General features: G+C 43.8%; 1 protein-coding gene and 4 long non-coding RNA genes across 12 annotated transcripts; 3 read left to right on the top strand and 2 right to left on the bottom strand.

The window, feature by feature from the left end:
* Positions 1–5920: 5920 nt before the first annotated feature.
* On the bottom strand, positions 5921–57618 carry LOC127924955 (rab-3A-interacting protein-like; the record flags this gene model as incomplete). Its single annotated transcript, XM_052509625.1, has 10 exons — positions 5921–5966; positions 6322–6697; positions 7085–7225; positions 8658–8770; positions 13737–13865; positions 19614–19817; positions 29505–29582; positions 30934–31029; positions 54701–54893; positions 57449–57618. Coding segments are annotated over 10 exons (1546 nt in total), but the record flags the coding sequence as incomplete, so codon positions are not given.
* On the top strand, positions 12185–13370 carry LOC127924952 (uncharacterized). Of its 3 annotated transcripts, XR_008119404.1 has the most exons (4): positions 12185–12312; positions 12681–12821; positions 12870–13010; positions 13104–13361. It is a non-coding gene; the product is annotated as an uncharacterized LOC127924952 (long non-coding RNA). The 3 variants fall into 3 exon arrangements; XR_008119403.1 differs by lacking the exon at positions 12185–12312 and having other exon boundaries at positions 12511–12821; positions 13244–13370; XR_008119402.1 differs by lacking the exon at positions 12185–12312 and having other exon boundaries at positions 12511–12821; positions 13104–13368.
* LOC127924951 (uncharacterized) lies at positions 19883–26314 on the top strand. Its single transcript, XR_008119401.1, has 4 exons — positions 19883–19917; positions 22402–22560; positions 23257–23455; positions 26134–26314. It is a non-coding gene; the product is annotated as an uncharacterized LOC127924951 (long non-coding RNA).
* LOC127924954 (uncharacterized) lies at positions 26312–29489 on the bottom strand. Of its 6 annotated transcripts, none has more exons than XR_008119410.1 (4): positions 29172–29489; positions 28860–28936; positions 28548–28701; positions 26312–26545 (listed from the first exon to the last, which is right to left on the bottom strand). It is a non-coding gene; the product is annotated as an uncharacterized LOC127924954 (long non-coding RNA). The 6 variants fall into 6 exon arrangements; XR_008119407.1 differs by lacking the exons at positions 28548–28701; positions 28860–28936; positions 29172–29489 and adding exons at positions 26700–26776; positions 27903–27979; positions 28317–28468; XR_008119409.1 differs by lacking the exon at positions 28860–28936.
* A 379-nt stretch (positions 57619–57997) lies between the features above and the next one.
* On the top strand, positions 57998–59050 carry LOC127924953 (uncharacterized). Its single transcript, XR_008119405.1, has 3 exons — positions 57998–58531; positions 58700–58811; positions 58980–59050. It is a non-coding gene; the product is annotated as an uncharacterized LOC127924953 (long non-coding RNA).
* The last annotated feature ends 53317 nt before the right edge of the window (positions 59051–112367 follow it).

Below are 112367 nucleotides of genomic sequence, written 5' to 3'. Positions count from 1 at the left end.
ACACATTCTGACTATACTGTAGGGACATTATAACACATTCTGACTATACTGTAGGGACATTATAACACATTCTGACTATACTGTAGGGACATTATAACACATTCTGACTATACTGTAGGGACATTATAACACATTCTGACTATACTGTAGGGACATTATAACACATTCTGACTATACTGTAGGGACATTATAACACATTATAACACATTCTGACTATACTGTAGGGACATTATAACACATTCTGACTATACTGTAGGGACATTATAACACATTCTGACTATACTGTAGGGACATTATAACACATTATAACACATTCTGACTATACTGTAGGGACATTATAACACATTCTGACTATACTGTAGGGACATTATAACACATTCTGACTATACTGTAGGGACATTATAACACATTCTGACTATACTGTAGGGACATTATAACACATTCTGACTATACTGTAGGGACATTATAACACATTCTGACTATACTGTAGGGACATTATAACACATTCTGACTATACTGTAGGGACATTATAACACATTCTGACTATACTGTAGGGACATTATAACACATTCTGACTATACTGTAGGGACATTATAACACATTATAACACATTCTGACTATACTGTAGGGACATTATAACACATTATAACACATTCTGACTATACTGTAGGGACATTATAACATTTGTGACTATACATAGGGACATTATAACACATTCTGACTATACTGTAGGGACATTACCGCACATTTATAACATTCTGGCTTATACTGTAGGGACATTTATAACACATTCTGACTATACTGTAGGGACATTATAACACATTCTGACTATACTGTAGGGACATTATAACACATTCTGACTATACTGTAGGGACATTATAACACATTCTGACTATACTGTAGGGACATTATAACACATTCTGACTATACTGTAGGGACATTTATAACACATTCTGACTATACTGTAGGGACATTACAACACATAACACATTCTGACTATACTGTAGGACATTATAACACATTCTGACTATACTGTAGACATTATAACACATTCTGACTATACTGTAGAGACATTATAACACATTCTGACTATACTGTAGGGACATTATAACACATTCTGACTATACTGTAGGGACATTATAACACATTCTGACTATACTGTAGGGACATTATAACACATTCTGACTATACTGTAGGGACATTATAACACATTATAACACATTCTGACTATACTGTAGGGACATTATAACACATTCTGACTATACTGTAGGGACATTATAACACATTCTGACTATACTGTAGGGACATTATAACACATTATAACACATTCTGACTATACTGTAGGGACATTATAACACATTGACTATACTGTAGGGACATTATAACACATTCTGACTATACTGTAGGGACATTATAACACATTTATAACACCATTATAACACATTCTGACTATACTATAACATTATAACACATTCTGACTATACTGTAGAGACATTATAACACATTATAACACATTATGACTATACTGTAGGGACATTATAACACATTCTGACTATACTGTAGGGACATTTAACACATTATAACACATTACTATACACACATTCTGACTATACTGTAGGGACATTATAACATTATAACACATTCTGACTATACTGTAGGGACATTATAACACATTCTGACTATACTGTAGGGACATTATAACACATTCTGACTATACTGTAGGGACATTATAACACATTCTGACTATACTGTAGGGACATTTATAACACATTCTGACTATACTGTAGGGACATTATAACACATTCTGACTATACTGTAGGGACATTATAACACATTCTGACTATACTGTAGGGACATTATAACACATTCTGACTATTATATACTGGACATTATAACACATTCTGACTATGTAGGGACATTATAACACATTATAACACATTATAACACATTCTGACTATGTAGAGACATTATAGCACATTCTGACTATACTGGGACATTATAACACATTCTGACTATACTGTAGGGACATTATAACACATTCTGACTATACTGGCAAGGGACATTATAACACATTCTGACTATACTGTAGGGACATTATAACACATTATAACACATTCTGACTATACTGTAGGACATTATAACACATTCTGACTATACTGTATTATAACACATTCTGACTATACTGTAGGGACATTATAACACATTCTGACTATACTGTAGAGGACATTATAACACATTCTGACTATACTGTAGGGACATTATAACATTATAGCACATTCTGACTATACTGTAGGGACATTATAACACATTCTGACTATACTGTAGGGACATTATAACACATTATAACACATTCTGACTATACTGTAGGGACATTATAACACATTATAACACATTCTGACTATACTGTAGGACATTATACACACATTCTGACTATACTGTAGGGACATTTATAACACATTATAACACATTCTGACTATACTGTAGGGACATTACAGCATTATAACACATTCTGACTATACTGTAGGGACATTATACACATTCTGACATCCTGATACTGTATTATTATAACACATTCTGACTATACTGTAGGGACATTATAACACATTCTGACTATACTGTAGGACATTATAACACATTCTGACTATACTGTAGGGACATTTATAACACATTATAACACATTCTGACTATACTGTAGGGACATTATAACACATTCTAACATATTCTGGCTATACTGTAGGGACATTATAACACATTCTGACTATACTGTAGAGACATTATAACACATTCTGACTATACACATTATAACACATTCTGACTATACTGTAGAGACATTATATAACACATTCTGACTATACTGTAGGGACATTATAACACATTCTGACTATACTGTAGGGACATTATAACACATAAACACATTATATACTGTAGAGACATTATAACACATTCTGACTATATCAGAGACATTATAACATTATAACACATTCTGACTATACTGTAGGGACATTATAATAACACATTATAACACATTCTGACTATACTGTAGGGACATTATAACATTATAACACATTCTGACTATACTGTAGGGACATTATAACACATTATTCTGACTATACTGTACATTAATTATACACATTCTGACTATACTGTAGGGACATTATAACACATTCTGACTATACTGTACATCCTGACTATACTGTAGGGACATTATAACACATTCTGACTATACTGTAGGGACATTATAACACATTATAACACATGACTATACTGTTACACATTATAAATATTCTGACTATACTGTAGGGACATTATAACACATTCTGACTATACTGTAGGGACATTATAACACATTCTGACTATACTGTAGGGACATTATAACACATTCTGACTATACTGTAGGACATTATAACACATTCTGACTATACTGTAGGGACATTATAACACATTCTGACTATACTGTAGGGACATTATAACACATTCTGACTATACTGTAGGGACATTATAACACATTATAACACATTCTGACTATACTGTAGGGACATTATAACACATTCTGACTATACTGTAGGGACATTATAACACATTCTGACATTATAACATTCTGACTATACTGGACATTATAACACATTATAACATTCTGACTATACTGTAGGGACATTATAACACATATAACTATACTGGCCTAGGGACATTATAACACATTATAACACATTCTGACTATACTGTAGGGACATTATAACACATTCTGACTATACTGTAGGGACATTATAACACATTCTGACTATACTGTAGGGACATTATAACACATTCTGACTATACTGTAGGGATTATAACATTCTGATAACTGTACATTATAACACATTCTGACTATACTGTAGGGACATTATAACACATTATACATTCTGACTATACTGTAGGGACATTATAACACATTATAACACATCCTGACTATACTGTAGGGACATTATAACACATTATAACACATTCTGACTATACTGTAGGGACATTATAACACATTCTGACTATACTGTAGGGACATTATAACACATTCTGACTATACTGTAGGGACATTTATAACATATTCTGACTATACTGTAGAGACATTATAACACATTATAACTTCTGACTATACTGTAGGGACATTATAACACATTCTGACTAACTGTAGAGACATTATAACATATTCTGACTATACTGTAGAGACATTATAACACATTATTCTGACTATACTGTAGGGACATTATAACACATTATAACACATTATAACACATATATAACACATCTGACTATACTGTAGAGACATTATAACACATTCTGATTCTGATACTGTAGAGACATTATAACACATTCTGACTATACTGTAGGGACATTATAACACATTATAACATATTCTGACTATACTATAGGGACATTATAACACATCCTGACTATACTGTAGGGACATTATAACACATTCTGACTATACTGTAGGGACATTATAACACATTCTGACTATACTGGAGGGACATTATAACACATTATAACACATTCTGACTATACTGTAGAGACATTATAACACATTCTGACTATACTGTAGGGACATTATAACACATTATAACACATTCTGACTATACTGTAGGGACATTACAACACATTCTGACTATACTGTAGGGACATTATAACACATTATAACACATTATAACACATTATAACACATTCTGACTATACTGTAGAGACATTATAACACATTCTGACTATACTGTAGGGACATTATAACACATTCTGACTATACTGTAGGGACATTATAACACATTATAACACATTCTGACTATACTGTAGGGACATTATAACACATTATAACACATTCTGACTATACTGTAGGGACATTATAACACATTCTGACTATACTGTAGGGACATTATAACACATTATAACACATTCTGACTATACTGTAGGGACATTATAACACATTCTGACTATACTGTAGGGACATTATAACACATTCTGACTATACTGTAGGGACATTATAACACATTCTGACTATACTGTAGGGACATTATAACACATTATAACACATTCTGACTATACTGTAGGGACATTATAACACATTATAACTGATTCTGACTACTGTAGGGACATTATAACACATTCTGACTATACTGTAGGGATTATAACATTATAACACATTCTGACTATACTGTAGGGACATTATAACACATTATAACACATTCTGACTATACTGTAGAGACATTATAACACATTCTGACTATACTGTGGGACATTATAACACATAACACATTCTGACTATACTGTAGGGACATTATAACACATTCTGACTATACTGTAGGGACATAGTCAGCATGACAACTGGAGACTAAAGACTGCCAGTAGGGCAATGTAATGTAATGGCTACTGTTGTAGATTGTGGGAATCCTATAAACGACGAAATGCTAGAACAGCCATTCCGTGGCTACGTTAAAAACATCATCGCTTGGCTCCGAACTCGTCTCCTCTATTGAAAAACAATGGCGTTCTTGTGCTCGTCGGTAACCTTAAGGAGACTTCTCTAAATGAGCTGTGTGACTGATGAGCCTCCACCCTCTACGGTAATGGACATAGAAATAGAATCAGAATGTTGAGGTGAATGGGGATTCCCCTTTCTAGGTATTCCATTTCTATGCTGATAGGATTCCACCATGTCAGATTGCTGCTGAGTTAGCCTGATCTACAGCACCACTGGGTCCATAAGACACACTACTCAACATGACTTATTCATATGCATGTGGCCTTGTACTGTGGTTTCCTGATAGCACGTCTATCCATGGGATCCATCCAAAGCTTCACATTAGCTGAAACCACTAATGACAAAGTGTATTCACATGTGACTGTAGGCAAAACAACATGGCTGCAGCGTCACAGGAAATGCACTGCTAGCTGATCTCACCGTCCTGCAGCTTGACCAGCCCTTGGTGGATGCAAACTGACGTGATCTGGAGAGAGGGAGAGATCAAGGAAATGTCTAGACTGGTGAAACAGATGGTGGACATGAATCCTATGCAAATTAGACGTTAATAAATGAGAGTGCTGTGATCTGGGGATTACAGGTTGATAAATGAGAGGCCGTAGACGAGAATCAATAAATGAGAGTAAATGTCTTGATAAATGAGAGTGCCGTGACGTCGTAGGGGATTACAGATAAATGAGAGTGCCGTAGACGTCGTAGGGATTACAGAATCTGTAGACTTTTTGATAAATGAGAGTGCTTATGCAGGTTGATAAATGAGAGTGCTGTAGACGTTAAGGTAAAACAGAGTGCTGTAAATGGAGTGCGTCGTAGGGGATTACAGGTTGATAAATGAGAGTGCTGTAGACGTCGTAGGGGATTACAGGTTGATAAATGAGAGTGCTGTGGACGTCGTAGGGGATTACAGGTTGATAAATGAGAGTGCTGTGGACGTCGTAGGGGATTACAGGTTGATAAATGAGAGTGCTGTGGACGTCGTAGGGGATTACAGGTTGATAAATGAGAGTGCTGTAGACGTTGTGGGGATTACAGGTTGATAAATGAGAGTGCTGTGGACGGTTGATAAATGAGAGTGCCGTAGACGGGGGGATTACAGGTTGATAAATGAGAGTGCTGTGGACGTCGTAGGGGATTACAGGTTGATAAATGAGAGTGCTGTGGACGTCGTAGGGGATTACAGGTTGATAAATGAGAGTGCTGTAGACGTCGTAGGGGATTACAGGTTGATAAATGAGAGTGCTATAGATTACAGGTTGATAAATGGGTGAATTTGAGAGTGCCGTAGACGTCGTAGGGGATAAATAAATGAGAGTGCTGTAGACGTCGTAGGGGGATTACAGGTTGATAAATGAGAGTGCTGTAGACGTCGTAGGGGATTACAGGTTGATAAATGAGAGTGCCGTAGACGTCGTGCTGTAGACAGGTTGATAAATGAGAGTGCTGGGGGATTACAGGTTGATTACAGGTTGATAAATGAGAGTGCTGTAGACGTCGTTAGAGGATAAATAGAGTGCCGTAGACGTTACAGGTAAATGAGAGTGTGGACTGTAGGGATTACAGGTTGATAAATGAGGAGACGTTTACAGGTTGATAAATGAGAGTGCTGTAGACGTGGTAAAACTCACCCGATAACGACAGAAAGGAGACACGTAGTAATAGTTGCTGGAATCACCAAACTTGATTCTGTGCTTGCAGGTTTTGGTCTGGCCACTAAGGGCACACTTTCTGTGAGGAGAGACAAGAAACAGAGAGACAGTGGTAAGAAAGACCATTCTGAAACCAAGTGGTTTCTGAAACCAAGAGACACACACAGAGCGAGGGGAGAGACACACAGAGCGAGGGGAGAGACACACACAGCGAGGGGAGAGACACACACAGAGGGGGAGAGACACACACAGAGCGAGGGGAGAGACACAGACAGAGCGAGGGGGAGAGACACAGACAGAGCGAGGGGGAGAGACACAGACAGAGCGAGGGGGAGAGACACACACAGAGCGAGGGGGAGAGACACAGACAGAGCGAGGGGGAGAGACACACACAGAGCGAGGGGGAGAGACACAGACAGAGCGAGGGGGAGAGACACACAGAGCGAGGGGGAGAGACACACAGAGCGAGGGGGAGAGACACACAGAGCACAGAGACACAGAGAGGGGGGGAGAGACACACACAGAGCGAGGGGGAGAGACACACACAGAGCGAGGGGGAGAGACACACAGAGGCGAGGGGAGAGACACACAGAGCGAGGGGAGAGACACACAGAGCGAGGGGGAGAGACACACAGAGCGAGGGGAGACACACAGAGCGAGGGGAGAGACACAGAACGAGGGGAGAGACGAGGGGAGAGACAGAGCGAGGGGAGAGACACAGAGCAGACACAGGGAGGGACACAGAGCGAGGGGAGAGACACAGAGCGAGGGGAGAGACACAGAGCGAGGGGAGAGACACAGAGCGAGGGGAGAGACACAGAGCGAGAGGAAGAATGAAAGAAATGGTGAGAGAGCAGTGTGGAACCAGAATGAATGAGGTCTTTGGGTAAACACATTGTATTCCCTTCACACAGACAGGGAACCACTGAGAACAAAAACATAATTCCCCAAATTGAACAAATAATCTCCTTTAATCCACCCAATATTCTAACCAAGGTCAGAGACATTATCAGGAAGTCAATTGTCAGCGGTGGATTCTGATTGGTCACGGTTGGGTGAGGAAGGAGGATAGCAGTTTCAGTACATTGTAATCTCCCCCTAGGATTCGTGGTCGTTAGCGTGTTAGCTGGGGTCGTGGTCAGCGTGTTAGCTGGGGTCGTGGTCAGCGTGTTAGCTGGGGTCGTGGTCAGCGTGTTAGCTGGGGTCGTTGTTAGCTGGGGTGTCGTCAGCGTGTTGTCAGCTGGGGTAGTTGTCAGCTGGGGTAGTTGTCAGCTGGGGTAGTTGTCAGCTGGGGTAGTTGTCAGCTGGGGTAGTTGTCAGCTGGGGTAGTTGTCAGCTGGGGTAGTTGTCAGCTGGGGTAGTCGTCAACGTGTTGTCAGCTGGGGTAGTTGTCAGCTGGGGTAGTTGTCAGCTGGGGTAGTTGTCAGCTGGGGTAGTCGTCAGCGTGTTGTCAGCTGGGGTAGTTGTCAGCTGGGGTAGTTGTCAGCTGGGGTAGTTGTTAGCGTACTCACTTTGGTCCTCCACACTCCACAGCAGATGCCTTGACGACAGGCAGCGTCTGGTAGCCCACCGGCTCCACACTGAGCGTGTTCCTCTCCACTGCCTCCAAGATGGCCGACCCCAGCTACAGGAGAGGTTAGAGTTAAGGGTGAAAGTGCTCTGAAGCCCACCTTAAGTCCACAGCGTCCAAGATGAGGTCAGATGTTAGGGGTCAGGGTAAAAGTACATTATATTTATAGACAGTACTGCTTCAGTTACTTCTAGTTTTAGTCAACATTTCTAAATACTTCTTTCAGTAAGTGTCAGTTTTTCTCATCTGTCAGTACCTCTATTCTGCCACAAGAGGGCAGTGTAACAGATCAGTCTATTCAGTGTACTGTATATTTTAGACTGTTCTGGGCTGCATTAGCTCCACAGTCCCCACTCATGCTGCACAGACACTGACACGCTTGAATAATGCCACACGGACCGTAATGAAATTGTTCATTACGGTTCGCAAAACAATGTCCATACAGGCCAGAAATGTTTAACAATGCAGGACGATACCGGTAGCTTCCAGGTTTAAAATGTAGGCAAACTTTTCTAACTCGACTACAGCTGAATTCACTACCCTCGTACTTTGTTTGTGATAATATCCAAACCATAATGCAAAATACGCTGATTTTAAAGCTGATTGTCACCACAAACTTTATTAATTGACTTAGTCTCCCTTGCAGCACCAAAAACTAAATTCTCTCCTTTGCCTCCTCCTGGTTTCAGTAGATTCCATAGCCACAATCAGCCTAACAAATGACACTCATTTAAAGAGACAGCGCACACTTCTAGAAAGAAGAGATTGCTTTTTTTTCTACACAAATGTTGTTAATCAGTACGATATGTTCTCTTAGCCGTCACCAATAAGTCGTAAATGAAAAGAGATTGTTTGTTGTCTGTAGCCTCATGAAATCAGCCAAAACAAGCTGAATAACTCAATGAAAAGAGATTGTTTGTCGTCTGTAGCCTCATGAAATCAGCCAAAACAACTCCTATACACTCCTATTGAATAATATACATCCACCTGTATTAGGAATAGACCTAGTCGACATCCTGATTTACCCAGTTAACCAATAGAGATGGACCATTCCAATAACTGATTACCATTATGGAGTTATGTAGTCAGATTGGTAAAAGTCTGATTGATTGTATATGATTGTATAATTTATTCTATATATACGGTTGTCTCCATGAACAATGTTGCAAGTAAAGCATTTAAAATGTAATGATATTGAACTCAAAAGCTGAGTTCATCTGTCTGGATCAAGTGCCATTCTGTAACTTTGGCTAATATGCCTTTAATATGTGTGATATAGTTTTTGTATCAAGTGATGTGGTCCTTCTGTGGCACAGTTGGTAGAGCATGGCGCTAAACGCCAGGGTAGTGGGTTCGATTCACGACCACCCATACGTAGAATGTATGCACACATGACTGTAGTCGCTTTGGATAAAACGTCTGCTAAATGGCATATATTATTATTATTATTATGTGATGCTATAGAGTATTGTGATAGTAAAGCTGGTATTGGGTTGGAAGTTAAAATGGTGGTATGGTGACAACACTAGTACAGAACACTAATGACAACACTAGTACAGAACACTAATGACAACACTAGTACAGAACACTAATGACAACACTAGTACAGAACACTAATGACAACACTAGTACAGAACACTAATGACAACACTAGTACAGAACACTAATGACAACACTAGTACAGAACACTAATGACAACACTAGTACAGAACACTAATGACAACACTAGTACAGAACACTAATGACAACACTAGTACAGAACACTAATGACAACACTAGTACAGAACACTAATGACAACACTAGTACAGAACACTAGAAACACTAGCACAGAACACTGACAACACTAGTACAGAACACTAATGACAACACTAGCACAGAACACTAATGACAACACTAGTACAGAACACTAATGACAACACTAGTACAGAACACTAATGACAACACTAGTACAGAACACTAATGACAACACTAGTACAGAACACTAATGACAACACTAGTACAGAACACTAATGACAACACTAGTACAGAACACTAATGACAACACTAGTACAGAACACTAATGACAACACTAGCACAGAACACTAATGACAACACTAGCACAGAACACTAATGACAACACTAGTACAGAACACTAATGACAACACTAGTACAGAACACTAATGACAACACTAGTACAGAACACTAATGACAACACTAGTACAGAACACTAATGACAACACTAGTACAGAACACTAATGACAACACTAGCACAGAACACTAATGACAACACTAGCACAGAACACTAATGACAACACTAGTACAGAACACTAATGACAACACTAGTACAGAACACTAATGACAACACTAGTACAGAACACCAATGACAACACTAGTACAGAACACTAATGACAACACTAGCACAGAACACTAATGACAACACTAGCACAGAACACTAATGACAACACTAGTACAGAACACTAATGACAACACTAGTACAGAACACTAATGACAACACTTGTACAGAACACTAATGACAACACTAGTACAGAACACTAATGACAACACTAGTACAGAACACTAATGACAACACTAGTACAGAACACTAATGACAACACTAGTACAGAACACTAATGACAACACTAGTACAGAACACTAATGACAACACTAGTACAGAACACTAATGACAACACTAGTACAGAACACTAATGACAACACTAGTACAGAACACTAATGACAACACTAGTACAGAACACTAATGACAACACTAGCACAGAACACTAATGACAACACTAGCACAGAATACTAATGACAACACTAGCACAGAACACTAATGACAACACTAGTACAGAACACTAATGACAACACTAATGACACCACTAATGACAACACTAATGACAACACTAGTACAGAACACTAATGACAACACTAGTACAGAACACTAATGACAACACTAGTACAGAACACTAATGACAACACTAGTACAGAACACTAATGACAACACTAGTACAGAACACTAATGACAACACTAGTACAGAACACTAATGACAACACTAGTACAGAACACTAATGACAACACTAGCACAGAACACTAATGACAACACTAGTACAGAACACTAATGACAACACTAGTACAGAACACTAATGACAACACTAGTACAGAACACTAATGACAACACTAGTACAGAACACTAATGACAACACTAGTACAGAACACTAATGACAACACTAGCACAGAACACTAATGACAACACTAGTACAGAACACTAATGACAACACTAGTACAGAACACTAATGACAACACTAGTACAGAACACTAATGACAACACTAGTACAGAACACTAATGACAACACTAGCACAGAACACTAATGACAACACTAGTACAGAACACTAATGACAACACTAGTACAGAACACTAATGACAACACTAGTACAGAACACTAATGACAACACTAGTACAGAACACTAATGACAACACGAGAGGGTTATAACAGCTCCAGACATTATACTGCTCCCTGATGGAATACACAGGTTATAACAGCTCCAGACATTATACTGATGGAATACACAGGTTATAACAGCTCCAGACATTATACTGCTCCCTGATGGAATACACAGGTTATAACAGCTCCAGACATTATACTGATGGAATACACAGGTTATAACAGCTCCAGACATTATACTGCTCCCTGATGGAATACACAGACTGGGTTATAACAGACATTATACTGCTCCCTGATGGAATACACAGGTTATAACAGCTCCAGACATTATACTGCTCCCTGATGGAATACACAGGTTATAACAGCTCCAGACATTATACTGGCTCCCTGATGGAATACACAGGTTATAACAGCTCCAGACATTATACTGCTCCCTGATGGAATACACAGACTGGGTTATAACAGACATTATACTGCTCCCTGATGGAATACACAGGTTATAACAGCTCCAGACATTATACTGCTCCCTGATGGAATACACAGACTGGGTTATAACAGACATTATACTGCTCCCTGATGGAATACACAGGTTATAACAGCTCTAGACATTATACTGGCTCCCTGATGGAATACACAGGTTATAACAGCTCCAGACATTATACTGCTCCCTGATGGAATACACAGGTTATAACAGCTCCAGACATTATACTGGCTCCCTGATGGAATACACAGGTTATAACAGCTCCAGACATTATACTGCTCCCTGATGGAATACACAGGTTATAACAGCTCCAGACATTATACTGCTCCCTGATGGAATACACAGGTTATAACAGCTCCAGACATTATACTGCTCCCTGATGGAATACACAGGTTATAACAGCTCCAGACATTATACTGCTCCCTGATGGAATACACAGACTGGGTTATAACAGACATTATACTGCTCCCTGAAGGAATACACAGGTTATAACAGCTCCAGACATTATACTGCTCCCTGATGGAATACACAGGTTATAACAGCTCCAGACATTATACTGCTCCCTGATGGAATACACAGACTGGGTTATAACAGACATTATACTGCTCCCTGATGGAATACACAGGTTATAACAGCTCCAGACATTATACTGCTCCCTGATGGAATACACAGGTTATAACAGCTCCAGACATTATACTGCTCCCTGATGGAATACACAGGTTATAACAGCTCCAGACATTATACTGCTCCCTAATGGAATACACAGGTTATAACAGCTCCAGACATTATACTATGTGTGTGTGTGTGTGTGTGTGTGTGTGTGTGTGTGTGTGTGTGTGTGTGTGTGTGTGTGGTATGTACCTCACTCTTTGAGGAGGTGAGGTGTGTGTGTGTGGTGTGTACCTCACTCTTTGAGGAGGTGAGGTGTGTGTGTGTGTGTGTGTGTGTGTGTGTGTGTGTGGGGTTTTGTGTGTGTGTGTGTGTGTGTGTGTGTGTGGTGTGTACCTCACTCTTGGAGGTGGTGAGGTGTGTGTGTGTGGTGTGTACCTCACTCTTGGAGATGGTGAGGTGTGTGTGTGTGTGTGTGTGTGTGTGTGTGTGTGTGTGTGTGTGTGTACCTCACTCTTGGAGAAGGTGAGACAGGGGTAGATGTCCTCTCTGTAGACTCTCTCCAGGAAGGAGCTGTTCCTCTCCAGACTGGGCTCCTCCTTCCACAACTTAAACTCACTAAACAGGAGACTGTCCAGCTGAAGAGGAGGAGGAGGAGGAGTAGGGGGTGGAGGAAGAGGAGTAGGAGCAGAAGGAGGAGTAGGGGGTGGAGGAAGGAGGAGTAGGAGCAGGAAGAGTAGGGGTGGAGGAGGAGCAGGAAGAGTAGGGGTGGAGGGAGGAGGAGGAGCAGGAAGAGTAGGGGTGGAGGAAGGAGGAGTAGGAGCAGGAAGAGTAGGGGTGGAGGAAGGAGCAGGAAGAGTAGGGGTGGAGGAAGGAGGAGTAGGAGCAGGAAGAGTAGGAGTGGAGGAGGAGCAGGAAGAGTAGGGGTGGAGGAAGGAGGAGTAGGAGCAGGAAGAGTAGGGGTGGAGGAGGAGCAGGAAGAGTAGGGGTGGAGGAAGGAGGAGGAGGAGCAGGAAGAGTATCAGTGGAGGAAGGAGGAGTAGGAGCAGGAAGAGTAGGGGTGGAGTAGGAGCAGGAAGAGTAGGGGTGGAGGGAGAGGAGGAGCAGGAAGAGTAGGGGTTGAGGGAGAGGAGGAGGAGCAGGAAGAGTATCGGTGGAGGAAGGAGGAGTAGGAGCAGGAAGAGTATCGGTGGAGGAAGGAGGAGTAGGAGCAGGAAGAGTATCGGTGGAGGAAGAGGAGGAGCAGGAAGAGTATCGGTGGAGGAAGGAGGAGTAGGAGCAGGAAGAGTATCGGTGGAGGAAGAGGAGGAGCAGGAAGAGTATCGGTGGAGGAAGGAGGAGTAGGAGCAGGAAGAGTAGGGGTGGAGGGAGAGGAGGAGGAGCAGGAAGAGTAGGGGTTGAGGAAGAAGGAGTCGGGGGTGGAGGAAGAGGAGGAGGAGCAGGAAGAGGAGGGGTGGAGGAAGAAGGAGTCGGGGGTGGAGGAAGAGGAGGAGGAGCAGGGAGAGGAGGGGTGGAGGAAGAAGGAGTCGGGGGTGGAGGAAGAGGAGGAGGAGCAGGAAGAGGAGGGGTGGAGGAAGAAGGAGTCGGGGTGGAGGAAGAGGAGGAGGAGCAGGAAGAGTAGTGGTGGAGGAAGGAGGAGTCGGGGGTGGAGGAAGAGGAGGAGGAGCAAAGTAGACACTTTAATGTCACACACATACCTGGACAACATAACTTCCACACACCAACAGACCACACATCCAGATCCCCTCGTCAGCCTCCAGGAAGATAGTTATGGACGATTCATTCTGCTGTATTGCAGTGCTCACAGATCTCAGTTTCACTCCTATTCATACCTACTGATAGTCCAGCTTCATGAGGGTCACTGCAAACAGGGAGGGGGAAGGGTGGAAAGAGCAAGAGAGAGAACTAGAGGAGAGAGAGAGAGAGACCTAGAGGAGAGAGAGAGAGAGACCTAGAGGAGAGAGAGAGAGAGACCTAGAGGAGAGAGAGAGAGAGACCTAGAGGAGAGAGAGAGAGACCTAGAGGAGAGAGAGAGAGAGACCTAGAGGAGAGAGAGAGAGAGACCTAGAGGAGAGAGAGCAAAAGAGAGAGAGAGAGATCAAAAGAGAGAGAGACAGACCTAAAGAGAGAGAGCAAGAGGAGAGAGAGAGCTAGAGGAGAGAGAGAGAGCTAGAGGAGAGAGAGAGAGCTAGAGGAGAGAGAGAGAGCTAGAGGAGAGAGAGAGAGCGAGAGGAGAGAGAGAGCTAGAGGAGAGAGAGAGAGCTAGAGGAGAGAGAGAGCTAGAGGAGAGAGATAGAGCTAGAGGAGAGAGATAGAGAGAGAGCTAGAGGAGAGAGAGAGAGAGAGCTAGAGGAGAGAGAGAGAGAGAGCTAGAGGAGAGAGAGAGAGAGAGCTAGAGGAGAGAGAGAGAGCTAGAGGAGAGAGAGAGAGCGTGGAGGAGAGAGAAAGAGAGAGAGGAAGGAGGAAATATGCAGAATAATAACCCTAGCCCTCAGCAGCAGAGAGAAGATGAGGAGTGAGAGGTAAAAGAGAGGGCTGATGGATCGGTGATTTATCTCTGGGTAAGGTTTCACTGACCCAAAGACATTACCGTATGAGAGAGAGACAGGGAGGGAGGGAGCAGGGGAGAAAAAGACAGAGAGAGGGTCTCCTCCACCAAAAAAACATGTCTATGAACTTTTTCAATGTACAGGTGTGGCTGTAATCTGGTGTCAACAGTAACAGGGACAGACAGGGCAGCTGGCCAGAGAAACCAGGATTAAAACGCTCCTACAGTAGAACAATGGTTTCATGACACGTGTGTTATTTCTGATGGGGATTTCACATTGTGTCGGTCTCAAACTGACTGTTACACTATGTCACCTTGATACAGCTACAGTAGGAACGCTGATGTCATGGTCATTACCTGCTGCCCCCTCCACTGCCTATTTTAAATCTGCATTTAACCAGGCAACTCAGTTAAGAACAAATTCTTATTTACAATGACGGCCTACCAGGGAACAGTGGGTTAACTGCCTGGTTCAGGGAACAGTGGGTTAACTGCCTGGTTCAGGGAACAGTGGGTTAACTGCCTTGTTCAGGGAACAGTGGGTTAACTGCCTTGTTCAGGGAACAGTGGGTTAACTGCCTTGTTCAGGGAACAGTGGGTTAACTGCCTTGTTCAGGGGAACAGTGGGTTAACTGCCTTGTTCAGGGGAACAGTGGGTTAACTGCCTTGTTCAGGGAACAGTGGGTTAACTGCCTTGTTCAGGGAACAGTGGGTTAACTGCCTTGTTCAGGGGAACAGTGGGTTAACTGCCTTGTTCAGGGAACAGTGGGTTAACTGCCTTGTTCAGGGAACAGTGGGTTAACTGCCTTGTTCAGGGAACAGTGGGTTAACTGCCTTGTTCAGGGGAACAGTGGGTTAACTGCCTTGTTCAGGGAACAAGGCAGATAATAAATGACTCACTGCTCAGGCAACATGAATCAATAGGAGTTGATAATAAATGACTCACTGCTCAGGCAACATGAATCAATAGGGAGTTGATAATAAATGACTCACTGCTCAGGCAACATGAATCAATAAGGAGTTGATAATAAATGACTCACTACCCAGGCAACATGAATCAATAGGAGTTGATAATAAATGACTCACTACTCAGGCAAGATGAATCAATAAGGAGTTGATAATAAATGACTCACTACTCAGGCAAGATGAATCAATAAGGAGTTGATAATAAATGACTCACTACTCAGGCAACATGAATCAATAAGGAGTTGATAATAAATGACTCACTACTCAGGCAAGATGAATCAATAAGGAGTTGATAATAAACGGCTCACTACTCAGGCAAGATGAATCAATAAGGAGTTGATAATAAACGGCTCACTGCTCAGGCAAGATGAATCAATAAGGAGTTGATAATAAATGACTCACTGCTCAGGCAACATGAATCAATAAGGAGTTGATAATAAATGACTCACTGCTCAGGCAACATGAATCAATAAGGAGTTGATAATAAATGACTCACTACTCAGGCAACATGAATCAATAAGGAGTTGATAATAAATGACTCACTACTCAGGCAAGATGAATCAATAAGGAGTTGATAATAAATGACTCACTGCTCAGGCAACATGAATCAATAAGGAGTTGATAATAAATGACTCACTGCTCAGGCAACATGAATCAATAAGGAGTTGATAATAAATGACTCACTGCTCAGGCAACATGAATCAATAAGGAGTTGATAATAAATGACTCACTGCTCAGGCAACATGAATCAATAAGGAGTTGATAATAAATGACTCACTGCTCAGGCAAGATGAATCAATAGGAGTTGATAATAAATGACTCACTACTCAGGCAACATGAATCAATAAGGAGTTGATAATAAATGACTCACTACTCAGGCAAGATGAATCAATAAGGAGTTGATAATAAATGACTCACTACTCAGGCAACATGAATCAATAAGGAGTTGATAATAAATGACTCACTACTCAGGCAACATGAATCAATAAGGAGTTGATAATAAATGACTCACTACTCAGGCAAGATGAATCAATAAGGAGTTGATAATAAACGGCTCACTGCTCAGGCAAGATGAATCAATAAGGAGTTGATAATAAATGACTCACTGCTCAGGCAACATGAATCAATAAGGAGTTGATAATAAATGACTCACTGCTCAGGCAAGATGAATCAATAAGGAGTTGATAATAAATGACTCACTACTCAGGCAAGATGAATCAATAAGGAGTTGGCTGACATGTGCAGAGCAGAGCAGAAGCCCTGGCTGACATGTGCAGAGCAGAGCAGAAGCCCTGGCTGACATGTGCAGAGCAGAGCAGAAGCCCTGGCTGACATGTGCAGAGCAGAAGCCCTGGCTGACATGTGGAGAGCAGAGCAGAAGCCCTGGCTGACATGTGCAGAGCAGAAGCCCTGGCTGACATGTGGAGAGCAGAGCAGAAGCCCTGGCTGACATGTGCAGAGCAGAGCAGAAGCCCTGGCTGACATGTGCAGAGCAGAGCAGAAGCCCTGGCTGACATGTGCAGAGCAGAGCAGAAGCCCTGGCTGACATGTGCAGAGCAGAGCAGAAGCCCTGGCTGACATGTGCAGAGCAGAAGCCCTGGCTGACATGTGCAGAGCAGAAGCCCTGGCTGACATGTGGAGAGCAGAGCAGAAGCCCTGGCTGACATGTGCAGAGCAGAGCAGAAGCCCTGGCTGACATGTGCAGAGCAGAGCAGAAGCCCTGGCTGACATGTGCAGAGCAGAGCAGAAGCCCTGGCTGACATGTGCAGAGCAGAAGCCCTGGCTGACATGTGCAGAGCAGAAGCCCTGGCTGACATGTGGAGCCATCTGCCATTTAAATGAAGCAGGGAAACTGAAACAGCCAGCAGTGAAATAGTTCAGGAAGACAAGAGCAGGAGGTAACTGAAGGAGTCCAGAGGGTGATTACGTCTGACTGCATGTCTGTGTGTGTTACGTCCATGTGTGTGTGTGTGTGTGTGTGTGTGTGTGTGTGTGTGTGTGTGTGTGTGTGTGTGTGTGTGTGTGTGTGTGTGTGTGTGTGTGTGTGTTACCTCTCTGCAGTCTCGTATGATGGGCTGTGTGTGTGTGTGTGTGTGTGTGTGTGTGTGTGTGTGTGTGTGTGTGTGTGTGTGTGTGTGTTACCTCTCTGCAGTCTCGTATGATGGGCTGTGTGTGTGTGTGTGTTACCTCTCTACAGTCTCGTATGATGGGCTGTGTGTGTGTGTGTGTGTGTTACCTCTCTACAGTCTCGTATGATGGGCTGTGTGTGTGTGTGTGTGTGTGTGTGTGTGTGTGTGTGTGTGTTACCTCTCTACAGTCTCGTATGATGGGCTGTGTGTGTGTGTGTGTGTGTGTTACCTCTCTACAGTCTCGTATGATGGGCTGTGTGTGTGTGTTACCTCTCTACAGTCTCGTATGATGGGCTGTGTGTGTGTGTGTGTGTGTGTGTGTGTGTGTGTGTGTGTGTGTGTGTGTGTGTGTGTTACCTCTCTACAGTCTCGTATGATGGGCTGTGTGTGTGTGTGTGTGTGTGTTACCTCTCTACAGTCTCGTATGATGGGCTGTGTGTGTGTGTGTGTGTTACCTCTCTACAGTCTCGTATGATGGGCTGTGTGTGTGTGTGTGTGTGTGTGTGTGTGTGTTACCTCTCTACAGTCTCGTATGATGGGCTGTGTGTGTGTGTGTGTTACCTCTCTACAGTCTCGTATGATGGGCTGTGTGTGTGTGTGTGTGTGTTACCTCTCTACAGTCTCGTATGATGGGCTGTGTGTGTGTGTGTGTGTGTGTTACCTCTCTACAGTCTCGTATGATGGGCTGTGTGTGTGTGTTACCTCTCTACAGTCTCGTATGATGGGCTGTGTGTGTGTGTTACCTCTCTGCAGTCTCGTACGATGGGCTGTGTGCCGCTCAGTTCCTGTCCGCTGCCCAGCATGGCGCTGCTGGTACTCTTGTTGCGGCCGTGACCCTTCTTGAAGGGGGCCTTGGAGCCCCCAGGAAGGTCGTGACAGGGGGAGGTGGGGGACGTGGACAGGACCAAGGTCTTCAGGGCAGACACCTCCGCCTGGAGCACATCAATCTGGGGGGAGGGGGGCAGAGAGAGGGGTGGAACATCACACATATAGAACCCATATAGATACAGGTACATCTGTCTCATCTCACACCGTTCTGACAGAGAGGTGAGGAACAGGTCTATCTGTCTCATCTCACACCGTTCTGACAGAGAGGTGAGGAACAGGTCTATCTTCTGTCTCATCTCACACCGTTCTGACAGAGAGGTGAGGAACAGGTCTATCTTCTGTCTCATCTCACACCGTTCTGACAGAGAGGTGAGGAACAGGTCTATCTTCTGTCTCATCTCACACCGTTCTGACAGAGAGGTGAGGAACAGGTCTATCTTCTGTCTCATCTCACACCGTTCTGACAGAGAGGTGAGGAACAGGTCTATCTTCTGTCTCATCTCACACCGTTCTGACAGAGAGGTGAGGAACAGGTCTATCTTCTGTCTCATCTCACACCGTTCTGACAGAGAGGTGAGGAACAGGTCTATCTGTCTCATCTCACACCGTTCTGACAGAGAGGTGAGGAACAGGTCTATCTTCTGTCTCATCTCACACCGTTCTGACAGAGAGGTGAGGAACAGGTCTATCTGTCTCATCTCACACCGTTCTGACAGAGAGGTGAGGAACAGGTCTATCTGTCTCATCTCACACCGTTCTGACAGAGAGGTGAGGAACAGGTCCATCTGTCTCATCTCACACCGTTCTGACAGAGAGGTGAGGAACAGGTCTATCTGTCTCATCTCACACCGTTCTGACAGAGAGGTGAGGAACAGGTCTATCTGTCTCATCTCACACCGTTCTGACAGAGAGGTGAGGAACAGGTCTATCTGTCTCATCTCACACCGTTCTGACAGAGAGGTGAGGAACAGGTCTATCTGTCTCGTCTCACACCGTTCTGACAGAGAGGTGAGGAACAGGTCCATCTGTCTCATCTCACACCGTTCTGACAGAGAGGTGAGGAACAGGTCTATCTGTCTCATCTCACACCGTTCTGACAGAGAGGTGAGGAACAGGTCTATCTGTCTCATCTCACACCGTTCTGACAGAGAGAGGTGAGGAACAGGTCTATCTTCTGTCTCATCTCACACCGTTCTGACAGAGAGGTGAGGAACAGGTCTATCTGTCTCATCTCACACCGTTCTGACAGAGAGGTGAGGAACAGGTCCATCTGTCTCATCTCACACCGTTCTGACAGAGAGGTGAGGAACAGGTCTATCTTCTGTCTCATCTCACACCGTTCTGACAGAGAGGTGAGGAACAGGTCTATCTTCTGTCTCATCTCACACCGTTCTGACAGAGAGGTGAGGAACAGGTCTATCTGTCTCATCTCACACCGTTCTGACAGAGAGGTGAGGAACAGGTCTATCTGTCTCGTCTCACACCGTTCTGACAGAGAGGTGAGGAACAGGTCTATCTGTCTCATCTCACACCGTTCTGACAGAGAGGTGAGGAACAGGTCTATCTGTCTCATCTCACACCGTTCTGACAGAGAGGTGAGGAACAGGTCTATCTTCTGTCTCATCTCACACCGTTCTGACAGAGAGGTGAGGAACAGGTCTATCTTCTGTCTCATCTCACACCGTTCTGACAGAGAGGTGAGGAACAGGTCTATCTTCTGTCTCATCTCACACCGTTCTGACAGAGAGGTGAGGAACAGGTCTATCTTCTGTCTCATCTCACACCGTTCTGACAGAGAGGTGAGGAACAGGTCTATCTTCTGTCTCATCTCACACCGTTCTGACAGAGAGGTGAGGAACAGGTCTATCTTCTGTCTCATCTCACACCGTTCTGACAGAGAGGTGAGGAACAGGTCTATCTTCTGTCTCATCTCACACCGTTCTGACATAGAGGTGAGGAACAGGTCTATCTTCTGTCTCATCTCACACCGTTCTGACAGAGAGGTGAGGAACAGGTCTATCTTCTGTCTCATCTCACACCGTTCTGACAGAGAGGTGAGGAACAGGTCTATCTTCTGTCTCATCTCACACCGTTCTGACAGAGAGGTGAGGAACAGGTCTATCTTCTGTCTCATCTCACACCGTTCTGACAGAGAGGTGAGGAACAGGTCTATCTTCTGTCTCATCTCACACCGTTCTGACAGAGAGGTGAGGAACAGGTCTATCTTCTGTCTCATCTCACACCGTTCTGACAGAGAGGTGAGGAACAGGTCTATCTTCTGTCTCATCTCACACCGTTCTGACAGAGAGGTGAGGAACAGGTCTATCTTCTGTCTCATCTCACACCGTTCTGACAGAGAGGTGAGGAACAGGTCTATCTTCTGTCTCATCTCACACCGTTCTGACAGAGAGGTGAGGAACAGGTCTATCTTCTGTCTCATCTCACACCGTTCTGACAGAGAGGTGAGGAACAGGTCTATCTGTCTCATCTCACACCGTTCTGACAGAGAGGTGAGGAACAGGTCTATCTTCTGTCTCATCTCACACTGTTCTGACAGAGAGGTGAGGAACAGGTCTATCTGTCTCATCTCACACCGTTCTGACAGAGAGGTGAGGAACAGGTCTATCTGTCTCGTCTCACACCGTTCTGACAGAGAGGTGAGGAACAGGTCTATCTGTCTCATCTCACACCGTTCTGACAGAGAGGTGAGGAACAGGTCTATCTGTCTCATCTCACACCGTTCTGACAGAGAGGTGAGGAACAGGTCTATCTGTCTCATCTCACACCGTTCTGACAGAGAGAGGTGAGGAACAGGTCTATCTGTCTCATCTCACACCGTTCTGACAGAGAGGTGAGGAACAGGTCTATCTGTCTCATCTCACACCGTTCTGACAGAGAGAGGTGAGGAACAGGTCTATCTTCTGTCTCGTCTCACACCGTTCTGACAGAGAGGTGAGGAACAGGTCTATCTGTCTCGTCTCACACCGTTCTGACAGAGAGGTGAGGAACAGGTCTATCTGTCTCATCTCACACCGTTCTGACAGAGAGAGGTGAGGAACAGGTCTATCTTCTGTCTCGTCTCACACCGTTCTGACAGAGAGGTGAGGAACAGGTCTATCTGTCTCGTCTCACACCGTTCTGACAGAGAGGTGAGGAACAGGTCTATCTGTCTCATCTCACACCGTTCTGACAGAGAGGTGAGGAACAGGTCTATCTGTCTCATCTCACACCGTTCTGACAGAGAGGTGAGGAACAGGTCTATCTGTCTCGTCTCACACCGTTCTGACAGAGAGGTGAGGAACAGGTCTATCTGTCTCGTCTCACACCGTTCTGACAGAGAGGTGAGGAACAGGTCTATCTTCTGTCTCATCTCACACCGTTCTGACAGAGAGGTGAGGAACAGGTCTATCTTCTGTCTCGTCTCACACCGTTCTGACAGAGAGAGGTGAGGAACAGGTCTATCTTCTGTCTCATCTCACACCGTTCTGACAGAGAGGTGAGGAACAGGTCTATCTTCTGTCTCGTCTCACACCGTTCTGACAGAGAGGTGAGGAACAGGTCTATCTTCTGTCTCATCTCACACCGTTCTGACAGAGAGAGGTGAGGAACAGGTCTATCTTCTGTCTCATCTCACACCGTTCTGACAGAGAGAGGTGAGGAACAGGTCTATCTTCTGTCTCATCTCACACCGTTCTGACAGAGAGAGGTGAGGAACAGGTCTATCTTCTGTCTCATCTCACACCGTTCTGACAGAGAGGTGAGGAACAGGTCTATCTTCTGTCTCATCTCACACCGTTCTGACAGAGAGGTGAGGAACAGGTCTATCTTCTGTCTCATCTCACACCGTTCTGACAGAGAGGTGAGGAACAGGTCTATCTTCTGTCTCATCTCACACCGTTCTGACAGAGGTGAGGAACAGGTCTATCTTCTGTCTCATCTCACACCGTTCTGACAGAGAGGTGAGGAACAGGTCTATCTTCTGTCTCATCTCACACCGTTCTGACAGAGAGGTGAGGAACAGGTCTATCTTCTGTCTCATCTCACACCGTTCTGACAGAGAGGTGAGGAACAGGTCTATCTTCTGTCTCATCTCACACCGTTCTGACAGAGAGGTGAGGAACAGGTCTATCTTCTGTCTCGTCTCACACCGTTCTGACAGAGAGGTGAGGAACAGGTCTATCTTCTGTCTCATCTCACACCGTTCTGACAGAGAGAGGTGAGGAACAGGTCTATCTTCTGTCTCATCTCACACCGTTCTGACAGAGAGGTGAGGAACAGGTCTATCTTCTGTCTCGTCTCACACCGTTCTGACAGAGAGAGGTGTGGAACAGGTCTATCTTCTGTCTCATCTCACACCGTTCTGACAGAGAGAGGTGTGGAACAGGTCTATCTTCTGTCTCATCTCACACCGTTCTGACAGAGAGAGGTGAGGAACAGGTCTATCTTCTGTCTCGTCTCACACCGTTCTGACAGAGAGGTGAGGAACAGGTCTATCTTCTGTCTCGTCTCACACCGTTCTGACAGAGAGGTGAGGAACAGGTCTATCTGTCTCATCTCACACCGTTCTGACAGAGAGGTGAGGAACAGGTCTATCTGTCTCATCTCACACCGTTCTGACAGAGAGGTGAGGAACAGGTCTATCTTCTGTCTCATCTCACACCGTTCTGACAGAGAGGTGAGGAACAGGTCTATCTTCTGTCTCGTCTCACACCGTTCTGACAGAGAGGTGAGGAACAGGTCTATCTTCTGTCTCGTCTCACACCGTTCTGACAGAGAGGTGAGGAACAGGTCTATCTTCTGTCTCATCTCACACCGTTCTGACAGAGAGGTGAGGAACAGGTCTATCTTCTGTCTCATCTCACACCGTTCTGACAGAGAGGTGAGGAACAGGTCTATCTTCTGTCTCATCTCACACCGTTCTGACAGAGAGGTGAGGAACAGGTCTATCTTCTGTCTCGTCTCACACCGTTCTGACAGAGAGGTGAGGAACAGGTCTATCTTCTGTCTCGTCTCACACCGTTCTGACAGAGAGGTGAGGAACAGGTCTATCTTCTGTCTCATCTCACACCGTTCTGACAGAGAGGTGAGGAACAGGTCTATCTTCTGTCTCATCTCACACCGTTCTGACAGAGAGGTGAGGAACAGGTCTATCTTCTGTCTCGTCTCACACCGTTCTGACAGAGAGGTGAGGAACAGGTCTATCTTCTGTCTCATCTCACACCGTTCTGACAGAGAGAGGTGAGGAACAGGTCTATCTTCTGTCTCATCTCACACCGTTCTGACAGAGAGGTGAGGAACAGGTCTATCTTCTGTCTCGTCTCACACCGTTCTGACAGAGAGAGGTGTGGAACAGGTCTATCTTCTGTCTCATCTCACACCGTTCTGACAGAGAGAGGTGTGGAACAGGTCTATCTTCTGTCTCATCTCACACCGTTCTGACAGAGAGAGGTGAGGAACAGGTCTATCTTCTGTCTCGTCTCACACCGTTCTGACAGAGAGAGGTGTGGAACAGGTCTATCTTCTGTCTCATCTCACACCGTTCTGACAGAGAGAGGTGTGGAACAGGTCTATCTTCTGTCTCATCTCACACCGTTCTGACAGAGAGAGATGAGGAACAGGTCTATCTTCTGTCTCATCTCACACCGTTCTGACAGAGAGAGGTGAGGAACAGGTCTATCTTCTGTCTCGTCTGACACCGTTCTGACAGAGAGAGGTGAGGAACAGGTCTATCTTCTGTCTCACACCGTTCTGACAGAGAGAGGTGAGGAACAGGTCTATATTCTGTCTCACACCGTTCTGACAGAGAGAGGTGTGGAACAGGTCTATCTTCTGTCTCATCTCACACCGTTCAGAGAGAGGTGAGGAACAGGTCTATCTTCTGTCTCATCTCACACCGTTCTGACAGAGAGAGGTGAGGAACAGGTCTATCTTCTGTCTCATCTCACACCGTTCTGACAGAGAGAGATGAGGAACAGGTCTATCTTCTGTCTCGTCTCACACCGTTCTGACAGAGAGAGGTGTGGAACAGGTCTATCTTCTGTCTCGTCTCACACCGTTCTGACAGAGAGAGGTGAGGAACAGGTCTATCTTCTGTCTCGTCTCACGCCGTTCTGACAGAGAGAGGTGAGGAACAGGTCTATCTTCTGTCTCATCTCACACCGTTCTGACAGAGAGAGGTGAGGAACAGGTCTATCTTCTGTCTCGTCTCACACCGTTCTGACAGAGAGAGGTGAGGAACAGGTCTATCTTCTGTCTCGTCTCACACCGTTCTGACAGAGAGAGGTGTGGAACAGGTCTATCTTCTGTCTCATCTCACACCGTTCAGAGAGAGGTGAGGAACAGGTCTATCTTCTGTCTCATCTCACACCGTTCTGACAGAGAGAGGTGAGGAACAGGTCTATCTTCTGTCTCGTCTCACACCGTTCTGACAGAGAGAGGTGAGGAACAGGTCTATCTTCTGTCTCATCTCACACCGTTCTGACAGAGAGAGGTGAGGAACAGGTCTATCTTCTGTCTCGTCTCACACCGTTCTGACAGAGAGAGGTGAGGAACAGGTCTATCTTCTGTCTCGTCTCACACCGTTCTGACAGAGAGAGGTGAGGAACAGGTCTATCTTCTGTCTCGTAACCAGTCAGTCCCTGTGGTTCCCATTACCAGCCAGCCGGGAGGCTGTAGTGGTGTGACTGATACACCCTGCTATTAAACCAGTCAGTCCCTGTGGTTCCCATTACCAGCCAGCCGGGAGGCTGTAGTGGTGTGACTGATACAACCTGCTATTAAACCAGTCAGTCCCTGTGGTTCCCATTACCAGCCAGCCGGGAGGCTGTAGTGGTGTGACTGATACAACCTGCTATTAAACCAGTCAGTCCCTGTGGTTCCCATTACCAGCCAGTCGGGAGGCTGTAGTGGTGTGACTGATACACCCTGCTATTAAACCAGTCAGTCCCTGTGGCTCCCATTACCAGCCAGTCGGGAGGCTGTAGTGGTGTGACTGATACAACCTGCTATTAAACCAGTCAGTCCCTGTGGTTCCCATTACCAGCCAGCCGGGAGGCTGTAGTGGTGTGACTGATACAACCTGCTATTAAACCAGTCAGTCCCTGTGGCTCCCATTACCAGCCAGTCGGGAGGCTGTAGTGGTGTGACTGATACAACCTGCTATTAAAGCAGCCAGACATGGTGCACTACAGTCAGTCAGTCCCTGTGGTTCCCATTACCAGCCAGTCGGGAGGCTGTAGTGGTGTGACTGATACACCCTGCTATTAAACCAGTCAGTCCCTGTGGTTCCCATTACCAGCCAGTCGGGAGGCTGTAGTGGTGTGACTGATACACCCTGCTATTAAACCAGTCAGTCCCTGTGGTTCCCATTACCAGCCAGCCGGGAGGCTGTAGTGGTGTGACTGATACACCCTGCTATTAAACCAGTCAGTCCCTGTGGTTCCCATTACCAGCCAGCCGGGAGGCTGTAGTGGTGTGACTGATACAACCTGCTATTAAACCAGTCAGTCCCTGTGGCTCCCATTACCAGCCAGCCGGGAGGCTGTAGTGGTGTGACTGATACAACCTGCTATTAAACCAGTCAGTCCCTGAGGTTCCCATTACCAGCCAGCCGGGAGGCTGTAGTGGTGTGACTGATACAACCTGCTATTAAACCAGTCAGTCCCTGAGGTTCCCATTACCAGCCAGCCGGGAGGCTGTAGTGGTGTGACTGATACAACCTGCTATTAAACCAGTCAGTCCCTGTGGCTCCCATTACCAGCCAGTCGGGAGGCTGTAGTGGTGTGACTGATACAACCTGCTATTAAACCAGTCAGTCCCTGAGGTTCCCATTACCAGCCAGCCGGGAGGCTGTAGTGGTGTGACTGATACAACCTGCTATTAAACCAGTCAGTCCCTGTGGCTCCCATTACCAGCCAGTCGGGAGGCTGTAGTGGTGTGACTGATACAACCTGCTATTAAAGCAGCCAGACATGGTGCACTACAGTCAGTCAGTCCCTGTGGTACCCATTACCAGCCAGCCGGGAGGCTGTAGTGGTGTGACTGATACAACCTGCTATTAAACCAGTCAGTCCCTGTGGTTCCCATTACCAGCCAGTCGGGAGGCTGTAGTGGTGTGACTGATACACCCTGCTATTAAACCAGTCAGTCCCTGTGGCTCCCATTACCAGCCAGTCGGGAGGCTGTAGTGGTGTGACTGATACAACCTGCTATTAAACCAGTCAGTCCCTGTGGTTCCCATTACCAGCCAGCCGGGAGGCTGTAGTGGTGTGACTGATACAACCTGCTATTAAAGCAGCCAGACATGGTGCACTACAGTCAGTCAGTCCCTGTGGCTCCCATTACCAGCCAGCCGGGAGGCTGTAGTGGTGTGACTGATAAACCCTGCTATTAAACCAGTCAGTCCCTGTGGTTCCCATTACCAGCCAGTCGGGAGGCTGTAGTGGTGTGACTGATACACCCTGCTATTAAACCAGTCAGTCCCTGTGGTTCCCATTACCAGCCAGCCGGGAGGCTGTAGTGGTGTGACTGATACACCCTGCTATAAAACCAGTCAGTACGTTCCTGTGGCTCCCATTACCAGGAAAGCCGGGAGGCTGTAGTGGTGTGACTGATACAACCTGCTATTAAACCAGTCAGTCCCTGTGGTTCCCATTACCAGCCAGCCGGGAGGCTGTAGTGGTGTGACTGATACAACCTGCTATTAAACCAGTCAGTCCCTGTGGTTCCCATTACCAGCCAGCCAGGAGGCTGTAGTGTTGTGACTGATACAACCTGCTATTAAACCAGTCAGTCCCTGTGGTTCCCATTACCAGCCAGGCGGGAGGCTGTAGTGGTGTGACTGATACAACCTGCTATTAAACCAGTCAGTCCCTGTGGCTCCCATTACCAGCCAGCCGGGAGGCTGTAGTGGTGTGACTGATACAACCTGCTATTAAACCAGTCAGTCCCTGTGGTTCCCATTACCAGCCAGCCGGGAGGCTGTAGTGGTGTGACTGATACAACCTGCTATTAAACCAGTCAGTTCCTGTGGTTCCCATTACCAGCCAGCCGGGAGGCTGTAGTGGTGTGACTGATACAACCTGCTATAAAACCAGTCAGTACGTTCCTGTGGCTCCCATTACCAGCCAGCCGGGAGGCTGTAGTGGTGTGACTGATACAACCTGCTATTAAACCAGTCAGTCCCTGTGGTTCCCATTACCAGCCAGCCGGGAGGCTGTAGTGGTGTGACTGATACAACCTGCTATTAAACCAGTCAGTACGTTCCTGTGGTTCCCATTACCAGCCAGCCGGGAGGCTGTAGTGGTGTGACTGATACAACCTGCTATTAAACCAGTCAGTCCCTGTGGTTCCCATTACCAGCCAGCCGGGAGGCTGTAGTGGTGTGACTGATACACCCTGCTATTAAACCAGTCAGTCCCTGTGGTTCCCATTACCAGCCAGCCAGGAGGCTGTAGTGGTGTGACTGATACAACCTGCTATTAAACCAGTCAGTCCCTGTGGTTCCCATTACCAGCCAGCCGGGAGGCTGTAGTGGTGTGACTGATACAACCTGCTATTAAAGCAGCCAGACATGGTGCACTACAGTCAGTCAGTCCCTGTGGTTCCCATTACCAGCCAGCTGGGAGGCTGTAGTGGTGTGACTGACACCTTTAGTGAAGAGGCAGCACATATATCAGCCAGCACTCCATCCCAGACACACACACCTGCAGAACTGTCATTAGAAGACTATCAGACTGGGTCAGCCACTCCAACAGTCATGTAGACACAGTAATATTGAACATGGTTGTGAATGGTTCGGTCCTCACCTTGTTCAGAGCTTCCTTCAGCTGCTTCTCAGCCGTCGACTGTTTGATGTTGGCCTCACGCACCATCTTGTGAGCTTCCTGTAAGAAGGCACGAGACGTTAAGACCCACAATGCATCACTCATCGCCCTGACCTCTAACCCCTACCGACTCCTGACACAAAACAGAGAACCCAGCAACCAAACACAAGTCAAGACAACCTGAGTCAGAGTCACAGCTGGCACCAAACACCCAAAGAAAAGCAGGTTAGTATCTTTACAAACTAACAAGAGCTTTGAAAACAGGAGAGAGGAGAGACAAAGGAGACCGAGAAAGAGAGAGAGGATGGAAACTGTTAATCTAGCTACGTAAGAGAAGGGAGGAGAGACAAAGGAGACCGAGAAAGAGAGAGAGGATGGAAACTGTTAATCTAGCTACTTAAGAGAAGGGAGGAGAGACAAAGGAGACCGAGAGAGAGAGGATGGAAACTGTTAATCTAGCTACGTAAGAGGAGGAGAGACAAAGGAGACAGAGAAAGAGAGAGAGGATGGAAACTGTTAATCTAGCTACGTAAGAGAAGGGAGGAGAGACAAAGGAGACCGAGAAAGAGAGAGAGGATGGAAACTGTTAATCTAGCTACTTAAGAGAAGGGAGGAGAGACAAAGGAGACCGAGAGAGAGAGGATGGAAACTGTTAATCTAGCTACGTAAGAGAAGGGAGGAGAGACAAAGGAGACCCGAGAGAGAGGATGGAAACTGTTAATCTAGCTACGTAAGAGAAGGGAGGAGAGACAAAGGAGACCGAGAAAGAGAGAGAGGATGGAAACTGTTAATCTAGCTACTTAAGAGAAGGGAGGAGAGACAAAGGAGACCGAGAGAGAGGATGGAAACTGTTAATCTAGCTACGTAAGAGAAGGGAGGAGAGACAAAGGAGACCCGAGAGAGAGGATGGAAACTGTTAATCTAGCTACGTAAGAGAAGGGAGGAGAGACAAAGGAGACCGAGAGAGAGGATGGAAACTGTTAATCTAGCTACGTAAGAGAAGGGAGGAGAGACAAAGGAGACCCGAGAGAGAGGATGGAAACTGTTAATCTAGCTACGTAAGAGAAGGGAGGAGAGACAAAGGAGACCCGAGAGAGAGGATGGAAACTGTTAATCTAGCTACTTAAGAGAAGGGAGGAGAGACAAAGGAGACCGAGAAAGAGAGGATGGAAACTGTTAATCTAGCTACGTAAGAGAAGGGAGGAGAGACAAAGGAGACCCGAGAGAGAGGATGGAAACTGTTAATCTAGCTACTTAAGAGAAGGGAGGAGAGACAAAGGAGACCCGAGAGAGAGGATGGAAACTGTTAATCTAGCTACGTAAGAGAAGGGAGGAGCGAAGCCAAAACACTGATCACAAGGAGGGCCGTCTCAGTGTTTCTGGGGGGGATGAATTAGCCGGTCGGACCAACCTCAAACAGGCTAGCAGTGAGCTCCTCCAGTTCCTGGCCCAGTTGGTCCCTGACTTTAGAAAGCCTTTCACACTCCTCGTCTTTCAACTTAACATCCTTAAGAAATGAAAAAAATAAAAATAAAAAAATGGAAAAACACAAACGTGATGAACGTAAATATAAATGACCAGGTAATAATGATGACAAAGGAAAATCAAATGTAGTTTATTTTAGCAGCCGAAATAAGATTAAACAAATCAAAAATGTGAAATGGAACCGTGACTTGGTGTGTGTGAATGTTGTGTGTGTAGACTTCTTAAGACAGGAATGTACTGGAAACACACACAGTTCAGTTGACAGCAGGCCAAGTTTCGATAGCTGGAATCAAAACGTTTATATTACCCTAATAATATATTACCCTGTACAGTAAATGTATTTCAGAGCAATAAAATACTTAGTTCCTGGAAGAGATATTTAACAGTGTGTGGCCCTTATTGTCCTATACTAGTTCCTGGAAGAGATATTTAACAGTGTGTGGCCCTTATTGTCCTATACTAGTTCCTGGAAGGGATCTTTAACAGTGTGTGGCCCTTATTGTCCTATACTAGTTCCTGGAAGAGATATTTAACAGTGTGTGGCCCTTATTGTTCTATACTGGTTCCTCGAAGAGATATTTAACAGTGTGTGGCCCTTATTGTCCTATACTAGTTCCTGGAAGGGATCTTTAACCTCTCTAGGGTACGTGGGACGGTAGCGTCCCACCTCGTCAACAGACAGTGAAACTGCAGGGCGCCAAATTCAAAACAACAGAAACCCCATAATTAAAATTACTCAAACATACTTGTATTTCACACCATTTTAAAGATACACTTGTTGTAAATCCAGCCACAGTGTCCCATTTCAAAAAGGCTTTTACGGCGAAAACACACCAAACCATTATGTTTAGGTCAGAGCCAAGTCACAGAAAAACACAGCCATTTGTCCAGCCAAAGAGAGTAGTCACAAAAAGCAGAAATAGATTAAATTAATCACTAACCTTTGATGATCTTATTATTCAACCATGCTGGTCATTTATGAACATTTGAACATCTTGGCCACGTTCTGTTATAATCTCCACCCGGCACAGCCAGAAGAGGACTGGCCACCCCACATATGCTCTCTCTAATTCTCTCTTTCTTTCTCTCTCTCGGAGGACCTGAGCCCTAGGACCGTGCCCCAGGACTACCTGACATGATGGCTCCTTGCTGTCCCCAGTCCACCTGACTGTGCTGCTGCTCCAGTTTCAACTGTTCTGCCTTATTATTATTCGACCATGCTGGTCATTTATGAACATTTGAACATCTTGGTCATGTTCTGTTATAATCTCTACCCGGCACAGCCAGAAGAGGACTGGCCACCCCACATAGCCCGGTTCCTCTCTAGGTTTCTTCCTAGGTTTTGGCCTTTCTAGGGAGTTTTTCCTAGCCACCATGCTTTTACACCTGCATTGTTTGCTGTTTGGGGTTTTAGGCTGGGTTTCTGTACAGCACTTTGAGATATCAGCTGATGTACGAAGGGCTATATAAATAAATTTGATTTGATTTGATTTGATCTTCATCAGATGACACTCGTAGGACTTCATGTTACACAATACATGTATGTTTTGTTCGGTCGGTAAAGTTCATATTTATATCCAAAAATCAGAGTTTATATTGGCGCGTTATGTTCCGTAGTTCCAAAACATCCGGTGATTTTGCAGAGAGCCACATCATTTTACAGAAATACTCATAATAAACATTGATAAAAGATACAACTGTTATGCATGGACTTTTAGATCCACTTCTCCTTAATGCAACCGCTGTGTAAGATTTCAAAAAACATTTTTATGGAAAAAGCACACCATGCAATAATCTGAGTACAGCGCTCAGAGACCAAAACAACCCAAACAGATATCCGCCATGTTGTGTCGTCAACAGAAGTCAGAAATAGTATTATAAATATTCATTAACCTTTGATGATCTTCATCAGAATGCACTCCCAGGAATCCCAGTTCCACAATAAATATGTTTGTTTTGTTCGATAATGTCCATCATTTATGTCCAAATACCTCCTTTTTGTTAGCGCATTCAGTACACAATCCAAACTCATGACGCGCGATCACTAGGAACAGACGAAAAGTCAAAAAGTTCCGTTACAGTCCATAGAAACATGTCAAACGATGTATAGAATCAATCTTTAGGATGTTTTTAACAAAAATCTTCAATAATGTTCCAACCGGAGAATTCCTTTGTCTGTGGAAATGCAATGGAACTGAGTTAACTATCACGTGAACGCGCGAGACTGAGCTTGTGGCTCTCTGGCAGACCACTGACTCATTCCCCTCTCATTCTCCCCCACTTCACAGTAGAAGCATCAAACAAGGTTCTAAAGACTTGACATCTAGTGGAAGCCTTGGGAAGTGTAATATGACCCCATAGACATTGTGTATTCGATAGTCCAAGAGTTGAAAAACTACAAACCTCAGATTTCCCACTTCCTGGTTGGATTTTTTCTCAGGTTTTTGACTGCCATATGAGTTCTGTTACACTCACAGACATCATTCAAACCGTTTGAGAAACTTCAGAGTGTTTTCAATCCAAATATACTATTATATGCATATTCTAGCTTTTATGGCTGAGAAGCAGGCAGTTTAATTTGGGCACGCTTTTCATCCAAAAATCCCCAATGCTGCCCCCTACCCTAGAGAAGTTAACAGTGTGTGGCCCTTGTTGTTCTATACTACTTCCTGGAAGGAACATGGACATCCACTGTAGGCTGTATAAACTGGGTGTTGTCCATGTCATATAATACAACAGAAACATTCCTGTGTCCATTTGACCTGCTGCTTCTTAGTAAATATAACTTTATAGTGAGGCTACACCCACTAACCCCCACCAACACCACCCACATGCTGATGCAGTAACTGTTGTTCACACAGAAATTATATGTGAAGAGCTTACAACCCCCCCCACACACACACACACACACACACACACACACACACACACACACACACACACACACACACACACACACACACACACACACACACACACACACACACACACACACACACACACACACGGTTTACTAGTCCTCTCCTCTTGCAAGGTGACACCTCTTCACACATTGTTTTGTTAACAAACCCAGTAGTTAAATAACTTTCCAGGGCCTGACCAAATACAACAGGACAGACACTAGTGGTAAACAACAGGACAGACACTAGTGGTAAACAACAGGACAGGCACTAGTGGTAAACAACAGGACAGACACTAGTGATAAACAACAGGACAGACACTAGTGGTAAACAACAGGACAGACACTAGTGGTAAACAACAGGACAGACACTAGTGGTAGACAACAGGACAGACACTAGTGGTAAACAACAGGACAGACACTAGTGGTAAACAACAGGACAGACACTAGTGGTAAACAACAGGACAGACACTAGTGGTAAACAACAGGACAGACACTAGTGGTAAACAACAGGACAGACACTAGTGGTAAACAACAGGACAGACACTAGTGGTAAACAACAGGACAGACACTAGTGGTAAACAACAGGACAGACACTAGTGGTAAACAAACAGGACAGACACTAGTGGTAAACAACAGGACAGACAATAGTGGTAAACAACAGGACAGACACTAGTGGTAAACAACAGGACAGACACTAGTGGTAAACAACAGGACAGACACTAGTGGTAAACAACAGGACAGACAATAGTGGTAAACAACAGGACAGACACTAGTGGTAAACAACAGGACAGACACTAGTGGTAAACAACAGGACAGACACTAATGGTAAACAACAGGACAGACACTAATGGTAAACAACAGGACAGACACTAATGGTAAACAACAGGACAGACACTAGTGGTAAACAACAGGACAGACACTAGTGGTAAACAACAGGACAGACACTAATGGTAAACAACAGGACAGACACTAGTGGTAAACAACAGGACAGACACTAGTGGTAAACAACAGGACAGACACTAGTGGTAAACAACAGGACAGACACTAGTGGTAAACAACAGGACAGACACTAGTGGTAAACAACAGGACAGACACTAGTGGTACAGGACAGACACTAGTGGTAAACAACAGGACAGACACTAGTGGTAAACAACAGGACAGACACTAGTGGTAAACAACAGGACAGACACTAGTGGTAAACAACAGGACAGACACTAGTGGTAAACAACAGGACAGACACTAGTGGTAAACAACAGGACAGACACTAGTGGTAAACAACAGGACAGGAAACAGGACAGACACTAGTGGTAAACAACAGGACAGACACTAGTGGTAAACAACAGGACAGACACTAGTGGTAAACAACAGGACAGACACTAGTGGTAAACAACAGGACAGACACTAGTGGTAAACAACAGGACAGACACTAATGGTAAACAACAGGACAGACACTAGTGGTAAACAACAGGACAGACAATAGTGGTAAACAACAGGACAGACAATAGTGGTAAACAACAGGACAGACAATAGTGGTAAACAACAGGACAGACACTAGTGGTAAACAACAGGACAGACACTAATGGTAAACAACAGGACAGACACTAATGGTAAACAACAGGACAGACACTAATGGTAAACAACAGGACAGACACTAGTGGTAAACAACAGGACAGACACTAGTGGTAAACAAACAGACACTAATGGTAAACAACAGGACAGACACTAATGGTAAACAACAGGACAGACACTAATGGTAAACAACAGGACAGACACTAGTGGTAAACAACAGGACAGACACTAGTGGTATTCTAGACCGTGGTAAACAACAGGACAGACACTAGTGGTAAACAACAGGACAGACAATAGTGGTAAACAACAGGACAGACACTAGTGGTAAACAACAGGACAGACACTAGTGGTAAACAGGACAGACACTAGTGGTAAACAACAGGACAGACACTAGTGGTAAACAACAGGACAGACACTAGTGGTAAACAACAGGACAGACACTAGTGGTAAACAACAGGACAGACACTAGTGGTATTCTAGACCATGGTAAACAACAGGACAGACACTAGTGGTATTCTAGACCGTGGTAAACAACAGGACAGACACTAGTGGTAAACAACAGGACAGACACTAGTGGTAAACAACAGGACAGACACTAGTGGTAAACAACAGGACAGACACTAGTGGTAAACAACAGGACAGACACTAGTGGTATTCTAGACCGTGGTAAACAACAGGACAGACACTAGTGGTAAACAACAGGACAGACACTAGTGGTAAACAACAGGACAGACACTAGTGGTATTCTAGACCGTGGTAAACAACAGGACAGACACTAGTGGTAAACAACAGGACAGACACTAGTGGTAAACAACAGGACAGACACTAGTGGTATTCTAGACCGTGGTAAACAACAGGACAGACACTAGTGGTAAACAACAGGACAGACACTAGTGGTAAACAACAGGACAGACACTAGTGGTAAACAACAGGACAGACACTAGTGGTATTCTAGACCGTGGTAAACAACCATAAGCATCTGGAAGGATAAACACCAGCTCACTGGCTGGCTGGCTGGGCCTTTTTATTTATTATTCAATGGCTCAGATTAGTAGTGGGAGATGGCTTACAGCGTACAACAGGACAGACACACCACACACACACACACGCCCGGACAGGGTTCCCTCTCGCTCATCGAACACAAGGTCATCGCCATGCCGACAGAGGCAGAAGGGTGAGAGTAGTGATCAATGCAGGAAGTGGAAGGAGAATGGGCAGGGAACGGCAGGAAAGGGGGAAGAAGGTTGGGGTGGAATGAGATGGAAGGAGAGGAAGAAAGGTAAGGGGCTGACCCTGCTGGTTCTGGAGCAGACAACTTGTCTGAGCTGCGTAGACTGTCTGGGGGAAATCAGTGATTTACCTGTCTGTCTGTGATCGGCTGGTCACCAGTTAAGGCTGTACAGACTCATAGCCCTAAACTGATTGGGAAGGAGGAACTGGGTGTTTCCCTCTCCTTACTGGAAGAGACACTGGCAACAGGACAGCAGTCAGTCCTGGTGCAGCGAGGAGCAGCCAGACTGGGTAATACATGGAGAAAGACACACAGCTTTCTCTGAGGGGAAATGGCAGAGGGATCGTCAACAATTGTGATTCCAAATCCATGAGGGGTCACCATCAGGTCAGCAGTGGTCAATAAGAACACCTGAGGATGACTGATTGGTTCAATCTTACCTCCCCCGGGCCACCCTGCTAGTAGCATGACCCTGCTCATTGGGGTGGTCTGATTTGACCTGTGATAGTGAATGAGGTCCTAATGGCTGTAGTTATAATCCAGGACTTCCCTGATGGGAACTGGTCTGATTTGCACCTGTGGTACAATGAGGACCAGTCTAGCTAGCTGGTGATTATAATCACCTAAACTGCAGGACTTCCATAGCTAGCTGGTGATTCCGCACCTCCTTATACTGGGCTTTCCTCTAGTACAGTAGCTAGCTGGTGATTCAGCACCAACATCCTTCTAGTACAGTAGCTAGCTGGTGATTCAGCACCACCTTCTAGTACAGTAGCTAGCTGGTGATTCAGCACCACCTTTCCTCTAGTACAGTAGCTAGCTGGTGATTCAGCACCACCTTCTAGTACAGACAGCTAGCTGGTGATTCAGCACCACCTTCTAGTACAGTAGCTAGCTGGTGATTCAGCACCACCTTTCCTCTAGTACAGTAGCTAGCTGGTGATTCAGCACCACCTTCTAGTACAGTAGCTAGCTGGTGATTCAGCACCACCTTTCCTCTAGTACAGTAGCTAGCTGGTGATTCAGCACCACCTTCTAGTACAGGCTAGCTGGTGATTCAGCACCAACAGGACAGTAGCCAGCTGGTGATTCAGCACCATCCTTCTAGTACAGTAGCTAGCTGGTGATTCAGCACCACTAGTACAGTAGCTAGCTGGTGATTCCACCACCTTCTAGTACAGTAGCTAGCTGGTGATTCAGCACCACCTTCTAGTACAGACAGCTAGCTGGTGATTCAGCACCACCTTCTAGTACAGTAGCTAGCTGGTGATTCAGCACCACCTTCTAGTACAGTAGCTAGCTGGTGATTCAGCACCACCTTCTAGTACAGTAGCTAGCTGGTGATTCAGCACCACCTTCTAGTACAGTAGCTAGCTGGTGATTCAGCACCACCTTCTAGTACAGTAGCTAGCTGGTGATTCAGCACCACCTTCTAGTACAGTAGCTAGCTGGTGATTCAGCACCACCTTCTAGTACAGTAGCTAGCTGGTGATTCAGCACCACCTAGTACACTAGCTAGCTGGTGATTCAGCACCACCTTCTAGTACAGTAGCTAGCTGGTGATTCAGCACCACCTAGTACAGTAGCTAGCTGGTGATTCAGCACCACCTAGTACAGTAGCTAGCTGGTGATTCAGCACCACCTTCTAGTACAGTAGCTAGCTGGTGATTCAGCACCACCTTCTAGTACAGTAGCTAGCTGGTGATTCAGCACCACCTAGTACAGTAGCTAGCTGGTGATTCAGCACCACCTTCTAGTACAGTAGCTAGCTGGTGATTCAGCACCACCTTCTAGTACAGTAGCTAGCTGGTGATTCAGCACCACCTTCTAGTACAGTAGCTAGCTGGTGATTCAGCACCACCTCCTAGTACAGTAGCTAGCTGGTGATTCAGCACCACCAGTACAGTAGCTTGGTGATTCAGCACCACCTCCTAGTACAGTAGCTAGCTGGTGATTCAGCACCACCTCTAGTACAGTAGCTAGCTGGTGATTCAGCACCACCTTCCTAGTACAGTAGCTAGCTGGTGATTCAGCACCACCTTCTAGTACAGTAGCTAGCTGGTGATTCAGCACCACCTAGTACAGTAGCTTCTGGTACAGTAGCTAGCTGGTGATTCAGCAGCACCAAGGAGTACAGTAGCTTCAGCACCACCTAGTACAGTAGCTAGCTGGTGATTCAGCACCACCTAGTACAGTAGCTAGCTGGTGATTCAGCACCACCTAGTACAGTAGCTAGCTGGTGATTCAGCACCACCTTCTAGTACAGTAGCTAGCTGGTGATTCAGCACCACCTTCTAGTACAGTAGCTAGCTGGTGATTCAGCACCACCTAGTACAGTAGTAGCAGGTGATTCAGCACCACCTAGTACAGTGCTAGCTGGTGATTCAGCACCACCTAGTACAGTAGCTAGCTGGTGATTCAGCACCACCTTCTAGTACAGTAGCTAGCTGGTGATTCAGCACCACCTTCTAGTACAGTAGCTAGCTGGTGATTCAGCACCACCTTCTAGTACAGTAGCTAGCTGGTGATTCAGCACCACCTAGTACAGTAGCTAGCTGGTGATTCAGCACCACCTTCTAGTACAGTAGCTAGCTGGTGATTCAGCACCACCTTCTAGTACAGTAGCTAGCTGGTGATTCAGCACCACCTAGTACAGTAGCTAGCTGGTGATTCAGCACCACCTAGTACAGTAGCTAGCTGGTGATTCAGCACCACCTTCTAGTACAGTAGCTAGCTGGTGATTCAGCACCACCTTCTAGTACAGTAGCTAGCTGGTGATTCAGCACCACCTAGTACAGTAGCTAGCTGGTGATTCAGCACCACCTAGTACAGTAGCTAGCTGGTGATTCAGCACCACCTTCTAGTACAGTAGCTAGCTGGTGATTCAGCACCACCTAGTACAGTAGCTAGCTGGTGATTCAGCACCACCTTCTAGTACAGTAGCTAGCTGGTGATTCAGCACCACCTAGTACAGTAGCTAGCTGGTGATTCAGCACCACCTAGTACAGTAGCTAGCTGGTGATTCAGCACCACCTTCTAGTACAGTAGCTAGCTGGTGATTCAGCACCACCTAGTACAGTAGCTAGCTGGTGATTCAGCACCACCTAGTACAGTAGCTAGCTGGTGATTCAGCACCACCTAGTACAGCTAGCTGGTGATTCAGCACCACCTCCTAGTACAGTAGCTAGCTGGTGATTCAGCACCACCTTAGTACAGTAGCTAGCTGGTGATTCAGCACCACCTAGTACAGTAGCTAGCTGGTGATTCAGCACCAACTAGTACAGTAGCTAGCTGGTGATTCAGCACCACCTCCTAGTACAGTAGCTAGCTGGTGATTCAGCACCACCTAGTACAGTAGCTAGCTGGTGATTCAGCACCACCTAGTACAGTAGCTAGCTGGTGATTCAGCACCACCTAGTACAGTAGCTAGCTGGTGATTCAGCACCACCTAGTACAGTAGCTAGCTGGTGATTCAGCACCACCTCCTAGTACAGTAGCTAGCTGGTGATTCAGCACCACCTTCTATTCAGCACCACCTACAGTAGCTAGCTGGTGATTCAGCACCACCTAGTACAGTAGCTAGCTGGTGATTCAGCACCACCTAGTACAGTAGCTAGCTGGTGATTCAGCACCACCTTACAGTAGTATTCAGCACCACCTAGTACAGTAGCTAGCTGGTGATTCAGCACCACCTAGTACAGTAGCTAGCTGGTGATTCAGCACCACCTAGTACAGTAGCTAGCTGGTGATTCAGCACCACCTAGTACAGTAGCTAGCTGGTGATTCAGCACCACCTAGTACAGTAGCTAGCTGGTGATTCAGCACCACCTTCTAGTACAGTAGCTAGCTGGTGATTCAGCACCACCTTACTAGCTATTCAGCACCACCTAGTACAGTAGCTGGCTGGTGATTCAGCACCACCTAGTACAGTAGCTAGCTGGTGATTCAGCACCACCTAGTACAGTAGCTAGCTGGTGATTCAGCACCACCTTCTAGTACAGTAGCTAGCTGGTGATTCAGCACCACCTAGTACAGTAGCTAGCTGGTGATTCAGCACCACCTTCTAGTACAGTAGCTAGCTGGTGATTCAGCACCACCTAGTACAGTAGCTAGCTGGTGATTCAGCACCACCTAGTACAGTAGCTAGCTGGTGATTCAGCACCACCTCCTAGTACAGTAGCTAGCTGGTGATTCAGCACCACCTAGTACAGTAGCTAGCTGGTGATTCAGCACCACCTAGTACAGTAGCTAGCTGGTGATTCAGCACCACCTAGTACAGTAGCTAGCTGGTGATTCAGCACCACCTTCTAGTACAGTAGCTAGCTGGTGATTCAGCACCACCTAGTACAGTAGCTAGCTGGTGATTCAGCACCACCTAGTACAGTAGCTAGCTGGTGATTCAGCACCACCTAGTACAGTAGCTAGCTGGTGATTCAGCACCACCTAGTACAGTAGCTAGCTGGTGATTCAGCACCACCTAGTACAGTAGCTAGCTGGTGATTCAGCACCACCTAGTACAGTAGCTAGCTGGTGATTCAGCACCACCTTCTAGTACAGTAGCTAGCTGGTGATTCAGCACCACCTAGTACAGTAGCTAGCTGGTGATTCAGCACCACCTAGTACAGTAGCTAGCTGGTGATTCAGCACCACCTAGTACAGTAGCTAGCTGGTGATTCAGCACCACCTTCTAGTACAGTAGCTAGCTGGTGATTCAGCACCACCTAGTACAGTAGCTAGCTGGTGATTCAGCACCACCTAGTACAGTAGCTAGCTGGTGATTCAGCACCACCTAGTACAGTAGCTAGCTGGTGATTCAGCACCACCTAGTACAGTAGCTAGCTGGTGATTCAGCACCACCTTCTAGTACAGTAGCTAGCTGGTGATTCAGCACCACCTAGTACAGTAGCTATTCAGCTGGTGATTCAGCACCACCTAGTACAGTAGCTAGCTGGTGATTCAGCACCACCTAGTACAGTAGCTAGCTGGTGATTCAGCACCACCTTCTAGTACAGTAGCTAGCTGGTGATTCAGCACCACCTAGTACAGTAGCTAGCTGGTGATTCAGCACCACCTAGTACAGTAGCTAGCTGGTGATTCAGCACCACCTAGTACAGTAGCTAGCTGGTGATTCAGCACCACCTAGTACAGTAGCTAGCTGGTGATTCAGCACCACCTAGCAGCACCACCTAGTACAGTAGCTGGTGATTCAGCACCACCTAGTACAGTAGCTAGCTGGTGATTCAGCACCACCTAGTACAGTAGCTAGCTGGTGATTCAGCACCACCTTCTAGTACAGTAGCTAGCTGGTGATTCAGCACCACCTTCTAGTACAGTAGCTAGCTGGTGATTCAGCACCACCTCAGTAGCTACATTCAGCACCACCTAGTACTAGCTGGGTGATTCAGCACCACCTAGTACAGTAGCTAGCTGGTGATTCAGCACCACCTAGTACAGTAGCTAGCTGGTGATTCAGCACCACCTAGTACAGTAGTACATTCAGTAGCTAGCTGGTGATTCAGCACCACCTAGTACAGTGCTATGGTGATTCAGCACCACCTTCTAGTACAGTAGCTAGCTGGTGATTCAGCACCACCTAGTACAGTAGCTAGCTGGTGATTCAGCACCACCTAGTACAGTAGCTAGCTGGTGATTCAGCACCACCTAGTACAGTAGCTAGCTGGTGATTCAGCACCACCTTCTAGTACAGTAGCTAGCTGGTGATTCAGCACCACCTAGTACAGTTCAGCTAGCTGGTGATTCAGCACCACCTAGTACAGTAGCTAGCTGGTGATTCAGCACCACCTAGTACAGTAGCTAGCTGGTGATTCAGCACCACCTAGTACAGTAGCTAGCTGGTGATTCAGCACCACCTAGTACAGTAGCTAGCTGGTGATTCAGCACCACCTAGTACAGTAGCTAGCTGGTGATTCAGCACCACCTAGTACAGTAGCTAGCTGGTGATTCAGCACCACCTAGTACAGTAGCTAGCTGGTGATTCAGCACCACCTAGTACAGTAGCTATTCAGCACCACCTAGTACAGTAGCTGGGTGATTCAGCACCACCTAGTACAGTAGCTAGCTGGTGATTCAGCACCACCTTCTAGTACAGTAGCTAGCTGGTGATTCAGCACCACCTAGTACAGTAGCTAGCTGGTGATTCAGCACCACCTTCTAGCTACAGTAGCTAGCTGGTGATTCAGCACCACCTAGTACAGTAGCTAGCTGGTGATTCAGCACCACCTTCTAGTACAGTAGCTAGCTGGTGATTCAGCACCACCTAGTACAGTAGCTAGCTGGTGATTCAGCACCACCTTCTAGTACAGTAGCTAGCTGGTGATTCAGCACCACCTAGTACAGTAGCTAGCTGGTGATTCAGCACCACCTTCTAGTACAGTAGCTAGCTGGGTGATTCAGCACCACCTTCTAGTACAGTAGCTAGCTGGTGATTCAGCACCACCTTCTAGTACAGTAGCTAGCTGGTGATTCAGCACCACCTAGTACAGTAGCTAGCTGGTGATTCAGCACCACCTAGTACAGTAGCTAGCTGGTGATTCAGCACCACCTTCTAGTACAGTAGCTAGCTGGTGATTCAGCACCACCTTCTAGTACAGTAGCTAGCTGGTGATTCAGCACCACCTAGTACAGTAGCTAGCTGGTGATTCAGCACCACCTTCTAGTACAGTAGCTAGCTGGTGATTCAGCACCACCTAGTACAGTAGCTAGCTGGTGATTCAGCACCACCTTCTAGTACAGTAGCTAGCTGGTGATTCAGCACCACCTAGTACAGTAGCTAGCTGGTGATTCAGCACCACCTTCTAGTACAGTAGCTAGCTGGTGATTCAGCACCACCTAGTACAGTAGCTAGCTGGTGATTCAGCACCACCTAGTACAGTAGCTAGCTGGTGATTCAGCACCACCTAGTACAGTAGCTAGCTGGTGATTCAGCACCACCTAGTACAGTAGCTAGCTGGTGATTCAGCACCACCTAGTACAGTAGCTAGCTGGTGATTCAGCACCACCTAGTACAGTAGCTAGCTGGTGATTCAGCACCACCTAGTACAGTAGCTAGCTGGTGATTCAGCACCACCTAGTACAGTAGCTAGCTGGTGATTCAGCACCACCTAGTACAGTAGCTAGCTGGTGATTCAGCACCACCTAGTACAGTAGCTAGCTGGTGATTCAGCACCACCTAGTACAGTAGCTAGCTGGTGATTCAGCACCACCTAGTACAGTAGCTAGCTGGTGATTCAGCACCACCTAGTACAGTAGCTAGCTGGTGATTCAGCACCACCTAGTACAGTAGCTAGCTGGTGATTCAGCACCACCTAGTACAGTAGCTAGCAGGTGATTCAGCACCACCTTCTGAGTACAGTAGCTAGCTGGTGATTCAGCACCACCTAGTACAGTAGCTAGCTGGTGATTCAGCACCACCTTCTAGTACAGTAGCTAGCTGGTGATTCAGCACCACCTAGTACAGTAGCTAGCTGGTGATTCAGCACCACCTTACAGTAGTACAGCACCACCTAGCTAGCTGGTGATTCAGCACCACCTTCTAGTACAGTAGCTAGCTGGTGATTCAGCACCACCTTCTAGTACAGTAGCTAGCTGGTGATTCAGCACCACCTTCTAGTACAGTAGCTAGCTGGTGATTCAGCACCACCTAGTACAGTAGCTAGCTGGTGATTCAGCACCACCTAGTACAGTAGCTAGCTGGTGATTCAGCACCACCTAGTACAGTAGCTAGCTGGTGATTCAGCACCACCTAGTACAGTAGCTAGCTGGTGATTCAGCACCACCTAGTACAGTAGCTAGCTGGTGATTCAGCACCACCTACAGTAGCTAGCTGGTGATTCAGCACCACCTAGTACAGTAGCTAGCTGGTGATTCAGCACCACCTAGTACAGTAGCTAGCTGGTGATTCAGCACCACCTTAGCTAGCTGGTGATTCAGCACCACCTAGTACAGTAGCTAGCTGGTGATTCAGCACCACCTAGTACAGTAGCTAGCTGGTGATTCAGCACCACCTTCTAGTACAGTAGCTAGCTGGTGATTCAGCACCACCTAGTACAGTAGCTAGCTGGTGATTCAGCACCACCTAGTACAGTAGCTAGCTGGTGATTCAGCACCACCTAGTACAGTAGCTAGCTGGTGATTCAGCACCACCTAGTACAGTAGCTAGCTGGTGATTCAGCACCACCTAGTACAGTAGCTAGCTGGTGATTCAGCACCACCTAGTACAGTAGCTAGGTGATTCTGGTGATTCAGCACCACCTAGTACAGTAGCTAGCTGGTGATTCAGCACCACCTAGTACAGTAGCTAGCTGGTGATTCAGCACCACCTAGTACAGTAGCTAGCTGGTGATTCAGCACCACCTAGTACAGTAGCTAGCTGGTGATTCAGCACCACCTAGTATTCAGTAGTACAGTAGCTGGTGATTCAGCACCACCTAGTACAGTAGCTAGCTGGTGATTCAGCACCACCTAGTACAGTAGCTAGCTGGTGATTCAGCACCACCTAGTACAGTAGCTAGCTGGTGATTCAGCACCACCTAGTAGCAGCTAGATTCAGCACCACCTAGCTGGGTGATTCAGCACCACCTAGTACAGTAGCTAGCTGGTGATTCAGCACCACCTTCTAGTACAGTAGCTAGCTGGTGATTCAGCACCACCTAGTACAGTAGCTAGCTGGTGATTCAGCACCACCTAGTACAGTAGCTAGCTGGTGATTCAGCACCACCTAGTACAGTAGCTAGCTGGTGATTCAGCACCACCTAGTACAGTAGCTAGCTGGTGATTCAGCACCACCTAGTACAGTAGCTAGCTGGTGATTCAGCACCACCTAGTACAGTAGCTAGCTGGTGATTCAGCACCACCTAGTACAGTAGCTAGCTGGTGATTCAGCATCACCTTCTAGTACAGTAGTGGTGATTCAGTAGCTAGCTGGTGATTCAGCACCACCTAGTACAGTAGCTAGCTGGTGATTCAGCACCACCTAGTACAGTAGCTAGCTGGTGATTCAGCACCACCTAGTACAGTAGCTAGCTGGTGATTCAGCACCACCTAGTACAGTAGCTAGCTGGTGATTCAGCACCACCTAGTACAGTAGCTAGCTGGTGATTCAGCACCACCTAGTACAGTAGCTAGCTGGTGATTCAGCACCACCTAGTACAGTAGCTAGCTGGTGATTCAGCACCACCTAGTACAGTAGCTAGCTGGTGATTCAGCACCACCTAGTACAGTAGCTAGCTGGTGATTCAGCACCACCTAGTACAGTAGCTAGCTGGTGATTCAGCACCACCTTCTAGTACAGTAGCTAGCTGGTGATTCAGCATTCAGCACCACCTAGTACAGTAGCTAGCTGGTGATTCAGCACCACCTTCTAGTACAGTAGCTAGCTGGTGATTCAGCACCACCTAGTACAGTAGCTAGCTGGTGATTCAGCACCACCTAGTACAGTAGCTAGCTGGTGATTCAGCACCACCTAGTACAGTAGCTAGCTGGTGATTCAGCACCACCTAGTACAGTAGCTAGCTGGTGATTCAGCACCACCTAGTACAGTAGCTAGCTGGTGATTCAGCACCACCTAGTACTAGTACAGTAGCTAGCTGGTGATTCAGCACCACCTAGTACAGTAGCTAGCTGGTGATTCAGCACCACCTAGTACAGTAGCTAGCTGGTGATTCAGCACCACCTAGTACAGTGGTGATTCAGCTAGTACAGTAGCTGATTTCAGCACCACCTAGTACAGTAGCTAGCTGGTGATTCAGCACCACCTAGTACAGTAGCTAGCTGGTGATTCAGCACCACCTAGTACAGTAGCTAGCTGGTGATTCAGCACCACCTTCTAGTACAGTAGCTAGCTGGTGATTCAGCACCACCTAGTACAGTAGCTAGCTGGTGATTCAGCACCACCTAGTACAGTAGCTAGCTGGTGATTCAGCACCACCTAGTACAGTAGCTAGCTGGTGATTCAGCACCACCTAGTACAGTAGCTAGCTGGTGATTCAGACCACCTTCAGCACCATTCAGCACCACCTAGTACAGTAGCTAGCTGGTGATTCAGCACCACCTAGTACAGTAGCTAGCTGGTGATTCAGCACCACCTAGTACAGTAGCTAGCTGGTGATTCAGCACCACCTTACTAGTACAGTTCAGCTAGCTGGTGATTCAGCACCACCTAGTACAGTAGCTAGCTGGTGATTCAGCACCACCTAGTACAGTAGCTAGCTGGTGATTCAGCACCACCTAGTACAGTAGCTAGCTGGTGATTCAGCACCACCTAGTACAGTAGCTAGCTGGTGATTCAGCACCACCTAGTACAGTAGCTAGCTGGTGATTCAGCACCACCTAGTACAGTAGCTAACTGGTGATTCAGCACCACCTTCTAGTACAGTAGCTAGCTGGTGATTCAGCACCACCTAGTACAGTAGCTAGCTGGTGATTCAGCACCACCTAGTACAGTAGCTAGCTGGTGATTCAGCACCACCTAGTACAGTAGCTATGGTGATTCAGCACCACCTAGTACAGTAGCTAGCTGGTGATTCAGCACCACCTAGTACAGTAGCTAGCTGGTGATTCAGCACCACCTAGTACAGTAGCTAGCTGGTGATTCAGCACCACCTAGTACAGTAGCTAGCTGGTGATTCAGCACCACCTAGTACAGTAGCTAGCTGGTGATTCAGCACCACCTTCTAGTACAGTAGCTAGCTGGTGATTCAGCACCACCTAGTACAGTAGCTAGCTGGTGATTCAGCACCACCTTCTAGTACAGTAGCTAGCTGGTGATTCAGCACCACCTAGTACAGTAGCTAGCTGGTGATTCAGCACCACCTTCTAGTACAGTAGCTAGCTGGTGATTCAGCACCACCTAGTACAGTAGCTAGCTGGTGATTCAGCACCACCTAGTACAGTAGTAGCTAGCTGGTGATTCAGCACCACCTAGTACAGTAGCTAGCTGGATTCAGCACCACCTTCTAGATTCAGCACCACCTAGTACAGTAGCTAGCTGGTGATTCAGCACCACCTTCTAGTACAGTAGCTAGCTGGTGATTCAGCACCACCTAGTACAGTAGCTAGCTGGTGATTCAGCACCACCTTCTAGTACAGTAGCTAGCTGGTGATTCAGCACCACCTAGTACAGTAGCTAGCTGGTGATTCAGCACCACCTAGTACAGTAGCTAGCTGGTGATTCAGCACCACCTAGTACAGTAGCTAGCTGGTGATTCAGCACCACCTTCTAGTACAGTAGCTAGCTGGTGATTCAGCACCACCTAGTACAGTAGCTAGCTGGTGATTCAGCACCACCTTCTAGTACAGTAGCTAGCTGGTGATTCAGCACCACCTTCTAGTACAGTAGCTAGCTGGTGATTCAGCACCACCTAGTACAGTAGCTAGCTGGTGATTCAGCACCACCTAGTACAGTAGCTAGCTGGTGATTCAGCACCACCTAGTACAGTAGCTAGCTGGTGATTCAGCACCACCTAGTACAGTAGCTAGCTGGTGATTCAGCACCACCTAGTACAGTAGCTAGCTGGTGATTCAGCACCACCTAGTACAGTAGCTAGCTGGTGATTCAGCACCACCTTCTAGTACAGTAGCTAGCTGGTGATTCAGCACCACCTTCTAGTACAGTAGCTAGCTGGTGATTCAGCACCACCTAGTACAGTAGCTAGCTGGTGATTCAGCACCACCTTCTAGTACAGTAGCTAGCTGGTGATTCAGCACCACCTAGTACAGTAGCTAGCTGGTGATTCAGCACCACCTTCTAGTACAGTAGCTAGCTGGTGATTCAGCACCACCTAGTACAGTAGCTAGCTGGTGATTCAGCACCACCTTCTAGTACAGTAGCTAGCTGGTGATTCAGCACCACCTAGTACAGTAGCTAGCTGGTGATTCAGCACCACCTTCTAGTACACCACAGCACCACCTAGTACAGTAGCTAGCTGGTGATTCAGCACCACCTTCTAGTACAGTAGCTAGCTGGTGATTCAGCACCACCTAGTACAGTAGCTAGCTGGTGATTCAGCACCACCTTCTAGTACAGTAGCTAGCTGGTGATTCAGCACCACCTAGTACAGTAGCTAGCTGGTGATTCAGCACCACCTAGTACAGTAGCTAGCTGGTGATTCAGCACCACCTAGTACAGTAGCTAGCTGGTGATTCAGCACCACCTAGTACAGTAGCTAGCTGGTGATTCAGCACCACCTGTACAGTGATTCAGCACCACCTTCTAGTACAGTAGCTACCTAGCTGGTGATTCAGCACCACCTAGTACAGTAGCTAGCTGGTGATTCAGCACCACCTTCTAGTACAGTAGCTAGCTGGTACAGATTCAGCACCACCTAGTACAGTAGCTAGCTGGTGATTCAGCACCACCTAGTACAGTAGCTAGCTGGTGATTCAGCACCACCACCACCTAGTACAGTAGCTAGCTGGTGATTCAGCACCACCTAGTACAGTAGCTAGCTGGTGATTCAGCACCACCTAGTACAGTAGCTAGCTGGTGATTCAGCACCACCTAGTACAGTAGCTAGCTGGTGATTCAGCACCACCTAGTACAGTAGCTAGCTGGTGATTCACCACCTAGTAGCTAGCTGGTGATTCAGCACCACCTAGTACAGTAGCTAGCTGGTGATTCAGCACCACCTAGTACAGTAGCTAGCTGGTGATTCAGCACCACCTTCTAGTAGCTAGCTGGTGATTCAGCACCACCTAGTACAGTAGCTAGCTGGTGATTCAGCACCACCTAGTACAGTAGCTAGCTGGTGATTCAGCACCACCTGTACAGTGCTATGGTGATTCAGCACCACCTAGTACAGTAGCTAGCTGGTGATTCAGCACCACCTTCTAGTACAGTAGCTAGCTGGTGATTCAGCACCACCTAGTACAGTAGCTAGCTGGTGATTCAGCACCACCTTCTAGTACAGTAGCTAGCTGGTGATTCAGCACCACCTAGTACAGTAGCTAGCTGGTGATTCAGCACCACCTTCTAGTACAGTAGCTAGCTGGTGATTCAGCACCACCTAGTACAGTAGCTAGCTGGTGATTCAGCACCACCTTCTAGTACAGTAGCTAGCTGGTGATTCAGCACCACCTCTAGTACAGTAGCACCACCTAGTACAGTAGCTAGCTGGTGATTCAGCACCACCTAGTACAGTAGCTAGCTGGTGATTCAGCACCACCTAGTCAGTAGCTACAGTGATTCAGCTAGCTGGTGATTCAGCACCACCTAGTACAGTAGCTAGCTGGTGATTCAGCACCACCACCTAGTACAGTAGCTAGCTGATTCAGCACCACCTTCTAGTACAGTAGCTAGCTGGTGATTCAGCACCACCTAGTACAGTAGCTAGCTGGTGATTCAGCACCACCTTCTAGTACAGTAGCTAGCTGGTGATTCAGCACCACCTAGTACAGTAGCTAGCTGGTGATTCAGCACCACCTAGTACAGTAGCTAGCTGGTGATTCAGCACCACCTACAGTAGCTAGCTGGTGATTCAGCACCACCTAGTACAGTAGCTAGCTGGTGATTCAGCACCACCTTCTAGTACAGTAGCTAGCTGGTGATTCAGCACCACCTTCAGTAGCTATTCAGCACCACCTAGCTAGCTGCTGGTGATTCAGCACCACCTAGTACAGTAGCTAGCTGGTGATTCAGCACCACCTAGTACAGTAGCTAGCTGGTGATTCAGCACCACCTAGTACAGTAGCTAGCTGGTGATTCAGCACCACCTAGTACAGTAGCTAGCTGGTGATTCAGCACCACCTAGTACAGTAGCTAGCTGGTGATTCAGCACCACCTAGTACAGTAGCTAGCTGGTGATTCAGCACCACCTAGTACAGTAGCTAGCTGGTGATTCAGCAGCTGGCTGATTCAGCACCACCTTCTAGTACAGTAGCTAGCTGGTGATTCAGCACCACCTAGTACAGTAGCTAGCTGGTGATTCAGCACCACCTTCTAGTACAGTAGCTAGCTGGTGATTCAGCACCACCTAGTACAGTAGCTAGCTGGTGATTCAGCACCACCTAGTACAGTAGCTAGCTGGTGATTCAGCACCACCTAGTACAGTAGCTGGCTGGTGATTCAGCACCACCTAGTACAGTAGCTAGCTGGTGATTCAGCACCACCTAGCTGGTGATTCAGCACCACCTACAGTAGCTAGCTGGTGATTCAGCACCACCTAGTACAGTAGCCTGGTGATTCAGCACCACCTAGTACAGTAGCTAGCTGGTGATTCAGCACCACCTAGTACAGTAGCTAGCTGGTGATTCAGCACCACCTAGTACAGTAGCTGGTGATTCAGCACCACCTAGTACAGTAGCTAGCTGATTCAGCACCACCTGATTCAGCACCACCTAGTACAGTAGCTAGCTGGTGATTCAGCACCACCTAGTACAGTAGCTAGCTGGTGATTCAGCACCACCTAGTACAGTAGCTAGCTGGTGATTCAGCACCACCTAGTACAGTAGCTGCTGGTGATTCAGCACCACCTGGTGATTCAGCACCACCTAGTACAGTAGCTAGCTGGTGATTCAGCACCACCTAGTACAGTAGCTAGCTGGTGATTCAGCACCACCTAGTACAGTAGCTAGCTGGTGATTCAGCACCACCTAGTACAGTAGCTAGCTGGTGATTCAGCACCACCTAGTACAGTAGCTAGCTGGTGATTCAGCACCACCTAGCAGTAGCTAGCTGGTGATTCAGCACCACCTAGTACAGTAGCTAGCTGGTGATTCAGCACCACCTAGTACAGTAGCTAGCTGGTGATTCAGCACCACCTAGTACAGTAGCTAGCTGGTGATTCAGCACCACCTAGTACAGTAGCTAGCTGGTGATTCAGCACCACCTAGTACAGTAGCTGCTGGTGATTCAGCACCACCTAGTACAGTAGCTAGCTGGTGATTCAGCACCACCTAGTACAGTAGCTAGCTGGTGATTCAGCACCACCTAGTACAGTAGCTAGCTGGTGATTCAGCACCACCTAGTACAGTAGCTAGCTGGTGATTCAGCACCACCTAGTACAGTAGCTAGCTGGTGATTCAGCACCACCTAGTACAGTAGCTAGCTGGTGATTCAGCACCACCTAGTACAGTAGCTAGCTGGTGATTCAGCACCACCTAGTACAGTAGCTAGCTGGTGATTCAGCACCACCTAGTACAGTAGCTAGCTGGTGATTCAGCACCACCTAGTACAGTAGCTAGCTGGTGATTCAGCACCACCTAGTACAGTAGCTAGCTGGTGATTCAGCACCACCTAGTACAGTAGCTAGCTGGTGATTCAGCACCACCTAGTACAGTAGCTGGTGATTCAGCACCACCTAGTACAGTAGCTAGCTGGTGATTCAGCACCACCTAGTACAGTAGCTAGCTGGTGATTCAGCACCACCTAGTACAGTAGCTAGCTGGTGATTCAGCACCACCTAGTACAGTAGCTAGCTGGTGATTCAGCACCACCTAGTACAGTAGCTAGCTGGTGATTCAGCACCACCTAGTACAGTAGCTAGCTGGTGATTCAGCACCACCTAGTACAGTAGCTAGCTGGTGATTCAGCACCACCTAGTACAGTAGCTAGCTGGTGATTCAGCACCACCTAGTACAGTAGCTAGCTGGTGATTCAGCACCACCTAGTACAGTAGCTAGCTGGTGATTCAGCACCACCTAGTACAGTAGCTAGCTGGTGATTCAGCACCACCTAGTACTAGCTAGCTGGTGTTCAGCACCACCTAGTACAGTAGCTAGCTGGTGATTCAGCACCACCTAGTACAGTAGCTAGCTGGTGATTCAGCACCACCTAGTACAGTAGCTAGCTGGTGATTCAGCACCACCTAGTACAGTAGCTAGCTGGTGATTCAGCACCACCTAGTACAGTAGCTGGTGATTCAGCACCACCTACCTGTACAGTAGCTAGCTGGTGATTCAGCACCACCTAGTACAGTAGCTAGCTGGTGATTCAGCACCACCTAGTACAGTAGCTAGCTGGTGATTCAGCACCACCTAGTACAGTAGCTAGCTGGTGATTCAGCTGGTGATTAGCTGGTGATTCAGCACCACCTTCTAGTACAGTAGCTAGCTGGTGATTCAGCACCACCTAGTACAGTAGCTAGCTGGTGATTCAGCACCCTTCTACCTAGCTGGTGATTCAGCACCACCTTCTAGTACAGCTAGCTGGTGATTCAGCACCACCTAGTACAGTAGCTAGCTGGTGATTCAGCACCACCTAGTACAGTAGCTAGCTGGTGATTCAGCACCACCTAGTACAGTAGCTAGCTGGTGATTCAGCACCACCTAGTACAGTAGCTAACTGGTGATTCAGCACCACCTAGTACAGTAGCTAGCTGGTGATTCAGCACCACCTGTACAGTAGCTAGATTCAGCACCACCTAGTACAGTAGCTAGCTGGTGATTCAGCACCACCTAGTACAGTAGCTAGCTGGTGATTCAGCACCACCTAGTACAGTAGCTAGCTGGTGATTCAGCACCACCTAGTACAGTAGCTAGCTGGTGATTCAGCACCACCTAGTACAGTAGCTAGCTGGTGATTCAGCACCACCTAGTACAGTAGCTAGCTGGTGATTCAGCACCACCTAGTACAGTAGCTAGCTGGTGATTCAGCACCACCTAGTACAGTAGCTAGCTGGTGATTCAGCACCACAAGTCTCTCTCTCACACCCCTCTCTCTTTCACTCATGACTTTCTGTCTTTCGTTCTCTCGCTCTCCTTCCGTCTTACAATCTTTCTTTCTCTCTCACACATCCCTGCTCTGAGCAGCAGGACTGAGACAGACAGAATGTGGGTGCAACTGGCAGCTGCGTCTCTCTCACACCATTTCATTCCAGAGATCTCTAAATCAGGTAGTGAGATGACACCTGGACTCTGTCTGGCACACCAGTGTAGAGGGGGAAGAGATAGAATGTTCAGAAGAAACAGGTAAAAACAACAACGCTTGAAGCAATAATTGACACGTGACAAACTCCTGTTTGTGGTTCTAATATGCTGCTCTGATAGAGGCAGAATGAAGAAAGAGGCAGAATGAAGAAAGAGGCAGAATGAAGAAAGAGGCAGAATGAAGAAAGAGGCAGAATGAAGAAAGAGGCAGAATGAAGAGGCTGAATGAAGAATAACATCTGCTAACCATGTGTATGTGACCAATAACATCTGCTAACCATGTGTATGTGACCAATAACATCTGCTAACCATGTGTATGTGACCAATAACATCTGCTATCCATGTGTATGTGACCAATAACATCTGCTAACCATGTGTATGTGACCAATAACATCTGCTATCCATGTGTATGTGACCAATAACATCTGCTAACCATGTGTATGTGACCAATAACATCTGCTATCCATGTGTATGTGACCAATAACATCTGCTATCCATGTGTATGTGACCAATAACATCTGCTATCCATGTGTATGTGACCAATAACATCTGCTATCCATGTGTATGTGACCAATAACATCTGCTAACCATGTGTATGTGACCAATAACATCTGCTATCCATGTGTAAGTGACCAATAGAATTTGATTTGAACGAAGAGGCTGATAATAACATGGTCAAATGGAATAGATCATCAGACTGAACAAAGCCCTTGTTCCTGTAGAATCACTGGTCAACCAATCACCTTGCCTGCTCAGGCCCAACCCCTTCCGTTCCAACACGCCCATTCAAACTCTGGTTACGAGGCAGTGATAGTTCTCACTCATCAGAGGTGGCTGGAGAAAAGCAGCATTCAGGAGCGTCGGGTTAAAAATAAACATTGGCAAGAGGCTTGTGGGGTAATTTCAGAGAACACAGGAGGAGATAACATGTTGGTCCCCTGCCGTTGATTTCAAAATGGCTGCTTTGATGAGGAGAGGAGAACCACACAATCCTTCTGCATGGATTTCACTCTGTTATCAACTGATGTGAGACCATTCAACTAGTAGACACACAACCTGAGGGAACATACACATGACCTGGGCACAGTGTGTGTGTGTGTGGTCTCTTACCCTCTGTGCCTTGGCTAGCTCCTCCTTCAGTCTCTCATTGGCTTTCTCTCTGATCTCCATGACTGAGGGGCTGCGGAGGCGGGACAGGCTGTCATTGGTCAGACCCAGAGACTCCTCCCCTTCCTCTCCAGACAGGAACACCCCTTCTGCTGACTCCGTCTCTGACCGGACGGGGGGTTCCAACCCCGGAACGCTGCAAGGAATCATGGGTAAACTAATGTAAGCGTATAGGAGGGTTGGCTGATTACTACAGGGATCAATCAGTCATCACTGATCAGCACCATTGACTGTATGATTACTGGTGATAATGATCCATTACCTGGTTGGACATTTTAAGCCAAGTAAGCATGTTTTAATGTATGAATTAGCATCCCAGTGGGCTAGTCATCAATAGTACGTTTAAGTGTCACTGAACACTGCTTAGTGGAACCCTTGACTTGTATAGAATACATTGCCTGGTTAATACCGACTGCACTGCGTAAAGAGATCCTAGCAGACATCATGGCATCATTTAAAACAGCACCTGCAAGATTTCTCTCTAGTATCTCTTTACATTGTGGTCGTCATGGGCCAGGTAACATATCTCTTTACATTGTGGTCGTCATGGGCCAGGTAATATATCTCTTTACATTGTGGTCGTCATGGGCCAGGTAACATATCTCTTTACATTGTGGTCGTCATGGGCCAGGTAACATATCTCTTTACATTGTGGTCGTCATGGGCCAGGTAACATATCTCTTTACATTGTGGTCGTCATTGGCCAGGTACTATATCTCTTTACATTGTGGTTGTCATGGGCCAGGTAATATATCTCTTTACATTGTGGTCGTCATGGGCCAGGTAACATATCTCTTTACATTGTGGTTGTCATGGGCCAGGTACTATATCTCTTTACATTGTGGTCGTCATGGGCCAGGTAACATATCTCTTTACATTGTGGTCGTCATGGGCCAGGTAACATATCTCTTTACATTGTGGTCGTCATGGGCCAGGTAACATATCTCTTTACATTGTGGTCGTCATGGGCCAGGTAACATATCTCTTTACATTGTGGTCGTCATGGGCCAGGTACTATATCTCTTTACATTGTGGTCGTCATGGGCCAGGTAACATATCTCTTTACATTGTGGTCGTCATGGGCCAGGTAACATATCTCTTTACATTGTGGTCGTCATGGGCCAGGTAACATATCTCTTTACATTGTGGTCGTCATGGGCCAGGTAACATATCTCTTTACATTGTGGTCGTCATGGGCCAAGTAACATATCTCTTTACATTGTGGTCGTCATGGGCCAGGTACTATATCTCTTTACATTGTGGTCGTCATGGGCCAGGTACTATATCTCTTTACATTGTGGTCGTCATGGGCCAGGTAACATATCTCTTTACATTGTGGTCGTCATGGGCCAGGTAACATATCTCTTTACATTGTGGTCGTCATAGGCCAGGTAACATATCTCTTTACATTGTGGTCGTCATGGGCCAGGTACTATATCTCTTTACATTGTGGTTGTCATGGGCCAGGTACTATATCTCTTTACATTGTGGTCGTTATGGGCCAGGTACTATATCTCTTTACATTGTGGTTGTCATGGGCCAGGTAATATATCTCTTTACATTGTGGTTGTCATGGGCCAGGTAATATATCTCTTTACATTGTGGTTGTCATGGGCCAGGTACTATATCTCTTTACATTGTGGTCGTCATGGGCCAGGTACTATATCTCTTTACATTGTGGTCGTCATGGGCCAGGTAACATATCTCTTTACATTGTGGTCGTCATGGGCCAGGTACTATATCTCTTTACATTGTGGTCGTCATGGGCCAGGTAACATATCACTTTACATTGTGGTCGTCATGGGCCAGGTAACATATCTCTTTACATTGTGGTCGTCATGGGCCAGGTAACATATCTCTTTACATTGTGGTCGTCATGGGCCAGGTAACATATCTCTTTACATTGTGGTTGTCATGGGCCAGGTACTATATCTCTTTACATTGTGGTTGTCATGGGCCAGGTACTATATCTCTTTACATTGTGGTTGTCATGGGCCAGGTACTATATCTCTCTTTACATTGTGGTTGTCATGGGCCAGGTACTATATCTCTCTTTACATTGTGGTTGTCATGGGCCAGGTACTATATCTCTCTTTACATTGTGGTTGTCATGGGCCAGGTACTATATCTCTCTTTACATTGTGTTTGTCATGGGCCAGGTAATATATCTCTTTACATTGTGGTTGTCATGGGCCAGGTACTATATCTCTTTACATTGTGGTCGTCATGGGCCAGGTACTATATCTCTTTACATTGTGGTCGTCATGGGCCAGGTACTATATCTCTTTACATTGTGGTCGTCATGGGCCAGGTAACATATCTCTTTACATTGTGGTCGTCATGGGCCAGGTACTATATCTCTTTACATTGTGGTCGTCATGGGCCAGGTAACATATCTCTTTACATTGTGGTCATCATGGGCCAGGTAACATATCTCTTTACATTGTGGTCGTCATGGGCCAGGTAACATATCTCTTTACATTGTGGTCGTCATGGGCCAGGTATCATATCTCTTTACATTGTGGTCGTCATGGGCCAGGTATCATATCTCTTTACATTGTGGTCGTCATGGGCCAGGTAACATATCTCTTTACATTGTGGTTGTCATGGGCCAGGTACTATCTCTTTACATTGTGGTTGTCATGGGCCAGGTACTATAAGTCTGTTTCTCCAGGAGGGTTTCTTCCTGACCTTCCATTGTGGGGTTCTGTGCTGCCCAGTAGCCTAGGGGCAGAGTAGATGGGCTGGGTGGGCAGCTGGTCGGCTCGCAGGGCGTTGGGGGCAGGGGCTAGAGCTGAGGGAGGGTGTACGGTACAGGGCGCTGGAAGGGGCGCTGTGACATTGGGGTCTGGTGTCGGAGGTCAATCCGTGGAGGTCAGGGGTGGTGGGTGACGCCAAGTTGACCTCATGGAAGCCTTCGAGGGGTTCGCTGGCCATAGCCCTGCAGCTTCAGTCATCATACACCTCCCTGAGGAGAGGGGAGAGGAGAGGGGAGAGAAGAGAGGGGAGAGGAGAGGGGAGAGAAGAGAGGGGAGAGAAGAGAGGGGAGAGGAGAGGAGAGGGAGGGAGAGGGAGAGGGAGAGAGGAGAGAGGAGAGAGAGAGGAGAGAGAAGAGAGGAGAGAGGAGAGAGGGGAGAGGAGAGAGGGGAGAGGAGAGAGGGGAGAGGGGAGAGGAGAGAGGGGAGAGGAGAGAGGGGGGAGAGGAGATGAAAGTCAAAATAATGACTGTTTGGGGTCAAACAGAGACATTCTAGACTACATTCACACAGATCTAATTCTGCTATTTCGAGCAGAATACCCACAGCAGCAACAGTATCAGTGTGTGATCCCAGGTGTTGACTATGGAGTAGCTGATTATACACTGCCTCCCTCTTCAGCCCCAGCAGAGAGAGCAGACCGCCAGGCCACTGCTCCAGTCAGTGAGGACAGAGGAAACAGGTCATTCAGGGGAATGTTCCAGACAGGAACAGGCCAGTCTCTCTGAGAGGAAACAGGTCATTCAGGGGAATGTTCCAGACAGGAACAGGCCAGTCTCTCTGAGAGGAAACAGGTCATTCAGGGGAATGTTCCAGACAGGAACAGGCCAGTCTCTCTGAGAGGAAACAGGTCATTCAGGGGAATGTTCCAGACAGGAACAGGCCAGTCTCTCTGAGAGGAAACAGGTCATTCAGGGGAATGTTCCAGACAGGAACAGGCCAGTCTCTCTGAGAGGAAACAGGTCATTCAGGGGAATGTTCCAGACAGGAACAGGCCAGTCTCTCTGAGAGGAAACAGGTCATTCAGGGGGATGTTCCAGACAGGAACAGGCCAGTCTCTCTGAGAGGAAACAGGTCATTCAGGGGAATGTTCCAGATAGGAACAGGCCAGTCTCTCTGAGAGGAAACAGGTCATTCAGGGGAATGTTCCAGACAGGAACAGGCCAGTCTCTCAGACAGGAAACAGGTCATTCAGGGGAATGTTCCAGACAGGAACAGGCCAGTCTCTCTGAGAGGAAACAGGTCATTCAGGGGAATGTTCCAGACAGGAACAGGCCAGTCTCTCTGAGAGGAAACAGGTCATTCAGGGGGATGTTCCAGACAGGAACAGGCCAGTCTCTCTGAGAGGAAACAGGTCATTCAGGGGGATGTTCCAGACAGGAACAGGCCAGTCTCTCTGAGAGGAAACAGGTCATTCAGGGGGATGTTCCAGACAGGAACAGGCCAGTCTCTCTGAGAGGAAACAGGTCATTCAGGGGAATGTTCCAGACAGGAACAGGCCAGTCTCTCTGAGAGGAAACAGGTCATTCAGGGGAATGTTTACAGACAGGAACAGGCCAGTCTCTCTGAGAGGAAACAGGTCATTCAGGGGGATGTTCCAGACAGGAACAGGCCAGTCTCTCTGAGAGGAAATGTGTACCTGTGAAGTTAGTGTTGAAATTCACACAGCTAGCTAGCCTGCACAACTAGAAACTGGTTCCACCAAACTGTTTCATTCCAGAAGCTGTTTCATTCATTCATTCAGCTGAATTGAAACCAACAGGTATGAACCTACCATTATGATGAATGTGTGTCTATTTAAAAGCTGATGATGTGATTGTGTGTGTAGTGGGTCTCCTCTTCAGTCAGGACAGACCTCCAACACTGACTTACTGCTGCAAGAGAAGACAGGAAGAGATGAGAGTTACTGTTGGTGAGCAGCTTGGGGGAACAGCTTGTTGGGGGAATATGTTGGGGGAACAGCTTCTTGGGGGAACAGCTTCTTGGGGAACAGCTTCTTGGGGAACAGCTTCTTGGGGAACAGCTTGTTGGGGGAACAGCTTGTTGGGGGAACAGCTTGGGGGGAACAGCTTGGGGGAACAGCTTGGGGGAACAGCTTGGGGGAACAGCTTGGGGGAACAGCTTGGGGGAACAGCTTGGGGGAACAGCTTGGGGGAACAGCTTGGGGGAACAGCTTGGGCTTGGGGGAGCAGCTTGGGGAACAGCTTGGGGAACAGCTTGGGGAACAGCTTGGGGAACAGCTTGGGGAACAGCTTGGGGAACATGTTGGGGAACATGTTGGGGGAATATGTTGGGGGAACATGTTGGGGGAATATGTTGGGGGAACAGCTTGGAGGAGTAGCTTGGAGGAGTAGCTTGGGGGAACAGCTTGGGGGAACATGTTGGGGGAACAGCTTGGGGGAACATGTTGGGGGAACATGTTGGGGGAACATGTTCCCAGGGTTAGTTAGGTGTAACCCTTTACACTTGTACCCGTAGACAGGTTGAAAATGACAGATTTGGACAGTAATTAGCTACCTGTACAGTAACATGCTATATAGATGACGTCAGACCTCTAGCTTTTGGGTTTTGACTGACAGACGTTCTTCAACGCACACCACAACACGTTTTACAGATGATTTGTTGTCCGAACGAGGGAAATGCTGTAAATGAAGTATTTTGAAAGATGAGACGTTGAGGATTATAATTTAATACCTCTGATGTCACACAAGGAAGCCAAACACCTGTGAGTCCAAATGTACATTTCACATTTCTATGTCAGACAACTCATGTCATGTACAGTGTCAACGTTTATCATCACTATGTTTGATGTGCAGTTACCAGGTGACATGGGGTCACACCCTGGGTTGTTGTGAACAGAATGAGTCTGTTTGATGAACAGTTACCAGGTGACATGGGGTCACACCCTGGGTTGTTGTGAACAGAATGAGTCTGTTTGATGACCAGTTACCAGGTGACATGGGGTCACACCCTGGGTTGTTGTGAACAGAATGAGTCTGTTTGATGAACAGTTACCAGGTGACATGGGGTCACACCCTGGGTTGTTGTGAACAGAATGAGTCTGTTTGATGAACAGTTACCAGGTGACATGGGGTCACACCCTGGGTTGTTGTGAACAGAATGAGTCTGTTTGATGAACGGTGACATGGGGTCACACCCTGGGTTGTTGTGAACAGAATGAGTCTGTTTGATGAACAGTTACAAGGTGACATGGGGTCACACCCTGGGTTGTTGTGAACAGAATGAGTCTGTTTGATGAACAGTTACCAGGTGACATGGGGTCACACCCTGGGTTGTTGTGAACAGAATGAGTCTGTTTGATGAACAGTTACCAGGTGACATGGGGTCACACCCTGAACAGAATGAGTCTGTTTGATGAACAGTTACCAGGTGACATGGGGTCACACCCTGGGTTGTTGTGAACAGAATGAGTCTGTTTGATGAACAGTTACCAGGTGACAGGGGTCACACCCTGAACAGAATGGTCTGTTTGATGAACAGGTGACATGGGGTCACACCCTGGGTTGTTGTGAACAGAATGAGTCTGTTTGATGAACAGTTACCAGGTGACATGGGGTCACACCCTGGGTTGTTGTGAACAGAATGAGTCTGTTTGATGAACAGTTACCAGGTGACATGGGGTCACACCCTGGGTTGTTGTGAACAGAATGAGTCTGTTTGATGAACAGTTACCAGGTGACATGGGGTCACACCATGGGTTGTTGTGAACAGAATGAGTCTGTTTGATGAACAGTTACCAGGTGACATGGGGTCACACCCTGGGTTGTTGTGAACAGAATGAGTCTGTTTGATGAACAGTTACCAGGTGACATGGGGTCACACCCTGGGTGGTTGTGAACAGAATGAGTCTGTTTGATGAACAGTTACCAGGTGACATAGGGTCACACCCTGGGTTGTTGTGAACAGAATGAGTCTGTTTGATGAACAGTTACCAGGTGACATGGGGTCACACCCTGGGTTGTTGTGAACAGAATGAGTCTGTTTGATGAGCAGTTACCAGGTGACATGGGGTCACACCCTGGGTGGTTGTGAACAGAATGATTCTGTTTGATGAACAGTTACCAGGTGACATGGGGTCACACCCTGGGTTGTTGTGAACAGAATGAGTCTGTTTGATGTGCAGTTACCAGGTGACATGGGGTCACACCCTGGGTTGTTGTGAACAGAATGAGTCTGTTTGATGAACAGTTACCAGGTGACATGGGGTCACACCCTGGGTTGTTGTGAACAGAATGAGTCTGTTTGATGAACAGTTACCAGGTGACATGGGGTCACACCCTGGGTTGTTGTGAACAGAATGAGTCTGTTTGATGAACAGTTACCAGGTGACATGGGGTCACACCCTGGGTTGTTGTGAACAGAATGAGTCTGTTTGATGAACAGTTACCAGGTGACATGGGGTCACACCCTGGGTTGTTGTGAACAGAATGAGTCTGTTTGATGAACGGTGACATGGGGTCACACCCTGGGTTGTTGTGAACAGAATGAGTCTGTTTGATGAACAGTTACCAGGTGACATGGGGTCACACCCTGGGTTGTTGTGAACAGAATGAGTCTGTTTGATGAACAGTTACCAGGTGACATGGGGTCAGACCCTGGGTTGTTGTGAACAGAATGAGTCTGTTTGATGAACAGTTACCAGGTGACATGGGGTCACATGGGTTGTTGTGAACAGAATGAGTCTGTTTGATGAACAGTTACCAGGTGACATGGGGTCACACCCTGGGTTGTTGTGAACAGAATGAGTCTGTTTGATGAACAGTTACCAGGTGACATGGGGTCACACCCTGGGTTGTTGTGAACAGAATGAGTCTGTTTGATGAACAGTTACCAGGTGACATGGGGTCACACCCTGGGTTGTTGTGAACAGAATGAGTCTGTTTGATGTGCAGTTACCAGGTGACATGGGGTCACACCCTGGGTTGTTGTGAACAGAATGAGTCTGTTTGATGAACAGTTACCAGGTGACATGGGGTCACACCCTGGGTTGTTGTGAACAGAATGAGTCTGTTTGATGAACAGTTACCAGGTGACATGGGGTCAGACCCTGGGTGGTTGTGAACAGAATGAGTCTGTTTGATGTCCAGTTACCAGGTGACATGGGGTCACACCCTGGGTGGTTGTGAACAGAATGAGTCTGCATCCAAAGACTATCCAACCTGAATAAACGCTTGGAGGTCAGGATGACATCAGTGGTGTCGTCGACGGCGATTCAGATATGACTTATTACTGATATCTACACAGAGCATTGATGTGAATCATACTGCTGCTCTCTCATTTAGCTGTTTGTGCTTTACAGATTATGGTTGTTGTGGACGGCTGTTCACAAATCTAAATGTGTATTTGAACCCAATAATAGTTGAATTCAAGAAGTTTAAGCTGCCTGTCAATCACTGTTTTTGTAACCGGTGGACAGTCAGTTAAAAACGTGCTCTGGCAACAGCTGCATATTGCGGATCCTAAACAGCCGGTGAAATAGAGGTGAGTGAGATCCTCCCTTCTGAACTCCACTGGCCAAACACACGACAGACACACCCATACAAAGGTTGAGCTAACTCTGTTATGAGGTGTTGTTACAACCAGGCCAGTCCACTGAATGGTGGATATAAAATAAATCTATTGGCTGGAAAGACGGGAGAGCCCGGTAATGGGAGCAGCTCATAGGCTGCATCACCTGTCTGTCGGGACGGCTACTATGGAAACAGTGACAGGTTGTCATTCTGATTTCCTACCCAGTGAACATGGTGCTGTAAACAGAGGAGAGTAACGACCGCTCTGAGACGAGCTACTGTAGTGTGTGTGTGTGTGTGTGTGTGTGTGTGTGTGTGTGTGTGTGTGTGTGTGTGTGTGTGTGTCTCTCTCTCTTGTGTGTTTCTAAGAGGGTGTGTTGTGTTGTGTCCTCAACAGGGTTTACAGATACAACAGGACAAGAATAGCAGCATTCAGACAGTAGGCAGGTCATTACTCATCAACTATTAGTCCTGTCTACAGAGAGGGGTTCAACTAGACCACAGTCCTGTCTACAGAGAGGGGTTCAACTAGACCACAGTCCTGTCTACAGAGAGGGGTTCAACTAGACCACAGTCCTGTCTACAGAGAGGGGTTCAACTAGATCACAGTCCTGTCTACAGAGAGGGGTTCAACTAGATCACAGTCCTGTCTACAGAGAGGGGTTCAACTAGATCACAGTCCTGTCTACAGAGAGGGGTTCAACTAGACCACAGTCCTGTCTACAGAGAGGGGTTCAACTAGACCACAGTCCTGTCTACAGAGAGGGGTTCAACTAGATCACAGTCCTGTCTACAGAGAGGGGTTCAACTAGACCACAGTCCTGTCTACAGAGAGGGGTTCAACTAGATCACAGTCCTGTCTACAGAGAGGGGTTCAACTAGATCACAGTCCTGTCTACAGAGAGGGGTTCAACTAGATCACAGTCCTGTCTACAGAGAGGGGTTCAACTAGACCACAGTCCTGTCTACAGAGAGGGGTTCAACTAGATCACAGTCCTGTCTACAGAGATGGGTTCAACTAGACAACAGTCCTGTCTACAGAGATGGGTTCAACTAGACAACAGTCCTGTCTACAGAGAGGGGTTCAACTAGATCACAGTCCTGTCTACAGAGAGGGGTTCAACTAGATCACAGTCCTGTCTACAGAGATGGGTTCAACTAGACAACAGTCCTGTCTACAGAGATGGGTTCAACTAGATCACAGTCCTGTCTACAGAGAGGGGTTCAACTAGATCACAGTCCTGTCTACAGAGAGGGGTTCAACTAGATCACAGTCCTGTCTACAGAGATGGGTTCAACTAGACAACAGTCCTGTCTACAGAGATGGGTTCAACTAGATCACAGTCCTGTCTACAGAGAGGGGTTCAACTAGATCACAGTCCTGTCTACAGAGAGGGGTTCAACTAGATCACAGTCCTGTCTACAGAGAGGGGTTCAACTAGATCACAGTCCTGTCTACAGAGAGGGGTTCAACTAGATCACAGTCCTGTCTAGTCAACTAGATGTCCTGTCTACAGAGAGGGGTTCAACTAGACCACAGTCCTGTCTACAGAGAGGGGTTCAACTAGACCACAGTCCTGTCTACAGAGAGGGGTTCAACTAGATCACAGTCCTGTCTACAGAGAGGGGTTCAACTAGATCACGGTCCTGTCTACAGAGAGGGGTTCAACTAGATCACAGTCCTGTCTACAGAGAGGGGTTCAACTAGATCACAGTCCTGTCTACAGAGAGGGGTTCAACTAGATCACAGTCCTGTCTACAGAGAGGGGTTCAACTAGATCACAGTCCTGTCTACAGAGAGGGGTTCAACTAGATCACAGTCTTGTCTACAGAGAGGGGTTCAACTAGACAACAGTCTTGTCTACAGAGATGGGTTCAACTAGACAACAGTCTTGTCTACAGAGAGGGGTTCAACTAGATCACAGTCCTGTCTACAGAGAGGGGTTCAACTAGACAACAGTCCTGTCTACAGAGAGGGTTTCAACTCACAGTCCTGTCTACAGAGAGGGGTTCAACTAGACCACAGTCCTATCTACAGAGAGGGGTTCAACTAGACCACAGTCCTGTCTACAGAGAGGGGTTCAACTAGATCACAGTCCTGTCTACAGAGATGGGTTCAACTAGACAACAGTCCTGTCTACAGAGAGGGGTTCAACTAGATCACAGTCCTGTCTACAGAGAGGGGTTCAACTAGATCAAAGTCCTGTCTACAGAAAGGGGTTCAACTAGATCACAGTCCTGTCTACGGAGAGGGGTTCAACTAGACCACAGTGTACAGAGAGGGGTTCAACTAGACCACAGTCCTGTCTACAGAGAGGGGTTCAACTAGACCACAGTCCTGTCTACAGAGAGGGGTTCAACTAGACCACAGTCCTGTCTACAGAGAGGGGTTCAACAGATCACAGTCCTGTCTACAGAGAGGGGTTCAACTAGACCACAGTCCTGTCTACAGAGAGGGGTTCAACTAGATCACAGTCCCGTCTACAGAGAGAGGTTCAACTAGATCACAGTCCTGTCTACAGAGAGGGGTTCAACTAGATCACGGTCCCGTCTACAGAGAGGGGTTCAACTAGATCACAGTCCTGTCTACAGAGAGGGGTTCAACTAGATCACAGTCCTGTCTACAGAGAGGGGTTCAACTAGATCACGGTCCCGTCTACAGAGAGGGGTTCAACTAGATCACGGTCCTGTCAACAGAGAGGGGTTCAACTAGATCACAGTCCTGTCAACAGAGAGGGGTTCATCTAGATCACGGTCCCGTCTACAGAGAGGGGTTCAACTAGACCACAGTCCTGTCTACAGAGAGGGGTTCAACTAGACCACAGTCTACAGAGAGGGGTAGATCACGGTCTACAGAGAGGGGTTCAACTAGACCACAGTCCTGTCTACAGAGGGGTTCAACTAGACACAGTCCTGTCTACAGAGAGGGGTTCAACTAGATCACAGTCCTGTCTACAGAGAGGGGTTCAACTAGACCACAGTCCTGTCTACAGAGAGGGGTTCAACTAGATCACAGTCCTGTCAGGAGAGGGGTTCAACTAGATCACAGTCCTGTTTCACAGAGAGGGGTTCAACTAGATCACGGTCCTGTCTACAGAGAAGGGTTCAACTAGATCACGGTCCTGTCTACAGAGAGGGGTTCAACTAGATCACGGTCCCGTCTACAGAGAGGGGTTCAACTAGATCACAGTCCTGTCTACAGAGAGGGGTTCAACTAGATCACAGTCCTGTCTACAGAGAGGGGTTCAACTAGATCACGGTCCCGTCTACAGAGAGGGGTTCAACTAGATCACAGTCCTGTCTACAGAGAGGGGTTCAACTAGATCACAGTCCTGTCTACAGAGAGGGGTTCAACTAGATCACAGTCCTGTCTACAGAGAGGGGTTCAACTAGATCACGGTCCCGTCTACAGAGAGGGGTTCAACTAGACCACAGTCCTGTCTACAGAGAGGGGTTCAACTAGACCACAGTCCTGTCTACAGAGAGGGGTTCAACTAGACAACAGTCCTGTCTACAGAGAGGTGTTCAACTAGATCACAGTCCTGTCTACAGAGAGGGGTTCAACTAGACCACAGTCCTGTCTACAGAGAGGGGTTCAACTAGACAACAGTCCTGTCTACAGAGAGGGGTTCAACTAGACAACAGTCCTGTCTACAGAGAGGGGTTCAACTAGACCACAGTCCTGTTTCACAGAGAGGGGTTCAACTAGATCACAGTCCTGTCTACAGAGAGGGGTTCAACTAGATCACAGTCCTGTCTACAGAGAGGGGTTCAACTAGATCACAGTCCTGTCTACAGAGAGGGGTTCAACTAGATCACAGTCCTGTCTACAGAGAGGGGTTCAACTAGACCACAGTCCTGTTTCACAGAGAGGGGTTCAACTAGATCACAGTCCTGTCTACAGAGATGGGTTCAACTAGATCACAGTCCTGTCTACAGAGAGGGGTTCAACTAGATCACAGTCCTGTCTACAGAGAGGGGTTCAACTAGATCACAGTCCTGTCTACAGAGAGGGTTTCAACTAGATCACAGTCATGTCTACAGAGAGGGGTTCAACTAGACCAGTCCTGTGTAGAGGGGTTCAACTAGATCACAGTCCTGTCTACAGAGAGGGGTTCAACTAGATCACAGTCCTGTCTACAGAGAGGGGTTCAACTAGATCACAGTCCTGTCTGCAGAGAGGGGTTCAACTAGATCACAGTCCTGTCTACAGAGAGGGGTTCAACTAGATAACACAGAGACACACACACACAGACAAAGGTGAGAGGTGTGTGTAGGCCAGGTGTATAGCATATGGTACACCAGGTGTATAGCATATGGTACACCAGGTGTATAGCATATGGTACACCAGGTGTATAGCATATGGTACACCAGGTGTATAGCATATGGTACACCAGGTGTATAGCATATGGTACACCAGGTGTATAGCATATGGTACACCAGGTGTATAGCATATGGTACACCAGGTGTATAGCATATGGTACACCAGGTGTATAGCATATGGTACACCAGGTGTATAGCATATGGTACACCAGGTGTATAGCATATGGTACACCAGGTGTATAGCATATGGTACACCAGGTGTATAGCATATGGTACACCAGGTGTATAGCATATGGTACACCAGGTGTATAGCATATGGTACACCAGGTGTATAGCATATGGAACACCAGGTGTATAGGTGGAACACCAGGTGTATAGCATATGGTACACCAGGTGTATAGCATATGGTACACCAGGTGTATAGCATATGGTACACCAGGTGTATAGCATATGGTACACCAGGTGTATAGCATATGGTACACCAGGTGTATAGCATATGGTACACCAGGTGTATAGCATATGGTACACCAGGTGTATAGCATATGGTACACCAGGTGTATAGCATATGGTACACCAGGTGTATAGCATATGGTACACCAGGTGTATAGCATATGGTACACCAGGTGTATAGCATATGGTACACCAGGTGCATAGCATATGGTACACCAGGTGTATAGCATATGGTACACCAGGTGCATAGCATATGGTACACCAGGTGTATAGCATATGGTACACCAGGTGTATAGCATATGGTACACCAGGTGTATAGCATATGGTACACCAGGTGTATAGCATATGGTACACCAGGTGTATAGCATATGGTACACCAGGTGTAGAGCATATGGTACACCAGGTGCAGAGCATATGGTACACCAGGTGCAGAGCATATGGTACACCAGGTGCAGAGCATATGGTACACCAGGTGTAGAGCATATGGTACACCAGGTGTATAGCATATGGTACACCAGGTATATGGTACACCAGGTGTATGGTACACCAGGTGTATAGCATATGGTACACCAGGTGTATAGCATATGGTACACCAGGTGTATAGCATATGGTACACCAGGTGTATAGCATATGGTACACCAGGTGTATAGCATATGGTACACCAGGTGTATAGCATATGGTACACCAGGTGTATAGCATATGGAACACCAGGTGTATAGCATATGGTACACCAGGTGTATAGCATATGGTACACCAGGTGTATAGCATATGGTACACCAGGTGTATAGCATATGGTACACCAGGTGTATAGCATATGGTACACCAGGTGCAGAGCATATGGTACACCAGGTGCAGAGCATATGGTACACCAGGTGCATAGCATATGGTACACCAGGTGCATAGCATATACACCAGGTGCATAGCCAGGTTAGCATATGGTACACCAGGTGCATAGCATATGGTACACCAGGTGCATAGCATATGGTACACCAGGTGTATAGCATATGGTACACCAGGTGTATAGCATATGGTACACCAGGTGTATAGCATATGGTACACCAGGTGTATAGCCCCAGGTGTATAGCTATGGTACACCAGGTGTATAGCATATGGTACACCAGGTGTATAGCATATGGTACACCAGGTGTATAGCATATGGTACACCAGGTGTATAGCATATGGTACACCAGGTGTATAGCATATGGTACACCAGGTGTATAGCATATGGTACACCAGGTGTATAGCATATGGTACACCAGGTGTATAGCATATGGTACATGTATAGCATATGAACCAGGTGTATAGCATATGGAACACCAGGTGTATAGCATATGGAACACCAGGTGTATAGCATATGGTACACCCAGGTGTATAGTATACCACCAGGTGTATAGCACATGGAACAAGGTGTATGAACCCAGGTGTTAGCATATGGTACTATACACTATACATACTATACACTATACTATACTATGGTACTACCTACCATCATCACATCAACATGAACCAGTGTTAACTACTGTATTATAACCAGCCCAGTTACTACCTACCATCAACATGAACCAGTGTTAACTACTGTATTATAACCAGCCCAGTTACTACCTACCATCATCACATCAACATGAACCAGTGTTAACTACTGTATTATAACCAGCCCAGTTACTACCTACCATCATCACATCAACATGAACCAGTGTTAACTACTGTATTATAACCAGCCCAGTTACTACCTACCACCATCACATCAACATGAACCAGTGTTAACTACTGTATTATAACCAGCCCAGTTACTACCTACCATCACATCAACATGAACCAGTGTTAACTACTGTATTATAACCAGCCCAGTTACTACCATCACCACATCAACATGAACCAGTGTTAACTACTGTATTATAACCAGCCCAGTTACTACCATCATCACATCAACATGAACCAGTGTTAACTACTGTATTATAACCAGCCCAGTTACTACCATCACCACATCAACATGAACCAGTGTTAACTACTGTATTATAACCAGCCCAGTTACTACCTACCACCATCACATCAACATGAACCAGTGTTAACTACTGTATTATAACCAGCCCAGTTACTACCTACCACCATCACATCAACATGAACCAGTGTTAACTACTGTATTATAACCAGCCCAGTTACTACCATCAACATGAACCAGTGTTAACTACTGTATTATAACCAGCCCAGTTACTACCTACCATCATCACATCAACATGAACCAGTGTTAACTACTGTATTATAACCAGCCCAGTTACTACCATCACCACATCACCATGAACCAGTGTTAACTACTGTATTATAACCAGCCCAGTTACTACCATCATCACATCAACATGAACCAGTGTTAACTACTGTATTATAACCAGCCCAGTTACTACCATCATCACATCAACATGAACCAGTGTTAACTACTGTATTATAACCAGCCCAGTTACTACCTACCATCAACATGAACCAGTGTTAACTACTGTATTATAACCAGCCCAGTTACTACCATCATCACATCAACATGAACCAGTGTTAACTACTGTATTATAACCAGCCCAGTTACTACCTACCATCACCACATCAACATGAACCAGTGTTAACTACTGTATTATAACCAGCCCAGTTACTACCTACCATCATCACATCAACATGAACCAGTGTTAACTACTGTATTATAACCAGCCCAGTTACTACCTACCACCATCACATCAACATGAACCAGTGTTAACTACTGTATTATAACCAGCCCAGTTACTACCTACCACATCAGATCAACATGAACCAGTGTTAACTACTGTATTATAACCAGCCCAGTTACTACCTACATCACATCAACATGAACCAGTGTTAACTATGTATTATAACCAGCCCAGTTACTACCTACCATCACATCAACATGAACCAGTGTTAACTACTGTATTATAACCAGCCCAGTTACTACCATCATCATCAACATGAACCAGTGTTAACTACTGTATTATAACCAGCCCAGTTACTACCTACCATCATCACATCAACATGAACCAGTGTTAACTACTGTATTATAACCAGCCCAGTTACTACCTACCATCATCACATCAACATGAACCAGTGTTAACTACTGTATTATAACCAGCCCAGTTACTACCTACCATCATCACATCAACATGAACCAGTGTTAACTACTGTATTATAACCAGCCCAGTTACTACCTACCATCCATCAACATGAACCAGTGTTAACTACTGAACCAGTGTATTATAACCAGCCCAGTTACTACATCAACATGAACCAGTGTTAACTACTGTATTATAACCAGCCCAGTTACTACCTACCATCAACATGAACCAGTGTTAACTACTGTATTATAACCAGCCCAGTTACTACCATCATCACATCAACATGAACCAGTGTTAACTACTGTATTATAACCAGCCCAGTTACTACCTACCATCAACACATCAACATGAACCAGTGTTAACTACTGTATTATAACCAGCCCAGTTACTACCTACCATCATCACATCAACATGAACCAGTGTTAACTACTGTATTATAACCAGCCCAGTTACTACCTACCATCAACACATCAACATGAACCAGTGTTAACTACTGTATTATAACCAGCCCAGTTACTACCTACCATCACATCAACATGAACCAGTGTTAACTACTGTATTATAACCAGCCCAGTTACTACCTACCATCAACACATCAACATGAACCAGTGTTAACTACTGTATTATAACCAGCCCAGTTACTACCTACCACCATCACATCAACATGAACCAGTGTTAACTACTGTATTATAACCAGCCCAGTTACTACCTACCATCAACACATCAACATGAACCAGTGTTAACTACTGTATTATAACCAGCCCAGTTACTACCTACCATCACATCAACATGAACCAGTGTTAACTACTGTATTATAACCAGCCCAGTTACTACCTACCATCAACACATCAACATGAACCAGTGTTAACTACTGTATTATAACCAGCCCAGTTACTACCTACCATCAACATGAACCAGTGTTAACTACTGTATTATAACCAGCCCAGTTACTACCATCATCACATCAACATGAACCAGTGTTAACTACTGTATTATAACCAGCCCAGTTACTACAAAAACCACATCAACATGAACCAGTGTTAACTACTGTATTATAACCAGCCCAGTTACTACCTACCATCACATCAACATGAACCAGTGTTAACTACTGTATTATAACTAGCCCAGTTACTACCTACCATCATCACATCAACATGAACCAGTGTTAACTACTATATTATAACCAGCCCAGTTACTACCTACCATCATCACATCAACATGAACCAGTGTTAACTACTGTATTATAACCAGCCCAGTTACTACCTACCATCATCACATCAACATGAACCAGTGTTAACTACTGTATTATAACCAGCCCAGTTACTACCATCATCACATCAACATGAACCAGTGTTAACTACTGTATTATAACCAGCCCAGTTACTACAATCACCACATCAACATGAACCAGTGTTAACTACTGTATTATAACCAGCCCAGTTACTACCTACCATCACATCAACATGAACCAGTGTTAACTACTGTATTATAACCAGCCCAGTTACTACCTACCACCATCACATCAACATGAACCAGTGTTAACTACTGTATTATAACTAGCCCAGTTACTACCTACCATCATCACATCAACATGAACCAGTGTTAACTACTATATTATAACCAGCCCAGTTACTACCTACCATCATCACATCAACATGAACCAGTGTTAACTACTATATTATAACCAGCCCAGTTACTACCTACCATCACCACATCAACATGAACCAGTGTTAACTACTGTATTATAACCAGCCCAGTTACTACCTACCATCACCACATCAACATGAACCAGTGTTAACTACTGTATTATAACCAGCCCCAGTTACTACCTAACATCACCACATCACCATGAACCAGTGTTAACTACTGTATTATAACCAGCCCAGTTACTACCTACCATCACCACATCACCATGAACCAGTGTTAACTACTATATTATAACCAGCCCAGTTACTACCATCATCACATCAACATGAACCAGTGTTAACTACTATATTATAACCAGCCCAGTTACTACTTACCATCACCACATCACCATGAACCAGTGTTAACTACTATATTATAACCAGCCCAGTTACTACCATCATCACATCAACATGAACCAGTGTTAACTACTATATTATAACCAGCCCAGTTACTACCATCATCACATCAACATGAACCAGTGTTAACTACTGTATTATAACCAGCCCAGTTACTACCTACCATCACATCAACATGAACCAGTGTTAACTACTGTATTATAACCAGCCCAGTTACTACCATCATCACATCAACATGAACCAGTGTTAACTACTGTATTATAACCAGCCCAGTTACTACCATCATCACATCAACATGAACCAGTGTTCACTACTGTATTATAACCAGCCCAGTTACTACCTACCATCATCACATCAACATGAACCAGTGTTAACTACTGTATTATAACCAGCCCAGTTACTACCTACCATCATCACATCAACATGAACCAGTGTTAACTACTGTATTATAACCAGCCCAGTTACTACCTACCATCACATCAACATGAACCAGTGTTAACTACTGTATTATAACCAGCCCAGTTACTACCATCATCACATCAACATGAACCAGTGTTAACTACTGTATTATAACCAGCCCAGTTACTACCATCATCACATCAACATGAACCAGTGTTAACTACTGTATTATAACCAGCCCAGTTACTACCTACCATCATCACATCAACATGAACCAGTGTTAACTACTGTATTATAACCAGCCCAGTTACTACCTACCATCATCACATCAACATGAACCAGTGTTAACTACTGTATTATAACCAGCCCAGTTACTACCTACCATCATCACATCAACATGAACCAGTATTAACTACTGTATTATAACCAGCCCAGTTACTACCTACCACCATCACATCAACATGAACCAGTGTTAACTACTGTATTATAACCAGCCCAGTTACTACCTACCATCACCACATCAACATGAACCAGTGTTAACTACTGTATTATAACCAGCCCAGTTACCTACCACCATCACATCAACATGAACCAGTGTTAACTACTGTATTATAACCAGCCCAGTTACTACCATCAACATGAACCAGTGTTAACTACTGTATTATAACCAGCCCAGTTACTACCACCAGTTACTACCTACCATCATCACATCAACATGAACCAGTGTTAACTACTGTATTATAACCAGCCCAGTTACTACCATCAACATGAACCAGTGTTAACTACTGTATTATAACCAGCCCAGTTACTACCTACCACCATCACATCAACATGAACCAGTGTTAACTACTGTATTATAACCAGCCCAGTTACTACCATCATCACATCAACATGAACCAGTGTTAACTACTGTATTATAACTAGCCCAGTTACTACCATCAACATGAACCAGTGTTAACTACTGTATTATAACCAGCCCAGTTACTACCTACCATCATCACATCAACATGAACCAGTGTTAACTACTGTATTATAACCAGCCCAGTTACTACCTACCATCATCACATCAACATGAACCAGTGTTAACTACTGTATTATAACCAGCCCAGTTACTACCTACCACCATCACATCAACATGAACCAGTGTTAACTACTGTATTATAACCAGCCCAGTTACTACCATCATCACATCAACATGAACCAGTGTTAACTACTGTATTATAACCAGCCCAGTTACTACCTACCATCATCACATCAACATGAACCAGTGTTAACTACTGTATTATAACCAGCCCAGTTACTACCTACCATCATCACATCAACATGAACCAGTGTTAACTACTGTATTATAACCAGCCCAGTTACTACCTACCACCATCACATCAACATGAACCAGTGTTAACTACTGTATTATAACCAGCCCAGTTACTACCATCAACATGAACCAGTGTTAACTACTGTATTATAACCAGCCCAGTTACTACCTACCATCATCACATCAACATGAACCAGTGTTAACTACTGTATTATAACCAGCCCAGTTACTACCATCAACATGAACCAGTGTTAACTACTGTATTATAACCAGCCCAGTTACTACCTACCACCATCACATCAACATGAACCAGTGTTAACTACTGTATTATAACCAGCCCAGTTACTACCATCATCACATCAACATGAACCAGTGTTAACTACTGTATTATAACCAGCCCAGTTACTACCTACCATCAACATGAACCAGTGTTAACTACTGTATTATAACCAGCCCAGTTACTACCTACCACCATCACATCAACATGAACCAGTGTTAACTACTGTATTATAACCAGCCCAGTTACTACCATCATCACATCAACATGAACCAGTGTTAACTACTGTATTATAACCAGCCCAGTTACTACCTACCACCGTCACATCAACATGAACCAGTGTTAACTACTGTATTATAACCAGCCCAGTTACTACCTACCATCATCACATCAACATGAACCAGTGTTAACTACTGTATTATAACCAGCCCAGTTACTACCTACCATCATCACATCAACATGAACCAGTGTTAACTACTGTATTATAACCAGCCCAGTTACTACCTACCATCATCACATCAACATGAACCAGTGTTAACTACTGTATTATAACCAGCCCAGTTACTACCTACCATCATCACATCAACATGAACCAGTGTTAACTACTGTATTATAACTAGCCCAGTTACTACCTACCATCATCACATCAACATGAACCAGTGTTAACTACTATATTATAACCAGCCCAGTTACTACCTACCATCATCACATCAACATGAACCAGTGTTAACTACTGTATTATAACCAGCCCAGTTACTACCTACCATCATCACATCAACATGAACCAGTGTTAACTACTGTATTATAACCAGCCCAGTTACTACCTACCACCATCACATCAACATGAACCAGTGTTAACTACTATATTATAACCAGCCCAGTTACTACCTACCATCAACACATCAACATGAACCAGTGTTAACTACTGTATTATAACCAGCCCAGTTACTACCTACCATCACATCAACATGAACCAGTGTTAACTACTGTATTATAACCAGCCCAGTTACTACCATCATCACATCAACATGAACCAGTGTTAACTACTGTATTATAACCAGCCGTTTACTACCATCAACATGAACCAGTGTTAACTACTGTATTATAACCAGCTCAGTTACCCACCATCAACATGAACCAGTGTTAACTACTGTATTATAACCAGCCCAGTAACTACCTACCATCATCACATCAACATGAACCAGTGTTAACAGTTATAACTACTACCTACCATCACATCAACATGAACCAGTGTTAACTACTGTATTATAACCAGCCCAGTTACTACCATCATCACATCAACATGAACCAGTGTTAACTACTGTATTATAACCAGCCCAGTTACTACCATCATCACATCAACATGAACCAGTGTTAACTACTGTATTATAACCAGCCCAGTTACTACAATCACCACATCAACATGAACCAGTGTTAACTACTGTATTATAACCAGCCCAGTTACTACCTACCACCATCACATCAACATGAACCAGTGTTAACTACTGTATTATAACCAGCCCAGTTACTACCATCATCACATCAACATGAACCAGTGTTAACTACTATATTATAACCAGCCCAGTTACTACCTACCACCATCACATCAACATGAACCAGTGTTAACTACTGTATTATAACCAGCCCAGTTACTACCTACCATCATCACATCAACATGAACCAGTGTTCACTACTGTATTATAACCAGCCCAGTTACTACCTACCACCATCACATCAACATGAACCAGTGTTAACTACTGTATTATAACCAGCCCAGTTACTACCTACCATCATCACATCAACATGAACCAGTGTTAACTACTGTATTATAACCAGCCCAGTTACTACCTACCATCATCACATCAACATGAACCAGTGTTAACTACTGTATTATAACCAGCCCAGTTACTACCTACCACCATCACATCAACATGAACCAGTGTTAACTACTGTATTATAACCAGCCCAGTTACTCCCTACCATCACATCAACATGAACCAGTGTTAACTACTGTATTATAACCAGCCCAGTTACTACCATCATCACATCAACATGAACCAGTGTTAACTACTGTATTATAACCAGCCGAGTTACTACCATCAACATGAACCAGTGTTAACTACTGTATTATAACCAGCTCAGTTACTCCCTACCATCAACATGAACCAGTGATAACTACTGTATTATAACCAGCCCAGTAACTACCTACCATCATCACATCAACATGAACCAGTGTTAACTACTGTATTATAACCAGCCCAGTTACTACCTACCATCACATCAACATGAACCAGTGTTAACTACTGTATTATAACCAGCCCAGTTACTACCATCATCACATCAACATGAACCAGTGTTAACTACTGTATTATAACCAGCCCAGTTACTACCATCATCACATCAACATGAACCAGTGTTAACTACTATATTATAACCAGCCCAGTTACTACCTACCATCATCACATCAACATGAACCAGTGTTAACTACTATATTATAACCAGCCCAGTTACTACCATCATCACATCAACATGAACCAGTGTTAACTACTATATTATAACCAGCCCAGTTACTACCATCATCACATCAACATGAACCAGTGTTAACTACTGTATTATAACCAGCCCAGTTACTACAATCACCACATCAACATGAACCAGTGTTAACTACTGTATTATAACCAGCCCAGTTACTACCTACCACCATCACATCAACATGAACCAGTGTTAACTACTGTATTATAACCAGCCCAGTTACTACCATCATCACATCAACATGAACCAGTGTTAACTACTATATTATAACCAGCCCAGTTACTACCTACCACCATCACATCAACATGAACCAGTGTTAACTACTGTATTATAACCAGCCCAGTTACTACCTACCATCATCACATCAACATGAACCAGTGTTCACTACTGTATTATAACCAGCCCAGTTACTACCTACCACCATCACATCAACATGAACCAGTGTTAACTACTGTATTATAACCAGCCCAGTTACTACCTACCATCATCACATCAACATGAACCAGTGTTAACTACTGTATTATAACCAGCCCAGTTACTACCTACCATCATCACATCAACATGAACCAGTGTTAACTACTGTATTATAACCAGCCCAGTTACTACCTACCACCATCACATCAACATGAACCAGTGTTAACTACTGTATTATAACCAGCCCAGTTACTCCTACCATCACATCAACATGAACCAGTGTTAACTACTGTATTATAACCAGCCCAGTTACTACCATCATCACATCAACATGAACCAGTGTTAACTACTGTATTATAACCAGCCGAGTTACTACCATCAACATGAACCAGTGTTAACTACTGTATTATAACCAGCTCAGTTACTCCCTACCATCAACATGAACCAGTGATAACTACTGTATTATAACCAGCCCAGTAACTACCTACCATCATCACATCAACATGAACCAGTGTTAACTACTGTATTATAACCAGCCCAGTTACTACCTACCATCACATCAACATGAACCAGTATTAACTACTGTATTATAACCAGCCCAGTTACTACCATCATCACATCAACATGAACCAGTGTTAACTACTGTATTATAACCAGCCCAGTTACTACCATCATCACATCAACATGAACCAGTGTTAACTACTATATTATAACCAGCCCAGTTACTACCTACCACCATCACATCAACATGAACCAGTGTTAACTACTGTATTATAACCAGCCCAGTTACTACCTACCATCATCACATCAACATGAACCAGTGTTCACTACTGTATTATAACCAGCCCAGTTACTACCTACCACCATCACATCAACATGAACCAGTGTTAACTACTGTATTATAACCAGCCCAGTTACTACCTACCATCATCACATCAACATGAACCAGTGTTAACTACTGTATTATAACCAGCCCAGTTACTACCTACCATCATCACATCAACATGAACCAGTGTTAACTACTGTATTATAACCAGCCCAGTTACTACCTACCACCATCACATCAACATGAACCAGTGTTAACTACTGTATTATAACCAGCCCAGTTACTACCTACCATCACATCAACATGAACCAGTGTTAACTACTGTATTATAACCAGCCCAGTTACTACCTACCATCATCACATCAACATGAACCAGTGTTAACTACTGTATTATAACCAGCCCAGTTACTACCATCATCACATCAACATGAACCAGTGTTAACTACTGTATTATAACCAGCCCAGTTACTACCTACCATTGTCACATCAACATGAACCAGTGTTAACTACTGTATTATAACCAGCCCAGTTACTACCATCAACACATCAACATGAACCAGTGTTAACTACTGTACTATAACCAGCCCAGTTACTACCATCATCACATCAACATGAACCAGTGTTAACTACTGTATTATAACCAGCCCAGTTACTACCATCATCACATCATCATGAACCAGTGTTAACTACTGTATTATAACCAGCCCAGTTACTACCTACCACCATCACATCAACATGAACCAGTGTTAACTACTGTATTATAACCAGCCCAGTTACTCCCTACCATCACATCAACATGAACCAGTGTTAACTACTGTATTATAACCAGCCCAGTTACTACCTACCATCACATCAACATGAACCAGTGTTAACTACTGTATTATAACCAGCCCAGTTACTACCTACCATCATCACATCAACATGAACCAGTGTTAACTACTGTATTATAACCAGCCCAGTTACTACCATCAACATGAACCAGTGTTAACTACTGTATTATAACCAGCCCAGTTACTACCTACCATCACCACATCAACATGAACCAGTGTTAACTACTGTATTATAACCAGCCCAGTTACTACCATCATCACATCAACATGAACCAGTGTTAACTACTGTATTATAACCAGCCCAGTTACTACCTACCACCATCACATCAACATGAACCAGTGTTAACTACTGTATTATAACCAGCCCAGTTACTACCATCAACATGAACCAGTGTTAACTACTGTATTATAACCAGCCCAGTTACTACCTACCATCATCACATCAACATGAACCAGTGTTAACTACTGTATTATAACCAGCCCAGTTACTACCATCAACATGAACCAGTGTTAACTACTGTATTATAACCAGCCCAGTTACTACCTACCACCATCACATCAACATGAACCAGTGTTAACTACTGTATTATAACCAGCCCAGTTACTACCATCATCACATCAACATGAACCAGTGTTAACTACTGTATTATAACTAGCCCAGTTACTACCATCAACATGAACCAGTGTTAACTACTGTATTATAACCAGCCCAGTTACTACCTACCATCATCACATCAACATGAACCAGTGTTAACTACTGTATTATAACCAGCCCAGTTACTACCTACCATCATCACATCAACATGAACCAGTGTTAACTACTGTATTATAACCAGCCCAGTTACTACCTACCACCATCACATCAACATGAACCAGTGTTAACTACTGTATTATAACCAGCCCAGTTACTACCATCAACATGAACCAGTGTTAACTACTGTATTATAACCAGCCCAGTTACTACCTACCATCATCACATCAACATGAACCAGTGTTAACTACTGTATTATAACCAGCCCAGTTACTACCATCAACATGAACCAGTGTTAACTACTGTATTATAACCAGCCCAGTTACTACCATCATCACATCAACATGAACCAGTGTTAACTACTGTATTATAACCAGCCCAGTTACTACCATCAACATGAACCAGTGTTAACTACTGTATTATAACCAGCCCAGTTACTACCTACCATCATCACATCAACATGAACCAGTGTTAACTACTGTATTATAACCAGCCCAGTTACTACCTACCATCATCACATCAACATGAACCAGTGTTAACTACTGTATTATAACCAGCCCAGTTACTACCTACCACCATCACATCAACATGAACCAGTGTTAACTACTGTATTATAACCAGCCCAGTTACTACCTACCATCACATCAACATGAACCAGTATTAACTACTGTATTATAACCAGCCCAGTTACTACCATCATCACATCAACATGAACCAGTGTTAACTACTGTATTATAACCAGCCCAGTTACTACCATCATCACATCATCATGAACCAGTGTTAACTACTGTATTATAACCAGCCCAGTTACTACCTACCACCATCACATCAACATGAACCAGTGTTAACTACTGTATTATAACCAGCCCAGTTACTACCTACCATCACATCAACATGAACCAGTGTTAACTACTGTATTATAACCAGCCCAGTTACTACCTACCATCACATCAACATGAACCAGTGTTAACTACTGTATTATAACCAGCCCAGTTACTACCTACCATCATCACATCAACATGAACCAGTGTTAACTACTGTATTATAACCAGCCCAGTTACTACCATCAACATGAACCAGTGTTAACTACTGTATTATAACCAGCCCAGTTACTACCTACCATCACCACATCAACATGAACCAGTGTTAACTACTGTATTATAACCAGCCCAGTTACTACCATCATCACATCAACATGAACCAGTGTTAACTACTGTATTATAACCAGCCCAGTTACTACCTACCACCATCACATCAACATGAACCAGTGTTAACTACTGTATTATAACCAGCCCAGTTACTACCATCAACATGAACCAGTGTTAACTACTGTATTATAACCAGCCCAGTTACTACCTACCATCATCACATCAACATGAACCAGTGTTAACTACTGTATTATAACCAGCCCAGTTACTACCATCAACATGAACCAGTGTTAACTACTGTATTATAACCAGCCCAGTTACTACCTACCACCATCACATCAACATGAACCAGTGTTAACTACTGTATTATAACCAGCCCAGTTACTACCATCATCACATCAACATGAACCAGTGTTAACTACTGTATTATAACTAGCCCAGTTACTACCATCAACATGAACCAGTGTTAACTACTGTATTATAACCAGCCCAGTTACTACCTACCATCATCACATCAACATGAACCAGTGTTAACTACTGTATTATAACCAGCCCAGTTACTACCTACCATCATCACATCAACATGAACCAGTGTTAACTACTGTATTATAACCAGCCCAGTTACTACCTACCACCATCACATCAACATGAACCAGTGTTAACTACTGTATTATAACCAGCCCAGTTACTACCATCAACATGAACCAGTGTTAACTACTGTATTATAACCAGCCCAGTTACTACCTACCATCATCACATCAACATGAACCAGTGTTAACTACTGTATTATAACCAGCCCAGTTACTACCTAACATCAACACATCAACATGAACCAGTGTTAACTACTGTATTATAACCAGCCCAGTTACTACCAGAACCAGTTTAACTACTGTATTATAACCAGCCCAGTTACTACCTACCATCATCACATCAACATGAACCAGTGTTAACTACTGTATTATAACCAGCCCAGTTACTACCTACCACCATCACATCAACATGAACCAGTGTTAACTACTGTATTATAACCAGCCCAGTTACTACCTACCATCATCATCAACATGAACCAGTGTTAACTACTGTATTATAACCAGCCCAGTTACTACCTACCAGTCATCACATCAACATGAACCAGTGTTAACTACTGTATTATAACCAGCCCAGTTACTACCATCAACATGAACCAGTGTTAACTACTGTATTATAACCAGCCCAGTTACTACCATCATCACATCAACATGAACCAGTGTTAACTACTGTATTATAACCAGCCCAGTTACTACCATCAACATGAACCAGTGTTAACTACTGTATTATAACCAGCCCAGTTACTACCTACCATCATCACATCAACATGAACCAGTGTTAACTACTGTATTATAACCAGCCCAGTTACTACCTACCATCACATCAACATGAACCAGTGTTAACTACTGTATTATAACCAGCCCAGTTACTACCTACCATCAACACATCAACATGAACCAGTGTTAACTACTGTATTATAACCAGCCCAGTTACTACCTACCATCAACACATCAACATGAACCAGTGTTAACTACTGTATTATAACCAGCCCAGTTACTACCTACCATCATCACATCAACATGAACCAGTGTTCACTACTGTATTATAACCAGCCCAGTTATTACCTACCATCACATCAACATGAACCAGTGTTAACTACTGTATTATAACCAGCCCAGTTACTACCTACCACCATCACATCAACCAGTGTTAACTACTGTATTATAACCAGCCCAGTTACTACCTACCATCATCACATCAACATGAACCAGTGTTAACTACTGTATTATAACCAGCCCAGTTACTACCTACCATCAACATGAACCAGTGTTAACTACTGTATTATAACCAGCCCAGTTACTACCTACCATCACCATGAACCAGTGTTAACTACTGTATTATAACCAGCCCAGTTACTACCTACCATCAACATGAACCAGTGTTAACTACTGTATTATAACCAGCCCAGTTACTACCTACCATCAACATGAACCAGTGTTAACTCTACCCATCATCAACATGAACCAGTGTTCACTACTGTATTATAACCAGCCCAGTTACTACCTACCATCACATCAACATGAACCAGTGTTAACTACTGTATTATAACCAGCCCAGTTACTACCTACCATCATCACATCAACATGAACCAGTGTTCACTACTGTATTATAACCAGCCCAGTTACTACCTACCACCATCACATCAACATGAACCAGTGTTAACTACTGTATTATAACCAGCCCAGTTACTACCTACCATCATCACATCAACATGAACCAGTGTTCACTACTGTATTATAACCAGCCCAGTTACTTACCTACCATCACATCAACATGAACCAGTGTTAACTACTGTATTATAACCAGCCCAGTTACTACCTACCACCATCACATCAACATGAACCAGTGTTAACTACTGTATTATAACCAGCCCAGTTACTACCTACCACCATCACATCAACATGAACCAGTGTTAACTACTGTATTATAACCAGCCCAGTTACTACCTACCATCACATCAACATGAACCAGTGTTCACTACTGTATTATAACCAGCCCAGTTACTACCTACCATCATCACATCAACATGAACCAGTGTTAACTACTGTATTATAACCAGCCCAGTTACTACCTACCATCACATCAACATGAACCAGTGTTCACTACTGTATTATAACCAGCCCAGTTACTACCTACCACCATCACATCAACATGAACCAGTGTTAACTACTGTATTATAACCAGCCCAGTTACTACCTACCATCAACATGAACCAGTGTTAACTACTGTATTATAACCAGCCCAGTTACTACCTACCATCAACATGAACCAGTGTTAACTACTGTATTATAACCAGCCCAGTTACTACCTACCATCAACATGAACCAGTGTTAACTACTGTATTATAACCAGCCCAGTTACTACCTACCATCAACATGAACCAGTGTTAACTACTGTATTATAACCAGCCCAGTTACTACCTACCATCACATCAACATGAACCAGTGTTAACTACTGTATTATAACCAGCCCAGTTACTACCATCATCACATCAACATGAACCAGTGTTAACTACTGTATTATAACCAGCCCAGTTACTACCTACCATCACATCAACATGAACCAGTGTTAACTACTGTATTATAACCAGCCCAGTTACTACCTACCATCCAACATGAACCAGTGTTAACTACTGTATTATAACCAGCCCAGTTACTACCTACCACCATCACATCAACATGAACCAGTGTTCACTACTGTATTATAACCAGCCCAGTTACTACCTACCACCATCACATCAACATGAACCAGTGTTAACTACTGTATTATAACCAGCCCAGTTACTACCTACCACCATCACATCAACATGAACCAGTGTTAACTACTGTATTATAACCAGCCCAGTTACTACCTACCACCATCACATCAACATGAACCAGTGTTAACTACTGTATTATAACCAGCCCAGTTACTACCTACCATCACATCAACATGAACCAGTGTTAACTACTGTATTATAACCAGCCCAGTTACTACCTACCTACCATCACATCAACATGAACCAGTGTTCACTACTGTATTATAACCAGCCCAGTTACTACCTACCATCACATCAACATGAACCAGTGTTAACTACTGTATTATAACCAGCCCAGTTACTACCATCATCACATCACCATGAACCAGTGTTAACTACTGTATTATAACCAGCCCAGTTACTACCATCATCACATCACCATGAACCAGTGTTCACTACTGTATTATAACCAGCCCAGTTACTACCTACCACCATCACATCAACATGAACCAGTGTTAACTACTGTATTATAACCAGCCCAGTTACTACCTACCATCACATCAACATGAACCAGTGTTAACTACTGTATTATAACCAGCCCAGTTACTACCTACCTACCATCACATCAACATGAACCAGTGTTCACTACTGTATTATAACCAGCCCAGTTACTACCTACCACCATCACATCAACATGAACCAGTGTTAACTACTGTATTATAACCAGCCCAGTTACTACCTACCATCACATCAACATGAACCAGTGTTAACTACTGTATTATAACCAGCCCAGTTACTACCTACCATCAACACATCAACATGAACCAGTGTTAACTACTGTATTATAACCAGCCCAGTTACTACCTACCATCAACATGAACCAGTGTTAACTACTGTATTATAACCAGCCCAGTTACTACCTACCATCAACACATCAACATGAACCAGTGTTAACTACTGTATTATAACCAGCCCAGTTACTACCTACCACCATCATGAACACATCAACCAGTGTTAACTACTGTATTATAACCAGCCCAGTTACTACCTACCATCATCACATCAACATGAACCAGTGTTAACTACTGTATTATAACCAGCCCAGTTACTACCTACCATCAACATGAACCAGTGTTAACTACTGTATTATAACCAGCCCAGTTACTACCTACCATCACATCAACATGAACCAGTGTTAACTACTGTATTATAACCAGCCCAGTTACTACCTACCACCATCACATCAACATGAACCAGTGTTAACTACTGTATTATAACCAGCCCAGTTACTACCTACCATCAACATGAACCAGTGTTAACTACTGTATTATAACCAGCCCAGTTACTACCTACCATCATCACATCAACATGAACCAGTGTTCACTACTGTATTATAACCAGCCCAGTTACTACCTACCATCACATCAACATGAACCAGTGTTAACTACTGTATTATAACCAGCCCAGTTACTACCTACCATCATCACATCAACATGAACCAGTGTTAACTACTGTATTATAACCAGCCCAGTTACTACCTACCATCACATCAACATGAACCAGTGTTAACTACTGTATTATAACCAGCCCAGTTACTACCTACCATCATCACATCAACATGAACCAGTGTTCACTACTGTATTATAACCAGCCCAGTTATTACCTACCATCACATCAACATGAACCAGTGTTAACTACTGTATTATAACCAGCCCAGTTACTACCTACCACCATCACATCAACATGAACCAGTGTTAACTACTGTATTATAACCAGCCCAGTTACTACCTACCACCATCACATCAACATGAACCAGTGTTAACTACTGTATTATAACCAGCCCAGTTACTACCTACCATCATCACATCAACATGAACCAGTGTTCACTACAATATTATAACCAGCCCAGTTACTACCTACCATCAACATGAACCAGTGTTAACTACTGTATTATAACCAGCCCAGTTACTACCTACCATAAACATGAACCAGTGTTAACTACTGTATTATAACCAGCCCAGTTACTACCTACCATCATCACATCAACATGAACCAGTGTTCACTACAATATTATAACCAGCCCAGTTACTACCTACCATAAACATGAACCAGTGTTAACTACTGTATTATAACCAGCCCAGTTACTACCTACCACCATCACATCAACATGAACCAGTGTTAACTACTGTATTATAACCAGCCCAGTTACTACCTACCATCAACACATCAACCAGTGTTAACTACTGTATTATAACCAGCCCAGTTACTACCATCATCACATCAACATGAACCAGTGTTAACTACTGTATTATAACCAGCCCAGTTACTACCTACCATCAACACATCAACATGAACCAGTGTTAACTACTGTATTATAACCAGCCCAGTTACTACCTACCATCAACATGAACCAGTGTTAACTACTGTATTATAACCAGCCCAGTTACTACCTACCATCATCACATCAACATGAACCAGTGTTCACTACTGTATTATAACCAGCCCAGTTACTACCTACCATCAACATGAACCAGTGTTAACTACTGTATTATAACCAGCCCAGTTACTACCTACCATCATCACATCAACATGAACCAGTGTTAACTACTGTATTATAACCAGCCCAGTTACTACCTACCATCATCACATCAACATGAACCAGTGTTAACTACTGTATTATAACCAGCCCAGTTACTAACTACCATCATCACATCAACATGAACCAGTGTTAACTACTGTATTATAACCAGCCCAGTTACTACCTACCATCAACATCAACATGAACCAGTGTTAACTACTGTATTATAACCAGCCCAGTTACTACCTACCACCATCACATCAACATGAACCAGTGTTAACTACTGTATTATAACCAGCCCAGTTACTACCTACCACCATCACATCAACATCAACCAGTGTTAACTACTGTATTATAACCAGCCCAGTTACTACCTACCATCATCACATCAACATGAACCAGTGTTCACTACAATATTATAACCAGCCCAGTTACTACCTACCATCATCACATCAACATGAACCAGTGTTAACTACTGTATTATAACCAGCCCAGTTACTACCTACCATCAACACATCAACATGAACCAGTGTTCACTACTGTATTATAACCAGCCCAGTTACTACCTACCATCACATCAACATGAACCAGTGTTAACTACTGTATTATAACCAGCCCAGTTACTACCTACCATCATCACATCAACATGAACCAGTGTTAACTACTGTATTATAACCAGCCCAGTTACTACCTACCATCATCACATCAACATGAACCAGTGTTAACTACTGTATTATAACCAGCCCAGTTACTACCTACCATCAACATAAACCAGTGTTAACTACAGTATTATAACCAGCCCAGTTACTACCATCATCACATCAACATGAACCAGTGTTAACTACTGTATTATAACCAGCCCAGTTACTACCATCATCACATCACCATGAACCAGTGTTCACTACTGTATTATAACCAGCCCAGTTACTACCTACCACCATCACATCAACATGAACCAGTGTTAACTACTGTATTATAACCAGCCCAGTTACTACCTACCATCATCACATCAACATGAACCAGTGTTAACTACTGTATTATAACCAGCCCAGTTACTACCTACCTACCATCACATCAACATGAACCAGTGTTCACTACTGTATTATAACCAGCCCAGTTACTACCTACCATCACATCAACATGAACCAGTGTTAACTACTGTATTATAACCAGCCCAGTTACTACCATCATCACATCACCATGAACCAGTGTTAACTACTGTATTATAACCAGCCCAGTTACTACCATCATCAACATGAACCAGTGTTAACTACTGTATTATAACCAGCCCAGTTACTACCTACCATCAACATGAACCAGTGTTAACTACTGTATTATAACCAGCCCAGTTACTACCTACCATCAACACATCAACATGAACCAGTGTTCACTACTATATTATAACCAGCCCAGTTACTACCATCATCAACATGAACCAGTGTTAACTACTGTATTATAACCAGCCCAGTTACTACCTACCATCAACATGAACCAGTGTTAACTACTGTATTATAACCAGCCCAGTTACTACCTACCACCATCACATCAACATGAACCAGTGTTAACTACTGTATTATAACCAGCCCAGTTACTACCTACCATCATCACATCAACATGAACCAGTGTTCACTACTGTATTATAACCAGCCCAGTTACTACCTACCATCATCACATCAACATGAACCAGTGTTAACTACTGTATTATAACCAGCCCAGTTACTACCTACCATCATCACATCAACATGAACCAGTGTTAACTACTGTATTATAACCAGCCCAGTTACTACCTACCATCAACATGAACCAGTGTTAACTACTGTATTATAACCAGCCCAGTTACTACCTACCATCACATCAACATGAACCAGTGTTAACTACTGTATTATAACCAGCCCAGTTACTACCATCATCACATCAACATGAACCAGTGTTAACTACTGTATTATAACCAGCCCATTTACTACCTACCATCAACATGAACCAGTGTTAACTACTGTATTATAACCAGCCCAGTTACTACCTACCACCATCACATCAACATGAACCAGTGTTCACTACTGTATTATAACCAGCCCAGTTACTACCTACCACCATCACATCAACATGAACCAGTGTTAACTACTGTATTATAACCAGCCCAGTTACTACCTACCATCAACATCAACCAGTGTTAACTACTGTATTATAACCAGCCCAGTTACTACCTACCACCATCACATCAACATGAACCAGTGTTAACTACTGTATTATAACCAGCCCAGTTACTACCTACCATCATCACATCAACATGAACCAGTGTTAACTACTGTATTATAACCAGCCCAGTTACTACCTACCATCATCACATCAACATGAACCAGTGTTAACTACTGTATTATAACCAGCCCAGTTACTACCTACCATCAACATGAACCAGTGTTAACTACTGTATTATAACCAGCCCAGTTACTACCTACCATCATCACATCAACATGAACCAGTGTTAACTACTGTATTATAACCAGCCCAGTTACTACCTACCATCATCACATCAACATGAACCAGTGTTAACTACTGTATTATAACCAGCCCAGTTACTACCTACCATCATCACATCAACATGAACCAGTGTTAACTACTGTATTATAACCAGCCCAGTTACTACCTACCATCAACATGAACCAGTGTTAACTACTGTATTATAACCAGCCCAGTTACTACCTACCACCATCACATCAACATGAACCAGTGTTAACTACTGTATTATAACCAGCCCAGTTACTACCTACCACCATCACATCAACATGAACCAGTGTTAACTACTGTATTATAACCAGCCCAGTTACTACCTACCATCACCACATCAACATGAACCAGTGTTAACTACTGTATTATAACCAGCCCAGTTACTACCTACCATCACCATGAACCAGTGTTAACTACTATATTATAACCAGCCCAGTTACTACCTACCATCAACATGAACCAGTGTTAACTACTGTATTATAACCAGCCCAGTTACTACCTACCATCATCACATCAACATGAACCAGTGTTAACTACTGTATTATAACCAGCCCAGTTACTACCTACCATCATCACATCAACATGAACCAGTGTTAACTACTGTATTATAACCAGCCCAGTTACTACCTACCATCATCACATCAACATGAACCAGTGTTAACTACTGTATTATAACCAGCCCAGTTACTACCTACCATCAACATGAACCAGTGTTAACTACTGTATTATAACCAGCCCAGTTACTACCTACCATCATCACATCAACATGAACCAGTGTTAACTAACCAGTGTATTATAACCAGCCCAGTTACTACCTACCATCATCCAGTGTTAACTACATCAACACCTGAACCAGTGTTAACTACTGTATTATAACCAGCCCAGTTACTACCTACCATCATCACATCAACATGAACCAGTGTTAACTACTGTATTATAACCAGCCCAGTTACTACCTACCATCACATCAACATGAACCAGTGTTAACTACTGTATTATAACCAGCCCAGTTACTACCTACCACCATCACATCAACATGAACCAGTGTTAACTACTGTATTATAACCAGCCCAGTTACTACCTACCATCATCACATCAGCCCAGTTACACCATGAACCAGTGTTAACTACTGTATTATAACCAGCCCAGTTACTACCTACCATCATCACATCAACATGAACCAGTGTTCACTACTGTATTATAACCAGCCCAGTTATTACCTACCATCATCACATCAACATGAACCAGTGTTAACTACTGTATTATAACCAGCCCAGTTACTACCTACCATCATCACATCAACATGAACCAGTGTTAACTACTGTATTATAACCAGCCCAGTTACTACCTACCATCAACATGAACCAGTGTTAACTACTGTATTATAACCAGCCCAGTTACTACCTACCATCACATCAACATGAACCAGTGTTAACTACTGTATTATAACCAGCCCAGTTACTACCATCATCACATCAACATGAACCAGTGTTAACTACTGTATTATAACCAGCCCATTTACTACCTACCATCAACATGAACCAGTGTTAACTACTGTATTATAACCAGCCCAGTTACTACCTACCACCATCACATCAACATGAACCAGTGTTCACTACTGTATTATAACCAGCCCAGTTACTACCTACCACCATCACATCAACATGAACCAGTGTTAACTACTGTATTATAACCAGCCCAGTTACTACCTACCATCAACATGAACCAGTGTTAACTACTGTATTATAACCAGCCCAGTTACTACCTACCACCATCACATCAACATGAACCAGTGTTAACTACTGTATTATAACCAGCCCAGTTACTACCTACCACCATCACATCAACATGAACCAGTGTTAACTACTGTATTATAACCAGCCCAGTTACATAACCAGCCCAGTTACTACCTACCATCATCACATCAACATGAACCAGTGTTAACTACTGTATTATAACCAGCCCAGTTACTACCTACCATCAACATGAACCAGTGTTAACTACTGTATTATAACCAGCCCAGTTACTACCTACCATCAACATGAACCAGTGTTAACTACTGTATTATAACCAGCCCAGTTACTACCTACCATCATCACATCAACATGAACCAGTGTTAACTACTATATTATAACCAGCCCAGTTACTACCTACCATCATCACATCAACATGAACCAGTGTTCACTACTGTATTATAACCAGCCCAGTTATTACCTACCATCATCACATCAACATGAACCAGTGTTAACTACTGTATTATAACCAGCCCAGTTACTACCTACCATCATCACATCAACATGAACCAGTGTTAACTACTGTATTATAACCAGCCCAGTTACTACCTACCATCAACATGAACCAGTGTTAACTACTGTATTATAACCAGCCCAGTTACTACCTACCATCACATCAACATGAACCAGTGTTAACTACTGTATTATAACCAGCCCAGTTACTACCATTACTCACCCAGTGTTAACTACTGTATCATTTACTACCTCATCACATGAACCAGTGTTAACTACTGTATTATAACCAGCCCAGTTACTACCTACCATCACATCAACATGAACCAGTGTTAACTACTGTATTATAACCAGCCCAGTTACTACCTACCACCATCACATCAACATGAACCAGTGTTCACTACTGTATTATAACCAGCCCAGTTACTACCTACCACCATCACATCAACATGAACCAGTGTTAACTACTGTATTATAACCAGCCCAGTTACTACCTACCATCAACATGAACCAGTGTTAACTACTGTATTATAACCAGCCCAGTTACTACCTACCACCATCACATCAACATGAACCAGTGTTAACTACTGTATTATAACCAGCCCAGTTACTACCTACCACCATCACATCAACATGAACCAGTGTTAACTACTGTATTATAACCAGCCCAGTTACTACCTACCATCATCACATCAACATGAACCAGTGTTAACTACTGTATTATAACCAGCCCAGTTACTACCTACCATCAACATGAACCAGTGTTAACTACTGTATTATAACCAGCCCAGTTACTACCATCACCATCCAGTGTTAACACATCAACATGAACCAGTGTTCACTACTGTATTATAACCAGCCCAGTTACTACCTACCATCATCACATCAACATGAACCAGTGTTAACTACTGTATTATAACCAGCCCAGTTACTACCTACCATCATCAACATGAACCAGTGTTATCACATCAACATGAACCAGTGTTAACTACTGTATTATAACCAGCCCAGTTACTACCTACCATCAACATGAACCAGTGTTAACTACTGTATTATAACCAGCCCAGTTACTACCTACCATCACATCAACATGAACCAGTGTTAACTACTGTATTATAACCAGCCCAGTTACTACCATCATCACATCAACATGAACCAGTGTTAACTACTGTATTATAACCAGCCCAGTTACTACCTACCATCAACATGAACCAGTGTTAACTACTGTATTATAACCAGCCCAGTTACTACCTACCATCACATCAACATGAACCAGTGTTCACTACTGTATTATAACCAGCCCAGTTACTACCTACCACCATCACATCAACATGAACCAGTGTTAACTACTGTATTATAACCAGCCCAGTTACTACCTACCATCAACATGAACCAGTGTTAACTACTGTATTATAACCAGCCCAGTTACTACCTACCATCACATCAACATGAACCAGTGTTCACTACTGTATTATAACCAGCCCAGTTACTACCTACCATCATCACATCAACATGAACCAGTGTTAACTACTGTATTATAACCAGCCCAGTTACTACCTACCATCATCACATCAACATGAACCAGTGTTAACTACTGTATTATAACCAGCCCAGTTATTACCTACCATCATCACATCAACATGAACCAGTGTTAACTACTGTATTATAACCAGCCCAGTTACTACCTACCATCATCACATCAACATGAACCAGTGTTAACTACTGTATTATAACCAGCCCAGTTACTACCTACCATCAACAACATGAACCAGTGTTAACTACTGTATTATAACCAGCCCAGTTACTACCTACCATCACATGAACCAGTGTTACTACTGAATAACCAGTGTTAACTACTGAACCAGTGTTAACTACTATAACCAGCCCAGTTACTACCATCATCACATCAACATGAACCAGTGTTAACTACTGTATTATAACCAGCCCATTTACTACCTACCATCAACATGAACCAGTGTTAACTACTGTATTATAACCAGCCCAGTTACTACCCAGCCCAGTTACCACCATCACATCAACATGAACCAGTGTTCACTACTGTATTATAACCAGCCCAGTTACTACCTACCACCATCACATCAACATGAACCAGTGTTAACTACTGTATTATAACCAGCCCAGTTACTACCTACCATCAACATGAACCAGTGTTAACTACTGTATTATAACCAGCCCAGTTACTACCTACCACCATCACATCAACATGAACCAGTGTTAACTACTGTATTATAACCAGCCCAGTTACTACCTACCACCATCACATCAACATGAACCAGTGTTAACTACTGTATTATAACCAGCCCAGTTACTACCTACCATCATCACATCAGTGTTAACATGATTATAACCAGTGTTAACTACCATCATCACATCAACATGAACCAGTGTTATAACCAGCCCAGTTACTACCTACCATCAACATCAACATGAACCAGTGTTAACTACTGTATTATAACCAGCCCAGTTACTACCTACCATCAACATGAACCAGTGTTAACTACTGTATTATAACCAGCCCAGTTACTACCTACCATCACATCAACATGAACCAGTGTTAACTACTGTATTATAACCAGCCCAGTTACTACCATCATCACATCAACATGAACCAGTGTTAACTACTGTATTATAACCAGCCCAGTTACTACCTACCATCAACATGAACCAGTGTTAACTACTGTATTATAACCAGCCCAGTTACTACCTACCACCATCACATCAACATGAACCAGTGTTCACTACTGTATTATAACCAGCCCAGTTACTACCTACCACCATCACATCAAACATGAACCAGTGTTAACTAGCCCAGTTACTACCTATAACCAGCCCAGTTACTACCTACCATCAACATGAACCAGTGTTAACTACTGTATTATAACCAGCCCAGTTACTACCTACCACCATCACATCAACATGAACCAGTGTTAACTACTGTATTATAACCAGCCCAGTTACTACCTACCATCATCACATCAACATGAACCAGTGTTAACTACTGTATTATAACCAGCCCAGTTACTACCTACCATCATCACATCAACATGAACCAGTGTTCACTACTGTATTATAACCAGCCCAGTTACTACCTACCATCATGAACCACATCAGCCCAGTTACACCTACCTACCATCACATCAACATGAACCAGTGTTAACTACTGTATTATAACCAGCCCAGTTACTACCTACCATCATCACATCAACATGAACCAGTGTTAACTACTGTATTATAACCAGCCCAGTTACTACCTACCATCAACATGAACCAGTGTTAACTACTGTATTATAACCAGCCCAGTTACTACCTACCATCACATCAACATGAACCAGTGTTAACTACTGTATTATAACCAGCCCAGTTACTACCATCATCACATCAACATGAACCAGTGTTAACTACTGTATTATAACCAGCCCATTTACTACCTACCATCAACATGAACCAGTGTTAACTACTGTATTATAACCAGCCCAGTTACTACCTACCACCATCACATCAACATGAACCAGTGTTCACTACTGTATTATAACCAGCCCAGTTACTACCTACCACCATCACATCAACATGAACCAGTGTTAACTACTGTATTATAACCAGCCCAGTTACTACCTACCATCAACATGAACCAGTGTTAACTACTGTATTATAACCAGCCCAGTTACTACCATCATCACATCAACATCAACCAGTGTTAACTACTATATTATAACCAGCCCAGTTACTACCTACCATCAACACATCAACATGAACCAGTGTTAACTACTGTATTATAACCAGCCCAGTTACTACCTACCATCAACACATCAACATGAACCAGTGTTAACTACTGTATTATAACCAGCCCAGTTACTACCTACCATCAACATGAACCAGTGTTAACTACTGTATTATAACCAGCCCAGTTACTACCTACCATCAACATGAACCAGTGTTAACTACTGTATTATAACCAGCCCAGTTACTACCTACCATCACATCAACATGAACCAGTGTTAACTACTGTATTATAACCAGCCCAGTTACTACCTACCATCAACACATCAACATGAACCAGTGTTAACTACTGTATTATAACCAGCCCAGTTACTACCTACCATCATCACATCAACATGAACCAGTGTTAACTACTGTATTATAACCAGCCCAGTTACTACCTACCATCAACATGAACCAGTGTTAACTACTGTATTATAACCAGCCCAGTTACTACCTACCATCACATCAACATGAACCAGTGTTAACTACTGTATTATAACCAGCCCAGTTACTACCATCATCACATCAACATGAACCAGTGTTAACTACTGTATTATAACCAGCCCATTTACTACCTACCATCAACATGAACCAGTGTTAACTACTGTATTATAACCAGCCCAGTTACTACCTACCACCATCACATCAACATGAACCAGTGTTCACTACTGTATTATAACCAGCCCAGTTACTACCTACCACCATCACATCAACATGAACCAGTGTTAACTACTGTATTATAACCAGCCCAGTTACTACCTACCATCAACATGAACCAGTGTTACTGTACTTACTCACATCAACATGTATTATAACCAGCCCAGTTACTACCTACCACCATCACATCAACATGAACCAGTGTTAACTACTGTATTATAACCAGCCCAGTTACTACCTACCACCATCACATCAACATGAACCAGTGTTAACTACTGTATTATAACCAGCCCAGTTACTACCTACCATCATCACATCAACATGAACCAGTGTTAACTACTGTATTATAACCAGCCCAGTTACTACCTACCATCAACATGAACCAGTGTTAACTACTGTATTATAACCAGCCCAGTTACTACCTACCATCAACATGAACCAGTGTTAACTACTGTATTATAACCAGCCCAGTTACTACCTACCATCATCACATCAACATGAACCAGTGTTAACTACTGTATTATAACCAGCCCAGTTACTACCTACCATCATCACATCAACATGAACCAGTGTTCACTACTGTATTATAACCAGCCCAGTTACTACCTACCATCAACACATCAACATGAACCAGTGTTAACTACTGTATTATAACCAGCCCAGTTACTACCTACCATCATCACATCAACATGAACCAGTGTTAACTACTGTATTATAACCAGCCCAGTTACTACCTACCATCAACATGAACCAGTGTTAACTACTGTATTATAACCAGCCCAGTTACTACCTACCATCACATCAACATGAACCAGTGTTAACTACTGTATTATAACCAGCCCAGTTACTACCTACCATCAACATGAACCAGTGTTAACTACTGTATTATAACCAGCCCAGTTACTACCTACCATCAACATGAACCAGTGTTAACTACTGTATTATAACCAGCCCAGTTACTACCTACCATCAACACATCAACATGAACCAGTGTTAACTACTGTATTATAACCAGCCCAGTTACTACCTACCACCATCACATCAACATGAACCAGTGTTAACTACTGTATTATAACCAGCCCAGTTACTACCTACCATCAACATGAACCAGTGTTAACTACTGTATTATAACCAGCCCAGTTACTACCATCATACCACCATCACATCAACATGAACCAGTGTTAACTACTGTATTATAACCAGCCCAGTTACTACCTACCACCATCACATCAACATGAACCAGTGTTAACTACTGTATTATAACCAGCCCAGTTACTACCTACCATCATCACATCAACATGAACCAGTGTTAACTACTGTATTATAACCAGCCCAGTTACTACCTACCATCAACAACATGAACCAGTGTTAACTACTGTATTATAACCAGCCCAGTTACTACCTACCATCACATCATGAACCAGTGTTAACTACTGTATTATAACCAGCCCAGTTACTACCTACCATCATCACATCAACATGAACCAGTGTTAACTACTATATTATAACCAGCCCAGTTACTACCTACCATCAACACATCAACATGAACCAGTGTTAACTACTGTATTATAACCAGCCCAGTTACTACCTACTATCAACACATCAACATGAACCAGTGTTAACTACTGTATTATAACCAGCCCAGTTACTACCTACCATCAACATGAACCAGTGTTAACTACTGTATTATAACCAGCCCAGTTACTACCTACCATCACTATGAACCAGTGTTAACTACTATATTATAACCAGCCCAGTTACTACCTACCATCACATCAACATGAACCAGTGTTAACTACTGTATTATAACCAGCCCAGTTACTACCTACCATCAACATGAACCAGTGTTAACTACTGTATTATAACCAGCCCAGTTACTACCTACCATCATCACATCAACATGAACCAGTGTTCACTACTGTATTATAACCAGCCCAGTTACTACCTACCATCATCACATCAACATGAACCAGTGTTAACTACTGTATTATAACCAGCCCAGTTACTACCTACCATCAACATGAACCAGTGTTAACTACTGTATTATAACCAGCCCAGTTACTACCTACCACCATCACATCAACATGAACCAGTGTTAACTACTGTATTATAACCAGCCCAGTTACTACCTACCATCACATCAACATGAACCAGTGTTAACTACTGTATTATAACCAGCCCAGTTACTACCTACCATCAACACATCAACATGAACCAGTGTTAACTACTGTATTATAACCAGCCCAGTTACTACCTACCATCAACATCAACCAGTGTTAACTACTGTATTATAACCAGCCCAGTTACTACCTACCACCATCACATCAACATGAACCAGTGTTAACTACTGTATTATAACCAGCCCAGTTACTACCTACCACCATCACATCAACATGAACCAGTGTTAACTACTGTATTATAACCAGCCCAGTTACTACCTACCACCACCACATCAACATGAACCAGTGTTAACTACTGTATTATAACCAGCCCAGTTACTACCTACCATCACATCAACATGAACCAGTGTTAACTACTGTATTATAACCAGCCCAGTTACTACCTACCACCATCACATCAACATGAACCAGTGTTCACTACTGTATTATAACCAGCCCAGTTACTACCTACCACCATCACTACTGTTACTACCTACCATCACATCAACATGAACCAGTGTTAACTACTGTATTATAACCAGCCCAGTTACTACCATCATCACATCACCATGAACCAGTGTTAACTACTGTATTATAACCAGCCCAGTTACTACCATCATCACATCACCATGAACCAGTGTTCACTACTGTATTATAACCAGCCCAGTTACTACCACCATCACATCAACATGAACCAGTGTTCACTACTGTATTATAACCAGCCCAGTTACTACCTACCATCAACATGAACCAGTGTTAACTACTGTATTATAACCAGCCCAGTTACTACCTACCACCATCACATCAACATGAACCAGTGTTAACTACTGTATTATAACCAGCCCAGTTACTACCTACCATCATCACATCAACATGAACCAGTGTTAACTACTGTATTATAACCAGCCCAGTTACTACCTACCATCAACATGAACCAGTGTTAACTACTGTATTATAACCAGCCCAGTTACTACCTACCATCACATCAACATGAACCAGTGTTAACCACACTACTGTATTATAACCAGCCCAGTTACTACCTACCACCATCACATCAACATGAACCAGTGTTAACTACTGTATTATAACCAGCCCAGTTACTACCTACCATCAACATGAACCAGTGTTAACTACTGTATTATAACCAGCCCAGTTACTACCTACCACCATCACATCAACATGAACCAGTGTTCACTACTGTATTATAACCAGCCCAGTTACTACCTACCACCATCACATCAACATGAACCAGTGTTAACTACTGTATTATAACCAGCCCAGTTACTACCTACCACCATCAACATGAACCAGTGTTAACTACTGTATTATAACCAGCCCAGTTACTACCTACCACCATCACATCAACATGAACCAGTGTTAACTACTGTATTATAACCAGCCCAGTTACTACCTACCACCATCACATCAACATGAACCAGTGTTAACTACTGTATTATAACCAGCCCAGTTACTACCTACCATCATCACATCAACATGAACCAGTGTTAACTACTGTATTATAACCAGCCCAGTTACTACCTACCATCAACATGAACCAGTGTTAACTACTGTATTATAACCAGCCCAGTTACTACCTACCACCATCACATCAACATGAACCAGTGTTAACTACTGTATTATAACCAGCCCAGTTACTACCTACCATCATCACATCAACATGAACCAGTGTTAACTACTGTATTATAACCAGCCCAGTTACTCACCTACCATCATCACATCAACATGAACCAGTGTTAACTACTGTATTATAACCAGCCCAGTTACTACCTACCATCATCACATCAACATGAACCAGTGTTAACTACTGTATTATAACCAGCCCAGTTACTACCTACCATCAACATGAACCAGTGTTAACTACTGTATTATAACCAGCCCAGTTACTACCTACCACCATCACATCAACATGAACCAGTGTTAACTACTGTATTATAACCAGCCCAGTTACTACCTACCATCATCACATCAACATGAACCAGTGTTAACTACTGTATTATAACCAGCCCAGTTATTACCTACCATCATCACATCAACATGAACCAGTGTTAACTACTGTATTATAACCAGCCCAGTTATTACCTACCATCATCACATCAACATGAACCAGTGTTAACTACTGTATTATAACCAGCCCAGTTACTACCTACCATCAACATGAACCAGTGTTAACTACTGTATTATAACCAGCCCAGTTACTACCTACCATCACATCAACATGAACCAGTGTTAACTACTGTATTATAACCAGCCCAGTTACTACCATCATCACATCAACATGAACCAGTGTTAACTACTGTATTATAACCAGCCCATTTACTACCTACCATCAACATGAACCAGTGTTAACTACTGTATTATAACCAGCCCAGTTACTACCTACCACCATCACATCAACATGAACCAGTGTTAACTACTGTATTATAACCAGCCCAGTTACTACCTACCACCATCACATCAACATGAACCAGTGTTAACTACTGTATTATAACCAGCCCAGTTACTACCTACCATCAACAACATGAACCAGTGTTAACTACTATATTATAACCAGCCCAGTTACTACCTACCACCATCACATCAACATGAACCAGTGTTAACTACTGTATTATAACCAGCCCAGTTACTACCTACCACCATCACATCAACATGAACCAGTGTTAACTACTGTATTATAACCAGCCCAGTTACTACCTACCACCATCACATCAACATGAACCAGTGTTAACTACTGTATTATAACCAGCCCAGTTACTACCTACCATCAACATGAACCAGTGTTAACTACTGTATTATAACCAGCCCAGTTACTACCTACCACCATCACATCAACATGAACCAGTGTTAACTACTGTATTATAACCAGCCCAGTTACTACCTACCATCATCACATCAACATGAACCAGTGTTAACTACTGTATTATAACCAGCCCAGTTACTACCTACCATCATCACATCAACATGAACCAGTGTTCACTACTGTATTATAACCAGCCCAGTTACTACCTACCATCAACACATCAACATGAACCAGTGTTAACTACTGTATTATAACCAGCCCAGTTACTACCTACCATCATCACATCAACATGAACCAGTGTTAACTACTGTATTATAACCAGCCCAGTTACTACCTACCATCAACATGAACCAGTGTTAACTACTGTATTATAACCAGCCCAGTTACTACCTACCATCATCACATCAACATGAACCAGTGTTAACTACTGTATTATAACCAGCCCAGTTACTACCATCATCACATCAACATGAACCAGTGTTAACTACTGTATTATAACCAGCCCATTTACTACCTACCATCAACATGAACCAGTGTTAACTACTGTATTATAACCAGCCCAGTTACTACCTACCACCATCACATCAACATGAACCAGTGTTAACTACTGTATTATAACCAGCCCAGTTACTACCTACCATCACATCAACATGAACCAGTGTTAACTACTATATTATAACCAGCCCAGTTACTACCTACCACCATCACATCAACATGAACCAGTGTTAACTACTGTATTATAACCAGCCCAGTTACTACCTACCATCAACATGAACCAGTGTTAACTACTATATTATAACCAGCCCAGTTACTACCTACCACCATCACATCAACATGAACCAGTGTTAACTACTGTATTATAACCAGCCCAGTTACTACCTACCACCATCACATCAACATGAACCAGTGTTAACTACTGTATTATAACCAGCCCAGTTACTACCTACCACCATCACATCAACATGAACCAGTGTTAACTACTGTATTATAACCAGCCCAGTTACTACCTACCATCAATCATGAACCAGTGTTAACTACTGTATTATAACCAGCCCAGTTACTACCTACCATCATCACATCAACATGAACCAGTGTTAACTACTGTATTATAACCAGCCCAGTTACTACCTACCATCATCACATCAACATGAACCAGTGTTAACTACTGTATTATAACCAGCCCAGTTACTACCTACCATCAACATGAACCAGTGTTAACTACTGTATTATAACCAGCCCAGTTACTACCTACCATCAACACATCAACATGAACCAGTGTTCACTACTATATTATAACCAGCCCAGTTACTACCTACCATCATCACATCAACATGAACCAGTGTTAACTACTATATTATAATCAGCCCAGTTACTACCTACCATCACATCAACATGAACCAGTGTTAACTACTGTATTATAACCAGCCCAGTTACTACCTACCATCAACACATCAACATGAACCAGTGTTAACTACTGTATTATAACCAGCCCAGTTACTACCTACCATCAACATCAACCAGTGTTAACTACTGTATTATAACCAGCCCAGTTACTACCTACCATCATCACATCAACATGAACCAGTGTTAACTACTGTATTATAACCAGCCCAGTTACTACCTACCATCAACATGAACCAGTGTTAACTACTGTATTATAACCAGCCCAGTTACTACCTACCACCATCACATCAACATGAACCAGTGTTAACTACTGTATTATAACCAGCCCAGTTACTACCATCATCACATCACCATGAACCAGTGTTAACTACTGTATTATAACCAGCCCAGTTACTACCTACCACCATCACATCAACATGAACCAGTGTTAACTACTGTATTATAACCAGCCCAGTTACTACCTACCATCACATCAACATGAACCAGTGTTAACTACTGTATTATAACCAGCCCAGTTACTACCTACCATCAACATGAACCAGTGTTAACTACTGTATTATAACCAGCCCAGTTACTACCATCATCACATCAACATGAACCAGTGTTAACTACTGTATTATAACCAGCCCAGTTACTACCTACCACCATCACATCAACATGAACCAGTGTTAACTACTGTATTATAACCAGCCCAGTTACTACCTACCATCATCACATCAACATGAACCAGTGTTAACTACTGTATTATAACCAGCCCAGTTACTACCTACCATCATCACATCAACATGAACCAGTGTTAACTACTGTATTATAACCAGCCCAGTTACTACCTACCATCAACATGAACCAGTGTTAACTACTGTATTATAACCAGCCCAGTTACTACCTACCATCACATCAACATGAACCAGTGTTAACTACTGTATTATAACCAGCCCAGTTACTACCTACCATCATCACATCAACATGAACCAGTGTTAACTACTGTATTATAACCAGCCCAGTTACTACCTACCATCACATCAACATGAACCAGTGTTAACTACTGTATTATAACCAGCCCAGTTACTACCTACCATCACATCAACATGAACCAGTGTTAACTACTGTATTATAACCAGCCCAGTTACTACCTACCATCACATCAACATGAACCAGTGTTAACTACTGTATTATAACCAGCCCAGTTACTACCTACCATCATCACATCAACATGAACCAGTGTTAACTACTGTATTATAACCAGCCCAGTTACTACCTACCATCATCACATCAACATGAACCAGTGCCCAGTTCACTACAATATTATAACCAGCCCAGTTACTACCTACCATCACATCAACATGAACCAGTGTTAACTACTGTATTATAACCAGCCCAGTTACTACCTACCATCAACATGAACCAGTGTTAACTACTGTATTATAACCAGCCCAGTTACTACCATCATCACATCAACATGAACCAGTGTTAACTACTATATTATAACCAGCCCAGTTACTACCTACCATCACCACATCACCATGAACCAGTGTTAACTACTATATTATAACCAGCCCAGTTACTACCTACCATCATCACATCAACATGAACCAGTGTTAACTACTGTATTATAACCAGCCCAGTTACTACCTACCATCAACACATCAACATGAACCAGTGTTAACTACTGTATTATAACCAGCCCAGTTACTACCTACCATCATCACATCAACATGAACCAGTGTTAACTACTGTATTATAACCAGCCCAGTTACTACCTACCATCATCACATCAACATGAACCAGTGTTAACTACTGTATTATAACCAGCCCAGTTACTACCTACCATCACATCAACATGAACCAGTGTTAACTACTGTATTATAACCAGCCCAGTTACTACCTACCATCAACATGAACCAGTGTTAACTACTGTATTATAACCAGCCCAGTTACTACCTACCATCATCACATCAACATGAACCAGTGTTAACTACTGTATTATAACCAGCCCAGTTACTACCTACCATCAACATGAACCAGTGTTAACTACTGTATTATAACCAGCCCAGTTACTACCTACCATCATCACATCAACATGAACCAGTGTTAACTACTGTATTATAACCAGCCCAGTTACTACCTACCATCAACATGAACCAGTGTTAACTACTGTATTATAACCAGCCCAGTTACTACCTACCATCATCACATCAACATGAACCAGTGTTAACTACTGTATTATAACCAGCCCAGTTACTACCTACCATCATCACATCAACATGAACCAGTGTTAACTACTGTATTATAACCAGCCCAGTTACTACCTACCATCATCACATCAACATGAACCAGTGTTAACTACTGTATTATAACCAGCCCAGTTACTACCTACCATCATCACATCAACATGAACCAGTGTTCACTACTGTATTATAACCAGCCCAGTTACTACCTACCATCATCACATCACCATGAACCAGTGTTAACTACTGTATTATAACCAGCCCAGTTACTACCTACCATCATCACATCAACATGAACCAGTGTTAACTACTGTATTATAACCAGCCCAGTTACTACCTACCATCACATCAACATGAACCAGTGTTAACTACTGTATTATAACCAGCCCAGTTACTACCTACCATCAACATGAACCAGTGTTAACTACTGTATTATAACCAGCCCAGTTACTACCTACCACCATCACATCAACATGAACCAGTGTTAACTACTGTATTATAACCAGCCCAGTTACTACCTACCATCAACATGAACCAGTGTTAACTACTGTATTATAACCAGCCCAGTTACTACCTACCATCAACACATCAACATGAACCAGTGTTAACTACTGTATTATAACCAGCCCAGTTACTACCTACCATCAACATGAACCAGTGTTAACTACTGTATTATAACCAGCCCAGTTACTACCTACCACCATCACATCAACATGAACCAGTGTTAACTACTGTATTATAACCAGCCCAGTTACTACCATCATCACATCACATGAACCAGTGTTAACTACTGTATTATAACCAGCCCAGTTACTACCTACCACCATCACATCAACATGAACCAGTGTTAACTACTGTATTATAACCAGCCCAGTTACTACCTACCATCATCACATCAACATGAACCAGTGTTAACTACTGTATTATAACCAGCCCAGTTACTACCTACCATCAACATCAACCAGTGTTAACTACTGTATTATAACCAGCCCAGTTACTACCTACCATCATCACATCAACATGAACCAGTGTTAACTACTGTATTATAACCAGCCCAGTTACTACCTACCACCATCACATCAACATGAACCAGTGTTAACTACTGTATTATAACCAGCCCAGTTACTACCTACCATCAACATGAACCAGTGTTAACTACTGTATTATAACCAGCCCAGTTACTACCATCATCACATCAACATGAACCAGTGTTAACTACTGTATTATAACCAGCCCAGTTACTACCTACCATCACATCAACATGAACCAGTGTTAACTACTGTATTATAACCAGCCCAGTTACTACCTACCATCACATCAACATGAACCAGTGTTAACTACTGTATTATAACCAGCCCAGTTACTACCTACCATCAACATCAACATGAACCAGTGTTCACTACTGTATTATAACCAGCCCAGTTACTACCTACCATCAACAACATGAACCAGTGTTAACTACTGTATTATAACCAGCCCAGTTACTACCTACCATCAACATGAACCAGTGTTAACTACTGTATTATAACCAGCCCAGTTACTACCTACCATCATCACATCAACATGAACCAGTGTTAACTACTGTATTATAACCAGCCCAGTTACTACCTACCATCATCACATCAACATGAACCAGTGTTAACTACTGTATTATAACCAGCCCAGTTACTACCTACCATCATCACATCAACCATGAACCAGTGTTCACTACTATATTATAACCAGCCCCAGTTACTACCTACCATCAACACATCAACATGAACCAGTGTTAACTACTGTATTATAACCAGCCCAGTTACTACCTACCATCAACACATCAACATGAACCAGTGTTCACTACTATATTATAACCAGCCCAGTTACTACCTACCATCAACACATCAACATGAACCAGTGTTAACTACTGTATTATAACCAGCCCAGTTACTACCTACCATCATCACATCAACATGAACCAGTGTTAACTACTGTATTATAACCAGCCCAGTTACTACCTACCATCACATCAACATGAACCAGTGTTAACTACTGTATTATAACCAGCCCAGTTACTACCTACCATCATCACATCAACATGAACCAGTGTTAACTACTGTATTATAACCAGCCCAGTTACTACCTACCATCACATCAACATGAACCAGTGTTAACTACTATATTATAACCAGCCCAGTTACTACCTACTATCAACACATCAACATGAACCAGTGTTAACTACTGTATTATAACCAGCCCAGTTACTACCTACCATCATCACATCAACATGAACCAGTGTTAACTACTGTATTATAACCAGCCCAGTTACTACCTACCATCACATCAACATGAACCAGTGTTAACTACTGTATTATAACCAGCCCAGTTACTACCTACCATCATCACATCAACATGAACCAGTGTTAACTACTGTATTATAACCAGCCCAGTTACTACCTACCATCAACATGAACCAGTGTTAACTACTGTATTATAACCAGCCCAGTTACTACCTACCACCATCACATCAACATGAACCAGTGTTAACTACTGTATTATAACCAGCCCAGTTACTACCTACCATCAACATGAACCAGTGTTAACTACTGTATTATAACCAGCCCAGTTACTACCTACCATCATCACATCAACATGAACCAGTGTTAACTACTGTATTATAACCAGCCCAGTTACTACCTACCATCAACATGAACCAGTGTTAACTACTGTATTATAACCAGCCCAGTTACTACCTACCATCACATCAACATGAACCAGTGTTAACTACTGTATTATAACCAGCCCAGTTACTACCTACCATCACATCAACATGAACCAGTGTTAACTACTGTATTATAACCAGCCCAGTTACTACCTACCATCACATCAACATGAACCAGTGTTAACTACTGTATTATAACCAGCCCAGTTACTACCTACCATCAACATGAACCAGTGTTAACTACTGTATTATAACCAGCCCAGTTACTACCATCATCACATCAACATGAACCAGTGTTAACTACTGTATTATAACCAGCCCAGTTACTACCTACCATCAACATGAACCAGTGTTAACTACTGTATTATAACCAGCCCAGTTACTACCTACCATCACATCAACATGAACCAGTGTTAACTACTGTATTATAACCAGCCCAGTTACTACCTACCATCAACATGAACCAGTGTTAACTACTGTATTATAACCAGCCCAGTTACTACCTACCATCATCACATCAACATGAACCAGTGTTAACTACTGTATTATAACCAGCCCAGTTACTACCTACCATCATCACATCAACATGAACCAGTGTTAACTACTGTATTATAACCAGCCCAGTTACTACCTACCATCAACATGAACCAGTGTTAACTACTGTATTATAACCAGCCCAGTTACTACCTACCATCATCACATCAACATGAACCAGTGTTAACTACTGTATTATAACCAGCCCAGTTACTACCTACCATCATCACATCAACATGAACCAGTGTTAACTACTGTATTATAACCAGCCCAGTTACTACCTACCATCAACATGAACCAGTGTTAACTACTGTATTATAACCAGCCCAGTTACTACCTACCATCACATCAACATGAACCAGTGTTAACTACTGTATTATAACCAGCCCAGTTACTACCTACCATCACATCAACATGAACCAGTGTTAACTACTGTATTATAACCAGCCCAGTTACTACCTACCATCAACATGAACCAGTGTTAACTACTGTATTATAACCAGCCCAGTTACTACCTACCATCACATCAACATGAACCAGTGTTAACTACTGTATTATAACCAGCCCAGTTACTACCTACCACCATCACATCAACATGAACCAGTGTTAACTACTGTATTATAACCAGCCCAGTTACTACCTACCATCAACAATCAACATGAACCAGTGTTAACTACTGTATTATAACCAGCCCAGTTACTACCTACCATACACATCAACATGAACCAGTGTTAACTACTGTATTATAACCAGCCCAGTTACTACCTACCATCAACATGAACCAGTGTTAACTACTGTATTATAACCAGCCCAGTTACTACCTACCATCATCACATCAACATGAACCAGTGTTCACTACTGTATTATAACCAGCCCAGTTACTACCTACCACCATCACATCAACATCCTTCCTTCTGTAGCTCAGTTACTACCTAGCATGGCACATCAACATGAACCAGGGTAGTGGGTTCGATTATAACCAGCCCAGTTACTACCTATCACATGCAACATGACCAGTAAGTTAACTGGATATAACCAGCCCAGTTACTACCTCAACATGCCAGTAAATCAACATGAACCATATATTATTATAACCAGCCCAGTTACTTATATCAACATGAACCAGTGTTAACTACTGTATTATAACCAGCCCAGTTACTACCTACCATCATCACATCAACATGAACCAGTGTTAACTACTGTATTATAACCAGCCCAGTTACTACCTACCATCACATCAACATGAACCAGTGTTAACTACTGTATTATAACCAGCCCAGTTACTACCTACCATCAACATGAACCAGTGTTAACTACTGTATTATAACCAGCCCAGTTACTACCTACCATCACATCAACATGAACCAGTGTTAACTACTGTATTATAACCAGCCCAGTTACTACCTACCATCATCACATCAACATGAACCAGTGTTAACTACTGTATTATAACCAGCCCAGTTACTACCTACCATCACATCAACATGAACCAGTGTTAACTACTGTATTATAACCAGCCCAGTTACTACCTACCATCAACATGAACCAGTGTTAACTACTGTATTATAACCAGCCCAGTTACTACCTACCATCAACATGAACCAGTGTTAACTACTGTATTATAACCAGCCCAGTTACTACCTACCATCATCACATCAACATGAACCAGTGTTAACTACTGTATTATAACCAGCCCAGTTACTACCTACCACCATCACATCAACATGAACCAGTGTTAACTACTGTATTATAACCAGCCCAGTTACTACCTACCATCAACATGAACCAGTGTTAACTACTGTATTATAACCAGCCCAGTTACTACCTACCACCATCACATCAACATGAACCAGTGTTAACTACTGTATTATAACCAGCCCAGTTACTACCTACCATCAACATGAACCAGTGTTAACTACTGTATTATAACCAGCCCAGTTACTACCTACCATCATCACATCAACATGAACCAGTGTTAACTACTGTATTATAACCAGCCCAGTTACTACCTACCATCACATCAACATGAACCAGTGTTAACTACTGTATTATAACCAGCCCAGTTACTACCTACCATCATCACATCAACATGAACCAGTGTTAACTACTGTATTATAACCAGCCCAGTTACTACCTACCACCATCACATCAACATGAACCAGTGTTAACTACTGTATTATAACCAGCCCAGTTACTACCTACCACCATCACATCAACATGAACCAGTGTTAACTACTGTATTATAACCAGCCCAGTTACTACCTACCACCATCACATCAACATGAACCAGTGTTAACTACTGTATTATAACCAGCCCAGTTACTACCTACCATCAACATGAACCAGTGTTAACTACTGTATTATAACCAGCCCAGTTACTACCTACCATCATCACATCAACATGAACCAGTGTTCACTACTGTATTATAACCAGCCCAGTTACTACCATCATCACATCAACATGAACCAGTGTTAACTACTGTATTATAACCAGCCCAGTTACTACCTACCACCATCACATCAACATGAACCAGTGTTAACTACTGTATTATAACCAGCCCAGTTACTACCTACCATCAACATGAACCAGTGTTAACTACTGTATTATAACCAGCCCAGTTACTACCTACCATCATCACATCAACATGAACCAGTGTTAACTACTGTATTATAACCAGCCCAGTTACTACCTACCATCATCACATCAACATGAACCAGTGTTAACTACTGTATTATAACCAGCCCAGTTACTACCTACCATCATCACATCAACATGAACCAGTGTTAACTACTGTATTATAACCAGCCCAGTTACTACCTACCATCAACATCAACATGAACCAGTGTTAACTACTGTATTATAACCAGCCCAGTTACTACCTACCATCAACATCAACATGAACCAGTGTTAACTACTGTATTATAACCAGCCCAGTTACTACCTACCATCATCACATCAACATGAACCAGTGTTCACTACTGTATTATAACCAGCCCAGTTACTACCTACCATCATCACATCAACATGAACCAGTGTTAACTACTGTATTATAACCAGCCCAGTTACTACCTACCATCAACACATCAACATGAACCAGTGTTAACTACTGTATTATAACCAGCCCAGTTACTACCTACCATCACACATCAACATGAACCAGTGTTAACTACTGTATTATAACCAGCCCAGTTACTACCTACCATCACCATCAACATGAACCAGTGTTAACTACTGTATTATAACCAGCCCAGTTACTACCTACCATCACACATCAACATGAACCAGTGTTAACTACTGTATTATAACCAGCCCAGTTACTACCTACCATCATCACATCAACATGAACCAGTGTTAACTACTGTATTATAACCAGCCCAGTTACTACCTACCATCAACATCAACATGAACCAGTGTTAACTACTGTATTATAACCAGCCCAGTTACTACCTACCATCATCACATCAACATGAACCAGTGTTCACTACTGTATTATAACCAGCCCAGTTACTACCTCATCACATCAACATGAACCAGTGTTAACTACTGTATTATAACCAGCCCAGTTACTACCTACCATCATCACATCAACATGAACCAGTGTTAACTACTGTATTATAACCAGCCCAGTTACTACCTACCATCATCATCAACATGAACCAGTGTTCACTACTGTATTATAACCAGCCCAGTTACTACCCATCACCATCAACATGAACCAGTGTTAACTACTGTATTATAACCAGCCCAGTTACTACCTACCATCATCACATCAACATGAACCAGTGTTCACTACTATATTATAACCAGCCCAGTTACTACCTACCATCAACATGAACCAGTGTTAACTACTGTATTATAACCAGCCCAGTTACTACCTACCATCATCACATCAACATGAACCAGTGTTAACTACTGTATTATAACCAGCCCAGTTACTACCTACCATCATCACATCAACATGAACCAGTGTTAACTA

This window comes from Oncorhynchus keta, unplaced genomic scaffold (genome assembly GCF_023373465.1).
Source record: "Oncorhynchus keta strain PuntledgeMale-10-30-2019 unplaced genomic scaffold, Oket_V2 Un_contig_4817_pilon_pilon, whole genome shotgun sequence".
Lineage (NCBI taxonomy): Eukaryota > Metazoa > Chordata > Actinopteri > Salmoniformes > Salmonidae > Oncorhynchus > Oncorhynchus keta.
The sequence above is the reverse complement of the archived record's forward strand: the minus strand, read 5'-3'. Positions and strand labels throughout refer to the sequence as shown.